General features: G+C 49.5%; 38 protein-coding genes across 38 annotated transcripts in view; 19 read left to right on the top strand and 19 right to left on the bottom strand.

Moving 5' to 3' along the window:
* NEUTE1DRAFT_117596 (uncharacterized protein) overlaps positions 1-613 on the bottom strand; it is a gene marked incomplete at both ends in the record, with an annotated part of 1835 nt that extends 1222 nt beyond the window's left edge. The window contains 2 exons of the mRNA XM_009854352.1: positions 262-299; positions 394-613. Coding sequence (XP_009852654.1) covers positions 262-299; positions 394-457 — 102 coding nt within the window. The remainder of the gene's footprint in view (positions 1-261; positions 300-393) is intronic.
* Positions 614-1226: 613 nt separating this feature from the next.
* NEUTE1DRAFT_130844 (uncharacterized protein) lies at positions 1227-3692 on the bottom strand (the record flags this gene model as incomplete). The annotated part of the gene is made up of 4 exons (XM_009854351.1): positions 1227-2449; positions 2511-3233; positions 3309-3371; positions 3430-3692. 4 exons carry the CDS (start codon positions 3436-3438, stop codon positions 1370-1372), a joined length of 1875 nt encoding a protein of 624 aa, XP_009852653.1.
* An 860-nt stretch (positions 3693-4552) lies between these two features.
* Positions 4553-6568, top strand: NEUTE1DRAFT_123473 (uncharacterized protein; the record flags this gene model as incomplete). Its single annotated transcript, XM_009854350.1, has 4 exons — positions 4553-4890; positions 4968-5142; positions 5225-6057; positions 6118-6568. The coding sequence occupies 4 exons, from the start codon at positions 4633-4635 to the stop codon at positions 6211-6213; spliced, it is 1362 nt and encodes a 453-aa protein (XP_009852652.1).
* A 500-nt stretch (positions 6569-7068) lies between these two features.
* Positions 7069-8649, top strand: NEUTE1DRAFT_95501 (uncharacterized protein; the record flags this gene model as incomplete). The annotated part of the gene is made up of 3 exons (XM_009854349.1): positions 7069-7182; positions 7871-7988; positions 8185-8649. The coding sequence occupies 3 exons, from the start codon at positions 7151-7153 to the stop codon at positions 8269-8271; spliced, it is 237 nt and encodes a 78-aa protein (XP_009852651.1).
* Positions 8650-9252: 603 nt separating this feature from the next.
* Positions 9253-12403, top strand: NEUTE1DRAFT_123472 (uncharacterized protein; the record flags this gene model as incomplete). Its single annotated transcript, XM_009854348.1, has 4 exons — positions 9253-9313; positions 9398-9465; positions 9537-9890; positions 9942-12403. 4 exons carry the CDS (start codon positions 9253-9255, stop codon positions 12141-12143), a joined length of 2685 nt encoding a protein of 894 aa, XP_009852650.1.
* On the bottom strand, positions 12377-14102 carry NEUTE1DRAFT_123470 (uncharacterized protein; the record flags this gene model as incomplete). The annotated part of the gene is made up of 3 exons (XM_009854347.1): positions 12377-13044; positions 13132-13895; positions 13970-14102. 3 exons carry the CDS (start codon positions 14059-14061, stop codon positions 12923-12925), a joined length of 978 nt encoding a protein of 325 aa, XP_009852649.1.
* Positions 14103-16001: 1899 nt separating this feature from the next.
* Positions 16002-18683, top strand: NEUTE1DRAFT_84842 (uncharacterized protein; the record flags this gene model as incomplete). The annotated part of the gene is made up of 1 exon (XM_009854346.1): positions 16002-18683. The coding sequence occupies one exon, from the start codon at positions 16002-16004 to the stop codon at positions 18624-18626; it is 2625 nt and encodes an 874-aa protein (XP_009852648.1).
* A 704-nt stretch (positions 18684-19387) lies between these two features.
* On the top strand, positions 19388-21757 carry NEUTE1DRAFT_66152 (uncharacterized protein; the record flags this gene model as incomplete). Its single annotated transcript, XM_009854345.1, has 1 exon — positions 19388-21757. The coding sequence occupies one exon, from the start codon at positions 19397-19399 to the stop codon at positions 21389-21391; it is 1995 nt and encodes a 664-aa protein (XP_009852647.1).
* A 1329-nt stretch (positions 21758-23086) lies between these two features.
* On the bottom strand, positions 23087-26561 carry NEUTE1DRAFT_147570 (uncharacterized protein; the record flags this gene model as incomplete). Its single annotated transcript, XM_009854344.1, has 1 exon — positions 23087-26561. The coding sequence occupies one exon, from the start codon at positions 26559-26561 to the stop codon at positions 23094-23096; it is 3468 nt and encodes a 1155-aa protein (XP_009852646.1).
* Positions 26562-29046: 2485 nt separating this feature from the next.
* Positions 29047-30931, top strand: NEUTE1DRAFT_111482 (uncharacterized protein; the record flags this gene model as incomplete). The annotated part of the gene is made up of 7 exons (XM_009854343.1): positions 29047-29082; positions 29152-29242; positions 29613-29673; positions 29802-29901; positions 30075-30134; positions 30289-30356; positions 30877-30931. 7 exons carry the CDS (start codon positions 29047-29049, stop codon positions 30929-30931), a joined length of 471 nt encoding a protein of 156 aa, XP_009852645.1.
* A 1438-nt stretch (positions 30932-32369) lies between these two features.
* On the bottom strand, positions 32370-33523 carry NEUTE1DRAFT_45266 (uncharacterized protein; the record flags this gene model as incomplete). The annotated part of the gene is made up of 2 exons (XM_009853333.1): positions 32370-32589; positions 32649-33523. 2 exons carry the CDS (start codon positions 33521-33523, stop codon positions 32370-32372), a joined length of 1095 nt encoding a protein of 364 aa, XP_009851635.1.
* Positions 33524-43687: 10164 nt separating this feature from the next.
* NEUTE1DRAFT_45944 (uncharacterized protein) lies at positions 43688-44223 on the bottom strand (the record flags this gene model as incomplete). The annotated part of the gene is made up of 3 exons (XM_009853363.1): positions 43688-43714; positions 43942-43971; positions 44113-44223. Coding segments are annotated over 3 exons (168 nt in total), but the record flags the coding sequence as incomplete, so codon positions are not given.
* Positions 44224-48570: 4347 nt separating this feature from the next.
* On the bottom strand, positions 48571-49425 carry NEUTE1DRAFT_102355 (uncharacterized protein; the record flags this gene model as incomplete). The annotated part of the gene is made up of 4 exons (XM_009854342.1): positions 48571-48643; positions 48777-48781; positions 48843-48941; positions 49387-49425. 4 exons carry the CDS (start codon positions 49423-49425, stop codon positions 48571-48573), a joined length of 216 nt encoding a protein of 71 aa, XP_009852644.1.
* A 773-nt stretch (positions 49426-50198) lies between these two features.
* On the top strand, positions 50199-50652 carry NEUTE1DRAFT_102354 (uncharacterized protein; the record flags this gene model as incomplete). Its single annotated transcript, XM_009854341.1, has 2 exons — positions 50199-50201; positions 50350-50652. The coding sequence occupies 2 exons, from the start codon at positions 50199-50201 to the stop codon at positions 50650-50652; spliced, it is 306 nt and encodes a 101-aa protein (XP_009852643.1).
* A 3750-nt stretch (positions 50653-54402) lies between these two features.
* On the bottom strand, positions 54403-54966 carry NEUTE1DRAFT_117590 (uncharacterized protein; the record flags this gene model as incomplete). Its single annotated transcript, XM_009854340.1, has 1 exon — positions 54403-54966. A coding segment is annotated over one exon (286 nt), but the record flags the coding sequence as incomplete, so codon positions are not given.
* A 104-nt stretch (positions 54967-55070) lies between these two features.
* NEUTE1DRAFT_84834 (uncharacterized protein) lies at positions 55071-59094 on the bottom strand (the record flags this gene model as incomplete). Its single annotated transcript, XM_009854339.1, has 1 exon — positions 55071-59094. The coding sequence occupies one exon, from the start codon at positions 58987-58989 to the stop codon at positions 55402-55404; it is 3588 nt and encodes a 1195-aa protein (XP_009852641.1).
* Positions 59095-60619: 1525 nt separating this feature from the next.
* NEUTE1DRAFT_66146 (uncharacterized protein) lies at positions 60620-62404 on the bottom strand (the record flags this gene model as incomplete). Its single annotated transcript, XM_009854338.1, has 3 exons — positions 60620-61162; positions 61235-61425; positions 61489-62404. 3 exons carry the CDS (start codon positions 62134-62136, stop codon positions 60736-60738), a joined length of 1266 nt encoding a protein of 421 aa, XP_009852640.1.
* A 30-nt stretch (positions 62405-62434) lies between these two features.
* Positions 62435-62728, bottom strand: NEUTE1DRAFT_117588 (uncharacterized protein; the record flags this gene model as incomplete). Its single annotated transcript, XM_009854337.1, has 1 exon — positions 62435-62728. One exon carries the CDS (start codon positions 62624-62626, stop codon positions 62477-62479), a length of 150 nt encoding a protein of 49 aa, XP_009852639.1.
* Positions 62729-63072: 344 nt separating this feature from the next.
* NEUTE1DRAFT_66143 (uncharacterized protein) lies at positions 63073-65485 on the top strand (the record flags this gene model as incomplete). The annotated part of the gene is made up of 3 exons (XM_009854336.1): positions 63073-63430; positions 63530-64966; positions 65047-65485. The coding sequence occupies 3 exons, from the start codon at positions 63250-63252 to the stop codon at positions 65193-65195; spliced, it is 1767 nt and encodes a 588-aa protein (XP_009852638.1).
* A 1941-nt stretch (positions 65486-67426) lies between these two features.
* On the top strand, positions 67427-67630 carry NEUTE1DRAFT_44351 (uncharacterized protein; the record flags this gene model as incomplete). The annotated part of the gene is made up of 1 exon (XM_009853288.1): positions 67427-67630. A coding segment is annotated over one exon (204 nt), but the record flags the coding sequence as incomplete, so codon positions are not given.
* Positions 67631-68751: 1121 nt separating this feature from the next.
* NEUTE1DRAFT_111475 (uncharacterized protein) lies at positions 68752-74760 on the top strand (the record flags this gene model as incomplete). Its single annotated transcript, XM_009854335.1, has 7 exons — positions 68752-68877; positions 69021-69047; positions 69371-69486; positions 69614-69627; positions 69884-69958; positions 70238-72644; positions 72714-74760. 7 exons carry the CDS (start codon positions 68752-68754, stop codon positions 74758-74760), a joined length of 4812 nt encoding a protein of 1603 aa, XP_009852637.1.
* A 198-nt stretch (positions 74761-74958) lies between these two features.
* NEUTE1DRAFT_95495 (uncharacterized protein) lies at positions 74959-75221 on the bottom strand (the record flags this gene model as incomplete). The annotated part of the gene is made up of 1 exon (XM_009854334.1): positions 74959-75221. A coding segment is annotated over one exon (172 nt), but the record flags the coding sequence as incomplete, so codon positions are not given.
* Positions 75222-77276: 2055 nt separating this feature from the next.
* Positions 77277-84161, bottom strand: NEUTE1DRAFT_130833 (uncharacterized protein; the record flags this gene model as incomplete). The annotated part of the gene is made up of 1 exon (XM_009854333.1): positions 77277-84161. One exon carries the CDS (start codon positions 84159-84161, stop codon positions 77277-77279), a length of 6885 nt encoding a protein of 2294 aa, XP_009852635.1.
* Positions 84162-86410: 2249 nt separating this feature from the next.
* On the top strand, positions 86411-90313 carry NEUTE1DRAFT_43829 (uncharacterized protein; the record flags this gene model as incomplete). The annotated part of the gene is made up of 1 exon (XM_009853256.1): positions 86411-90313. The coding sequence occupies one exon, from the start codon at positions 86411-86413 to the stop codon at positions 90311-90313; it is 3903 nt and encodes a 1300-aa protein (XP_009851558.1).
* Positions 90314-91450: 1137 nt separating this feature from the next.
* Positions 91451-93382, top strand: NEUTE1DRAFT_123461 (uncharacterized protein; the record flags this gene model as incomplete). The annotated part of the gene is made up of 3 exons (XM_009854332.1): positions 91451-92023; positions 92157-92799; positions 92897-93382. 3 exons carry the CDS (start codon positions 91714-91716, stop codon positions 93090-93092), a joined length of 1149 nt encoding a protein of 382 aa, XP_009852634.1.
* A 952-nt stretch (positions 93383-94334) lies between these two features.
* Positions 94335-95365, top strand: NEUTE1DRAFT_84821 (uncharacterized protein; the record flags this gene model as incomplete). The annotated part of the gene is made up of 1 exon (XM_009854331.1): positions 94335-95365. The coding sequence occupies one exon, from the start codon at positions 94335-94337 to the stop codon at positions 95175-95177; it is 843 nt and encodes a 280-aa protein (XP_009852633.1).
* A 948-nt stretch (positions 95366-96313) lies between these two features.
* On the bottom strand, positions 96314-97495 carry NEUTE1DRAFT_102345 (uncharacterized protein; the record flags this gene model as incomplete). The annotated part of the gene is made up of 2 exons (XM_009854330.1): positions 96314-96591; positions 96769-97495. The coding sequence occupies 2 exons, from the start codon at positions 97493-97495 to the stop codon at positions 96314-96316; spliced, it is 1005 nt and encodes a 334-aa protein (XP_009852632.1).
* Positions 97496-97865: 370 nt separating this feature from the next.
* On the bottom strand, positions 97866-101459 carry NEUTE1DRAFT_139156 (uncharacterized protein; the record flags this gene model as incomplete). Its single annotated transcript, XM_009854329.1, has 2 exons — positions 97866-98097; positions 100918-101459. 2 exons carry the CDS (start codon positions 101457-101459, stop codon positions 97866-97868), a joined length of 774 nt encoding a protein of 257 aa, XP_009852631.1.
* A 3768-nt stretch (positions 101460-105227) lies between these two features.
* Positions 105228-105950, top strand: NEUTE1DRAFT_66131 (uncharacterized protein; the record flags this gene model as incomplete). The annotated part of the gene is made up of 1 exon (XM_009854328.1): positions 105228-105950. The coding sequence occupies one exon, from the start codon at positions 105228-105230 to the stop codon at positions 105897-105899; it is 672 nt and encodes a 223-aa protein (XP_009852630.1).
* A 65-nt stretch (positions 105951-106015) lies between these two features.
* Positions 106016-108776, bottom strand: NEUTE1DRAFT_66130 (uncharacterized protein; the record flags this gene model as incomplete). The annotated part of the gene is made up of 2 exons (XM_009854327.1): positions 106016-107414; positions 108303-108776. 2 exons carry the CDS (start codon positions 108601-108603, stop codon positions 106714-106716), a joined length of 1002 nt encoding a protein of 333 aa, XP_009852629.1.
* A 3238-nt stretch (positions 108777-112014) lies between these two features.
* NEUTE1DRAFT_66126 (uncharacterized protein) lies at positions 112015-113995 on the top strand (the record flags this gene model as incomplete). Its single annotated transcript, XM_009854326.1, has 2 exons — positions 112015-113332; positions 113573-113995. 2 exons carry the CDS (start codon positions 112015-112017, stop codon positions 113782-113784), a joined length of 1530 nt encoding a protein of 509 aa, XP_009852628.1.
* Positions 113996-114113: 118 nt separating this feature from the next.
* On the bottom strand, positions 114114-115827 carry NEUTE1DRAFT_123456 (uncharacterized protein; the record flags this gene model as incomplete). Its single annotated transcript, XM_009854325.1, has 2 exons — positions 114114-115652; positions 115756-115827. 2 exons carry the CDS (start codon positions 115825-115827, stop codon positions 114246-114248), a joined length of 1479 nt encoding a protein of 492 aa, XP_009852627.1.
* A 1072-nt stretch (positions 115828-116899) lies between these two features.
* On the top strand, positions 116900-120471 carry NEUTE1DRAFT_123455 (ribonucleotide reductase large subunit; the record flags this gene model as incomplete). Its single annotated transcript, XM_009854324.1, has 4 exons — positions 116900-117162; positions 117230-117387; positions 117464-120005; positions 120067-120471. 4 exons carry the CDS (start codon positions 117144-117146, stop codon positions 120108-120110), a joined length of 2763 nt encoding a protein of 920 aa, XP_009852626.1.
* On the bottom strand, positions 120464-120925 carry NEUTE1DRAFT_139150 (uncharacterized protein; the record flags this gene model as incomplete). The annotated part of the gene is made up of 1 exon (XM_009854323.1): positions 120464-120925. One exon carries the CDS (start codon positions 120923-120925, stop codon positions 120464-120466), a length of 462 nt encoding a protein of 153 aa, XP_009852625.1.
* Positions 120926-121596: 671 nt separating this feature from the next.
* NEUTE1DRAFT_45294 (uncharacterized protein) lies at positions 121597-122853 on the bottom strand (the record flags this gene model as incomplete). Its single annotated transcript, XM_009853335.1, has 1 exon — positions 121597-122853. A coding segment is annotated over one exon (1257 nt), but the record flags the coding sequence as incomplete, so codon positions are not given.
* A 1359-nt stretch (positions 122854-124212) lies between these two features.
* Positions 124213-126443, top strand: NEUTE1DRAFT_123454 (heterokaryon incompatibility protein; the record flags this gene model as incomplete). The annotated part of the gene is made up of 2 exons (XM_009854322.1): positions 124213-124230; positions 124395-126443. 2 exons carry the CDS (start codon positions 124213-124215, stop codon positions 126441-126443), a joined length of 2067 nt encoding a protein of 688 aa, XP_009852624.1.
* A 1876-nt stretch (positions 126444-128319) lies between these two features.
* On the top strand, positions 128320-129201 carry NEUTE1DRAFT_111459 (uncharacterized protein; the record flags this gene model as incomplete). Its single annotated transcript, XM_009854321.1, has 2 exons — positions 128320-128548; positions 128717-129201. 2 exons carry the CDS (start codon positions 128320-128322, stop codon positions 129199-129201), a joined length of 714 nt encoding a protein of 237 aa, XP_009852623.1.
* Positions 129202-136076: 6875 nt separating this feature from the next.
* NEUTE1DRAFT_117584 (uncharacterized protein) overlaps positions 136077-136782 on the top strand; it is a gene marked incomplete at both ends in the record, with an annotated part of 1607 nt that continues 901 nt past the window's right edge. Inside the window, 3 exons of the mRNA XM_009854320.1 lie at positions 136077-136405; positions 136483-136701; positions 136756-136782. The exon at positions 136756-136782 is cut by the window's right edge and continues 384 nt beyond it. Of these exons, the coding sequence (XP_009852622.1) occupies positions 136325-136405; positions 136483-136701; positions 136756-136782 (327 nt within the window). The remainder of the gene's footprint in view (positions 136406-136482; positions 136702-136755) is intronic.

Below are 136782 nucleotides of genomic sequence, written 5' to 3'. Positions count from 1 at the left end.
TTGTCCCTCTCTTTTCTCTCGTTCTTTTCCATTCGACGAGGACAGCTCCAGCCAGCTACCAATCCAGATCACCAATGCGGCAAACCAAAGCTGCTAGACCAGCCATTGGCCTGTTTCGGTAGCGGTAGCATGGCATGGAGCTTCGAGAGCTTCCAGAGCTTCCTTCCCTCTCGTCCGGACTTCTCTGGACAAAAGTGACTTCGAGAGGGACCGGTGACATCGACAGTGAGCAGTGGTATAGTGGTACCCGTGAAAACATACAGGATGGAAGATGGCCAACTCGGCGATACCAGCAGAGCCTACATCACATCCCAAGAAATCAGCAACATGTTTTCCCCAAACAGCGTGACAGAACAGACGTCATCGTCATTTGCAGACAGTAGAAAGACATACCGGATCCCAGCAACCTAGCCAGGTTGGACTCCTTCTCCGAACGACCAGCAGCAACGGGAGACATTTTGTCTTGTTTGTCTGTTTGTTGTGGTTGGGGTGTTCAAAGATTAAAAAAAAGACGGGATATATAACCGCTGTGTGAGGGGTTATAAGGAAATTAAAGCTGCAGCAGTGCGTGTGTGCGGGGAGGGAAACTGGACGGAAATGAATCACAAGCAGACCACAGTCAGAGAGAGAGAGAGAGAGAGAGAGAGAGAGAGAGAGAGAGAGAGGGAAGACGGGACGGGACGGGAACCGGAAGATATGAAAACACACGACACAGTACGGCGAGCAAGGTACCACCTCGGACGAGGAACGGGACGGAGACTGGACTGGACTGGACTGGACTGAGTGGGGGAACGGTTGGAGTCACTCAGGTAGCCCAGGTCCAGTAGGTCACTAGGATGATGCCTTTGGTTGACGGGGTCTCGAGTCGTCGGAACTCAACGACCGAAATTTTTTGAAACTTTTTTTTTTTCTCTCCTCCTCCGCGGCGTCCCCCAAGCGCAGCACCGCAAGCTGCGAAATTCTCGCGCTAACGAGCTCCGACAGCGGGATTTACGAGTGCAACCCTTGCCAAGCCAAGGCACGCTAGTATTGGTTCAGCCAATCCGGGGCTTATCGGACATTAGCGCCAGCCTTATCTGAACCACCTACAGTCCGAAGCTGCTTTGTTACATATGAAGCTTACAGTAGGTACACTACTAAAATATATCCCGACATTTTGAGCATCCGAAATATTGTATTCAAGACAAGATCACGCAGTCATTAGATATAATGCCTAGGGAAGTTGATCCAAAGTCCAGAGTTCAAAAGGGACACCGTGATTGCACATGTCATTCATCGTGTATCCTAGATGACTGAACTCATAATGATGACAATGCTTTTGTCCCTATGCTAAAAACGCTCAAAACATGACATTCTCGTCTTCACACAGTTAAAAGTCCTGTAAAAGAGCCAAGGTATCATCAATCCGCATCATCTCCGCCATCAGCAACCTCTCGTCCTTCAAGAACTTGGCAAACCTCGCGTACGACTCGTCACGCATCATATCCTTCTCTTTGCCCTTGACGTTTGTCCGCTTCGCCAGCGACAGCACGTCCTTGTCCTTTTGCCGCCGCACCTCCAGCACCTGCAGGCAATGCACCATGGTTGCGTAGCATTTGGCAATCAGGCTGCTGTACGCTTGCTCTGTGTCACAGTACCAGAGGAAGATGGACTTCTTGGGGTCGGCCTTGTTGTCGCGCGGCACTTCTTGCGTATGCGCGAACCCGACAAGACGCATTTCCAGCATCTTTTGCTGAAGGTCCACCTTGCGCATCAAGCTGAGAGACTGGAGCGCTTGCTCCCCTAGCTTGCCCTTGGTGCGGAGGATGCGTATCAACCTGAGGCCCTGGCGACCGCTGGTCTGCTCGATGATCGAGTCGAGTTCTGTCGCCCGGAGATTCTCCATTAGAGGCTTGAAGTCCACCGTCCACTCATCCTCTCCACAGTGACGCACAAAGCCCGGGTGGCCCTCGGCCAACAGCAGGAGATGTTGCCGCAGCTGCTCAGGTCGGCTCATCCTAGCGACCGGTGCGTCCCCATTTTCCTTCTTGGTGTCCATCTCTTCGTCGCTGTCGCTGTAATCACCATCCTCTTCGTCATCGTCGCTATCGTCTTGATTCATAAAGGGAATCTTGTCCTTGGGCGCAAAAGGAGTGAGTCTCTCCGCGGCTGATTTCGAAATGGACTTGCTCGGGATCTTGCCAATGCCGAGTGTGAGGTCGATCGAGGTCTTGACCTTATCAAGAATCTCGTTTGTTGTGACCGAGGGCGTCACCTTCTCTTCCGGCGTCAACGTGTCCATGAGCGGGTCTGATCTACAGCGTGAAATGTTTTTGGTTAATTGCTTAAGCAGTTGACCGTAAACGTATCCTGTCGTCTCTCCGAGGGTCTCGTTGACATATTGGACAAGGCGGCGGCTGCGTAGTTCTACTATGCACTTTTCGTAGTTGATGCGGATGACTTGTCGGGGCTGGAGGAAATGGCAAGTTAGCGACACCAATTGGACCCTTGTCCCATGGGAAATAACCTACGTCCAACGCCGGGTCCAAGTCCTCCTCTTCTTCCGGAGCCCCATTCGTCTCGTTGCCAACAGCCAGCTTCCTTCGCTTGCTTGCTCCTCCATTCTGAGCCAGTTTGCGCTTAAGAGTCTTGGACTCCTCGCGCACCTTGCGAAGGCCCTCAGCCACTCTTTGTTCAAACTCAACCTTGGCCTTGGTGCCCTTGATGCCGTTGGGAAAGTACACGTCCATGACCTCTCTGTGGACTTGCTTCTCAATCTCGTGGGCGCTCTGGAAGGTCTTGCTATGAATGACATCGATCAACTCGGCCTCAATGAGTCGGCAAAGCACCGAGTTGAGTTGCGCTTTGCTCTTGATCACGAGTTCGGGTTTCTTGTCGTTCAGCCATGCGTCATCGTTGTTGACCTCGTTGATCTTGGCCTGGTAGGCGGCCACCAAGTCGGAGATTCGGGTCTGTCCAAGGAGCAGGAGATTTTGCATGACGTCGCGGCCGGCGGGGCCGTAGCTGTTGTCCACCATTTCGAGGATCTTGCCGGTGCGCACGAGGTTGTAGGCATATTCGTGATTTACGGAGTATTCGGCCTCGCCCGAATTGGCGTCGACGGAGTAGAAGAGGAGGTTGTGTTGTTGGAGGACGCAAAGACCATTTTTGACTTGGCGGGCGCTGAGTTTGGAGAACTGGCTGATGAGGCGGACCGAGAGCTTTCCTCGTTGGAAAAGAGTCGCATAGACTCTCTATGGAAAGTGTCAGTATCGATGTGCCTAATCGGGATCGGCATTGGCGGTGGTGGTGGTGTTAGTGAAACCTACTGCGGGGAGTTGGCCGTAAAGCTCGTCAACAAGAAGAGTGCAGCACTCTGCCTTTTCTTTGATCTGTGGTAGTCATTGGTCAGAAGAGAACAACGAAGAGGAATGAAGGACGAGTACATACAACCGCCATGGTGGGCTATCAGATGGTGTTTGTTGCCGTTGGTGTCGGTGTTGTAGCAACCTAAAATTTGAAGAAGATGTGGCTCCTAGAGATCCTCTCACTATCTCTAGAGCTTCTGCGGTTACCGATATGATGGCATGGGAGATCTCCAGGGTTTGGTGGGGGAAGAAAAGAAGAAGAGGGTGGAGTAGCGAAATTATATATTAAGTTGACACAGAGAGTCAGTTTTGCATGGTGGGGGACTACCAGGTGCTGTTTCTAGTCTGTGAGAGACTATGCGCAAAGTAAATGCAATGCGCCTGCAACAGTTCGGTGGTGAATGTTCGACAGACCGCGGGGAAATCCGAATGACAAAATGCTCCAAATTATTTTTTTTTTGAGTCGCATGCGCGCGGCGGCGGCAGGGACTCTCCAGGTCCGCGCGTCAATCGCTATGGGCGCGCCAGACCGCGCTAGGTAGCCCCTGGGGTCCCGTCCACCCGTACGTTGTACCTTGTGTGCAGGAGCTAGAGGTACGTACCTCTACCTTTTGTTAATACATAGCCCAACCCACTTTTTCAGAGTTGCCCCGACGGCAATCCCAAGTCAGGTCCCGTTGAGTCGTGCAACGACATGAATAAATCCATCCGCCCGGCATGGAAACTGACTTATATACTTTTGAAGATGAAACAGCCTTGCCGTCTTGTCCTCACCGAACCCGGGTCCGGAAACTTCCATCTGATAAAAGAAGCTTGGAAGGGTCGTCCATCCGGCCTGTGATGGGCTTATATCTACAGGTAGTGTACATCCACATCTTGGCTTCCGTCGTCGTCTTCAGCGGATCGCGGGGCATTTGATTGCTGCTGGTTCGCGCCCAATGATGAGCTGTGTTTCACTGCTGACCACTGAGACCGCTGGGTGATGGCCTGTGCCAGCCCGTCGTGCGGCTCCCGACTCGTGCGTGGCCGGGTGTTCACGCCTTGGGAGCCTCAGCGCTGGGCGGGCCTGGCAGTGTTGTGCAGCTGGATGGTGGTCTGTGCCCGGGCTGGGCAGCTGCCGGTGCACGTGCAGCCCGGCAACTGGGGCGCTGGTGCCAGGGAATTTTCGGAGTCGGAATTGCTACACTAAGTATACTGAGAGACTACGTGAAGCTCAGTCCTCCAAGCAGTGCTCGCTGCGCAATCATCTAGAACCGTCAATTGGACGACATCGACCCCTCCAACCATGATCTCCCGATCGGCTCTCTCGAGGGGAAGCCAGCTGGCCCTTCGCCGCCCGGCCGCTGCGAAGACGGCCCAGCGCGGCTTTGCTGCTGCTGCTTCTCCCGCGGCGTCATACGAACCCACCACCATCGCCGGCGTCAAGGTTGCCTCGCGCGACGACTCCGGCCCGACCACCCGCCTCGCCGTCGTCGCAAAGGCCGGTACCCGTTACGAGCCCCTTCCCGGTCTGACCGTCGGTCTGGAGGAGTTTGCGTTCAAGGCAGGTCCCCGGTCCACCGCATCCGGAGAGAAGACGCCCATGAGCTAATAATTGGCACACCTTGGCGAGGTACACAGAACACCAACAAGAGAACCGCCCTCCGCATCACCCGCGAGTCCGAGCTCCTCGGCGGCCAATTGCAGGCCTACCACACCCGCGAGGCCGTCATCCTCCAGGCCTCCTTCCTCCGCGAGGACCTCCCCTACTTCACCGAGCTCCTTGCCGAGGTCATCTCTGAGACCAAGTACACCAGTGCGTGATAATACCTTCCCTCCCACGAAATCAAAAGATGGCTGTTGTTGACAGTTGTTGTTGTTGCCTTGCCGCCCCATAGCCCACGAGTTCCACGAGCTCGTCGAGAACTGCATCCACGAGAAGCAGGCCAAGCTCGACTCTGCCGCCATCGCCCTCGATGCCGCCCACAACGTCGCCTTCCACAGCGGCCTCGGTTCCCCCCTCTACCCTACCGTCGACACCCCTACCTCGTCCTACCTCAACGAGAATTCGGTCGCCGCCTTCGCCAACCTCGCCTACAACAAGGCCAACATCGCCGTTGTCGCCGATGGTGCCAGCCAGGCCGGTCTCGAGAAGTGGGTTGAGCCCTTCTTCAAGGGTGTTCCCGCCACCAGCTCCGGCAACCTGAACACTGCCGCCTCCAAGTACTTTGGTGGTGAGCAGCGCGTTGCCAAGAACGGCAAGAACGCCATCGTCATTGCCTTCCCCGGTGCTTCCCTTGGCGTCCCCCACCCCGAGACTTCCGTCCTCGTCGGTCTCCTCGGCGGTGTCTCCAACATCAAGTGGTCCCCCGGTTTCAGCCTCCTCGCCAAGGCCACCGCCGCCAACCCCGGCGCCGAGGCCTTTGCTCACAACTACGCCTACTCCGATGCTGGTCTCCTCGCCATCCAGATCTCCGGCAAGGGTGCCGCCGTCGGCAAGGTCGCCGTTGAGGCTGTCAAGGGTCTCAAGGCCATCGCTGCCGGTGGTGTCTCCAAGGAGGACCTCACCAAGGCTATCGCCAAGGCCAAGTTCAACCTCCTCTCCGCCAGCGAGGTTTCCGGCACTGGCCTCGTCCACGCCGGTGCCAACCTTCTTGCCGGTGGCAAGCCCATCCAGGTTGCCGAGACCCTCAAGGCTCTTGAGGGCGTTACCGCTGAGAAGCTCCAGGCTGTATGTGTGAACCTACAAGAAGTTGAAAAGAAAAACGATATGCTAACAAACATTCAACAGGCTGCCAAGAAGCTCCTTGAGGGCAAGGCTTCCGTTTCCGCCGTCGGTGACCTCCACGTCCTTCCCTATGCTGAGGATCTCGGTCTCAAGGTATAGACGTAGACTAGACTTTGGGGGCGCAGAGCGGGTTGTGCAATTCGTAGTTAATTGAAAGAGGAAATACCTAAACGCGAAACGAACCGAACCGATTGAAACTGGAAAGGCGTGGAATCCTTTTTTTGAGAAGACATCAGGGTTGGGAGACAAAAACCAAAACCGTGTACCAACAGCAAAAACCGGCCGGGATGAAGTGTGTTGTAGACCTTTCCGTTGTGAAGCGGGAGATGAAGAACGAACGGCTGGGGACCGACGACTTTTTGTGCATATACAAACCTCTAGACTTTTTATCATTCCTCGCCACTACTTCTCTAGCAGAGCTATAAAACACAAAATGCAGCAGGCATTATTTCTTTTGTTGACATTGGATACCTGTTATCAATGAGAGTGACATGTGAAGCTTAAGGGGTGAGATGAGATATACTAGTGAGTTTTACGGCTAAGATAAGTAGTTTGGAAGAGAAGAGAATGCTTGAGCTCATTTGAAAGTTTACAAATTGCGATATCACGCTCAATGGCAAACATCGACCACACAGGTCCCTTCAAAATAGGTATCAGGGGTTGATGTTTACTTTTGACCTTGTTAGGTAAGCTGCCGAGCTTGCCCTGGCGGCGGCGGGCGCCCGTAGCTCCTGTTTCGTCATGGCATGGAAGGAAGCTTGGGGCGGCGTCTCAGCTGGGGGAGTTGGGGTCACAACTGAAGGGGGAAAAAAAAAGGAGGGGCATCACGTGACACAACACGAAGCTTCGGGCAGCGGAGCTTCTCGGGTTCCCTGGTGGTCGGGCGGGTGGGTGTACCAGGGTGGGGACCAGTTTTGTCGAGTTGAGTGAATCGCGCGCAAGCAAGTACCGCAGCAAGCAGCAGACAGCAACAAGTCTTTCTTCGTTTCACCGTCAAGACAACACCCACCTCCCACCCCACAAATCTTCGCCCAACATGGTGTTCGCTTGGAAGGCCGCTGGCATTACGTGAGTATATTGTCTTTTCTTTTTTATCGGGCTTCGGTTTGGGACGGGGAGAGGCAGGACAAATGGAGCAGCGCGGTGGAAGTGTGGGAGGAAGCAGAGCAGAACTGCGTCGAAAGAGAGAGACGGAGGAGGAGGTGGATGGGATCGACGAGCCTGCCTGCCCACGAACGAGCTCGACAAAAGAGATTACAACGATTACATGCGCCGAAATCTGGGATTGTAATTGCCCCGCGATTGGAAATATGATCGATGGACGACAATCTACGGGCGACCTACGAAACGTGGAATGAAATAGACTGGGAGAGAAAGAGGAGGAGAACCCCCAGGTCATGGACAAAAGTCGGGTTCAGGGAAACATTGAGGGAGATAAAGGAAAGAGAAAATACACGACACACTGGATCGAGAAAAGCGCCGAATGTGGATGACACAGCGAGACGGGCACGAATGCGACAAAAACATTGGAAAGCGAGCATGCGATGCGCAACGGCGACCTCGAAGCAACAAAGCAGGCCAGCATTCACCCAGAGCTACGACAGACAAACACAATACAAGCACCAGATAGCGCACGGAATGGGAAACACACGAGGATCAAGAGCAGTGCAAGAGGAGGGACATAGCAGAGGAGACCGGACGAGAGAAAACAGTACTACAAGACAACGAAGGCTAACACGGTTCATAAAAATCACAGCTACAACCGCTACCTCGCGGTCGCCTCTCGTGCGCTCCGTCGCTCCCTCAAGGAGGATAAGAGAATCATTGCTGAGCGTCGTGGCGAGGCTGCCGAGGTCAAGTTCGCTAAGTGGTCGGTAAGTAATATTCTTTTGTCTCTTGACTTTCGGGGAACATTCAGACAAGAGGAGAAGAAAGAGGAGGGGGAAATGTCACGAGTGAGGAGACATGGAGAAAAAAAAAAATCCATGGAGAAGATGGATGCACACCGGTACTGGACGTAAACAACACGAAACAGACGCTAATCACACCCCCCACTTTCTCAAACTACAGAACGGCAAGCCTGGCGAGACCGTCAACCTCAGCTCCGCCAACGCCGCTGCCGCCGCCGAGAACGCCACCTCCGTTCCCTCTTCTTAAGCGGATCGACACACAAACACAACCAACACGCCGTGACGATGTGCTAGGATGGTGGTGTAGTGGTGGACCGGGAGATGAGAGAAATGGGGTCATATCGCGAATCGCTCCCGCATGGCACTCAAATCCTCACCTCCTGTTGAGTGTCATTAAGCCCGAAGACGTATGAGCTGTATCATCATTCATATTGGGGGAGCGAGGAAGAGAAACTCAATAGACGGTTTATTGGCATTCATGTATGGAGTGACTGTGACTGATGAGAAGTGAATTGGAGTGACATACGAATGAACTTGAAAAAAGTGTTAAAAAGGGTGTGAGGCTCATTGACAGAGGTAACAGGTCTGGAGGTCGTAGATGTTGCACAATGGATTCCTTTCCCTGAAGCACAGCGTCTCATTGCCTCTTTGGGCTGCACTGCATGATATGCAAAATACGGTAGGCTCCTATTCGATAAAAACCAGTCGAGTTGAAAGATTGTGTTCTTGAGAATAGAAAATGTGATCAATAAAGAATTGTTTGTCATTTTGGCAGCCTCATCAACCCATTGGCAAGGTATGTACCCAAAGGGGAGTCGTTAACATTCGGGCTCACGGACGCCACCATTCAGCGAAGAAGTCCAGCCAGGCACAGACTCAGGTTCCTCCCCTAACAGAACCAAACATCACCCGACTTCCTCCACTCACCTAACCACGAAAAAACAAATGTTCATCTCAAGTGCATACTAAGTAATTACAAGACCATGATTCCAGACGACCACCAAGCTGCAGTTCAAAGAGGTTTGTTTTTAGTCATGATTCCCCCAAAAAAATTCATTAATCCAACAACGGCACCACCACTACCACACCACGTTGGGCAACAACCCCGCTATAACATTGTAATGACATCTCACTGACCTCCTTGGTGCCACCACAATCAGAACTGCTCACTCTATCACTCGCAAACAACGACCGCAATTTTTTGTTCGAGGAGCGTCAGGCTCCCAGCATGTCTAATCCGGGGATCATCGCCACCAACATAACCAAAAAGTTTCTCTCTGCGTGTAAAAGTAGGTATCCATCTCTCTCCAGCTCCTGCCTCCACAGACTGAGATCTCATGATGATGCTAACCACTCGCTTCCCACCCACACAGCTTTGGAAACGGGTGAAATCGTGAAAGATGGCTATTTCACTCTGTTCGAGGCCGTCGGGGCTCTCGAGGTATGTGTTATCTTTCTGTATCCCTCACAGCTGCATGCACAGGGCACACACATGACTAACACCATCTCCAGATTGGTGATCCCAAGATGGACAGCGGCTGCTTAGCGCCCGGCGAAACTCTTGAGGAAACCTACGATGTGAATCGACAGCTATCGGCCCCGGAGGTCCTGGGTATCATTGACCAGCTGCTTTGTCTCGAAATGGCATGGCATTTGGGATATCCTCTTGCGCAAACTATCCTCACCAGCGTCTATATCGAAGCTCTGGTGGAACCGGCGCCGGCTACGTTGCAGGAGGCAGACTTTGTGAGGAATCGCAAGACGCCAAGGGATCCTATGACGACTGTTTTGAGGGCGTACTGTTTGGGACTGGTGAGGACTTGTGCGGATGTGTTGGAGACGATCAGGGATGAGCTTTATTACGAGGTGAGTACGGCTGGACGAAATGCTGTGAGTGAGGGCTGACATATATGACAGGAAGAGGATTTTGTCACCAACACCTACCGCCGCAACCTCATGGATCACATTGACCGGTATGAGATCAGGGATGAGATCTTATCAGCCAAACACACGCTCCATGAACTTAGGGCAGAGATCGGGACCGACATCACACAGGCACTTTCATTCCGCCTTGAGCTTAGGTCAGCCTTCCTTCGGGCTCTCGAACTCATAGAGGATCGCGGTAGCCCCGACTCTCTCCAGATACCCTGGTGTCAGATGCACAGCGTATGGGAAGCCATCCTCAAGCTCCCCGGTCTGGCAAAGGAGGTGCCCGAAGCATTCAGCACCAAGCTTCAGCGGAAATTGGCCAGTAGTATGCCTCCTCGGCCGATAGTAACGCTCAGCTTTGACGAAGCAGCGAAGCACTTCAAGAAGCTATGCAGCGACGCCATCGACGCCATCAAGATTCTGGATTATCACGACTCTCAGAGCCTTCTGAACTTCGTCTTCCACTACCAAGCCCAGAAACCTCAACCGCTGGTCTACATCCGCTGTCTTCTCCAAAACCTCCTGTTCAAAGACATGGTCCTCCTCGACCGGCTCAGCATCCGCCAAGTCATGGACGACGACCTCTCCATCGCGGTCATGCCCGCGCACGAGCTCCTGGACCCCAACAACGACCTCGTCGAAGCCCCCCACTCAGCCCGCTTCGCCATCGCCCACCAGATGGAACTCTTCCGCAAGCGCGCCGCCCAAGTCTACATCGACATTTTCCGCGTGCTATGCCAGAACCGGTGTCGCGTTCGCCGCATGCTCTGCCACTTGATTCAGGACTGGGAGCAGGTCCAGCTCGACGCCGAAGACATCGACCAGCTTCTGCAGATCCAAATCGACGAGAAGCCGCTAGCCTACCAGTCGCAGACCACGCTCACCACAGGTTCCGAACCAGGTTACTCCCTGCCTTTATCTTCGTGGGCATACCTCTACAAGCTTCGCTTAATGGAGTGGATAGTCCAGTTGGGCTTCGAGCTTGAGGTCTACGCTCCTGACGAGCTGGCAGGCATGTACTGGTATCTTTCCCACCTGGCCAAAACAAGAGCTCAGCATGTGGAACGCATCCAAGCGTTTACCAACCACCGGTTCAGCGAACTTCGCTCTTCCTCTTCTTCTACCTCTTCTACTTCCCCCTCTCCTTCCTCCTCGTCCAACCCGCCTCCTCCATCTTCCTACACGAAACCTCCCATCCCCGCCACCCCCTGGATCCCCCCAACCCAACCCTACCACCCCCCGCGCGGCTGGCCCGTTTCCATTTCCTCCTCCCTTTCTGACCCATCCTCCACCTCCGGGGCTGGTACTACCGGAACAACAACCTACCACTACTCCACAACCCCCGAAGCAGCCTTCACTCGCTCCCTCACCTATCTTAGATCCACAATCCTCGACGCAGCCATAACCTGGGAATTCGCAGACACCGTCTCGGTAATCTACACCATTCTCTCTCGGCTTTCCCTCGTAACTCCACCGCCCAGACCCTACGGCACAGATGAACAGCGGTACGAAGTGCGCATGAAGCCTTTTAAGGCGGTGAGTTTGCCGGAGGTACCTAGTTACCAGACGTGGAAGGGGCATGCTTTGGGGATTGGGACTGGTGGTGTCAATGCCGGTGGTAAAGCAGGGAAGAGAGAAGGAGAAGAAGGAGAAGGAAAAGAAGGAAAAGAAGGTGGAGAAGAGAGACAAGGAGAAGAAAAGGGAGAAAAAGAAGGAGAAGAAAAAACAAGTCATCTCTTAAAGTTCGCCCAGCAAGCAGTGGGACAAGCAAAGAAGGCCTTTGAGGTTTTGGAAGGCTTAGGAGAACGGGAGGCCTTCGCCGCCGGTGGTGGTGGTGGCGGTTTCTCTTCCTCTATACCTTCCTCTGCACCTCCCACAGCAACATCCGGATCAACAGCGACAGCAGTAGGGGGCGCAGGAAGTGGTAATACCAGGCAAGAAGAACCAGGAAAAGGAGGACACAAGCGATGGATGGAAAACGTAAGTCGGTATCGACGCAGTGTGGAAAAAGCAGAGAGGATCCTGAAAGAAGGAATCAAGAAGGCGGTGGAGATGGATGCAGAGGGAAGGACGACGGAGGAAATCAAGCAGGTGGTGAAGGTCAAGGTACCGAGGAGTGAGGAGGTGTGGGAGCAGGGCGGGCATTGGTGGTGGATTGTGCCTGATGTAGAGGTTGTCGAGTCAACTTGAGGAGTGGGTAGGTGGTGGTGGTGATGGTGGTGGTAACGAAAAGGAGATAGAATGGTTTGGGGTCACGGTGGTATAGGGAAGGTATGAGATAAACGATAGGCAAGGTGTGCATGTGGATGTTACACTAGACGAAGTGTGCGAACTGGATCGATATCAAGATTATTCTTCTTTACCTTACTATCTAACTTTAGAGACTGGTTAAAGCAAAGATGTGTAATCAAAAGGGAAATGGATGGAATACTCAATGCTAAAGTTTACAAGCTAAAGTTCATTCAAAGAAAAGACAATACAACGAAAGTAGTTTACATTCATCCCTCATAATCCAAACTCCCTAGCTAACTTGTTCTCCCGCTTGGACAACATTGCCCGCCTCTCATGCATTGTACAGGGTGTATCAAATCATCGTTCCTCGAGTCCTCATCGCTGACTTTTCCCGCTTTTCCCCGTCTTCTACTTCATCTTCTCCCCATTCATGTCTGGGTATCTGATACCTAGACGTTCTGTTGTTGTTGATCTGTTGTTGCTGTTGTTGTTGTTGTTGCTGCTGTTGTTTTGTTATATGACGATTGTTGCTAAGGTTATCTTGTCGTACCTTACAGCCACTCCTCATCGTCATCGTCATCGTCGTAGTCGTCCAAGACCAGCCGGTCGTTGTGGCCAAAAGTCTTGAGGAACAATTCGACGTCAAACTGATAGAGCAAAAAAGGAAAGCAGATGGCATCCCTCGCCCACTAAGCGTAGTATCTCGCGAGGTTCGGCATGGTGGCCACAACAGCCCTCTAAGCAAGGGCCTTGCGAGTGACGCGGCCCCGTAGCTTGACCGTCTGCTCGTAGAGCACGTCCTTGAAGGCGAAGAGGAAGGCAGCCGTGAGGACGGACTGGGTGACCTTGGGGCCGATGCCTATTACATCATTCACCGTTAGCAAGTTGCTCATCATGTTGGGAAACAAAAAACCAAGACAAAAGGGACACAGAGGTAAAGACATACCCTTGTACAACCCAGCATATCCCTCCTCTCTCACCACGCGATTAATCGCCTCCATCATGCCCTCCCTCTTCTGCGCGCCCGTGCCATCGCTAGCAGGCGCCACATGCATCTGGCTCTTGACCGTAATGTACGGATACGTCACGCTCGTCGCAAACAGCTTGCCCGCCGCACCCAAAAAGAAGGCCAGCGTGGCCGTCATCTTGCGTCGCTTTTCCACCGCGTTCTTCATCTGCTCAAACAGGGTGTACTGCAAAATGGGATTGATCACCAGCACCAGCGCCGGCACCACTCCGGCAAACAACGCTTGGGGCCCTTCGTTCTTCAGTAGCGCAAGTAATGTGCCGATTGTGCTAGGCTTCTTAGCTGGCGGTGCCCCCGGTAAGGCAGCGTTCTTCTCGTCATCATCAGCAGCAGCCGCTTTGCGCGTGGTCATGCGCGTGTTGACCACCCAGATGGGGTTCGTCAAGATGACGGTTGCCGAACCGGCGATGGCGCCGGCGATCATGGATTCCACCGTGGTTAGCTTCTTGGAGGCCCGGCCGGCTTTGACGGCGGCGGCCTCGAAAAAGGCGCGCGTCCATTCGTACCAGTAGTAGTAGACAAAGTTGGTGACGGAGATGCCGAAGAGGGCTGAAGAGAGACCAGAGTAGAGACCCGAGATGCCTTCGCGCGCGACAATCTTTTGGACGGCGGCCAGGAAGGTGGTGTCGGCGGAGCGCTTGGATTCGACTTGGGCGCGGGTGGAGAGGGTGATTAGGGGGTAGCTGTTGGTGGGTGTTTGTGTAAGCGTATGTCTTATAGTAGGGATAGATAGAGACAAAGGGATATGGATGCTCACGTCAAGGCCATGGACAGGATGCCACCACCGGCGCCGGCGAGGGCGTGGGCGACGTTGTCATTTTGGGGGACGACGGGCTTGGACTGCGACATGTTTAATAAACTGGTGATGATGATGATGTTGTTGCTGTTTGTTGTAGTTGTGATGTGTAAGAGAGGCGGCGGGGTTGTCGCGGAAACAAACGGGGAACGGCCAGAGTGTATCAAGTCAAGGCAAGGGGAAGAAAAAAGAGGCTATCGCCGTCTTCGAATTATTTGTATTGTGAAGAGGAGTAGGAAGAACTAGAAAACAACTGAAGCGAAGAGATGATACATCCTAATTAATGGCTACGGTAAATACCTAGTGGTCGGTTCAAGCAACTCTTTCCCTCTTTGAATGGTGGACAAGTCCAAGAGAGCAGCCGAGGTCCGATTGCTGTGTTTGGAGTGGGTGCCACATGCCGTGTGGTGCACTAACAAGCAACCTCAAGTGGAGGTTACAACGGGCCGGGGCATCTAGTCCACTGTAATTGGGGGTTTCTATGGGGTAAAACTAGGTAAAAGTTACAGCGACGTCACAGGGCAATTATTCTCCGCCAAGCACGGAGCACCTCAATCATGTGAAAGCCCTGGGATTCGGTAATTGGATTCCCGTCCCGTTTGTATCCGGGCTGCCTGTATTACTCTAATGGTGCGGGGGAATGCTGTTTCATGTTCTTGAGTGTTTGACTAGGTATCGTATATCCAATATTACGTATCGTGGCTTTTATCCTCTTTCCTCTCTTTGTGGTTTCCATACTGACCGCCTCATATAATTCAGACGACATGTACGAGTTGAAGGATGTGGCCAACGAAATGACGGCAACTTCAACGCCGAGTTGGTATTGGACGATCCATATCAGAGTGGCATGACAGCCGAACCCTTTTTCCAGCATGACCCCTTTTATTTTGATACACTCTGCCTGCCTCCATCACCGTCGGTCATCTCGTATGATGAGTATTGATCCAAAGTCTTTGGGGTAAATACCGAGTCAGCCCTCTGCACGTTTTCCGGGGCCCCGCATCGGCCTGTGTGTAAGTGGGAGAGCGGCGAAGCTGGACTGCGACTGGCGGCACGTCATGTACGCCCCAGAAAGACCGTTGAATATGTCAACGTTATCCAAAGTATACACAGCATTTTTACCGTTAACAAAACATGGCCCTCATGGTCAATGTTGCTGCCAGGGTGGCGGCCTCACAGCTACAGGAATGTGACATGTAACGAATACGTACCGTACAGGTTACAGTCCAAGTAACGCCAAGCTATAAATACCACGGCAAAAAGAAAGTGGCGCTCAGCCATGGCCCAGTCACAGCCTATCAGTGGCTGGAAAGTGGGGAACCACCAACCAATTTTATCCCCTTTCCGTGCAGTTTAACCCCCCTTCTTCACCCCATTGACTTTGACCTCGACGATTGACACTGCCCATTTTGCCCAACCACTCACTATCTATGCCAGTTGCGGTTTTGTCGATTCTACAGAATACCGTACTGCTTGATATCCTCAGACACTCGTACAGCTGGTGATGAAGCATTGGATGAAGGCTCACTGTCTTCAAGCTAACTGCTTCGATTCATTCCAAGTTCCAATTCCCTCGCGGTGGAGCAATCAGCAAAATCCGCTAATTTGCTCTGCGGCTCCTCCCGTCAATTTGTTTTGCCCTTTTTTTCTTCAACTCTTGTTTATAAGCACCGGAGACACTCATTGATATTCATCGGCACAAACAACATACTCATTGTCAGCTCTCTTGATAGGCTTTGAGGCCATACTTCTACGCGGTCCGACGCGTTGTGTGAGACATATCGTATTACCTCAACATTGAAAAAAAGTTCTTCTTATAAGGAACAAGCCGATATGATACACTGGATTCCGCCCGTCACGTAAATACCACTCAATTTCCACCTTTTATCCTGTCTACATACCATATCCTAACTCTTGACTCAGTAAGAAATCATTCAAGAAGCAGCCGCATCCTTACGCTTCCACGCTTCACATCAGTGACAACTGGAACACGATGCAGGAAGGCCAACAGGCCTTGGAAGAAGCAGAGTCAGACCAACCAGAGGATCCTCAGGCCGGTCCTTCATCCGCTTCGCAAATTCAGCCCGGCACCTTGACGGCATCCCCCACCTCCATCGACCCGGCTTCAGACATGGGCCAGGCTGCTAGCACCAGTGCCGAATCTGCTGCCGAGTCTGCCACCGCATCCCCCACCGACAAGACACCCACTCAGTTAACCAGTCAACCAGCGGGTGGTGCCTCAAGTACACCACAATCTGCCGCCATGTCTGCTGCTGCTGCTGCTGCTCCTACTTCTGCTTCGGCTGCTCCCGCTCCCACATCACAAGCGCGCCCTCCTCGACCAAATTACCCACCATATGCCACCCGCCCTCCTCTACCAGACGTGAACATCACGCAAGAGACAATAGAGGATGCCTACGTCGACTTCATCTTCCACTGTAATCCCCATGTACCGCTGGACACCGACACCGTCATGCTCCGGGATACATTTTCGGATCCTCCAAAGAGTGGCGGCAAGTCCTTCAACACCTTTGTCCTCTTTGGTCTGATCAAGCAGCTGGAGAACAAGGAAATCAAAACATGGGCCGAACTGGCTCTGAAGCTGGGGGTTGACCCACCTGACCCTGAAAAGGGTGAAAGTTCGCAGAAAATCCAGCAATATGCTGTCCGCCTAAAGAGATGGATGCACTCGATGCACATCGACGCGTTTTTCGAGTATCTGGTCGGACGAGATCACGACTACTGGGTAGACATCCCACCTTTGGCTATTCCTCTCAGCGAGATCGAAAGAGACGGTGTGCGTGCCGAGGATGACATGGCTCTCAGAGCTTTGTTGCCGCACATCAGGCCACGGCGAGGCAGGAGGAAGCCCGGAGAGGATGATGCCCTGTCCCCTCTGCCCCCAGGTGGAGAACCTTGGTCTGCTCACCCAGCTCAAAGGGGGAGTGTCTTTACTTTTGACAACACCAGGCTCGGTGTACCTGGGCAGGGAGCTCCATGGGGTAACAATGATGGTGGTCAGACTCCAATGACGGCTTATCCCCAGTCTGCCATTACCCCCACGACAAGAACCAACTTTTGGTCTGATGAGCCTAGGTCGGCTATCACCCCCTCAGGCTCCAAGCCCAAGTCTCTAAGTAGGCGCCACGGGGCTAAAGTGGTATCATCAGCATGGAGGACCGGTGGAGCCACAGGTAGAGTACGAGGACGGCCGCCCATCAACCGACAGCTCAACAGTGATGGGCCCTTTTCGGCATTCCCAGCATCGAGCGACTCGCCTCATTACGGAAAGCATACCTTCCCTAATAACCCACCGCCATCACAAACCCCGATCTTGCCGCCGCCTCGACCGAATGCCCCAACAGCTACCCAAACCCCCACCTCCGCAACACCAGCTCAACCATCACCAACGGTCCGAGAAGCCCCCGCTCCAGCAGCCTCCGGCCGCCCAGCAAAGCGCACGCGCCTCTCCCTCCAAGTACCCGAGCGCGTAGGCAACGAAGTCCGCCTCGCCACTCCTCCCCTCCTAGCCCCGGCCCCGCCTACGCTCATGATCAACGGCCAAGCACAACCATCAACAAATAATTCCAGTTCCACGGCCACCCACCCTCAACTCCACCCTCAATATCAAGCCTCATCATCATCATCATCATCATCACAACCCGCCTTACTCCTCCCCTCCGGCCCCTCTTCCTCCACACATCCAAACCCCAATCCCAACCCCAACCCATCTTCCCTCACAAACCACACAGGTCCCCTCGGCCCCTCCCCCTTCACACCCTCCTCCCTCGCCGACCCGTCAGTCGACAAATACAACCTCCTCGACGTCGAATCCATCTTTATGCACCAGATCTTGACAGCCACTTGGCTCGATAGCGCAGGGAATCCGATCCCCGCTTGTTCAGTCGACGAAGCATTTGCGTTCTGTCACACGGTTATTGAGAACTTGCATAGGAACGCAAGCAACAAGCAAGGATTTTTGATCAATCTAGCGGCTCTGGTGGGGGGGCATACCCTGTTGAATCGGGATGGGGGGCCTGCTTCACGGGTAGATGGTGATGCGGGGCACGAAAGCGGGAGAGGGAGGGGGTTGAGGGTTACGAAATTGGGGGAAGGGGCTTTTGATGAGTCTGGGATTGCCTCTGGGGAAGGGACGGGGACGGGTGAAAGTGGAGGGAAGTGGATTAAAGTTTCGGCGGTTTGGGAACTTAGGTTGGGAGGGATCTGTGGGGATTTCTCGATGGAGGAGGTGATTAGAGTTGGGAAATGGGGTGGTGGAAAGAGAAAGAAGAATAAGGCTGATGAGACTTCTTCTTCTGCTGCTGCTGAAGGTGCTGCAGCGGGTGAGGGAGAGAGTGCTGCTGAAGGGTCAAGTGCTGGTGGTGCTGGTGAAAAGAGTGGTAGAGGGGGAAAGAGACAAGGAAAAAAGCTATCCAAGAAGGAAGAAGAAGAACTGGAAAAGAAGAAGAAAGAAGAGGAGCTGAAAAAGGCTGAGGAAGAGAAAGAGATGTGGCAGCAGAGGTTTATGGACATGGTGGCTGCGGTGAAGAGGAGGGATGAGGAGTTGGCCATGTTGAAGGGGACTATGTTGCATGCGCTGAGGGAGAGGGAGGCATAGGAGACCTCTATGAGCCCATCTACTGAGATGCTTCTAACTAATATAAGTTACAAGAAGCATCAACACATACAGTAGTAACCATTGTTGAGTGTATCTTCATCTGAGAGACTCGCCTTGAAGTCAAAAGGGGGGGGGTGCTGTAAAGGGTTAGGGTTGGAGCCGGCCGCACCGCCGCACAGCCGCACAGTGTCCAGACTTGAGACTACTATGGTGAGATGGGTAAGTTTAACCCCCATGTCATGTTGATGAACACACAGTGCTCACGAAGCTTTCTCTGTAGTGGTCCGTGCAAGATACCTGACATGGGGGTTAAACTTTTGCTCCCAACCACAGTAAACGAACGAAGTTGCAGCCACAGCCACAAAACGCCCCCGGCTGCCCCTTATCGCGGGCGGGATGTTCACTAACAATTAGCCCGCTACTGTATCACAAAGTGTCGGATGGAACTAAGTTGACCTCTTCTCCTGAACATCTCCAAGTTGTCAGCCTCTCTCCTCCAACCAACACTCTATCATAGTCCAACAGACAGTCCACGTCGTTGGCTTCCTGCTTTTCAGTTTCTCGAGCCATGAACAATCTCTAATCGAACTGGATCCTTCTTCGACACTCTCGTTTCCCACTCTTCCTTTTCTTAGTAGTGTCCTTTTACCTAATGATTTGATCTGATCTTCCGAGAATCGCGAATCGAGAACCCCAGAATATTGTTTACTTCAACTTGTCGCAAATAACCCCATCGCAACTATCAATCGCGAACTGCACATACGAACACAATGCCTCGACAATACGTCCTCTTTGGACGGCCACTCCCTCGACTAGGGTCACGGCACCTCTCCCTCCTCCTCGTCTCCGTTTCCCTCTTCGCCATCTTCAGCCTTCTCTTCACCCTTCCGAGCGCCATCCCGACCGGTCCCAGCCTACAGATCGCCGACCACAAGCTCTCGATCCCCGACTCCATCAAGAACCCCTGGAACAAGGTCAACCCGTTTAAGCAACCGGCCCACGCGCCCCCACGCCAGAAGAACGACACCTACGGCCAGTCCTCCTGGTACGCCAACTGGAAATGGCTGTCGTACCCCTTCAGCAGCTCCGTCACCCTCGACGAGAGCCGCTCTCTCCTGCCCGAGCTCGCCCAGCGCCCGCCCATTTACGTCTACTATGACAACACCATCGAAAGAGAAAAGGCCACCAAGGAAGTCGAGAGCGACATCCTTCTCTCGTGGCGCCGCGCCTGGTGGGCGCAGGGTTTCAAGCCCATCATTCTCAGCCCTGCCGAGGCTATGAACAACCCCATGTACGAGGAACTGCAGCACCGCAGCGAGGGAATGGACGCCTCTCTCAAGACGGACATGATGCGCTGGTTGGCTTGGGAGAACATGGGCGGCGGCTTGCTGGCGCATTACTTCCTATTCCCCATGGGCGCCTACGACGATCCTCTGTTGGTCTACCTGCGCCGCGGCGAGTTTCCCGGCCTGACCAGATGGAAGGATCTCGGCGATGGTCTCTTCGTCGGCCCCAAGGCGGACGTCGCAAAGGCCATCAAGCTCGCCCTCGCCAGCCCCAACCTCAAGACGGCCAAGAACTTCCTCGAGGCCACCAGTGCTTCCAAGGAAGCCGGCCCCTTCACCATCGACGACACCGAGCCCTCCTCCCTCGCCTTCTACTCCGCCTCCGCCCTCAAGCTCTACCCCAAGGTAGCCGAGACCATCGGCGGCGACCGCGTCGCCGGCCTCAAGTCGCTCAACGAGCTGATCAACGCGCACCTGCACCAGACCTGGCAGAGCCTCTTCTCGGAGGGCATCGCGGTCGTCAAGCCTCTCCCTCAACACACGACGCACATGATTGCGCCCTCGTACTCTGTCGCCTTGCGCCTGGCTTCCTGCCCGGCCAACAATCCGCTGCCGTCCTCGTGCCCGCCTAACCGCCCCAAGTGCGTGCCCTGCTCGACCACCTCGCACCCCATCAAGATCTCCACGCCCGCGCATTACAAGAACAGCTCAGCGCTGTACACGATCGGCACCGTCCCCCACCCATACACCATCCAATCCCTCTCTTCGATGCGCGAGCAAATCACCGTCCCTTGGATCCGTCGTGAATCCGTCCGCGACGCCTGGGTAGGCGACCTCATGACCGATCTCTTCAAAGGCAAGGCCGTCCCCGCCGGCGCTCGCGTCCTGCGCTTCAAAGAGGCTGTAGCAGGCGAATACGGCTCTGCGCGCTCTCTCTGGCTCACTGCCGAGCGCGACGACACTCCCGAGGGTATTCTCGACTGGCACTTTGGTTTCGACCTCCCTGCTCTTCCTGCCTCTTCCCCCAAAGACAAGGCCAAAGAAGAAGGAGAACACAAACATGACGACGCCACCGAGAAGATCGAGAGCGAAATCCATAAACCCAAGGATAATTTCATCTTGCCTCCCCTGCACGACGAAAAAGAGGGCCCGGTCCCTACGGAGCAGGATCTCAAGCTGGAACCGAATCTGCTGTCGATCGCCAAGACGATTGTTTCGTCTGCTGCCTCGGATGATGGCGAAGGAGCAGCCGACAATAAAAACAAGAAGATTCATGTGACCAAGGAAGAAATCAAGATTCGCGAGGCGGTGGAGGCGTGGAACTTGGCGGATTGGGAGGCGTGGAGGTTTGCGAGGGCGTACTTGGCGCGTAAAGAGATGGAGAGGGAGAAGTGGGCGGAGGAAGAGGAGAAGTATGCGGGGGGGATGGGGAGTGAGAGAAAGAGGGGGAAGAGCGGGGGGTGGTTTGATTCTGACTGAAACTGAATGAGGTAATGTGGATGGTTTGAGAAGAGAAGATCATGCATGTAGTGATGAGGGTTATACGATGGTACCTACCTTATGTGGATGTATAGAATTAAGAATCAATAACTGAAGCTTCGGAAGGAAAGGGATGATATCAACATGGTGGTTATGGTATGTGTTATGGAACTTGTAATTGTACATAGTTAATTCATCGTTTTTGAAGTGTGGTTTGTGTTAGGGAGAATGGTGAAGAGAAGAAGAAAGAAAGATAAGAAGGAGATGAAAGAGTACCATCTACCACCTACCGTTTACCATTGACGAATGAACAAGACTTCATTGCTAGCTAGCTACTTGTATACAATTTACCCTTGACACCGTCCGCAATCAAGACCAGCTACCTACCTACCTAGTTGCTTATTCACTACTTCCCTACCTACCTACCTACCTACCTACCTACCTACCTATATCTGCATTGAAGATATTCCGATATCAACACTCCATGCGCTACACTCTAGCTCTGCACTCTATGCTCTGCACTCTAAATCTACACTCTGCGCTGCACTCTATACACTGCACTCTATACACTGCACTCTATACACTGCACTCTATACACTGCACTCTAAATCTACACTCTGCGCTGCACTCTATACACTGTACTCAGCTCTGTACTCGGCTCTACAAGATCTTTTCGAGACATACCATGTCCCGCCAGATATACCAGCCTACCTACCTCTGAGGTATCAACCTGTAACCCTACCTATCAGCCTATATCAACCTGGAAACCTCAGGAAACCTAGAAGCTGGAAACCTAGAAGTGTACCTCTACCTACCTAATGAATTCATTCAACTACCTAAAATGGGTGACGGATCCGTAGAATACCTACCCTAGGTAGATGAATAATAAAGGTAGGGGGGTACTGGAGTCGTGTGAGGTTTGTTAGGTAATCACTGGAGGGATAGAAGAAGCCGTTAAGTGTCCGTGTGTTTGTTGGTTCCGTACATAACCTACCTAACTACTACCTACCTACCTTGGGTAGTCAAGTTTAGGGGTTCGATGATGAACATAGGGGCGGAGGATGGATAGATGGATGGATGGATGGTGATTGGAGTAATTAGACAAGTACAGAGTAAGGCACCTACTATCGACAGTGCATGCATGTATTGGCCAGTTGATGTGGTAACTGAAGTGAATGAAGTGAAGAAGTAGCGGAAGGGTTGGTTCAAATGATGTATCGAGTAAGTCATCCCGAGAGTACCTAAGTAGGGACAGTAGACACTGAACACTGGACACTAGACACGAAAGTCTCTACTAGAGCATCTACCTATCTATCTCTTTGATCACCTTCATCGCTTTAACTAAATTCCATCCATCCCATCCACCTATAGCACAACACCAGGGGTAGACAGGCCTTTGGCCAAGCGACATGGAGCTTAGGTGCCTGTACAACAGGTACCTAGAGAAGTGGTATTGATGGAAACAGATATTGGAAAAACAGACAATCATGCAAATTTAACCATACTTCTAGACTACTACGCTGCTGCTGCTGCTGCTACTAGTTCTAACATTCTAAATACATGTGTACCGTCCATCTATCCTTACTTTATAACCATTCCGCTCTCTCTCTCTCTCTCTCTCTCTCTTACACTCGCTATTTTCTGGTATAGGTATCCATCCAATCGATCTCTAGGCATCTGGACAAATCTAGAGGTCCCTCCCCTAAAAGCCCCCTCCCTCCGGTTCCGGTTGTTTCCTAATAACTTTCAACTCACCCATCCAATGTTTACCTGCCCATTTGCTGTCTTCATCTTGCTCATCACCCTCTTGATAATTTCCACCAGGAGACCTATCATCCGCAGTCACGGCCATGGCCTTTTGTTTTCCCTTCCCCTTGTCCTTGGAACAATGACTCTTACTACTGCCTCCACCACCAGTCAAACGCCTAAACTTCTTGAGCTCCTCAATCACATCCTTCATCTGCCCCAGTTCCTCCTGCGTAGGACGGCGCATGTCTTTTCTCAAGAGATTTCGCTTGCTTGCGCTGTTTTCTCTCTCTGGCTTTGCTGCGTTGCTAGTGTTTGCCTCGCTGTCTTGTCCACCAACACCATCACCACCAGCCATTCTCCCGCCAGAGAAATCCCCAGTGTCCTGACTTTCACCGTGACCGTTCAACCCACCGTACCCATCCCGAGAAACAGAAGACGTAGACGAAGAAACCGGAAAACTCGGAAAGACAACATCCCCGAAAAGACCGGCTTTCCAAGCTGACCAGAATACATAGCATCCTGCTCCTACTCCTTCTCTCGCCGCCGCCGCTGCCCTCGCTCGACTTTCCGCAGCTTGACGCACATCTTGTTCCATCTGCCGCCGTACGATATGATCAGGTCGATATAATCGTTCACGACGCATTTCACCCCCTTCACCCGCTGCCCGCGGAAGAGACTGTGTTGGCACCCCTGCCCTCACCATACTCGGTGTTGCAGCCATGATGGGACCAAAGACTCGTAGTAGCTCATTATCTCGCTCAATATCACCGGGACCACGAGGACCTTCATAAGCATCAAACATGCTGGAGGCATTGAAACTACTGGAAGCATCGAGGCCAGCAGTAGGGGACCCAGCAGGACCAGCATGACCAGCAGCTGAGGGATCCGCCCTATCGCCAGGGTCACGGACGCTGTTCGGATGCAACCACAACACGCGGGAAATGAGGAGATTGTAAGTGCTGATGGAGGCTTGCTTCTCTTGGGGGGAGAGGAAGAAGGGGAAGGAGGTGTAACAGGGGGGAACGGGGGTTAGTAGGTCTGGAGTTTCTGCTGGTGGCGGTAATGGGGTGGATGGGGGAATGGGCCAAGCCGTGTAGGCGGGTGGTTGGGGGAGTAGGGAGTTGGCTCGTCTCTGTATCCTTTCTGATAATGGAGAAAGCGCTTGTGGTTCTCGGGCTTGTTCTTGTGAAAGGTAGGGGGATTGCCATGGATCGTACAGATTCTGAACTGATGGTGATGCCAGCTTAGACGAGGACGCGCCGTCGTTGTTGTTGAGCACCGGTTGGTTGTGACCTTCATGATGATACCCAACGAATACATTGGTCTTCCCAGACGCCGCCTTGGAGATGGATGTCACGTAGATCGGCTGATTCCAATCAAGGTTTTCATGCGCCCGTCGTTCAACTTCCTGTGGCCATTTCTGGTGTCGGGACTGTAGCACCGCTCGGACCCATGGTGTCTCGGTGCCTAGTCGGTCCAATTCTGAGCCGTGTTGCGGTTGTTGCCGCCAGGACCTTGTCGTACCGTTGTTGTTGGCATTGACGTGTCTCACAGCGGACGAAGTTGATGGGCCGCTTGTGCCGTTGCTGTTGCTGCTGCAAGTAAATCCCCCAAATGTGTTGAACTCCTCAGTAGCACCGCTATTGAGCAAAGCTTCAGCATCAAAACCCTCCAATCCAGCAGTTCCCGTATGGTCCTTCCCTTGCTTTTCACGCAGGTCCACATCAAACTCGAGAAAGATCTTGCGCAGTCCGGTAAGCAGTGGGGGTGGATGACGTGATTGGACACGGCGATACTCTGCCCTCAGCTTGGCGATTGTCTGTTCCTGAAACCATGCAGCTTTCAACAATCCCTTGAGTCGCTCAATCAAAGGCCCGGTAGAGTACCGTGGGATGTGCGTCAAGGTCAGGGAACTCAGCCAAGGGTTCATGTCTGGATGAAAGGGGTTGGGAAAGACTAGGTCGGCTCGAGGGAGGAGGAAGGTTTCGGCGAACCATATCTTCTCCAGGGCAGATAGATCATCGAATCCCACCAGTGAGGGTAGATTTGTGACCAAGGAGTGATGGATACGTAATATCTGCAGGTTAGAAAAGACAGGGCGGAACAGATGAGAGAGACCCAAAATTCCGGCTAGAGCCTGGGTCTTGCAGCCAGACACGGATGATGGTACGGCCCTGGAGTCATGGTAGTACTCGTTGAATTGAGACATGTCGGCTTCAGTCATACACAGCATCGAGTCGCACTCAAACCGCTGCAGCTGCTCGAGCCCAAGCTCCATTAATAACTTGAAGCCTTTGGCTGTGATCATAGGATTCTGATTGAGGTAGAGATGAGTGACACCCCAAAGGGGACGTTGACATATTTCGAGACGGCGAATCGACGAGATATCCTTCTCCAAGCAGATGGCTTTGATGACAGCATCAAGCGAGTCATCGAAGGCTCTCTTTCTTACTTTTTCATACTCTGGGATAGTGTCGAACGGGTTTGCCCTGAATACATATTCGGGGCTGTCCTCATGATACCTCCGGGCATGATACAAACGCAAGTCCTCGGTCCAGGGTGTTTCGTGAATGAAGAGACCCATCTTGCTCGAGCATACAGAACCCTCCAGTTCGTGACGATGGCCGCGGCCAGCACATGAGCATGATCCGTCATCCTGACGTCTCCCGAGCCGCCGAGAACCCCAGAAGCCATGCCTGGCGACAGCTTGGAGACAGCGATCGGACAAGCGGTTGTTGGACAGATCAAGACTCCATAACCACTGCCAAAGTTTGTCCAAGATTTGTGTAGCGTGCGAGTCTCCCATATTGTGGCCTGTCGCCCTCAGGATGCGTAAGTTGTGCATACTCTTGAAGATCGGCAGGGCGCGTCCATATTGATCATAAACGCGAGAGTCATCAAGGTAGACGACTTCCCGGAATTGTTCTGGGTCATGCAATTGTACTCGCAGCTTAGAACACCTGGCGGCAGCCACGACATACGGTTGGGTTGGAAACTGGCTAGCCGTGAACTGGATTGTACGTTCGTGATCACTTGGGGGAGGACAGTCAATCAGGGTCATACAGCGCACGTTGGGGAGCCAGGAGGAGAGCACGTAACGGTCGAGCACGGATGGCCAGTCCCTGATGCGTGGAGTGAAGGCGAAAACCAGGGAACGGGTGCTCAAACGGGCATTAGGAACGGTTTGCGTGAACAGCTCGGTTCTCGGGATTCGCCCATCCAGCCTGTCAGTTGGCTCGTCGAGGGCGTAGCACATGGCAAACGGATCGGTCCAGAGCCTGGGGAGGAAATAATCGCAAAAGTGCCTCGACACACGGCAGAGTCGGGCATAGTCCCGAATCGAGATGGAGGGGCCAACCAGCTCCAGCCAGTCCAGCGTCCTGGTAGCCTCCTGGTATGACGGCAGGCTTGTTTCCGGCATATTGACTGCTGTTGATGGATGGGATGTCAATATTAATTCAATGTACTTCCCGGGAGTAGCAAGTCGTAGGATTGATGGATTTCCGGAAAAGGAGATGTTGTGCCATTTCCGGGAGGCGGGAGATACTGGACAGCATGAGTCACGTTATTGGTGGCTACCGGCGATGTTGGTGGTGATGGTGGTGAGGGAAGGGTGAATGAGGCGATTGCAATCCGTGGTCTGGGATGCTGCTGCACTTGGTTCGTGGTGGTGGGCAAAGGTGTTGGTTGGTTGATCAGGCTAACTAACGGTTTACTACCGTGACCCACGGTTAAATACCTCTACTGCACACCAGAATCTATGCGCCCTATTGCACCTTCCACGATGCACAAGATGGCCAAGCAGGAGCAGTTCATCCCATCCATTACACGCGGCGAAAGCTGTTAGAGTTTCACTGAGAGCTGTATACTTGCACTAACAGCCACTACTGTCTACCTGCTGTGCGCCTGCTTGGCTTCCCGTGAGCCGTTGTTAAGCGACACCAAACTTGCATTTACTGTCAGCATCACCACCACTCCTTCCACAGTGGTCAACACAGATAAGCAAACTGAAGCTTCTAGAGGTCCATAGCTGCCCCTGACTTAAAATCTTCACGGAGGAGCTCCTGCCGTCAGATAAATTGTTAGGTAGAGGTAGATGGATGTCGCCGCAGAAATTCAAGCGACAAGCCACGGTCGATGCTCAGCGTTCCTTCCACCCCAACACACCCTAACAATTAACCCCTCCATCTGCCAAGTGGAATGTTTTCAAGCCACCAAGCCCCAAACAACCAATACGGCAACTGCCCCTCCATCACCACTCACTGCAACAACACTGCTCCGGGCCACCTACCCGAACCGACGTGAACCTCAACTAAGCGGAGCGAAAGAGAGAGAAAACACATGACCGTGTGGCTCTGGGAGCACCCGTGTCTGTGTTACCCCTCACTTGACATTCTGTTTTCCATCTTGACAGGCTGTCACCACCATCTTCCGCTACTACAGTAGTACTAAGCCAGCTTCCTCACGCCTCGCACGCCTCGTCACACCCTCCATCTTTGGTTATACTGCGTATGTATGGTAGTGCCGTATCCGGCCTGCTCGTTTTTCTAGCCAACCACGATTCAGAATTCACCTCCAGGGTAAGTCTCCCAAGTGGGAAAATGCCAAGAGAAGATGGTGGGCGATCAAAACCAGGATGGTGATGGATATCTCTACATTACACAGTATGGTAGTGTACACCATGATACGATGCCTCTTTTCTGCGTTATGAGTGGCCAGCCTCACGAGGGTCGGTGTTGGTCCCGTCACACACGCCATCCTTGACGGTTACTCATCCTTGGAGGTCATCATCCGACGGACCCCGTCGTTATGTACTCCATCCGTTGAGTACCTACACACCAAAAACCAAGAACCGGGTCACTGGAACGTACCAAGCGCTGTGCGACCCAGTTCAGTTACGACCTCGAGCGAGGCCTTTCACTAGAGAATCCCAGCCCAGTGACGATCCATACTACTCTAGACCCCGTGAGAGCGGAGCCTTCCGTTCGGTCCAGATTGCTACTCTACCCGAGGCGAAACCTGCCTTGTTGGTTGGTTGGTTGTACCCGTCCATCTGTTTCTTCGTTTTCTCGTTCTTCGTTCCTCAAATGCTACCAACTGCCAACTTGTACTCAGTCATCTACCTAACCGTCGTAGGAGCCGGCCACGCCGCATGTTCGACCGGCCAGCGGCACCGTACAGTGCAGCCCGAAACCCATGTTATACAAGCTCACCGGGGCGTTGTCGTGCAGATGGAGAAATAACACTTCTATCTCGTTTGTCGCCAAGTCGGGTAATAACACTTGCTGCATCTGTTGGTAAAATAGCTTCCTCGTGTTGGTATCAGAGTTATCTAGAGGTAACCTACAGCTAACAGGGCAAGCGCAAAAAGTAACACGTAGAAAATAATTCGGGGTCCTACCATGGATATGATCGGCGATCAACTCTGTGGGAAACTGATGGCATGATGGATGGATGGAAGAAGAAACGACGAGAGTCCGGGGAAAGAGGACCCCTCCTCTCTCAGCTTTGCTCTCGGCTGGCAAGTATCGGAATTTGCATTCCCCTCCTCCTCCTATGGGCTCCTCTCGACTACCAGCCTGCAAATCACTGGCATCCGCACCGGCGACCTGTCAGTTTCCATGTTCCTGATCTTGGATATCACCGAGTCCTCGCCAAGAATGATGATCCTTCTCATGCCATCTATCGCCATCAATGCATAACAACAGAACCCCTTTCGGCGGCTTTTGACTGTTTATCATTTCCCATGCATAAAACTACTGCGTGTGGAAGATCACTGGACCCTGTAACTCAAAGGGCTCTTAGATGAACGATATGTGGACAATCTAAAGGTTTCAGAACTGCATGAACTTACCTCTTCCGCAATTCGCACATGAAGCCGGAATGCGGCATACAGATCGGCAAAGATGGCTTTCCCAAAAGGACGAACAAAGTCAATCGAGGTTTGACTCACTTCCAGTTTGTGGTGCAGTGTAGGTAGCTATACACCATTGCCACTTTCAACTCTCCAGTACCCCTCCTCGGCAAACCCACCAGGCACACAACAGACACAGCTGTTTTCCCTTCATCGAACGAGGGGTTCGTTCTGTCCAGAGTATCAATGTAAGTGATGAACTGGTCGCAATGTAAAAAGGTTGCAACCACTACCCGTACCACCACCATGACGACTGGAATGACCGATTATGCAGGTCCAGGACAAAAAACAGTCGCGGCGCGGGTACCTGCAACATCCATCCGGGTGGCCCTACCTACTGATCCATCTGAGGAGGCGATTCCGTTCCTCTGACAGGTGGCTTATTGTGTACCCACACCCACACAGCAACAGCAGCGGGAATGTCTTTGAACATCGATTAGAAGTATGGGGTAAATGTGGTAGGACAAGATCTCTGCTGTGATCAGACCCAGTTGACAATTGATAGACAGCCTCAAGATGCATCTCAGGAATGGAAAATTAATATCTTTCTGGGTAAAGCTTCAGTTGTTCCATCATTCGCAAGATTGACCAGAAAAGTGTCAAGTTTCGCAGAAAGGCGGTAAGTGATAGAATAGGTACCTCTACTCATTGGACCTATGGCCGGTGATGGAATTGGACCCGTGATTTGCGGGTACGTTAACCTGCCTGTTCGCTGTACTTAGTGAAAAAGCAAAACATCAATCACAGGTTCACGATTGGGCTTGGTGTGGTGAACTGGACCTATCAGATGCGTTGGTCGGTTAGAGGTAGCTTATCACCGAAGTACCTCTATGTGTACCTACCTAAGGTAGGAAGAAAGTGAGAAAGAACAAGCGACTTATGCATGATGACCTACTCTAGTAGCCTTTTACATTTTCAACAAACTCGTCACAGAAAACCATATCCGTACCTCCTTTAAGCAACATGAAGCCATACATACATTTTAGTGACAAGGTTGATGCTATTGCTCTTGTTTACCAGCAAAGTTCGGAATTGGGATTATTCTCTTCTTGCGACGCGCACTACCTCACTACGTACCTGGTAGGTACCTACCTATCTACCTCGAGGGGAAAGAAAAGAAAAGAAAAACATCCCCCATTCACATGTTCATCGCCACCAAACCCCCCAAGTCCCTCATCTCAGCTCGCTATCGGAACCTACCTACACTACACTATAGATCTCTACCTCTCATTAGGTATGGAACCCAAGCCCAGTCAACCTTATAGGGCCGCTTGGCCCCATTTCGTCTTTCTTGGCAGTTTTGTAAGTCTGGAGGTACGCAAACTTCACCTTGACACCCTTTGGTGGTTTAAGTTGAGATCTCACTCCAATCTCTTACCCGCAGTAGGTAGCTTTTGCTCGGCTTCCTAGGTTTAATTGATGTAGGTACTATCGCCGTAAGGAGAGAACCGAGAAGAGAACCGAAAAAAAGAAGCAAAGTAAAAAGCAAAAAACGGCTACCCAAAAAAAAAAGCAAAGTGAGGTATGGAGACGTACCCAAGGATATGGTTGGACCCCTCCTCTATGTTCGCAGTAGTGTACACTAGTTTGCCTCTTATTTTCCTTTTTCTACGTATGGATACTTGCTTCAAAATTACACTACACTATATACCTACTACCTCTACACTACGCATACTAGTAAATGTACCCTCTAGATTACTTAGGTGGGGATGTCCTCTAGTTGAGTCCTCCGGTCACTAGGTAAGGACCCAGAAAGCCGGGGAGCCAGGGAGCCGGGGAGCCGACGAGTAAGAAACTAAGTGTAGACTACTGTACCCTCTAGTGAACTTAAGCCGCTAGAAAATGATGACGACCGATTGGACGAAACCCGCCTCTAAAGTGTACTCTTCCATGTCTTCTTCTTCTTCTCCTGGCGCTATTACTTCTGGGCTGACGACCACCCAACTGGAAACTCCACAAGCTGACAATAAGTTCCACAAGCTTACAAGCTCACAAGGCCTACATAGCACGTAGGTGTGTAGTATACCAAGTACACTAGAGATAGAGACATACTTCAAAGCTTGAGGGGACTACCTTCAGTTACCTACCTATCTGCCTCCCGACTACACTACCATTGACCTAAGCTAGTACCACTAATACTGCCTACTAGAGGTAGGTACAGTGCCGAGCCTGAAGCGGCCCGACGTAACGGGCCAAAATAGGTACCCATTATTGACGGCGAATGGCCACTCATAAGTTACGAACGGCAACACCTATTACCCGGCCGAGACGGTTCGAGTCTCGACATTCTCTCGCTCAGTGACTGCTACATCAACCCATTACCGGTAAGTAACGGGGCAGCACCCCCCCCCTCCCAAAGAATCTTGTCTCGGGCAGATATTGAAAAATTGCGGGGTGCCGTGTGCCTTGCAGTTGCCCAGTCGGTGTTGAGAGACTGAATCTGAGACACAGGGTTTTTACGTGTAGTGTAGTGGTTTTTGATAGCTGGTTGTTTGCCCCCCCCCCGTCGTACGTCGCCTTGATCGTACGACGTTTGGTTGTTTAGCCATTGGTTGTTCCTTCCTTCCCGTTGTTACTTACTTGCAAGGAACTCCCGGGTTTTTGGGAAAGAGTGGAACTACACACAGCAGAGGGACTGCAAAGCAATCTCCGACGTTCATTGAAACAGAAGAAATTCAAGGTGACAAAGTGGCCAATCGGTTTCGACTTTAGTTGGTAACATTATACTCATTTGGAAAATTGCTTTTTCCTTTGTTAGTTTAAGTTTCCCTTTGCTTTTCCTTCCCCTCCTAGCCGAGCCGGCACAAGCGTGCCCCTCCTTCCCATTAGGGCGCCCTTTCCCATCCATACAACTCCCATCTGTGGATCTGTTGCCTCCCGGGTATATGATCGCCCGCGGCTGCACCAGGTGTGTTACAGTACTTGTGATTAATACATGGTCTTCGTTATGGAGACCCAGCTCTGTCTCTCGCTCTCGACTGATCTCACACATTAGATAAGGTATGAAGCCTCCAAACGCCCCAGATGATAGGATGCAGTATTGCAGTGGACAAAAGAGATAAGCAAAAGCCATGCCAGCCAAAAAAAGCCTGTTGGAAGCATAGCACGTTGAGTGCGCCGCCGACGGTCGTGATATAGAAAAGGGGTATGTTGCGATAATGAAACAAATTGCTGCGTGAAAAGTAAAAGCAAAACAGCAGCACCAAAAAGTAATAAAAGAAAAAGAAAAAAAAACAAAGAGAAAAGAAGAAGAGGAATAAGAAATTAATCAGAGATAAAAAGACTCCAAACGCCTGGTAGGTTGATGCAAACAGCCTAGGCGTGATGCTCGGATTTGGGCTTCTTGTTCCGTCGAGGAATGTTCTTCAGCTCCTCTTCCAGAGCAGCCTTGGCCTTGGGAGCATATTTGACGCCCTTCATCTTGGTGGGCCGTGGCTTGGCGTGGAGCCCGAGATGTTGTCTTCTGTTATCCGGTCGGTTGAACTTCTTGTCGCAGAAGCTGCAGGGATACCATACTGGGACTTCCGAGTGAGCACTGTTTAAGCTGTTAGCTTGACCCTGTGTGTTGTACACTTTGGAGGTGGAATGACTTACTTTGTCTTGTGCCTCTTGAGGTGCTCCGACCGCCTGTATGTTTTCCCACAGCCTGGGTAATCGCAGATGTTGGTTCTGGCAGAGACCCTCTGAATGGGGTCAATGAGTATCGACCCGGGCCCATATGGGTTGTGTGATTCGTGCTCTGGCTTGCCTTCTCCGTTCATGTGCATGGAGGGGCGCGGAGCCAAAGGGGCATCGCGTTGGATCATTTGGAGAGCTGTGGTTTTTTGCCGAGCCTCTTCGACATAAAGCTGTCTCTTTTCTGTGGGCGAAGGATACGAGTGTCCACCAGCCGACATGGGAGACATGTCGCCTTCTTGTTTTACTCTTGAGACTGACCGGCAAGAGCTTGACGATGGCGAGAGAAATTTGCTGAAGATGGGGCTTTCCGCTTGTCCCCAGACAGACCACGCATCGTATGTGTTGCCAGGCTGGATTGCCTGTACAGCAGGGCTGGGAGCGAGAGGTGAAGGAGCCAGGCCATTGTGGAACGTATAGTAGTCCATCTGCTGAGGTGATGTAAAATGGGTTGCGACATCATTGTAGTATTGCATTGGGTGAACGTTGTTGTTGACTTGGGTTCGAGAAGGTGTGAGAGGCATTCCGGGTGCGAATAAGTCGGAGCCATCTCCAGCTTTCATGTTGAGTGGAAAGTAGGCAGACACGGAAGAAGGCGGCGGGGTGAAGACATTGTCCACCGGAGGGGCAAAAGACGACGGGCCGAAGTCCATTGAGTTGTGGCGAGCAGGCGTGGACGAGCCGGATGATGGCGTGAACGGGCCGTTGGAGGCAAAGGAGTAGGAAGACCTGATACCGGTGAAAGCAGAAGGCGGGTAGTCGAGAAAGCCAGCGTCGTGGTGGTGGTGGTCCATGTCCAGATGCAAGTCGCACATGGAGAGTGCGTGGGTGACCATGTTGATAATGATGAATATGTATGTAGACTGGTTGGTTGTCCAGAGTATCGTGGTAGCAAAGACGGAATGAAACAAAACAATGAGTGGACGAGGGGTCACAAGGGGAAAGCAATGGAGGTGATTTCCTTTAGTTATACAGCAATCCAGAGGAGGAGATCGTCAAGAAGCGTGTTTGACCCCTTAGACATCTGGGGAGAGGAAGTGTCGGAGGAGGGAATAGTCTTGTCAATATAAAGGGAACTTGAGAGTAGGAACCGCAGGGGTGGGAATGTTTGGCATGGGACTTTTTGGCTGTGGACCTGACTAGACCTAGTAGTGTAGTGGTTGTAGTGTACACTAGAGGTAGAGACCAGCTGCAGGGTAGGGGTGGAAGATCTGACTGGGGACAGCCTGAGAAGGACGGGAGATGTGTGTGCATGTTGCTTGCCTATTTCGGAGAAGCGGCTAACAAGTCACACTAGCTTCACCACTTTGGTTTGGCACGGGAATTTGACGGTGCAGTGGACTACAGTAGAATACTACCTCTACCACGCGGAAAATTGGCCGAGCAGAGAGAGTGTTGGAGGTTTGAATCAAGTCCCACCCATTGTAGGACATGATCAGAGCCAGGGCTTGCTACTGTACACGGCCGGCTGAATTGGGACACTGCAGCCCAGCTCTCTCTGAGGCCCGCCCTCCTGGTCCCTATCTGGCTGCCACTGGCCACTACATCGAGGTAGTATGAGTGATGGATGTAGGTACAACTTTCGGTACCTGCCTGGGAAGAAACACTTGCATACGGCAAAGTAACCATCCTCACCTACCCATCGATCATGCAAATCCGGGGGTTCTTGATGCAGGGGTTGATCTGAAGGAGAGTGTACCTTGCCTACTATCTGGAGCAATCGTCGAGTAGACCAAGACATGCAGCATCTGTAATATTGAGTGTCTGTGGGGAAAGGTGTTGCTTGGAATGGTGCTGGGGTGCTGGAGGAATGAAGAAGCCTTTGCCCCAACCAGTCTTGGATCCGGCTCATGAGGATCGACGCTTGTCGCCAGTTACCTCTGGCGATTTCAGCCGATTGTTGGTTCTCCGAGATAACAGATTACCTACTGTTGGTATCTGTGTTCCTGATGTCGAGTGACTGGAGTGTGTTGGGACTTTCCACATCCGGAAGAAAACGCCCACGACGTCAACACGTACTGCCAGAGGGACATTGGGGTCGAAAGCGTTGGTGGTGGGTGTACACTCCAGTTGTGATTCGACACTCGGCGAACCCGAATCTCACGGTGGTTGCCATCGGCACTGAGTGACATGGAACGAATGACGCTTGACACTAGTCTAGTAGCGTGATGAGGTGTAGGTAGTGTCGAAGGAAGGAAGCTCTGGACAGAAGCGATTATCCAATTGTCAGATAAAAGAGGTGACCAGGGTGGCCAGCCCAGCTACCTTACGTAAGCTGGCCACGCTGGCATTACCTCGATACTAGATTTTCTGTGTGAGGGATTTCCCCAGCACAGAGCTCTACACAATACATAGTCTACACCCTTTACTAAATTAATACCCCTACTCGTACTCGTATTCTATAATTAAGAATCTTATACGTAATAATTACTAGTTAAAGTAATCCGGGCAAATACAGCACAACAATTACCTACTAAAGTAAATAAAATTATATAATATAATACGATAATATTTACTTCTATCGATTTTAAGACCGTTAGCGAAATTATTCTTAATAAATCTGAAGATTAGTATCTCTAGGAGAAAGGATTTAAAAATAAGGCTTTTAATAAGGAGTTTTAGTCTTTTATTAACTTAGATTTCGAAAAGCAAATCCCCTAGTTTACTACTCCTATTAAATTACTAATTACTAATTTTTAAGAATTATTCAAGGATATTTAAATCTAGTAATAAATTTTTAATATTATAGAGGTAAATAATAGTCCTCCGGTAATTAATACCCGGTTATTTCAAACCGCTCGGTCGATTATAGTCCCGGCCCGGACCCTAATATTAATTTAAACTCCCCCTAATCCCCCCGTAAAGGTCTCTTTTACCGCTAAACGTTTAGGCTTTATATTTAAATCCAACTTCTGCGATTATAAAGCGGTTCTAACTAACTACCGCTATAAAAAGAAGGGCTAAAATAAATCTATTACTAATATTAATAATATTAAAAATTAGATAAAGAAATATACTATTAAAAAGCTTTATTTAATTTATTTCCTACAAACCGAAACTATTACCGTCTAATATAATAAACTTTATATATTAATTAATTATAATTTAGTTAGAGTTTAAAATAACGCCCGTACTAAATATTAGGAGAAGGTCCGCCTTACTTATACTCTAAAGAGTTAAATTATTTAATTTAAAGAATAGGAGGGGGTTATAATTATTAATTAATATTATAACGTTAATAAATATATTAACCCCGAGAGTTAGCGTTAAAATTTTCTCTATATAGTAAGTAAATTCCCCGGTTCCTTACTTATTATTTAAATTATAGTATATTATTAAATTAAAAATAATAAACTTTATACTTTATAGATATAGCCCGGGAATTTAGGTAGGCGGTCCTTAAAATGTTTTTATTAAATAAGAATCGCTCCCAAATTTATAAGAGTAGTACGTTCGGGACGGTAAATATATATACCGAATTTAGTAAGAACGCCTTTAATAACCCCCGGAATAATAAAAGTAAAAGGCCGGCTAGTAATTATTAAAATTATTAAAATTATAATAAACGGTTGAAGAGGGTTTGCTCTATTTGTAAATATATAGGTTATAAATTTAAATATTACTAGTATATTAACCCAACGAGCTAATTGGAAGATTTTAGAGAAAATTAGTATATGTATAAGTAAGTTAATAAGAATTGTTAAAGAAATTCTAAGTTTATAAATAAGATTCGAAAGATTTTAAAAAATAATATTATAAAGATGATTAACGAATCTTACTAAAATAATATTAATAACTTTTAACTTAATAGCTGGCGGGTCGGTAATATATACTACGAAGCGAATTTTTTAGTATTAAAACCTTATAGAAATAGACCAAAGTACTTACTAAGGGATTTAGCGATTCTTAATTTAAATATAATAATCTATATTTTTAATAAGGCTAATTAGTTTAAAGGTTTTAAACCCGCAAGAGAGGGAGACTACGTTTAGGCAGGAGATGAGTCTATTATAATCGAGGGATATAGTTCGGTTTACTTAGTATTGAGTAATAACAAAGGATCTCCTATTAGTTTTAAATTTGACGATATTGCATTTATACTTAAAATAGTATATAATTTAATATTTCTAAAAAGGTTATTAGAAAAGGGATTGTATTAGGATTAATTATTTAATTTAGGGTACCTTCGCTTCTACTTAAATAATAACTATCTTTACTATCTCTCTTTAGAATTTAATTAATTTATATTAGAATATATACCCTTTAAAATACGTACTAACTAGTCCTCTTTTCATATATAATCTTACTAATTTACTAATAAGATTATTAAAAAACTTTAAAAGGATAATACTTTACGCTGATACCTTCGCTTTAATTACCCGGGACTAAAAACCTTAGCCTAACTAACGGATAAAAAGTATAAAGTATACTTAAAGGGCCCTAATCTTATTTACTATTATTTTTGTATAATAATTAAAATAAAGTATTAAATATATAGAGAAGTCCTCGATGCGCTAGAAGGTCTTAATTTCCGCTTTATTATTGATTTTTTTAATTATCCCCCAACTAAAATTTCTAGTAGAAGTATAATATCAAATCGAATAATTATTATAAATCGCTAGTTTAGGAAGGTATAATAATAATAATATTTTTGCCCTTTCTATATAACTATAGCGTCTTATTAGTATAGGGTCCTTCTCTAGTTCTCTAGAGGGGAAAACTATATAATATTAAACACTACCGGATAAAAACCTCTAGCTTTATTTCGGTCGTAGTTTACTTATACTATTTCTACTTTGTTTATAACTATAACAATTCTCACCCACCGCTACAACGAACTAATTTCGTTTCTTTCTTTACTATATTATTCTAATATTAGAATAATAAGAATAATAGGACTATAATTAAGGATACTATTTTCCCTCGCCGCCTTTCTATTATAGCCCTTACTACTTCTTCCTCTATTTTCCTTCCGCTTCTCTATCCTATCTTCCTATTTAAATCCCTACTCCTCCGCTTTATCCCTCCTATTTATATTTACTTCCACCCCGTCCCTTTATTTCCTATTCTTTAATTTTACTTCTATTTATAATAATATAGAGGCCTTCTCCTCTATTTATATAATCTTTCCTATAGCGCCCCTTCTTAATTCTTATTTACCTTCCTTCTTCCTTATTATAATATCTTCTAAAATAGTTTCCTTTAGTTATAATTGTCCTAGTCTAATTAATTTTACTTCTAATCCGGAGGTCTCTTCCTCCAAACCGTTTCCGGGTTCTACGTCCTCCCCTAGGTTCGCGGCTCTAATTTACTTAGAACCTATAGTATTCTCCCGCGCACTTTATAGTAATATAAATTTTAAAATCCCTTTGAACTAATATATTTATTTCTCTTATTATTTTTAACCTTATATTAACCCGTCTAGCGCCGTTTGTAAAATCCTCTATTTCTACTATACTTTAAATTTTACTATAATCCCGAATTCTAATTAAAGATCCGATAGCCTCAATGCCTTTCGTAAAATTATTACTAGTAAATTTTATTTTATTTTAGCATCCTATAAGTCCTATTTTCTTTTTTTTTTATTTTCTTTTTCTAATTAACATTCGTTCCTAATTATTAACCCCTAAATTGCGACCTATGATTATACTATTAATAAATATATATTAAACGTTCCTATTAACTTTAATAATATATATAATACTATTTAATTTATAATTATTATTATAATAATAAATAGTCCAGCCAATTTTGATTAGAAGTTAAATATTTTCGCTTATACTACCTAGCGTTTTTCTAAATATATATACATTCGTTTAATATAAAATAACCTCTTATATAATATTATTAATCTTCTTTATACCCTATACTATAATACTATTACCTTTTAGTAAAAAGGATACTATATATTATATATAAAGAATATCTTCTATAGTTATATTCCCCCCGGCTTTAGTATTAATAGTATAATAAATTTAATTTATATTGTTTTTAATTTTAGCGGTAGTATAATTACTCCTATATATATTATATCCGGTCCTAATAGTAGTAGTATAACTATTCCTACTCGTACGGTTTTTAATTTTAATAGTAATAGTACTACCTTTAGTAGCCCTATAACTATCGATATTCCTAGCCGCCCTATTTTAAATAATAATTAGGTTTAATAGTATTATAATATTACTATAAATTAAATTCGTATAATAAAGCTTTTCAAAGAGTTTTTTAAATGTAATTAAGTATTAAATAGATAGTACTCCGGTTTTTACTATAGTTATAGTATAAATAGTATTTATAATTAATATAATTATTTCCTCCCTATTTCTTTATTTTCTTTATCTTAGTACCGTTAATAATCTATTCTCTTTTTAAAAATACTTTGTAATTTCCTTATATTACTTCTCTTCTAATTCGATTAGTAAATAGTATTTTTTTAATTTATTTAATTTTAACGCTTATAATAGAATCCTTTCGGTTTTAATTCTATTATCCAAATAATCCTAGAATTCTTCTTTCGTTAATAATTAATTTTCAATATTCAATTAGAAAAAATCTTCCGTATTAAAGTAATTTAAAATAAAATAGGCGAAGGTTTCCTTTTCTAATCCGTAGGCGTAAATAAGTATTTAAATACTTAATACCTTTTTTCGAAAGAGAAAAGCCCGGAGTCTTATAACTTCTATTTTAGCTTAGATTAGGAAGGAACTCTTTACTTTAGTTAGTAAGTATAATTTATTATTATCTTCTTCTAGCGTTCGATTTTTCTTTCGTTTCTTTTCCTTCTTCGTACCGATTATATATTATTAAATAATTTTACTATTAAATTTAGGGGTAAGGTCGGCGATAGTAAATTTGTACCGTCGATCTAATTTAATTACGACTACTATTAATTAATAATTATAATATAATACCTACTCTCTATTCGTTATATTTTCTAATTATTTTTCTCGGTCAATAGCCGTAGGTTCTAGGATTTATTATCGTAGTAGTAGGGCCCTTAATTCCGGAGGGGGACCGGCTATAATTATTAATAATTTTTCTATTAGTACTTATACTTTAATTTAATTAGTTTTAACTATACTACTCTCTAATTTATTAGTAGGTAACCAATTTCTAATCTATTATACCTAAATATAATTAATTACTTAAATTACTATTCTCCGGACGAACCTTATTTAGTCTATACTAATAAGCTTTTCTTTAAAAGCCTAAATTCTTTTATTAAGGTAGAAGTCGAATAATAAATAAAAGGTTTCTATTTCTAAATTCTGTATTAGTATAGCTTTATATACCCTAATAATAATTTTCAAATATTTAATTTAGTATTTTGCTAACCTAATTACAATCCTTTATAATTTTCTATAGATCTTGGTTAATTAATAAAATATTAAAGTTCTATATATAATAATACTATAAATATATTTAATATATATTTTCTTTACCCGAATAAAGGGATAACTTTTGGTTTGTATTATTAACTTTATAAATATATTTATTTAAATTTTTTTTAATTGTTTCTACGTAAACCTTATAATTGAATTTATAATTTAACTAAACCCGTAAAAATCTTATTAATTCTATTAATTAAAATACCATATTCTTAAATTAAATTTTTTTTATCCTTAGTACCCTTATTTGTATAAAATATATTAATTCTATTTTATTCGCTTCGAACTCTATACCTTTCGCCCCTACCTATTCCGAATATATCTTCTATACTACCTACAAGGTCCGGCAATTTTCTTTAATAGTATAAATTACTATAATAATATTAGTATTATTTATAAAGCTGACTATAATTATATTAGGGATTATTATTAACTTCTAATATAATAGAGTAATAAAGAGAATAAATAAAATAAATAAAAGTAGGGAGCTTTAAAGTATATTTATTATAATAATATAAGGCTAAAATATTTTATTATTAAAGAAGAAAATACTTTTCTTTTCTATAATAAAGTTTATTATTTATTTAATAATCTATATTGGGAATTATATTTCCTATAAAATATATAGAAGTTATTTATAATTAACCCTATTGAATGCGCCTTTCAAATTAAAGAATATAAAGGATATTATGACTCCGAATTTCTATACCGTATAGACTATATTAATAACTACCCGGACTATAAACTCCGTCGAATAATTTACTTAATTACCTATCTAACCCTCCGGTAAGAAATTAAATTCTTTAACTACTTATATAAATTATTTAATCATAAAAGCTTTAAAGATCTTTCTAATATTATTAAATAGTAATATAGGTCTCTATACGCCCGTTAGCTTTTATTAAGCAGCGCTTTTTCTAAATTTTTTAAGGATAATTACTTTTATATTTTTAAATAGTTATAGGAAATACCCAAACCGGAGGCTAGTGGTTATTAAATATATTATTATTTATTAGAATAATAGCCTATACAATTTTAAAAATTTATTTAAATATTAATCGACATCCGGGGCTTTATTAAATACTGTCCGGGAGAGGATGTTTTAAATATCCTTTTCGGTAATTAATTTACTAATAATTATTAAATTAACGCTATTTATTAATTTAATCTAATCTAATAAATACTCTATTAAAATATTTACTTTTAGGAAGAAATAATTAGTAAAGATTTCGGCTTTACTATTATAGTCTTTAATTTCTACTACCCCTTTATTAATTTAATAGGCTAATAATTTGGGCGGATCTATTAAATAATAATTTTAAATTTAAATTTATTTCTCTAAAGGTTAAAATCGATTCGGGTTCTTTAAAATTTTAGCGGTACTTTTATACTATATAGCCTACTATACTTTCGAAATAATTTTCTTCTTTTTTACTATTATTTTAATAAATTCCCTTTAATTTAATAGTATTTAGTATTTAAATTATTTCTAATATTTTTATTGTACTTCCTTTATAACCGTCTTATATTCTAATATTTATTAATTCGCTCTCCTCCTTTAATTTCTCTTCTAATATAAAATAAATTCTTTCGCTATATTAGTAAATTCTCTATTGAATTTACAAAATCCTTATTCGAAATCTTCTATTATATTAATCCTTTCTAGTACCGAAATCCGTTCTTCCGCTGCTTTCTTTACTTTTACTATATTTATAAAATTCTAATTATAGTTTCCTTCCTCTTTTACCCTCCCGTTTTTTCTTTTTACTTAGATTTAAACTTCCTAAAAGTAATAGTTCGAACTGGTTTACTTGTACCGTTATATTCCCTAATATTCGGCTTTAATCTTAAATAATAATTATATATAATTAATTATTCTATTTCTCTCTCTTTGTATTATATTATTAAACTTTATTAATTTATTACGAGTAGTAAATAAATTAAACTTCCAATGTTATACCTATATAAGAAAATATATAGCCCCTAAATTAATCCTATTCTCTAAATTCTAATTAGAATAATAAAGGTTAAAGTCCTTCTTAATAATAATTTAATTTCCTACTAAGGGTCTAACTTCGAGGAATTCGAAGAGTAGGGACCCCTATTAATATTCTAATATTCTTTATATTAGGATAGGGGAATAAATAGAATAAACTGTCGTTAAATTCTTTAAATTTTTAAATATTACTATAATCTAATCCCTTCTAATTTAAAAGATGAAATCCTTTAAATTTTATTTCTTATTTATATATATTATTACTCTTCTTTACTTTATATAATTAACCCTAAAATACCTCCCGCCCCTAGAATAGTAAATATTTTTATTCAAATTTCTACCCGGCTCCTAAATTACTATAATATTATAAATCTCCTCTTATTCGAATAAAAACTTCCTTCTTTAATATAATTTCCCTATATTTTAATAGAATATTTTTAATCAAATTATTAATTATTCTAAAATAGAATTCCTACTAATTCTTTAATAGAGAATAAAAATATTATTTCTCTTAGGAGAATTGTAACTATATAAATACTATTACTATTTTATATTTAATTCCCTACACTTTAGGAGTACGGATAATATATATTTATTAAGCTTTATTAGGCTAAGGGTTTTGGGCGGAATATTAAACTAATAATTTTTTTCGGTTATTCTCTCTTCGTACTTCCTCTAATTTATTTCTCTAAAGTAATAATAATACGGGAATTAAGAGGAGCGTCTAGTAAAATACCCTTGTTTGTAGTCTCTATTACTAACTTTAATACTTTTCCGGCCGGGTTTTTACAAGAGGGGCGAACGCCTACAACCTCTCAACGTACGTAATAGATACCTTTGCAATAGCCTTCCGGAGAAGGGAATATTCCTTATAATTATAAATAAAATATCCCTTCTTCCTATATAATTTATAATATATTAATAATTTATTTTTATTTAATAATTAATTTACTTTATTAAAGTAATCTCTATTATATTTAATTTTACTATAATAAGCGTATATATCTTCTTAGTAATAGAATTTTACTATATATTTAATCCCCTAATATTTAAAGTACTATTAAATATTATTCAAAGTTTAAAACGATTCGTAAAAGTATATATTACCGTCTTAAAAGAAAAAAATTATCTTAAAAGAAGCTCGCTATTTTTAAAAAAATAATTTCTATTAGAAGTAAACTTCTACTCTCTCCGTCCCTTCTTTTTTAAAACCGAATTTTTATAATAATTACCTCTTTATTTTTATCCCTCGCTATATTTATTAATATTCCTACTATAATATAATTATTAATACTATTTTAAAGTACGCCCCGGACTAATATATTCATAATATTTATAATAATAAAAGCTTTTTTACTAAAGACTTTTATAGCTTATACTTAATTTTACTAATACTAATTATATATAGACTTATCGAAAATAATTATATAATTTCCAAATATTAGTATTCTAATAATTATTTTAATTATTAAATTTAATTTCTTTTAGCCTAGGGTCGTTACTATAAACGTTTTTGTATTTTCGTTCAAATAATTTATAAATTTAATAGTAATAATTACTCCCTTAATAGTAAATTACTGTTCGAAATTAAAGGGGATAAACTTTTTAATAATAATAATAAATAATTATTAAAAGGTAATATTAATTTTATTTAAAATAATTTTCGTCTATAATATCAGCCTATTATTTCGGTACCTCTTAAATACCTTTTTTTAATCTCTTTTAAAATATTTTTCTTCAAATTATTAAAATCCTTTTTAGTAATAAATTAGTTAGTTCTAACCTTATTAGCCTCGGGTCGCACCGACCTACTTCTTCTAACGCGAACATATATAAATTCGAAAAATAATTTTCGAACCTAATATTAATCCTTAATTAAAATGATATTATAGTTTACAAACTTATTTGCTCTAATAATAAACTTCTTTAGTATTTTATTATCTTCCTCCATTTTGTCTGAAGTCTTTATAATAAACGTAGCTTCAGGGTCGTTATATACGGAAATTTCTACGAGCGGGTTATAGATACTATTTTCGAACCTACGAGTACCGCTATTTATAATTATCGGTAATAATAATACAATACTATCGCTACGTTTGTTGTAGGATATTATAAGGGATGTAAATAACCTTCTTAAATCGATTGCTATTATTAGTTTTCGTTTTAGAGTACTCCTCAACTAAAAATCGGCGTTTCCGGTTTTGGCGTTATTTCAAATTTATCGATCTCAATAAATTTCTAAAGTTATACGGACAATCGTTCTAATAATTAATAATATACTTAATAACCGCTAGCCTCTGGCTTTTTAGGAAGGTATAGTTATATTATTTACCGGATTAAATAGTAGACTTAATTATTACTATACTAATATTGTTATTTAATAGTTTTTAACTTTATTACTTAATCCGACCAAGGGTAATTAAATATAATAATAAAATAACTATAAATAAACCCTATATTATTACCTTTTTAATAAAGCGAAGTATAGTTCTCGAACTTTCGGCTTTATATACCTAAGTATAGGATAGTAGCGCCGAGCGTTCGGAGGGTATAATTAAGGAAAATTCGGTAATAATAAGAGAATTAATAAATTTACTATAAGAATTCTAAAGAGAAATAATAATAGTAGCAGTATACTTATTAAACTTCACTCTATAATAGGAATTCAATTAGAAATTCCTAGAAGAATATTTTATTATATATATAATTAATTATAACGGCGGTTAGTAAAGACTAATATTACGATTATCCTAATTTAAAATTTAAAATTATAAAGCTTTTACGCTTATAGTCGATATCCTACGCAATTAAAAACGGATCTAGAAGTTCAAATAATATATTTAAATAAAGTATTTAGTTGGCTACTAACCTAATAATATTTATTATATTTAGAACCTATATATAAACTAAGTAATTGCAATAGAAAATATAGTCTTTAACGAAGATAACATCTTTATAAGTAAAATCGAAAAATTCTATAATACTTTTAATATTTCCTTTAAAGAATTAATTATATAATTGAATAATATTTATTAATTAAAATTTAATATATCCGATTCGCTACCTACTAGAAGCGCCGAAGTAGAAGACGAAGAGACCGATGCGGTCGTTAAATCCCTATCCGCCGCTAATAGTACTATAATTTCCGAATTAACTGAATTTATATATATATAAGAAGAGAAATAAAGAGAGGATATTAGAGTTCTAGTACTAGAATTATAGCTATAAAACAATTAATAGAGTATAATAATAAATAAAAAAGGGGAAACGGGTTATCTTACTCTCCTAGAAAATCTAATATCGTTCTTTATTAATAGCTTTAATATATTATACCCTTAATAGAATTAATTAACGTATAATAAATACCACTATTAAGTTAGGTCCTTCTTAATTACTTTAAATAAAATAAAATAAATATTAGGTTATATAATAGACGGCCTATCGATAAGGGAACCTTTAACCGGTTGAAACGTACGGCTATTAGTAAGAAGGAGGAAGGAGAGAAGTTCTCTAACGATTCGAAGTTAATTAGAAATATTATAAATCGTTATAACGATTTTAATACTTTAGCCAATCTCTACTAACGAGAGTTCCCTCCTCCTTTGCGGGTTTATAGAGACTTTAATTATTATTTATTTAGTAATTTCTTTTATAAAATTAAACGAAAGTATATAAAAAATTATAAGGAGAAGAAATTGTAGGCGTAGGTTGATAAAGACGAGTAGTATACTAATACAACTACTGAATTATTCGGTTTAATATAAGTATATATATATAAGTTCAATATGGAAAGGTATTACTTTAAATATAAAATTTGTTTAGTAATTTAAAGAAATTAATAATTATATAATAATATACGAGAAATGTACGCTACTACCCTTACAGTCCGATCTTTTAGGATTATAATAGTAATTGCTACCTACTTTAATTTTAAATTTAAGTAGTACGATATAGTTAATACCTTTATTAATACGGTATTAGACAAGATTATTTATATAAAGCTATTATATATTCTATATAAATTATAATATTCTTTATTATTTTAATAAAAAGAGTTTACTAAGACTCTTATAAAAGTCGGCCTTACTCCTATTTTTATAGAATTATATATACTAATTAAAGAGAGTATAATCGTTTTTTTTTATATTAATAATATTATTCTTATTTATAAATTAGAATATTTATAATTTGTAGAGGGAATAGTTATTACTCTTAAATAATATTATTAATTAATTAGTAGTTAAAATATCTAATATTTTTTAAGTATTAAAATTATTCGAGACTGCCCGCGCTGCTTATTCTAACTATCCTAGTAAGAATATATCCTTAAAATAACCGAAGGAATTAAATAGAAGAAGAAACCCCCTAATATTTCTATAATAGTTAAAGAGCTTACTTCCTAGCTTTAATTCTCTATATAGTACGTAATTAAATTGTATTAATAGGCAATTAGAGTAGTCTTATACTTTACTATTATTATTAAACCCAATATTACTTTTATACTATCCTAGTTAGTTCGCTTTCTAATTAATCCTAGACTAATTTATTATTCGGTAGTCGAGCGAATAAAGATATACCTTCGTAGTACTAATTATTATACCCTCTAATTAAGAGGAAGTAATAAATTTAAAGTCTATACTAATATATTCTTTATCGATAATATTAACGACCGAAGAAACTTATAAGAATTTGTAATATAATTATTTAGTAGTATAATCAATTAGCGTACTAATAAATAAAATATAATTATTATTTTAATAATTGAAGTAGAATTGTTATTCTTTATTTAAGGAGTAAAGGAAGGTATATAGGTTAAGAAACTCTTTAACTCCTTTACCCTTCGATTCGGGATTGAAATTATCCCCTTCGGTTATAATAATAAATAAATAATACACTTTATTACTAAGGAGAATTCTAAAGTCTAAATTAAATTTAAGTATATTAATATTTATAATTATTAGCTTAAAGAAGGCTAATAACGTAGTTTTATTAATGTATATTATATACTTACTAGTAAGATAATTGCCGATGGATTTATTAAAGTGCTTAATGCGTATAAGTATTAAGAGTTTATAAAGTAATTTAATATAATAAATATTAAAGTGAAACGAGGAGGGAGAAGGGAGTTAGTAATAATAAAAGTGAATTATTTAATTATAATTAATGAAGAGGATTGGCTAAAGAGAGTAATTGAGCGATAAAAATCTAAGATAGTATTATTATAGGTATAAATAGCCTTCCTATACTATACGGCTAAAATAACCTCTAAAAATTGAGAGGTACTAATATAGTAATTTAATTATATAAAGAAGAAAAAGGTAAAAAGAGTAGTCCCGGTAGGATTCGAACCTACGACCTTCGGGTATATTATTTAGAAGTAATTTACTAATTATATTTTTAAATATACTTAAGAGATAATAGGCGGATAGTTAAGAATAATACTTTAATACCCTAATTACTAAATTATGGGACTTAGTAGTTTAATTATTGAAAAGGGTATTGTTGACCTTTCCTATTAATAGAAAAGGGAGTAGGTAATACTTTTAAAAGTGACTACTAGAAAAGGAATAGAAAGAGTATAGGATCTATAAATAGTTTTAAAGATAATAGCCTCCCTAAATTCCAATTCAATTGGGGGAGTATATTAAATAAAAGAGGTAACTAAGGTAGCCAGCCCAACTACCTTACGTAAATTGGCCACGCTGGCATTACCTCGATATTAGATTTTCTGTATGAGGAATTTCCCCAGCATAGAGCTCTACACAATACACAGTCTGCACCCTCTACTAAATCAATACCCCTGCTCGTGCCCGTATTCTACACCAATCTAGCAGGGGCAACGGGGTGACATTCTGACCCCACCTTCCCTAACAACCTTATTTTGACGTTGATCGCACTGTCCCATCTATGACTTTTGCACGCGAGGCAAGTGGGACAGCAACCCTCTTCCAACCAATCACGTATCCGGGTGACCTCGAGCCAGGTACAATTTGTGGAGAGGAGCCACTTTGTGCCTCTCGCGACCTCGTCGAACACTTGTCCGTTCGGGCACGAGATTGCCCTGGTCTTTCCGGTCCGTCAGGGTAATCTTGTAGCGGCTTCACTCCTGCAACCAAACCCCCGCCTGGAGCCTCAACGTTTCGGGAGCATCAATCGATCCTCCACTCCACTGCAAATGCATCCATCCCTTTAACGGTGAAAATTCAACATTTTAGCGGCCCCCACAGGGTACCGAGTATACCTGCTACGTGGTGGGCGATTTGGTGATATCAAGGTAGCTGCATGGGCAAAAAAGTATCCTGCAGGCAGTTTAGGAAACCGATTGGCTGCTAATCCCTGCGACGCTAAAATGTTGAATTTTCACCGTTAAAGGGATTTCTTGCTCAGCCCCCGTTCACGATACCCTCAAAGGCTTTTATTAGCAGAGGAGACGGGACACTGGACAAAGAGTCATCACTCAGGCAAACACGGGCGCGACCGCCATCGTCCGCTGTCCATTGTCTACCAGCATCTTTCTTTTCTTTGAACCCCTCGGGGCGGGGGATTTGGAGTCTCAGTGTTCCTTCCTGCATCCCATCCCGTCCCGCTGCTGTCCTGGCCGTCGCCTGGCATCAACACTAGATTCCAAACCAGATCCAGCCGGTGTCCGGACCTTTTTCACACACCACCTGGAACTCCTTCATATCCACCACTGCAGATCTTTTTAGATGCCGCTGCAAGTGCACGGACCTCTTGGTCAATGTCACGGACCACGGGCCAGTGTGTCAAGGGCCGACTGCGGGCTTGCGGCTCGCCGTTTTTCCGTATGCCGGAGTCCAACTCCAATGTCTGTCTTGAATGTCTCAAAGTCATCAAAAACCGTTTCTCCCTGTCCGCCTTTTTATCGGCCCTTAAAACTCATAAATCTCCCCGCGACTGTTCAATGGCCTGCACGACATCGAGATTCAACTTTTCTACTGATTTCCCTTACTTCCAACAGCGATGGATGGATGACTGACTGACTGACTGACCAGACCATGCAAAGTAGGTGGTGGTTTAATTCGGATGCTTCATTCGAGATCCACCATACTGCCTCTGCCCTTCATCTCTCTCAGCCACACCTGGAGCCCAGTGTTTGCTCTCCTTCACAACCACAGTTGGCCAAGCTACCGTTCGGAAGTCACTCAGCCCCTTGTCACCAACACACACTCAACCCGTATTCAAGTGTTTTCTCCTCTCCCATTTCATGACACTACTCACCTCTCACGGTGTCCCCCAGCACACACACACTCACACTCACGCAGGGGCCGAGGTCCCAAAGTGGCCTCCACATGGCAAATGCTGCAACCTTGCTTACGACGGCATGGGAATTACTGCTTGCCTGGGCGATGGTTCGATTCTTGCCATTAGATGGCGGTATGTTTATTGTTTCTCTCTCTCCATTGGACTGCTGCCCTTGCACCCATCTCAACAGCAGGGGGTCTCACTAGAGAAGTCGGAACCCCCTTTCTGTTCCAGGGCAGTCTGTTCCTGCGTCAAGCAAAACCCTGATATATTTGAGCCTGGTTTTGGCTCGGCTTGTTCCGCGACCGTCGAGGTTCATGTCAGTTCTTTGAAGAGTTGGTCGCACATTTTGGAACAGGTGCATCACTTGCCGTCCGTGCAACCTGAATATTGATGTGACAATCTCATCACCATCCAGAACCCGCTAGTGTAGGTTCTCCTCTTCTGGAGTGTGCCGTTTACCCTACCCGTCCGGCCATATGACTGGTTGGCCTTCAGCAAGACAGACTTCACTCCCAGAGACGGAAACGGCGATATACCTGTTCCTGCCTGATGCGAACTGCTGCAATGATCATCCGTTGATAGCCGCCCATGGCAAACATCCGGCGCAAGAACATCTCCTAATCGGTCTTCCTGCACACCATCTGGCTCAACAGGCTGCTTCATAGCGTCGCAGGTTGACATACCTGGTATAACCTGAGCTACATATACGACATACTTGACAAGACACCGAGGTCCGATGTTTGGAGCTTCACCGAGTGGGGCATATCGCTGATTGCTTTGTTCAGATATGGCATCATTGTGCCGACCAGAGGAGTGTCCATGGTCCAGACCTTTCTGGGTTGAATATCAGCGATAGAGCCACCTCGGCGAAAGCCTCCAACAGATTCAAGAAAGTGAGGGTTTACCGAATCGATAGTGTGACGAACCTTTTTTTTTTTTTTTTTTTTTTTTTTTTTACTTTACTGGATAGGTGGATCGGGCTGGACGGCATCATGGTGTCCAAATGACATATAAGCCACTTGCAGACCGCCTCCAGGCTGTCCTTTATGAGGCTCCACAAGCGTGTTACACGGATCTCGTGCCCCTGGTGAGGCAGGATGCAGCTTTGGGAAATGTCAAGTGCGCCACGGGGGTGTTTGGCACGTGTACGCCGCGGTATTCTTGCTCCATTAAGTGGTGTAACATGGTCGAGGCTTTCGGATGCATGCCTGCTTCCGTCACAAAGGTTGCATGGTACTGCATCCGAACGACGTTGAAGAAGTGGGTGCAGTAGTTCCTGCATGGTGCAGAAGACGACGACGACGACGACGACGTACATCTTCCACAGAACCTTGTTCGAAACCCTGGGCCACGTTTTCTTGGACTATTTTGGGGGCCATTGGGTGCAAAACCGTTGGTGTTGGCGTCCCAAGTGAGCAGCGATTATCAGCATGTTTGACGCCTACGAAAATAGCTTTATTAGTAAACCTGCGCTGGACCCCTTGTTGACGGTCGAAGGAGTCCATTACCTCTCGGGGCCCTCGCCGGATCTGGTCCATGATGCGCAAAAGTAGCACATCTGGCCAGGATTCGAAAAAGCGGACATGACGTGCGACAAACTTGAGTCCCTGCTTTTTTGTTCTGCTCCGTCTTCCTCTTTCTCGAACCAACCCAACACACGCGCGTCTAGTCCCCCACAGTCCCCTGCTTGACCAGGTTCGCAGCAAGCAACCCCCCCGCAGCCGCGATGTTTGCTTCCACTCCTACCCCAAGCAAGCGAGCAACAAAACCCCCCTGGTAGTCTATCAGGACCCTGTTGCCACCAGGTTCACATAGGTGTATCTCTCACTTCTCACTTTCCGCTACAACAAAGCAGGTTTAGATGGAAATCGTATTGGGCTCGGGACCGAAATACACGGGAAACCATGTGCCATTATGACGCTCTCCAACATCCATGGTCAAAACGGTAGCAGCAGAACTTCAGTTTCTCGCCAAGACAAACCTCAAGCGAGCTTACGACTTCCTAGGTTGTCTTCTTTTCGCTTACTGATCCTTCCTTTTCTCACTCTGACGCACACTCTGTCCTTTGCCCCCCGAAAAAGACGTTGCTTGTCTTTTAGTCCCGTTGATCTGCTTCCATGCATAGTTCTAATCATGGCGGCGCCCCTTCATCTCTTCCCCGGTAGTCCAATTTTGGTCCCTGCCACTGAGTAATCTCAGTAATCATTGTTTCCATATCATGTCATTCGCACACCTAGTTTTCGTCCCGCTCGAGGTGTGCGCGGCCTTGACGAACGGCTCAAACACGGCTACCCATGTGTGTATGGAGCCACCTTTACCACACCACAGACGGGGAAAGTCTTGAGATTTTCCAGGATATTGCCGCAAAGAGTAGCAAGTCGGTCAAGTAGGGAATGGAGGCAAAGACTATTGGCAAAGCCTTACCTCGTTAACGAGCTGGTGCTGACAAGATGAGGAGCTGATGAACAAGATGATGAACAAAGAGTTAAGGTAGGCTATGTAGCATGTCAGGATGATTGAATGAGGATTCCCCGGCCCGCCCCACGTGCTCACCGGGCAGTCTATGCTGTTTCCGGCTGGATAAGAATATCACATCGATGATAGCGCTACTGACATATCTATCCTGGTAGAGGCATTGGGTATGGTTCGCATTCTCTGTGCGGCATCACCGAACCAATAAATGTCACTTCCAGACTTGAAATACCCACAGTCAGCCCCAAAGTCCAAGGGACGACAGACCGTTTACTACGTTCAAGGCAATGATGGACAGCAGGGGGCCACGATGGATTCTCATCCGCAACCTAGAGGAATCAGAGAGGGGAAGCAGTGAGCGACATGGAGGCTTCAGAAAGTCAGCGAGGGGCAGTAGACTACCTAGTGACGCGTAAAAGTAACTTCTTAGGTAACCTAAGTGTTACGTGTGATCTGAGATATGACATATGACAATTTAAAACCATGGCTGAAAGGGTCTGGAGAAGGACGATAGCCCAAGACAGAAGGAACTAGAGAAAAGAGAGACTAGTCGTAGTAATTGTAGATTGTTTCCCAGAAGAAGAAGATGACAGGGGGGAGGGGAAGAAAAAAAAGACAAGAAATCTTGGCTTGTCTGCATTGACATGGCCATTTCGGTCCCGGCCGTTTGCTCCGGTTCTTCGTCCACAACCACGTGCGTAGGTAGGTAGACTAGGTTCACTAGGCTCACTACGTAGGTTCACTAGGTAGAAGTAGGTAAGGTATGTATGTAGGTAGGTATCAAACAAGCGAACCGAAGCGCCATCGTGTTTCGTTTCATAGTAGCTAATGTACTTGATAAAGCAAGGAAAGCAAAGCACAAGAAAAAAAAAGGTAGGAAATACAGCCTTGCACGCCTCGAAAGAAACCACGTGGGTGAGTGATGAGAATGGTAAGGTAAGGACGTCCGTGGCGCAGGGGAGCGTAGCTTGGCTGCGTGCGGGCTGCAGGCTGCGTGGTGCATAGTGCGTGTCGTGTTATTATTGCGCGGCGAGGACTCGAGTTACCATATCTAGGTAGGTAAGGAGCTTTTTGGATGGCGGAGCTTGTGGTTTGTTTGTTTGTTAGGAGTCGTATATGTCGTGTGCCGTGTGTCGTCGTGCGGTTCTGGTCCCGGTTAGGGGGAGGTGGGTATGTTGGAATGGGAGGGACTTGGAGCTGGACTCGACTCTACTACTCGACACTAATAACTCGACTTGACTTGACTCGATTACCTAGACTTGACTTGACTGCTTGCGTGGACCGACCGCCGGATTCAGTAAGGTGGGTAGGAGTAGGTAGGTGGGTAGCTAGATATCGAGGTGGTTGAGGAAGGGAGAAGAAGAAGAAGAAGAAAAGGAAGAAAAGGGAAGGAAAGGAAGAAGAGGAATCACGCGGCGTGGCGTGGCGTGGCTCAGCTTGAGTAAGGTAAGGCTCATCGGACTGACATGGACATAATAGGCACTAATTCAAAGTGCTGCAACTCTTGAAGGAATATAGCAAATCACCTGTTGGTACGTACGTACGTACGTACTTCAGCTACATACCGGGCACCTTTGACGATCTAAGCTGTAGTATGACAGACAGACAAGACAAGACAGACAGACAAATCCAGTAGAGGAGATGTAGGTAGGTACCTACCTCTACACCATGTCACTTATGTTCACTGAATCTCATCAAGGTATAGGTAGGTATTGGCATCTTCGAATGGAAACATGAGGAAAGTTAATGGTATTATAAAGGGCGGGCGGGAATTAGAATTAGAAGGAACGTAAAACGGGTGGGCTAGGTACTCCGACTGACTGCCCGTCCGACAGAAAAGGAAGGGAAAGGAAAGGAAGGCTTTTTAGTTGCAGGTAGTTGCGCAAGTCGAAAGTCGAAAGTCGAAAGTCGAAAGTCGAAAGTTGAAAGTCGAAAGCCAGAAGTGGGAGGAAGGGTTTTAGCCGTACCTGTTGACCACTTCTTATCTAGAGGTGATCTTCTCGAGTCTGTGTCCTTTCCTTTTTTTTTTTTTTTTTTTTTTTTTTTTTTTTTTTTTTCTTTTGTCTATCGGGGTAGTACAAATATTGGTTCTGCAATAATCAAGATGAGCTGGAGTGACACAAGGGATGTGAAGGAATGCAAAGAGTGAAAGAAGGCAGAAAGTGAGTAGTGATATGGAGGACCGACCGACTAAACTGACTGTCCATATCCACTTTCAGTATTCATTCTTACAAACTACCTACCTACTAAACTACTTTCGTGGTTTTGCTGGTGATGGGGAACAAACCGTATCACCATCTGAAGCTTTAGCTGCCCGTGGAAAGTAAACCAACAAGTGAGTACTCTGATCTTTGATCTTTGTTCATTTCCGTTTTCGATATAGTATGGTATAGTATGTAGCTAAGCATATTAATTGCTTGCTTGCTTCCTTGCTTGCTTACTTGCTACTTCTACCTGCTGGGAAACCTCATACATGAATGAGCAATGAGACATCACATGATAAGAAGCAATGAAGCACTTGATGAAGAACCACAGTCCAGAAACCATGAAGAACCATAACAATCAATGTTGGATATCTCGACTACGTGAAGAAAAAAAAAAAAAGAACCTTTTGTGAAACAGCGCTGCCACTGATGAATAGCCTAGCCTATCCTATCCTTTTCCGCATTTCCTATTGCCTGTTTCCTATTTCCTGTCTCATATCGCCTATTACCGTTTCCTGATGATTCCTCCAAAAGCAACCAACCCTATCCAGTTACTGCCAGAGTTAGGGTATAAAAGGACCTATCTATGCATGGAAGAAGAGGATCTAGAAATGTACACACGCCATCAATCAGTCCAAATGCCTCCAATGTGAAAGGCAGGGTCACGTCTGTCCTTGACTCTTTGAGCGTTCGAATTGGGATTCGGCTTGAGCAGCCTGCTCGTTTTGTTCCTGCTCCTGCTTTTGCTGCCGCTGTAGAGCTCTCTTTTCCCGACAATATTTCTTGATGTACTCTCGACGATGCCTTGCTCGGCTTTGCCGCTCTGATTCGATATGAGGTCCAGGTTGAGTAGCCTGCTCGTCATTCTCCTGCTACAGCAAAGCTTTGCTCGTCCGATACCATTCCGCATGGTACTTACGCTTACGCTCTCTGTTCGTCCAATACCATTCCTTCGCGTACTCACGCTTACGTTTTCTTTTCCTTGCACTGGGTGATTCGGCTTGAGGTTCAGTTTGAGTAGCCTGCTCATCCTGCTGCCCTATCTCCTTGGACTCTCGATCAAGCAGTTCCTGTCTTTCCCTTTGTTCTTCCCTGTGATTCTCTATCTCAACAGGAATCAGGCCATGCTACATCCCCTGTTGTCCCTGTTGATCCTGTTGCTCAGGCATGATCATCCCCTGTTGCACTTCTCCCTGTTGCTGCTGACCTTGTTGCATCTGACCCTGCTCTTGCTGACCCTGTTGCTGCTGACCTTGTTGCTCTTGAGCCTCTTGCTGATCACTTCCATTCTCATGACCATCATCGTCTTCCTCAACATCAACTCCAGGAACGTCAGGAGGAACGTCCTACATCCCCTGCTGATTACCCATCATCCCTTGCTGTTGACCCTGCTGCTGCTGCTGCTGCTGTTGTTGTTGTTGCTGAGCAGCCTGTTGAGCAGCAGCCTGTTGAGCCGCCATCTGCAATTGCATATGTTGTTGCAACTGCTGCATCGTCATGGGATTCATCTGCCCGGCGGCCATCTGCTGGCCCATTTGTTGTGCTGCCATTTGGCCAGCCATACCGTTCATCTGCCCAGCCATACCGTTGCCCATCTGTCCCTGCATCCCTCCCTGGCCCATCTGGCCAGCGTTCATTTGCTGAGCCATCTGCTGCATCTGCTGCTGGCTCAACTGACCGTGTCCACCAGCCTGTCCTGCCATCTGCGCCTGCGCCTGTGCCTGCGCTTGCTGTTGTGTCTTGAGAAAATTCTGTATCACCATGGTCTTTGCATGCTGCCGACACTGGTTCTTGAACGCTTCCAACTCCCCTGGCGGGATATTGGCCGGCTGACCTCCCCACTTCTCGGCAAAATTGGGAAGCTTCTTGGAATACAGCGAGCTCGTCACATTGTTGATCTGCTGGATCACAGCTGGGTTGACGGAGAGGGCAGCCAGTTGCTGCTGGCTTATTGGCGGCATCGCGGGGTTAGGCCGGGGGACACCAACTTGGCCGTGCATGCCGGGTTGGCCGGGAGCGGAAACGCCGGGCTGGCCTTGCTGTGCGGCTTGCTGCTGTTGGAGTTGTTGGGCCATTTGTTGCTGTTGCTGTTGCTGTCGCAAGGCGATCTGTTGTTGCATCAAGGCTACTTGTTGAGGGTTTAGACTGGCCATATTGATCATTCCCGCTTGCCCTGGTTGACCAACCATACCCGCGCGCATCTGCCCTTGCATCTGACCCATGTATTGCTGCTGTTGTTGTTGTTGGTGTTGCATGGTAGCCAGCTGGGCAGAGTACTGCGCAGCAATATCTCGAGTGCCAGGAGCCATCATGTGCGGCTGCTGTTGTTGCTGCTGCTGCTGCTGCTGTTGGCGAGCAGCGAGCATCTGTTGCTGGGCAAACCGTTGTTGTAACTGGGCTTGTGTCATCTGCCCGGCCATCATGGGGTTGCCATGTCCCTGAAGACCAGCAGCAACCATGCGTTGCTGGAGCGCTCGCTGTTGTTGAGCAATGAAGACAGCAGCCTGTTGAGGATTCATGTTTTGTGGTGGAACCGAAATACCGCCCATCTGAGGCATTCCCGTGGGGCCGTTCATCAGCATGGCCTGGCCAACTTGCTGGTTCGCCATCATTCCAGGTGGTGGGCTTGCCTGGGACAGGCGTGGCGTTGGTACGACGGAAGGACGGCTCATGGGCGTTGCGTGAACCATGTTAGGGGTAGCGCTGGGCATCCTAGGCGTTCCAGCTGCGTGGCTCTGTTGACTGCCTCTAGCAGACATACTGGTAGCCATGGGAACGGACATCGGACCGTGGCTTGGAGCCACAGATGGCGGTCGTGCCGGGCTCCCGCCCATGTTGGAATTGGAAGCTTGCATGGCCACGCTGTTGACCATGGGTGACGATGCCATCTGTGGCGTATTTTGCCGGATAATCGGTGATGATACCTGGCCTTGCGATACTTGAGGGAACCTAGCTACACCATTAGGCATGTTGCTACCCAAATTCGGGCTATTTTGCATGGTAGCAGGCATAGTATGTGGTGTCCCCATCGAAGTCGGCTGGACCTGCTGCTGTTGTTGTTGGGCCTGCTGTTGGGCCTGCTGCTGGGCCTGCTGCTGGGCTTGCTGTTGGGCTTGCTGCTGGGCCTGCTGCTGAGCCTGAGCCTGAGCCTGAGCCTGGGCTTGTGCTTGAGCTTGTGCTTGCGCTTGAGCTTGCGCTTGCTGTTGAGCTTGTTGTTGCTGAGCCTGTTGCTGCTGCTGGGCCTGCACCATAGCCATTCTCTTTTGGTTTTGCTCCTTCTTCAAGCGCTCCATTTCCATTTGTTTTTGTTGAGCGATAAGCAAGGCTTGTTGCTGCTGCTGCTGCTGCTGCTGCTGCTGTTGTTGTTGCTGCTGATCCGCCTGCGCTTGGGCCGCCGCCAACTGTTGTTGCTTCGCTGCCTGAGCGGCTGCCAACTGCTGCTGTTGCTGTTCCCGTTGCTTCATGGCTAGGATCCGCCTTTGCTCGGCCTCCTGAAGCTCCTTCTCGGCCTTCTCCTGTTCCACCCGGGCCTTGATCTCTTCGAGAAGCTGGAACTGGTTAAAGCGCGGCTCGAACCCTGAGCCGGTGGCTTGCCCTGTCCCATCTGACCCATGACCAGCTCCTGGGGCACCAGCAGCCCTGTTGGACCTGCGCTCGTCGCACGCAAGCATATACTGCTCCATCTGCCTGGCATTGGCGTCTTCCTCTGCCAGCTCGGCGTCTGTCTTCTTGCGTCGTTTGGGTTCCGGTGGGGCATGCGAATGCGCTGGGTCTGATACTATTTGCTGCTCGAGCTTCAAGATAAGCTGTTCAGCATCTCTTGTCGGTTCCAAGTCGAGAGGTGGTAGGGTGCTTAGCAAGATCTGGGCCTCGGCGGCCACAAGGTTGCTCGGGTCCAGGTCAATCTGGTCCAGCTTTCTTTTCCTACGGGGTGGCCCCATGGGTGTCTGTACTGGCTGGGCAGAGGCGCCGGGAGTTGGCGGAATTGCCATAATCTTGGACATGGGGTTGCTGATGCCCAATGCCAGATCCTTAGCCAGACTTTCTGGCGTGGGGCGTAGCACAACGGTTATGGGTTTGCGGGCCACCTCTTGATTACTTTGGCCGTTGGCCTGGCCATCTTGGGCGGGGATGTTTTCCTTGTCGTTGCCCTTTGCATCTTGCTGCTTGATGAGTCCGTTGGGCTGGGCGCCCTGGTGCTCCTGGAGGGCCTCCTTTGGGTATGGCGCATACGGCGAGGGAGTAACGTAGGAAGACCACCTGTGGATGGAGTGGTCATTTGAAGCCGGAACCGGCTCTGCCGGGCCTTTGGGCGCAGTGGTTGTCCCATAGGTGTAGACCTGGACGATCAAGCAACCGTCGTAAAAGGAAACGTCGGCGGTGTGGAAGTCCAGAAGGAGAGAATGAGGAATAGTGCGAGTCCTTAGGTGGGGGATGAAGGCCGCGCCAAGGGCTGACGTGTAGCTGGTAACGGTTTCTTGCTGATCGAAGCGCCAGTGGTTCGGATGAAGGTGTACGATCAAGGAAGGCGGGTTCCCGGCGTGCTTTTTTAGGAAAGCCCGGTCCGATATCGGGACATTGGGGACAGACGGTGGCTCGAAGAGGGTAGCGGAAGCTGGCGGGCGTTGAGCGCTTCCGGGAACGGGGCCATGGCCAGACGGGGCCCGATTACGGGGACGATTCGGAGGGGGTGGTCGAGCAGGGGAGCCGTTGGCCATGGTGTTTGCGCCAGGGGGATTTGACGGCTGACGGGCGGAAGACGGGGCGCGCTTGGCGGACATTAGAGGGGAGGCCGCGTTGGGCGAGGCTGTGTTGATGCCGTTGGTCTGGATTCCTAGGGGAATAGGACGCTTGACCTTGGTCGCGACTAGCGGCGGCGGCGGTTGGGGTTGCGACATGTTTGGCGACGCGCTGGTGGCAGTAGCGGGGCCCATTGATATCCCGTGTGGTGCGCCAGGGGCGACCTCGTAGGTAGATTAAATGACCGACTCTTATTGTGTCCTCGTATGCGACCGTGTTCACGTTGGAACTGGAACGGGATCGGGATCGGGGCTATGTTGAAGGTTGAGGTGACTAGGTAGGTAAGGGAACGTCAGGCGGAGAGCCGCTCGCTCGGCGATGATCCAACCAACAACGGTTCTCGATGGAGTAAGGACCACAGTCTGGGGTGACTACAGTACGCAGTAGGTATGGAGTCTCTGTCGGACGGGGCGTCAGCAGCCGAGCATGTCGGGGGCTTGTTTGTCAATGAGGACGTCTCCGGCGGAGGGGATGGTAGCGATTAAAAGTTGTTGTTGACATGTGCGGTAGTGACGGATTGACGAACGACGATGATGGTGGATGGATGGGATTGACTGACCGATGGAATTGAAAGAGAGAAGCCCGGACAAGCAAGATCTGATCTGATGATGTCGGAAGGCCTGCCGCTGCTGTTCTTGGCTGGAAAAGTGTTGGTCACTCACAGGGCATGGAATCCAGTGTCGAGGCTTGGCGCTTGCCCCTGTGTGTCAAAGGGCCTTTGAGGTACCTTCCACTTCCATTTGGTGAAGAACACAGTGATAGTAGGAGGTGCTGCTGTAGGGCAGATCTCACTGTAGCAGCACGCTGTAACTAGGTGCTGGTGGGCTGTCTATAACCCACTACCTACCTCTACCTAACCGACTGTAGGGTTTCTACCTAGAGGTACCTGAGGTGTCTGCTTTGTACGACGGGAGCGGGCAACCAGGTCTTAGGTTAGGTTGTCCGGGTCAGCACCTCGAGAATTATCGACGATGGTAATGATGTCTGTCTGTCGCCGGTACCCAGTCTCCACGAGGAGGTCTCAAAGTCTATATATATAAAAGGGGAAAAAAAAGAATGTCCGAAGAGAAACAGTTGAAAATATCAACCTGAACCTGATGATATATTCTTACCGAGAGGAGGATCCATATTGGGTGAGAAGAATGATCTGATCATATGTCAAGTCTCGACCTGGGAGAATTGACAAGGGAAGAAAGGAAGGCAGAAGAACAGAGTATGGATGTCGAGGAACGCTTATAAAGAGTTCAGCTCCATAGGTATTGGACCTCTGGCTGCTCGCCGCGGGCAGCGCATATACGAGCGAGTTTTACCAAGTACTGTACCTACAGGTGCCGAGGGAGACAAACTCGGCTATAACCCTAACCCGCACCCCTGAATCGCCGAGGTCCATGCCAACTCCCGAACTGCGAAGGCGAAAAGCGACGGAGGACCAAGGAAAATTACCTACATCATGAAAGGGGCTATACTAAAAGTGCCTGGGGGCTTCCGGCACACAGACAGCTAGGTAATATATCGATTTGTCTTGACCACCATCCCAAAGGACCTTCCCGTCCGTACCTACCTACTTCCAGCCCTTCCCTCCCAACAGCCGGCTAGCAGCTGCAGAAGCCCTGACCTAAACGCTTCGGGAGCGCTTACTGATCTGTGGAATCCAAACAGTCCTGCTTCTTTCTACACATGCTGCTTGTACATGTTCACTTCACCCACCGAGATCCGTCATCCGTATTATCAAATTCCATAGGTAGGTAGGCATCCAAGCAAAAAAAAAAAAAACACTGGCCCGCTTCTGTCGTATTCCATCGTATCCAAATAGCAGAATGGTATACAACAACAACGAAACATGGATATCATCATCACTCACCCGTCTCAGCAGCCCCAGCTCACTCCTGTCCCTGAACCCTCCTAACCCAATCATCCCCCAACTTGCCCGCCCTCACATCCACCACAATAACTCCCCTCCCTCGCCCCACTCGCTCTTCCTTCTGCCACCACTTGACCTCTTTGTCCTTCTTCTCCTTCTCTCCATTCTTCTCTGTATCATCGTCCTCAGAGTCAGAGTCCGCCAGACCGCCGTCTCCTTGCTCGGCGCCAACCACCAATACAATGTCGTGCCTTAGCCATGTCTGGAGCGAAGTGATGACGCTGCCGTCGGGGCCGGCCAGAGATTCCTGGAGGTAGATGATTTCGGGCTGGATGTGACGCAAAATGTGGGAGTGGCCGGCGGGGGTGGAGAAGGTCAGGATATGCGAAGGCTTGGAAACGAGAGCGGCGGCTTGGTTGTAGAGGGACGTGTAGGCAGAGTCGGCACTAAGGCTCAGAGTTAGTTATGAACAGGATAGAACAAAAGTGGAAATGGAGCAAGAAAAGGATTGGACATACAGAGGGTCCTTGTCCTTGCTCTCGGCAGGTGTCTCGGCGGGGGTCTCGGCCTCGATGTTGGAGAAGGAAGAGCTTAGCGACGCAGGCTTGGAGGAGCCTTCGGACTTGTCCTTGAGTTGAGGGGCGTAGATCAGGATGTAGAGCTTGGTAAGGGAGAGGTCGATGTTACGGGGGATGTGGGAGAGGATGGACTGGAGTGGTACGGGATTATTAGTAACTGGACCATGGTTCTGTTTAGATCGCCGAGGACTTACAGCATGTTCATGATACTCTTCGTCACCGGGTTCCACATGGTTATCGGCCGAGACTATGATGGCAACCTTTTTCCGGCGTTGGTTCTTGTTTGAGGTGGCAGTAGTAGTGGTGGTAGTTGTAGTAGCAGCGGGAGCGGGGACCGGGGCACTACTAGTGGTAGGCTGAACAGCGGGCGTATCATTTCTGGAAGGAGTAGCATTCTCAACCTGTTTTTTGGCATCCGGGTCGGACCACGTCTCGTCGTCAGCAAATTCGCTCCTCAGGCTGTCTTCCTCACGGATGGCGGAAAGGGCGGTACCCACAGCTGCGCCCGCTGCAGTCACGCCGGCGGCAACCTGTCGCTTCGCGCTGTTGAAGAAGTCGGCCGGACTCGGGGTGCGCCGGGGGCCCCATCCTCCTTCGGCCTGTTGTGCTTGGGCTGGTGGCTTCAGACGGCCTTCGCCAGTGGCTCCGTAGGGCGGGTTGTCACCGTAGTCGGCGTTCTCGTAGTCAAGTTCCTGGACGGTCGAGTTGGTGTCGTGTTCGCCGGTCCGGTCCTTGCGCTGGCTCCAGATCCATGCTGCGACACTGACGGTAGCAACGGCAGCCGTCACAACCAGCGGCACCCAGGTACCTAGAGGGCCGTTACGGCGTCTGTTGTCGGACATTATAGCGATCGAAGTGGCGAAGACGACGTTCTTGTTCTATGTATGTCGGGCACGTTCTAGATGGTCGCTTTCATGGCAATGTCGTGTGTGAGCCGTGCTGAGCTATCGAGTACCGAGAACCGTTTCGCTTTCTTCGTCTTTGGTTCACAGCTCGCAGTCGTGCTTCCAGTCGAACAACCAGGAAGAAGATAAAGACGGAGGACGTTTGCGACAACGAACACGAGTGAGGAGAACTTGAAGTGTATGTAGGCGCGCAAAGATGGAAATGTTGTGGCTGGTCGCTAGTTGCCGAATGTAGCGGCCCACTGACAAACCATAGGGCGGAGTCTATCACATCAACCTAACTGGGGAGAGGTAGGGGTCTTTGACTGGGTTTGTTGACTGACTGGGCGAGCTGGGGGTCCTGGGGAAGTGGATGCCTCTTTTCCAGCTGCACATGTCGAGCCAACGAGGGCAAAAAGTTCAGCTGGAAGAGAGAGGAGGTCCTCATGACCTTTGCTGCGTGTTCAACCGAGGCTACCTACCTACCTCTAGGTAGTGGTTGGCCAACAGACGTCTTCTCTTCCACTTCTCTTGTACTGGACAGTTCTAATAGTGGACTTTCAGTGACCGAGTGCAAGGAGAGACTGAGCTTCCAGTGGCATCGCCTACACTTTGTCAGGAAAGTCCAGTTGCAAGCGCCATGTCCGCCAAGCATCCAAAAGCGCACTTGACCACATTCGGACTGGCAGCGAAGATCAGTCAGGGCGTGTCTCTAGCCATGCTCTTGCTCACACTCCCGTCTCTCTGCATTTGTCCGTCTAAACTGTAAGAGCGCACGGGCCACTTCCACATGCCCCTCCATCAGTGAGAGAGAGCTTTCGCTTCCTTCATTGAGACTTTGCGATTGTGAGTCAAGAAATCAACATTTGAACAAGACAAGACATTTCACCACATCTACCAAAAATATCGACATCAAAGAAACAACACCACTTACGCGCTCTTATATCACACGGCGCTGTTGTTTCTCCGGCGATTTAGATACCCGACATCAAAATACCGGTGTCACCTTGTTGTGCAGTGCGCAAAATAATTCGACGTCAACATCCAAGTTCCTCTTAAAACATCTTCAAGATGCCCCACGCAGTAACTATCGCGACTCCGGGCCTCCAGGCCTTGATCCTGTGCGGTCCCGGCAGCTCGTTTCCCACTTTCACTGCCAACCCAGATGAGAACCCCAAGGCTCTCCTACCAATCGCCAACAGGCCCATGGTCTGGTATCCTCTCGACTTTTGCTACCGCGCAGGCATCACAAGTAGGTCATGTCTTTGTCGTCATTTTGGTGGTGTTTGAGTGAGACTTGACATCGGCATGTCTTGGCATATTCTCTCGACATAATACTAATTCTATTCAGACATCACCCTCATCTGCCCCCCTACGGCCCAGCAAGCCATCCAAACCGCCCTCAACACAAACCCCTTCCTCACCAGCCTACCATACCCCAGGCCCGACCTCCTAGCACCCAAGGACCTTGACCAGAACACGGGCACAGCAGAGATTCTACGTCTCCCCGAAGTACAAGAAACAGTAACCTCTGACTTCCTCGTCCTTCCCTGCGACTTGGTATGCGAGCTCGGTGCCGACAAGCTCCTCCAAGCATGGATGGTCAAGTCTGCCAGTCTCACAGACCTCCTTGACGACACGCGGTCCGAGAATGTCCCTCCCAAGCGTAGCGGTGGTCTCGGTGTATGGTATCAGACCAAGACCGCCACCCCCATCAAGGGCGAGGAGACCGATTTCCTGGCCACTGTTCCTCTACCATCCTCTTCCGTCAGCCCTCCCAGAGGCTCGCTGTTCCCCAACATCTCCAAGGTCGTCTACTCAACACCTACCGACTCGTTGAAAGATCTCCTCGAAGAAGAGAAAGGCTTCCCCATACGCCACGCCCTTCTCAAGCAACATCCCCGCGTGCGCATGCTGACCACCCACCGCGACGCTCACATTTACATCTTCCCCCACTGGATCATGGATTTCGTGAGGGAGAACGAACGCTTGGAGACCATTGGCGAGGATGTCCTAGGTTGGTGGGCCAAAGCCGGCTGGCAAAAGGGTCTTTCCAAGAAGCTCGGTCTCGACGCCATTCTCGGTCAGTCCAGCACCGCCGTCTCCAACACCGACGGCAAGACCTCCCCCGTCGGCTCCCACAGCCCCAAGGACTCCACCGTCAAGCACCCAACGGGCTCGCAAATCCACGATGCCATCTCCGCCTCCGGCACCACCAACCTCGAAGGCCCCGTCCGCCCCGTCATCCGCACCGGCGACAAGCCCGGTCACGAGGAGACCGAGTCCGCCAACGAGAAGCAGAACGACAGCACCATCCCGCCCATGCTCGCCTACATCCACCCTTCCTCCTCTACCGATTCTACTTCCACCCCCTTGATCCGCCGCGTCGACACCGCCCAGCTCCTCCTGCAAATCTCTCTGCAACTCGCCAAGCTGCCCTCGATCGAAGAAGTTGGTTCCGCCGAGGCCGCTTCGCCCTTCGCTCACACGCGCAAGGTCGCCTACCCGGAGGGCGTCAAGCCGCGCACGACCATCACCAAGCAGGACTCGCTGGTGGCGGACAATGTCACGGTCCAAGAGAAGACGAGCATCAAGGAGTGCGTGATTGGCGCCAACTGCCAGATTGGCGAGGGCGCCAAGTTGAGCCAGTGTCTGCTGATGGACGGCGTGGTGGTGGGCAAGAATTGTAAGCTGACTAAGTGCATCCTTGGTAAGCGCAGTGAGGTGGGCGAGGGGTGCACGTTGACGGAGTGTGAGGTGCAGGAGAATCTGTTGGTTGAGGCTAAGAGTAGGTTTTTCTTCCGTTCTTTCCCCCCTTTATTGTCCTATCTTGTTATGGAACAGGTACTGACCAAATACGAAAAACAGCGGAAACAAAGAACGAAAAGTTCATGTCCTCTTCCGGTCTCGAAGCTACCGAGGAGGATCTTGCCGAGGATGATGACGATGAGGAGAACGATGGCAACGACAATGACGACGACGAGGATGAGGAGGATGATGAGTCGGCGGAGGAATAGGATATCCTTTCTGCTCCATCGACTCCGCAAACTCACCAGCACGGGCACCAGCACGAGTCGCAGCAGCACGCGCCGCAACAACACCAGCACCATGAGTCGCAGCAGCAGCAGACAAGGTCCAGAAAAGGAAGCTGGCTCAGTCGATTGTCGGGGTCAGGAGGAGGAGGAGATGAGTAGTCTATGTGTCGTCAAGTGGCATGTTTGGGATTGGTTGGTTGGTTGGTTGGTTGAATGCTTGTTTGAGTACACATACACATACCCTTTAGAAACGGTTCTAGGTTATCCAAAAGTTCTTTTTTTTTTCCTCCATCCCAATCCCAGGAAACGTTGCCCGAGTGGGCGCTGAATTGCATTACATTGCTTTCGTTGCTACCATAGCATTCTTCGATCACAAAATGTCAGAACAAGGAAAAGGGATTGCTGTAGATCGATGAATCCAGAATTAAGTAGGGCTATCGACCTAGTTAGGCACTATTCTTCTATCGTTTGCGTGTCTAGTTGGTAGTTAGGTACCTGAGGTATACTTCGCAGAGAAACAATACAGCCGAAGTCTCTTACACAGCACCTATGTCTTTCTTGCGGAGGTACAGAAGTTCGTGGTTGGAATTCCAATACACCAACCAAGTCCTGATGTATTTATTTAGTGCTCTTAGTTTCCCATGTCTATAGCTATCGATGATCAGTTTGCCTCTAGGCTTCCTTACTCGCTAGAGGTAACCTTTGTAAGATTAAATGTACATTTCCAGAGACACCGTACAATATCGTGAATGAGATCTACCTCTAGATATTGCTACCTACCTATGGGGTATCTTCCCTGTTACCTTCTTACTACCGATCCCCCACCGTTGCTAGCACCACATGTTAAAACCCTACTGTTAACCTTTAGGTTTTTTTCCCTTTTTTTTTGGTTTTTCTCTTAACAATACCTACCTCCACGTATATACGTACATACCCAACAACCAGCACACCTCCCCTCCCCTCCCCTCCCTCCTCCTTAGTTAGCTAGCATCTATGTAGCGACCTCACCGCTCAATCTATCATACTTACACCGACACAGTGCCACAAGCGTGCAGTTTCTGTTTTGGGAGAGGTTACATCCATTCAGGCACGAGATATACCTAGTAGGTACTACCGTTACGGTATGTAGAGATAGATACCCGATAAGGCTCGGCTCGAGAAGGGACGGGTAAGAAAAGGGAGGGAGGCCTCCCGGTACATACATGACACCTGCAGCTTCTTCAGTTGTCCTTCAGTATTGGTTATGTTGCTGTGGTGGTAGATTAGGTACCTCTAAGGTGATGCACACGCACGAAAGTTCGTAAATCTTGCTAGGTGGGTAGGTAGGTAGGTAGGTACCGACATGCTGTCTAATTCGCAATTCCCATGCAGTAAATCTAGGTGAATCAAAGTGAATATCTGAAGGTTGGTAGATCGGTTGTCCCGGACAGGTCGGGCTATGCATTGGGTGAGTGGTTAGCCACAATGTGTCTGGAGGTTTTATGATGATAGTACGTGCTCTTGAGTTACGAAGGGAACACACAAGAGTATACCTATCTAGAGGTTTTTGGAGGTTTTTGGAGCTATGTACTTGACACTAGGTACATACGTCCAGTCCACCTCCAGCTCGAACTCAAACCCAGGCAAACTTGAAAAGATGAAAGATGGAAAGGCCAGGACAGGACTTGACACTTGCCTGCCTAAGAGACTGAAAGGCGAGAGAGAGAGAGCGAGAGAGAGAGCAAAGCAAATGGAGCCAGGCTGAAGCCTTCACTTACTACCTATACATGTAATAGTTTCCCGTGGGCAACACAACACAACATAGGATAAATATAAATTAGTGAGCCAGTGCAGGCAAGAATGTGGCTAAATCATGCATGCCGTGCACCACTACCTACCTAGGTAAGTATATACAACGACATATTATACTGACTGGGTACATAGTAAATGGGACAAAGCGGGAGGCCTACACTAGAATAGCAGGGCTGCCTTGTAGCTTCGTTATGGCTTATCGCTTATGGCTTATGGCTGGAAAGTATTTCCGATGATGCGGGTTGTAGGTAGTGTAAGAGATTGTGGGATGTGACGATGTATATCTGGAATTGGCACGCTTCCTTTTCTTTCTTTCTTTTTTTTTTCTTCTCTGAAGACGACAATACCTACCGTAGAAACTCGGGCAATTGGCAAAACCAAAATGCCGCAAAAAGAGGTTTTTGGGGCATAGTACAGCATGATCTGTAGTGCTCGAGTCCGAGCCTGTACTTTGGAACGCAGGCAGGATAGTGTTGGCTAGTTTTGTAGAGCCTTCACTAACTGAGCGGACATATGTACAGGAGTATGCTGCTTCCTGTGCTTACTGTCGGGCGCTCAAAGAGGGATCTGGTTTTGCCAATTGCCCGAGTTTCTACGGTAGGCAGGTAGGCGTGGTACATATGTGAGAGGAGTCTGAGAGGAGGTTGGTTGGTTGGTACAATATACTACCATCTAGTCTATCCTATAGTGCTAGTTGAGGCTCGAAGTGTAGCGTAGGCGAAGTGGATTTCATATAAAGTCCCATGGATGAAAGAACTTAACCCGAGAAAACCATGGGGAATGAATGACGTGCAGTGAGTATCCTCAAGTCTATGGTGTGTTTTTGTCACTGACGCTAGCTGGGTGACTGGTTGACTGGGGTGGCACCACCTACCTGGTCAAAGAAACGGTGATACTGGACCTGTGAGAATTCCCTTGGAGAGCACCACGCCGTCAAGTTGGTGGTTTTGCTTGGGTTAGGCTATCTGGCCCACGAGCCTGTGTTCCTCTGTTGTCCTTGGGCTTGGGCTTGGGCGATCATGATCGACATCAGGGTTTCTTAGCCTAGAGGTAACTATTTCGACTGCGTTTCTGTACGACACTGTGTCCTCCTTGACCACGACGACGACCCATGAACAATCCAGCATCCAGGGGCGGCATGCAGTTCTTGTGTAATGTGTAGTGCAATTTGTGACAAAGGCGTGGTGAAGCCATTGGTAGGTAACAGTTATACCCCCCGAAAACCGGCTTGGCACAATGACGGTATTTGCTAAATATTAGTGTAGACGATTGCCAAAGCCCTGCCCACCCGCCGATCTGGATCTGTAGTGTAGAAATACTGCGGTGCTAAAAAGACCCACGTGTTCGCGAGCGACATTGGATCTGGCGGACCTAGCTGGGGATCTGGACTTTTGCTAGAAACCTCCCAAAGCGATCTAGCCAGCCTTGGGGGAAAGAAGATCTTGGGCAAATCTTGGTGAGATGACGGAAGTCGTTTTCCAAGCTCCGCCAAGGACATAGGAACCTAGTGTAATGTCGGCATAGACGAACCAAATCCCACGGAGAAGCCAACGAGGCGAGGACCGCATGTCGTCTGGGGTGGAGACTGGGAAATGTCCCGTTGGTAAAATGGGAACAAAATGGGGTGGAATCGAGGCTGTTAGTGGACCGGTCAGTTGGTACAAAGTGGCTCCGGGCTGAGCTGGAGTTCCCGTCCAGGGAGCGGTCAGTTTCAAGCACGTTTTGATTTGATTGGTTGGGGGCAACCATGTCTTTTTCGCTGTGGACAGGACGAGAGTTGAAGTCTCGAACAAGCACAATTGTGAGAGTTGTCTGTACCGAGCCGAGTTGGGACCCCAAATGGACGAACCGGAGAGGCCATCGGGACAATGGGGTTCGTCTGCTGTTATTATTTGTTCCTGAATGACGACGGCTATGCCGTGTGGCACGAATGACACAAAATTGAGAAGCAGCAGGCTGAGTGGGAGCCCCGCTTTGACAATCACGACTTGTAGCCGTTGTTGGTTGACCGGTCAGTTCAGTATCGACAACGAAGCGAAAAAGGTGTGTCGCACACCCAGCGTGGTCAAGACGGATGATTTGCGCCGGGGATACATGATTGCCGTCCGCGATAACAGCCTCGAATTTTGGACTAATAGGCGATGTTGGGCTCCTATCAGCCAAAACAGGGATGGAAAACTTGGAAGGGATGATATGCTCCTCGCCGGAGTCCGGAGCATTCTGACAGACATACATACATACGGACGTATGGCGGGCCGTCATTGATATGTACCTACTATCTAGTAGGTAAGACGGAAGACAGAGATAAGGATAATCCTTAGTGTAATCAAGGCACGCCGTGGATCATACATACATACGTGTAATAGGTAAGCGGACACGGCGGGAAATCCTGTCGAAGGAATTCGGAGGATCAGAGAGAAGCAAGCCAATGGGAGAAGTTCCAGGAGCGGGACGAGCCTGTCAACGATCAGAGTCCGGGAACGTGACAGATAACAAATGCTGTTCAGGACCGAAGAAGACCGAGTGACAGATGGAGTCTGGAGAAGATGGAAATCCCATCAAAGCTGAAAGTCACCCATGTTGTACAGCAGCTAGAGTCCCGGGGTTAGGTTGATGGGAAAAGGTACGTACCTGCCTGGGTACCTTTAGGGCCACGAGTCCCCTCTCTTCCTCTGGGATGGAACCGAGAGAGCCCTGGAACACTACCGGTACAGGACTGAGGGAATCTCGAGTTCAGGACAGTAACGGCAGCACTGTACGTAACACGCTGACATCAAATCCCATTCCATGATCAGTGCACGCATCACGTCCCCTGCACCGGCTTGGACTTTTTTTTTGGCCACTACGCGTAACACATGTTGCTCTATTCCTGTTCCTAGTGTTTACTATTTCCTTGCTTGCCCAATTACAAACACCCCTGATCGGGCTGAAAGTGGAAGACAGCTCAAGAGACGGTGCGTGACCATGACCATTTGAACTTTGCAAATTGTTAACGAGGTACGTACATGACTGTTACCGTAGCTAGTGCTACACTGTGCTTGGCGGGCCAAGGGCGCAACTGAACCTCGAGACGAAGAAGAATCGATGGAAAGCGGGGCGCGGCATTGGCATCTCCTCCTAATACGCACTGTCTCCACACACGGCCCTCTTTCAGCGAGATGGCGGGTTCAGTTCCCTACCGCTGCCACTCAAAACCTCCCCCAAAACACTACACTACCAATACTTCCGTCTAGATTCGACACCCACACAAACCAACATCACCACTACCTACCGACGACAGATCGACTGCCCCAACAATCCCGCATCCATTTCCTGTACTTCCATTCCTGTATCTGCGCAGCTGTCAGATGTCCTCCCCATGTCGAACTCGCATTCGACCAACCATGATGCCGCCGCCGCCGCCGCCGCTCCCGCTGCTGCTTCGGTGAGCCCTGCTCGGCTTGCTGCTGCTGCTGGTCAAGATGCTTCAAGCTTCGACATCACTTCTCCATCTGCCGAGTCCTCTCCCTGCCGTCTGGTACCCCCAGTCGACCCCCCAGAACTAGACCAGGAACATGGCATCATCGTCTCGGCGCCGTGCCTGTCCCCGGGTCCTCCACCACCACCAGCAGACGGACACCAGCCAGGACATTGTGGTGCTCCTCCTCCCGCTTCTGCTGCTGCCGTCCCCACTCCCACTACCCCCCTGGTCATCACAGATAATACCACAGATCGTACCGTTGCACATGCCGCTGCTGCTGCTGCTGCTGCAGACCCGATCAAATACCACCGCGGCCCTGCTGCTTATCTCCAGAGACACCCCTCCGGTCCTGGCGCTTCCTTGCTGACCCAGGCTTTTGCTACAGCTCGTGGCACAAATCATAACAATCCCCAACATCAACAACAACAACAACCACCACTAGCTGATAACACCCTTCAACCTCAACCTCAAGTCGTCTCCTCGTCTCATCTTCTGTCCGCCGTTCCGTCTGAAAGTCATACTAGACCACCACCACCACCACCACCACAAGACCACCGTTATAGCCAAGACGAAGAAGAAGACGCCCTGACCCCGAGAGCCGGCTCTCCTCGCAACTCCATCTTTCACAAGACACAACACACCATGGCCTCCATGACTGCTACCGTCACGTCGACCGCCACCATGACGGGCCCTCCATTGGGTAACGCCATCGAGCTCGATTTGCGTCAGGTCAACTCCATGCTCAAGGGACACCGCGAATACCTCACAAAGAATAAGGGCCGGGCAAGGTCTCCAGAACGGCTCGAGTCTACAGATGCTGATATTAGCAGCCATCCCGTCATCTCCACCAAGCTTTCAGAATCCCCTACCGCTCTAAATAACAGCAACAACCATGACGGAGCCGCTGACAACGGTGACAATGCTATTCCCAGACTGCGCAAGGATCAACGAGCACAGACGGTTCCCGAAAAGGCTTGGTCTATCGGCGTGGGAGAGCTGACCGACGACCAGGACGGCCAGGTCGAAAAGTCCATCACCGAGGTCCTGGCCGGCGTCGAGCCCAATGCCCGCAGCCGCAAGGCCAGCCACAGTTTGCGCTTCTTCAAGGAGGGTCTGCCTGATGAAAAGTCCAAGAAGAAGGACGCCAAGCGAGAGAGACTCACTTCCACCGCCGAGGAGGCTGAGGAGACCGAGACAGAGGGTGAAGGAAAGCCACGGGCCCCTACTGCTGTGCCTGCATCTACATCAGAGGACACACAGTTACCCGAAACTGACGAAGCAAGCCAGGCTCGCTCCATTCCCTTGCTGACTCCAGAATCCCCGACCGGCAACAACACCGCTCCAGACTATTTCTTATCCAAGCTGGTTGAAGAGCCGGCCCAGCTAAAGCATCAGCCTCCTGCTACCCCGGGTCGCGAGCACACGAGTGCACTACAAGATACTGCTGCAGCTGTTGGCAAAAGTTCTCCGTCGTTGGATCGCAAGCCAGAGCCTCGGCGCAAGTCGGATGCTAGCATTGAAGGTGGATCGCATACAGAGGAAGGCGAAGAGTCTGGGGAGGAAAAGATTTCGTCGGCCGTGTTCCTACCACATCAGGGCCCCGAGGAGGCCGAGGAGGAGCACTCCGACGTGCCTGGCGCCGCTTCTTCCCGAACTGCGCTTCCCTCCAGAACACACTCACGTGCTGAAGATTTCCATTCGTGGCTTGTGAAAGCGGGTGAGCCTGAGGTCGAATGTCTAGACGAGTGTCCTGACGTTGAAAAGACCCATCGGCTTGCCAAGCCTGCTGCCGACAGCGCTGCTACTGTTCCTTTTGTAGGTTCTCAGATAGACACTGGCAAAGTCAATGAACCTGCCGTTGCGGACGAGATTGAAACTGGTGTCCCTCCACCACAGAAGCCATTCCAGTCCATTGCGCATCATGCTCATCATCATCATCATCATCATCACCACCACCACCGTCATCCCGAAGATGTCGTCCATGACCACCAAGGGGAGACCAAAGAAGAGCAGCCCCTAGATGCAATTGAACTGATCCCTTACAAACACCAAGTCGGAGGGCACACCACTCTCTGGCGCTTTTCTCGGCGGGCCGTCTGTAAACAGTTGAACAACCGAGAAAATGAATTCTATGAAAAAATTGAACGATACCATCGCGACTTGTTGGCTTTTTTGCCAAGGTATGTTGTCGTCCCATGTATATCATGTATAGCCGTATGATCCCATGACTAACCCTGTTGTTGCTGCAGATATATTGGTGTCTTGAACGTTACCTTCCAAAAGAAGCCTCGCCGAAAGTCGGTGCACAAGAAAGACGAGGCAGCTGCTGCGCTGGAAGCCCCTGCAGCGGGCGAAAACGAAGCTACAAGCTCCGGTGCCAAAGGGGATGAAGCAGCACCAACAACAAACGGCGCCCAGCCGGCGCAGCCTGAGCAGCGCATGATTAGCCAGTCGCTGCAGCAACCGCTGGGTCAGATCCCTACCGTCACCTTTGTTGACAACCAACATATTCTCCCCCGGAGCCTGATTCAACCAGCGTTGGCGTCGTCAAGCTCTTTCACTCGCTTACGGAGTGCCTCCTCGGCTTCTCTCCATGGGCGTAGGATCCTCAACGGACAATGTGCTGAGAACCCCAGCCACATGTTGCGACCAAGGCTGGAGGATCGGCATGCTAACAGCTGGGGAGCCACCATGGTGAATAAGCGGCTGCGCAATGAGGTGTTCAACGACGCCTTCCTCAAGCAGCCCGTTGCTGTTCACCGTCATAAGAAGGGTCACCAAAGGCCCTTCTCCCGGCGAAGCCTGCAACCAGTTCTCCGCCACACCGAGTCGGATCCGAACTTGGACGTCGCTCAAGATGCCAAGCCGCGGGCCAGCAGTGCTGGTGAGGAGTCGCGCCTCAAGCCCTGCGACCTGGTACGAAGCGAGGAGAACCTAGCCACCCGACCGCGCAGCTTCAGGGAAGAAGGAGTGGAAGACGACGGCCCTAAGGACGTGACGGGGACTAGTGCTCCTGAGCCAGAGATCCTGAAGGATGCGTCGCCAGCCCAGCCAAAGAAGAAGCGTCGGTACTCGGGGACGGGACTGAGGAGAAAGCCAAAGGATGTCGAGGATTCGCGCGGCGACCTGCAGTACTTTGAGGAGGCTGACTCGGCTCCCTACAAGGCTGATAACGAGGAGCCCGTGTTTGAGTCTGGTGGCGTCCCGGATGTACCAGGAGCGGAGTCCATTGGGCCTTTGGACACTACACACAATGGTACTAATGGTACCAACGGTGTCGACACCGCCACCGCCGATGACCTCGCTCCTTCCAGCCCGCACAACGAGATCACCAAGATCCCCCGCCCCATCAACCCCAAAGAAGCTCAGACGCAAACCGACTCCCGCGTCGAGTACTTCTTGCTGCTTGAAGACCTCACTGCCGGCATGAAGCGTCCCTGCATCATGGACCTCAAGATGGGCACCCGTCAATACGGCGTCGAAGCCTCCCCCAAGAAGCAAAAATCCCAACAAGGCAAATGCGCCAAGACCACCTCTCGCGAGCTCGGCGTGCGCGTCTGCGGTCTCCAAGTCTGGGACGTCGCCACCCAGTCCTACGTCTTCAAAGACAAGTACTACGGCCGCGACCTCAAAGCCGGCCAAGAGTTCCAAGACGCCTTGACCCGATTCCTCTACAACGGCGTCGACCGCGCCTCCATCCTGCGGCACATCCCCACCGTGCTGCACAAGCTATCAGAACTGGAAGTCATCATCAGAAGACTAAAAGGCTACCGCTTCTACGCCGCTTCGCTCCTCATGTTCTACGACGGCGAACCGCTTCCCCCTCCTGCGCCTCCCACGCCCTCCACCACCACGCACTCGGAATACGACACGGCCATGGAAGATTACTACTCGACCGACTTTGCGACGGATAACGACGACGCCGTCTCCATTAAGCATCGCATTGACAGTACTTTGAACGGCGGCAGCGGCGGCGGCGGCGGAGGCAAGAAGAAGAAAGACAAGCACGAAATCGATTTCAAAATGGCGGACTTTGCCAATTGTGTCACGGCCGAGGACTTGGCTGCCAATGGCATCGAAGGCAAGCCGTGTCCGCCTCGGTATCCGCAGGAACCGGATAACGGGTTTTTGAGGGGTCTGAGGAGTTTGCGGAAGTACTTTTTGAGGATCCAGAGGGATGTGAGGAGGGAGTTGGGGTTGGGCACGTGGCGGGCGGTGGATGAGGAGATTGAGAGGGAGATGATGGAGGATGCTGCGTATGGTGCCGAGGAGGATGAGGGGTTTGTGTCGGAGTGAGGCAAGACAGACAGACAGATAAATGTTTGCGATTAAGGTGTGGAGATCATAATGCAGAACGGAAGGAAAGTAATGGGAGGAGACTGGAGGGTGTCGAGTTGAGAAATGTTTGATGTACAGGCTTGGCCGGCTGTTTGTTTGTTTGTTTGTCTTGTTGATTAGTTATTGGAGTATCCGGTTGGTTGGTAGATTGTTTGGTAGGGTGTTTAGGGAGTCTTCAAGTTGGGTGATTGATTGATGGAATTTATGATTGAAAGTGCAATTGCTTGTTATGGCTGTGTTGAAAGAGTTAAGTTTGGTGTTTGTGTCTATCATAACATCCGGTTATTTTATGGATATATGGATAAAGACAGGACAAGAGTGAGCAGCAGTGAGCAGCAGTGAACAGAGCAAACCAGAACAGACCAAAACAGATAAGAACCAAGCAGAACAGAACAGAGAGAAAACCCGAGATTATCATACCATGAATAAACCTCGTCACTTGTATCACTGTACCTAGGTAAATACGTGGTAGGTAACGGATGCAGTATTCACAACTCTATAAGCTCTCATTCCAAAAATTATTCAGTGTACTACCGTATGGTCCTTCCTACAAGTGAGTAGGCATCTTACCCGTTGGCTTGTCAAAGAAAAAACTCTTGGTCTGTTTAGGTAGCCTGTATAACAAATAACCTGTCTAACCCAACGAAGTCTGAGGAAGTGATTGCAAGATAGATAGTTAGTTCCTTTCTTTCTCTTTTTTCCCTCTCTCTCTCCCCCCACCCCACCCTTTATATATAGATGTATATATAGATGTATATATATATATACTTTTGTTTTCTTTTCTTCCCTTTATCTTCAGTGATAAGTAAGGTACCTAGGTAGTGACAAATTTCCTTCTAAACCCTCCAAGTTGTTGCTGAACTGGGAGTTAGTACTACTACTACTACTACTACTACTACTACTACTACTACTACTACTACTACTACTACTACTACTACTACTACTACTACTACTACTACTACTACTACTACTACTACTACTACTACTACTACTACTACTACGTTATTATCCAAGTCACTCAGTTGTCCAGGCTAGTCCATCAGACCAGACCAGACCAGACCAGACCAGACCAGACCAGACCAGACCAGGCTAGTCCCGCCATGACGGGATTCCTATTTGATAGTTGATAAGTAGTTGACTGTAGATAGATGATAGCTCTCGGATCAGCCAACCAGCCAGCCGGTTAGCTAGCTACCTAGCTTACTACCTCTACCTAGTTTCAGCTTGCTTGCTTGTCCGTGAATCTCGGAGACCTCACAAACTCACTCACTCACCTGATAAATGTGTGAGAGTGAAGAAGCTGATTGATTGTTTCGTGCGTTGGACTTTGGGTAAGTAAGTTGGGCGTTGGTAAGTTGGTAAGTTGGTACCTACTTTGGTACTTTGGTAGGTACCTTGAATGTACTTTGGACTAGATGGCAAAAAACTACCTATTCAAGAAATTGAAATTGATGGTGAGGATGAACAGTCATTTATATAGACGAGATTCGTCTGAAGCTGAAGAGAGAAGCTGAGAAGCTGAGAAGCTGGGCTAAGTAGTCATTAGCGTGTCTGTGGTTGTACCGTCCGTTCTTTTCGAATGAGAATGGTCAAGGGACTTTGTTCATTAGTTAAAGTAGGGTGTTGTTACTCGATGGCGACGACTGAACTGTGACAGCAAGTGTACCTGGAAGTGTACCTGAGAGTGTTAAGTACCTACGAGTATAGTAGGATAGGGAGAGGTACTGCTACTGTTATTATTACTGTCATTATTACTGTTTCATAGCCAGGTCATAACTAAGGGAACAACGGTCTCACATCAAATATGCACGGAAAACAAACCTCGTTATCCAAGGAGACAAAGAGAAGAATCCTTCCATTCCATTTCTCAATTCGTTTCATTTCACCATGCTCTCCTTCTCTCCCTAAACACCCCCCACCCCTTATTTTTCGTTCCCTGGACTACGTAGTGTAGTACCATACCCTAGAACCATATCATATCATAACCATGCTATGCCATGCCCATGCTCGTTTTAGAGTGAGTGAGAAGCGCCCTAACCAGCTATCGATGTATATAGATAGCCTAATGTTAATCCCAAACCAAGAAAAATGAAAAAAAAAAAAGGACAAGAAGAAACACAAACAAGAAACCATACACCGTAAACCATACCAGGAAAGAAAACAAACCGTTGCTATGCACACGCCATCATAACTCCTTGCTTGTTGCGAGAAAACCATGATAGAAAGAGAACAGAGCCGGCCAACCCAGCTAACCCAGCAAAAAAAGAGAAGAAGAAAAAAAAGAAAAACTTTTCGTAATCATGACAGTTCATGACAAACATTTCATCCATCCATCCATCCATTTATCCATCCAGTCATCCATCCAGTCATCACTCGACCTTCGACAAAAGAAACCAGCGATAGCAGCTAGCAGACAGAAACCAAAGGAACCGAGCTTCACCAATCCACCCAGCAGCAAACTCTCCACTTACTCCTCAACCAGCCAACCACCTCTCCTCCCTCTCTCTCTGCATCTGTCTGAGCCTCTCTTCCATTTCCCTTTCACTTCTCTGGCTCTGGCCCTGTGTCTCTCTCTGTCCCATTTGTCCCATGAGATTTTGATTCGGAGGACACCCATTCATTCCATAACCACCACCACCACCACTCACACCACCCATCCCGCCATTAGCGTTCATGTCCACCTCTCTTAACACCCCGCCATTCCGCCGTCCATTAACTCCATTAACTCCACGACCTCTTACATTCGACGGACTTCCATTTTGCGTCATCTGCTGCTGCTGTTGGTACTGCTGTTGGTACGGAGACTGAGACTGAGACTGACCCTGCCCGTTGACTGGGACGCGTCCAGCCACAGGACTCATGTTCATGTTCATGCTCATACTCATGCTCTGCCTCCTCCCACCAACACCGTGACTTTGAAGGTGTCCCGGCCCTTCAGCATCACTACCCACCACTGTTGTAGGACTACCGAATCCAAAACCTACAGCTGACCCAAAGCTGGAAGCACCTGTAGGGAGGCCAGGTACGCCTGGAACATTCGGGACTCCACCGCCTCCCACCAAGTTATTCCCAGGAGCAAGGGCAAAGGCAGGGGCAGCAGCACTACCTGGAACAGGAGCCGCAATCGCATTCGCGCCCGCTGGAGTCTGCTGACCGTGACTCTGACCGTGACTCTGGCCCGGAACTGTAAACACCCCGCGAGCAACCAACGCTTTCCAGACTTCGTCCCTGAGAGAAAGGACATGATCGCGATCAAACGGGAGACCATCCACTTTCTTCAGCCTTGTACACTTCTCAGCCAGTAAATGATCATAGACCCTACGCCGCATCTTGGTCTGCAGATCAAGTCTCGACGCGTACGCTTTATCGGAAGCGAGCGTTTGCGAGGGGAGAGTCCACTGGTCTTTATTCTCGTGGTTTTCTTCCTGCTCCTGGCCACCACCATCTGCTTCTTCCTGTCCCTTCCGTGCATCCTCGTCTGCGTTGGTGGTGGGTTTGTCCTGCTTGCCGCCGAGGCTAGTGTTGCTTTTGCAGAGTTCCTGAACAGGCGAGTAAAACCCCATTACTAGTCCGTTCCCTCGCAAATCAACAGCTGTGAGGCAGGAAAAGTTGGCAAGGACGTCAACTAGCGAACTTAAATCCCTAATTCGGTTCCCGGAGATGAATAGCCGCTTTAACCGCGGTACATGTCTCAATGGCGACAGATCCTCAAGCGCATTCATGTTGAGGTTGAGAACTCTCAGGTTGGGCATCATCTGTCCGACGTCCACGGGTAATTTGGTCAGGCCGCAGTTGGCTAGTTCGAGGAGTTGCAGGTTGAGCAGATCGATGGGAGGGTTGAAACCACTCTCTTCGACGCCCTTGGGGTTGGTGGTGCTGCCTAGGTAGTTGCCAGACAAAAATAGTTTGCGGACTTCGTAGGCCCGAGAGAGGAGGTGATCGAGGTCGAGAGGTTCGGGACCTTGCTGCTCGCGGAGGGAGAGCGAGTCGAGGTGGCGAGCACGGGAGAAGCCGTGGATGCGGACGAGGCGGTTACGGTCGGCATGGAGGAGCCGTAGATGGGGGAGGTGGTGGATGGACAGATGGCTCAGACAGTTATCGTTGAGATGAAGGTACCTCAACGGACTAACGGCCTGACCGTGATCAGAAACGGGAGAGGAACCAGAGGTAAGTGCGGCCGGCGAGCCAACCTCAAACACCTCAATCTGGTTCCCTTCGAGGTTAAGCGAGCTCAAAACCGGGAGCTGGTCTAGGTTCACCACCCTCTTAATCTTGTTACCCCTCAAGTCCAACTCGGTAAGATGCACCAGCCTCGCCCCATCAAAGTCCACCTCCTCAATGCAATTCCCTCGCGCCCTCAACACCTGCAACCCATCATGAAACTTGATCCCCTCCAAGCTCTCCAAACGGTTATTGTCCACCCTCAACTCCCTCAGATGCACCAACTGCTTGAACGGATTCAGGCTCGTCAATCGGTTGTTGGAGATATCCACATACTGCAGGTTGGTCAAGTGTCCCCACGCCGTCAGGCTTGACAGCTGATTGTTGGTCATCTTGAGGAAGCGAGTAGTGGACGGAGCGCCGGTGAGGTTCCTAATCTCGTTGTGGCTGGCGTCTAGGGATTCGAGACGGCCACAGAACTCATCGAGAGCATGCAGGGATTCCAAACGCTTGTGCGCAAGGCAGAGGTTGCGCATATCTTCCCAGTAGGGCTCAAAGGGCTCGACTTCGGTGAGCTTGGCGACGAGGTCACGGGTAGACATGGACATAGAGCGGCCACGGGAGTGGTGGTCGCCGGTGACGAGGTGGTGGTTGCCAATAACGTAACTTGCTTCAAGAGCCAATGACGACTCGTCGGGAGGGTGGATGGTGAAGTCCGATAGGGGGCTGAGAGAGAAGGTGCCGACATACTGGCCGATGATGTGAGCCGGGTCAGCGCCGGACATGGAGCATGGTCGTAGATGGTGAGCGGGTGTTGCCACCAGGAAGGAAATGCTGTTGTGTTGTTGGGCTTCGTGGTCGTCTTGGTTGACCATTGATGTATCAGCAGCAACGATGCTGAGTTCCATACCCTGAGGTTGTGGCGATAATAACGGCGGCTGACCATGACCATGAAATGGGAAGCTGTTCTTATTAGCATTACTGGATTCTTCATCATGCTCGTCAATCCGTGAAACAGGTCTTGCCATGTACGTCTGGCCTTTGACGGACAAGTGACGCGGCGGACCTCGTGAACGGCTGCGTGACCTAGACGCTGAACCAGACACAACGTCGTTCCTGAGCTTGGAGACGGCTCCGCGGCCTCGGGGTTGCGGGTGCTGCTGTTGTTGCTGTTTGGTGTAACCTCTGGGCGGCAGAGGTGGCAGGCTACGCTTGCGCTGCTGCTGCTTGTTGTTGCCCTCCCCACCTGTTGTTAGTCCTAGCGTGCTCGGGGCGTCGGCATCGGAGTCAACGTCGTCTGCTACTTCCTGGATGTCCTGGATAATAGACGCAATAGGTGATGAGAAACTGATCGTGAGACGTCTGGGCCGGGCTGCTTGTGGGATGTTGCTTACTCGGTCCTCGTATATCCCAATTTCATGTTCGACATCGACTCCTGTGCTGCTTGTACCTGTGCCCGCCGCCGTGGTTGGTGACTGCAACGAGGGCTTTGCGTCGCGCTGTTCGTCAGTTCTGGTTGGCTTGTTTTTCTTGCCAGGGTTCGACGTGTCAGAGTCTTTGCGACTCCCGGTTGGCTGCCACTGCGGTTCCGAGTTAAGGAAATCGTCATCGCCAAAAGGTGCCGCGACATCCGATGCTTGGTCCAGGTCGACATCATCCTGCTCGTGCTCGTGCTCCTGCCCCCGCTGGTTGGTCGTGAGCCGCAACTTTTCCAATTCCTCCGTGATGTCCACGGTGAGATCGGGAATGTCAGCGAACGGGTCATCTTCGCTCACCTCCGAGGCAATGAAACTATTTTGTCTGCTGCCCATGAACCCGTTAGATGGACGCTTCCTGACCCACACATTTCTTTCCCTGTCCAGCACCATGTTGCCGACTCGGTCTGGAATAAGATGCAGTACACTTTCCGGCGCAATCGTCTTTCTACTATCGGAGCCCTTGGACGAGGTGGTGTGAGATGACCGTCCCGTGTAGTTATCAGACTCGGACTGGGTATGCCTTCCATCCTCAACGTTTTCATGCGACAGCTTGGTCTTGAGCGCTGGGTTCCAGGAGATGCGAATGTTTGGCGGGTCGCTGATGACACCGTCTTCCCTAAAGTTGGGCAACACAGGTCCACCCTTCTTGCCTGCATGATGCTTTTCATCCTGCCGTACAGTACCAAAGCCTTGCCGGTGCAGGGCAGCCGAACGCAGAGACGAGCCCATGATGTCGCCCATATCGCTTGCTTCCTCATACTGTTTGAGACGCTCTGCAAGGACGGGATCTTCCTGCTTGGTTGATCTGCGCGTCAAAGGCGGGCGTCCCTCGCGGCTGGGCGGACGCAGGAACGATTCCTGAGTGGACTCCTCATAGGAGCTTTCCCCATCTGCATCATGGCGAGAATCATACTCATCCGACTCCTCAACACTAGTTAGACCGCTGGCGGCATTCTTGCGAATCATGGCCATGATCTTGTTGGCTTCGATGAGGAAATCCTCGGTTTTGATGGAAGGTTTGCGGTCGGTGTTCATTGCCGACCCTGGTCCGCCATGTTTCTTGGGCGTGCGGCCCTTAGAAGACGCCTTGGATGACGGCCTAGTAGGACGACTGGATGGCTTTGTGATGAGCTCCGTTAAAGGCGGCCTTCCCTTCTTTCCGTCCTTCTGAAGAGACGATCTCTGGAGAGGTGTCGGCGTGCGTGGTCTTGGCACATCTTTGCCCGAGGGCGTACCAGGCTCAACCTGTTCGCGATGTTTTTCAGCGTGTACTTCTTTGCGCCGCTTCTCGATAGCAGCCTGTATCTGTTGGTACGACAGCTTCATGGACTGCGTTTCCGGAGAGGGAGAGATATCTTGCAGTCCAAATTCGATGTCCGACTCATGCAGAGTCCTACGTCGTTTAGGGGTCGGATCCTTTGACGGAGAAGTGCGCGGCCGCTTGAACTCGGGGGCTGGATCTGATCGTCGCTTGCTTGGCGTCGCAAACGTAGCGGGGATATGGGTGAAAGCATGACGTTTCTTATGCGCCATGCTTGACCCCATCCTAGAATGTCGCTTCGATGAACCCGAGTCAGCGGGCTTTTGGCGCTTCCTACGCACCGAAGAGTTGCTTGCATCAGCGTCGTCGCCGGCGTCGGCTTCAGAGCGCGAAGAAGGACGGCTGAAGTCGAAGACAGGGATCCGGGGTTCTGGCTGAGAATCGTCATTTGGACCCTGGTTTTCCTTGTCACCCTCAATGCCGGATGCGCCAACCGACTGGTATGAGAAATCGTCCTGAAACTCGTATCCATCCAAGACCCCAGCTCCAAATTGGTTGACTGCAACCGAGGCCTTGCGTTGACCCGTCTCCTGTCCTCGACGCGTGTGGGTCTTGGGTGGTGATAAATAGCCTCCAGAGTCCATGTAGGAAACGTGTACTGGAGACTCATCTCCAGTTTGCTGTCCAGAAGAAGCCTGTTCACCCGGGGTGTCGTCGTGATATTGACTGAGTCGTCTTTGCAGAATCTCGCTGGTAAAGGTATCGTAGGGCTGGAAGAGCTTCAAAGGGCTGCCGGCCCCTTGCTGTGAAGATGCTACGCGCTTCGTGGATACGCTGAGATTAGGGATTCGGGGAACTGCAGGTCTGGTGCGGGGAGAAATTTCGTCGGAGATGTGGCCAGAGACCTGTGCAGGAACGTGCTCGTAGTCATCCCAGTTCTCGATCTTGACCGAGGGAAAGCGCTTGGGGGTGCTAGCTTGAAGAGACTCCTCTGGATTGAGATCCGAGATATCGTTCAATGCTGAGCTCAACATGTGGTTCTGGAATGATCCGTCGGCAGATCGGCCACCTCTTCTGACGTTGATGTAGCTTCCCAGCTTTTCGTAGTCCTTGGAGGTGTTGCTAGTGTCGCCTGCCTTGTTGTCGCTTCTTGACGAACCACCCGTCTCGGCAGCCTCAGCCTCGCTCTTTCCAGACTCGCTCTTCCCAGAGACACTACCACCGGAATCGCTCTTGCCAGAACGGGCCATGCGCAACTGATTCTTTCTAAGAGTTTCAAGGCGGTATCGGAGCTCGTCTGGGGAAATATCTGGCACAAAACTTGAGTTGCCCTCGCCCTCGTCGTGCATAGTGAGTAGGATCGGGCTGAAATCCTCATGGCGCAAGACACTCTGGCCGCTTGCCTGACGCGATCCAGCGCTGAGGTTTCCAAGATGGGACGAGGCGGAGGTGGATGGTGTGCCTGACCGGACCTTGGGGTAGGTCTGTTGCTGGCTAGTAGAGGCGCGGAAACTGGACTCGGATCCTTGACTGGGGTCAGTGGAATCGGTAGCCCGTCGGTACCGTATTTCTGGTATTGTGCGCCGTTGTTGCTCTTGTTGTTCCTCTTCGACTTCCTCCTCTTGCTCCTTAGGTATTGGGGGAAGCGATTGGAAAGACTCATCCACATGTATCTCGACGGTTGAAGGGTCCCGTTCTCTGCCCAGAAAGGGCGGGCTCGAAGGCAACGTAATTTCGACATGGGATTCGGCTTGCGACTCGTACTGGGATTCGAAACCTCGGCCGTTTCGCGTATCCGCATTCGTATGGGTGTCCGCCGCATTCATGTTCGACGCAGCTAGAGGTGGTGGTGGTGGTGGCTTGAAGATGGATTCGAGGATTGCACCAGCCGAAGTAAACAAGTCGGGTGCTTCGCCATAATCAAGCTCTCGGTATACCAAACGTCTCTTCCACTCTGGAGTATCCTGTTTCCTCCCTGGCGAGCCATTCACTTCCTTGCGATTAACAGTGTTGTGGATGACGGAGCCGGCAGACTGGACGGATTCGGCTACGGAGGCGGTGCGACTTCGGGCGTCAATGGCTCGTTGGCGGTCGCGAACTCTATCGCCGAGGGACTTGGTCGAGCCACGGCGCGATGCAGGGTTGGAAGCGGTGTTGCTGTTGCGGCGATCATCGGGTAGGATGCTGTTGTTGGCACTCGTTCGACTCGAATTCGATCTAGGGATTCGGCTCGGAGGGGTCTTTGGAGGTTTTTTCCTGCTTTGGGAAGTTGAGGAGTCGGCTTGGGATAAATTGCGACTGTGAGCGGTGGCGGGTCGAGATTGGGATTGCGACTGCGACTGCGACTGTGACCGCTGATGGCTGTCCAGCTTCTTTGCAAACTGGGACGCGTCCGAGGCTAGAGAGCCAGGCTGGGAGGGCCAGTCCTCCGAGAGGGAGTCGAGCCAAGCATGCCCCATCCTGGGCGGTTTGTCGGATGGTCGGATGCCAGTTTGGGAAGCAAATCCTGGAAATGGAAACGGGGGAAAACGAAACGGGTTGTCGGAACACGAGACGAGTTGGGAAGTTGGTGGGTGGGTGCGCAACGCAATCGGCGGAGAGTAGTTAGGTGGTGTGTGTGTGTGTGTGTCTGCTGGGCGTAGTGGTAAAATGTGGATGGACTGTGACAACGGCTATGACGGCCGGGGACCTAGTAGCCTGTGACGAAGCTCTGGGATCGGTGACTGGATGGAATAATCGCAGTGGGCGGAAGGGTGGATTCTTCTTCCCGAGAGAGCAGAAATGGATGGTGGATGCCGTGGTCGGGAAGAGAGAAGCCGGGATGATGCCTTGACCCAGAGAAAGTCAAGAATCTGTTTTTTTTTTCTTGTTTGCTTCTCTCTCTCCAACAAAATCGCGGGGTACGTATCGATCTCTTTCCGTCAAGTTGTCGTCGGTTTGTTCGTTGAAGATGCTCTTTTGCTGAGTGCTGTTTGGTTGAGCTTGTTTGTTAGGTTTTTTTTTGTTACCTAACGCGGTACCCGTATGGACAGCAGCCGTGGTGCTCCGTTTGCAGAAAAAAGGTTCCCGTCATGTGTTTGGCGTGGAGAGTGGACGACGAGAGGAGCGGGGCGCGGCCAATGGTTATGTTCAGTTACTTACCTATCTATGTATGTTATGGACCTGTACCATACGCCTGTTGTCCACGGCAGTCAGGTGTTTAAACACAAAACTAAGTTGATGAATGTTGGGTTTGAAACAGCGTAAAGATATGCAAGGGTAAGACACGATCGGTGGAAAAGGCCCGGTTTGTAAGGCTGGCCGTCGATGGTTGATATGCTGATGTTTGGCTATGAAAGTGTTCAGTTCTTGTTGTTGAAAGTCAAAAAGGTACTTTAATCCGGTAATGTGTAACAGGAAGTCTTGAGACAAAGCAACTTGAACTGAGAGTGAAAGAGCTGAGGCGTCTTCCATTGGGCGGCCCATTAACGCGACCTCCCTCTCTACCACTCACGACCCAAGAACACGGCACGACACGGCTATAAGGAAGGAACATAATCCAGGTGGCTGAACCCATTTGCTTGGATCATGACTTGGGTTGCAAGGGAAGGCTGATTGTTGTTGTTGTGTTTCTTGTGCCTGGATGGAAGCTTGGATCAGACCTTTCCTTATCTCAGATCAGGGCATTACCAGTCTTTTACAACATGCGATGAACTACCTCTACACTTGCCGTGTGCTGTGCTCTGCATATTTTGCTGTTTCTTACCATCCATACATTACAAAACGCTCCAATCATAACAGTACCTCTAACTCTTCCCGCTTTTGTGTCTCTGCCTTGTACTTTCTCCAATTCTACATGGCAGAGACTACCGGTAGTGTAGTGCTTGTCCCCGGCCACCCGACTCCCTTGTGTTTCTTCCGTGAGACGTTCAGATTGACAACGCCATAGCGCTCGTGTCTTCCTAGCAAGGGAAACAGACAGCGGCATAAGCCGTGATTGGCCCACCGTCGTTTACTGTCCGTCTTGAATTTGCTGTCTCACCTTCAAGTTGATCATGGGAGCACGAGCCATCCCGCCTTGACAGCAGGGGCAGTTGTTGATCTTCAAAGTGGAAACTGCAGGGTAGATCCGCAAATGCCCCGCTCTCCAATCTCCACTTGTATTCTAGTGTGCAGTTAAAGAGCTTGCAGTTACACAGTAGAAGTCTTCAGCCAAGCATGTCACCTGACTTGGCGAACCCTCTTTAATTGGTTTTGCGCGAACACCACACGAAGCTCACAAAGAAAGGAAATGCGACGCGCTTCACTAACATAACCCTGACGCTGCTTGCTATGTACGTACATAGTAAAGTAGCGATTGCGAGTCGCCAAGCTAAATCCGAATCTGATGTGTGCTTGAGACGACAGAAAAAGCAACGAATGCCGACGAATGACAGCAAAACTGCTTCAATCACGACTTTTCCCTTTTTGTAACCCAATCAATCTGTTTGTCCCAAGTTGCTATCCACACCCTCGATTAGCCAGACTGCCACTCAACACGACATCTCGACCGGCGATGCGCTCACTCTGTGCTCAGGACGACGACCCGGAATGACCTGAATGCCACTATCGTCCTTGTTAGCGACGGACTGTTAGACCACGACTGCCATACCTCGATCCATGTAACAGTCACAACCGAACCTGTTTCGGCTAATAGTAGCCAACGAGCCCGTCTAAACGACCTGACAAAATGAAGCGCCGTTCGCACCTTGTCCACGGCTGGCTTACCGAAGCCTTTCCCGATGAACCTGTCTACGCCGAAGCCATCCACACGTCCCAAGACATCTTGTACTCCGGTTCCGAAGATGAAGCCTACAACTCCCCGGCCGAGCGACGAGAGCGATACGAGGACAAGGGCCAGCGCTTTCTCCAGGGCAAGCCCATGCTGCTGCTGTCTGCGTCGCTGAGAGGTCCCTTTACCAAAGAGAGCGGCTGGACGAATCCATGGCGGTCCAAGAGCGGTAGACAGAGGAGGATTCAATCACAGGCGGCCCATTCCACTCCAGGCCCTGCCGAAGAAGAATCAATAGTCATAGCAGCTACACCAACGATTTTCGAGAGTGAAGTGCGTGGCCAACAAGAGCAGCCGCACCTCCATGACGAAGCCAGCTCGAGGCCCAACACTCCCATTATACCCCACCGCTATCTAGACGACGAAATCCTACACGAGATCAAAGCATGGCAAGACACGGTCGCAAATCAATCAGGACTGGAGGACCCGTTTGATGAGAACACCTACGAGCCGAGTTCACCCGACACATTGCAGAGCCTCCAAGTTGAAATTACACCAAGGACGCATGGTTCCCGGTCGTTCATTGTGTCATCATCGGCTGTCGCAGAGGGAGCTGGCAGGGAGGGTTCAGTGGAGTATAACAACGAAAACATCGCCGAGCAAAATGAAGAGGTCAACCTTGGATACAGTGACGAGGAGGAAGCAGGGCTTATCAACGTTGACGAAGACGACGGTTCATCGCTGACGGATTTGGATGAAGAGCAAATTGAAGAGCTGATTGGCGACCAAGATGAGGAGCAGGAGACGGACGAGGACGAGAAGGACAATATTCAAAATCAAGGCACTGAGGAGAACCAACCAATATCACAAAGCCTGCCTGTTGAGTCTCTATCTGACTACGACAGTCCTACGAAACACCCTATAACATCGATACATCTCCCCCAGCCAAATGGCAAACTAGACCTTCGACCTAGGGAAGAATTGGAATGTCTGCCTGTCGATGCCATCGACTTATCACCCGCTGCCGTCAAGATATATGAAGAATCGCTCCGAGGAAGTACCTGCTACAGTCCCTCTTGGCCGGCGCAAGAGAGGAGGAAACAGGGCAATCTTCTACCAGGACTTCAACTTGCTGGTGCGACTCTTTCCGCTGGCAATGTCCCCCAGAGCCCCTCAAATCGGTCCGGCCGCAGCTTGCATGCGCCAGCTTCTACTTCCATCTCGCATGATGAAAAAAGGTCAAACAAGGCTGGATCGATCACCCTCGAGCATCAAACAATCGAACCAGAGCGCATCTTGGTGGACAATCCGTCGTCCGAGCCTGACGAGACAAGGGATTCGCCCAACGATCCGTCTGATACGCCTGCTCATCACCAACAGATCATCGTGACACAGCCAGAATCCCCCCTACGCGTCATTTCTGCGACTGATCGACCTCAACCAAATGCTGCTGTCACCCACACTGTTCCTGAGATAACAGAAGGAGAACAAAAGAGTCTCACTACCGACCCAACATCGCCCTCATCATCCGAGTTATCGAGTCCTGCTACGTCTTTCGAGGAAGAAGAGGAGGAGTCCATCGAAGAGCCTGTCCAAAACGTGAGAAAACTTCTCTGGGCCAAAACCCAACGACAACCAAGTACCCAAGACTCTACGCCCGATATGGCTCTTGGAGTGTTGCCAGCAACAGCGAGCTTTGCCCAAGCAGGGCCAAGGCCTTTGCAAACCGTATCTGTCTCCGAATCAGTGGAAAGCCATGGAGAACAAGGAAGTCTAGAATACTTCACAATCAATCAGCACCCTGCGAATGACAGAGAGCCAACGAATGCCGGGCAGAATGCTCTTAACTCGCAATCATCTAGTCGCTTATTACAATCCCAACCACAATCGGCACCGGAGGCTACAGTATCCGAAGAGAGCATCTACGATGATACGATCAATCAAGTGCGACTCGAATGGCCAACTGGGGCTAGCAGCCTCCCTCACCAATCTCAAGTCCAGACCCAGAACTCAGCACCCGTGGCGAGCATAGAAGAACCATTGATAACGGGACATGACACATCAGTGCAACGCATTACACCCGATCAACCAAAGAGAAGTGTCAACGTCATGGATCTTCGACATATAACAAATCCAACTTCCCGCAACGCAACGCCCCTTCGACCATCTCCGGGTTTGCAGAACCCCTTTACGACAGCCCTAGAGATACCAGTCCTCGTACAGCCTCGCTCCTCCGTGACTCCTGAATCGCCAGTAAACCCGGAACCAAGCCGGTCGCAACTCTCAATCATCGCCAGCCAAGCCCTCGCTCAAGCTGTCCAGCCCGTGATTCAGCAGAGCCCTTGGGTAAAGGGCGACTCGCAAATAGCTTTCCTCGCTGTTCCGGCCCCAGAACCACGATGTGTCAACCCCGCCTCGTCACCTCTATCCTCTCCCGCCTCCAGCTCTTGCTTTGTGGACATGGAGGATCCCGTCCTTCCAGTATTATCCTATCCTCCTGTTCCTGGTAACGACTCCCATACTGAAGAAGAGACAGCGGTGCCGCCAGCCCAAGCCGAAACACCCCAACTCCAGGTTCCTCATCCGCCCTCAACGCCGGAGACCAAGAGATCGAGTCTCCCAACGCCAGAGTTTACAATGTCCATCAAGTCCTTCAAGCACTTTATGACGCCGTCGCCGAAGAGACCGGCAAAGCGTCCGCGGTTGTCACTAGGAGACGGTCGCTTGCCAGATACGCAAGCTTTGGAGGAAGCGGTGGTTACGAACCCGTGGGATTCGAGTCGCGTTGAGCTGGCTGCCCCTAGCAGAAGGACCAAGCGTGTCTCCTGGGCTCCTTTACCCGGTGAAGTGGACTACATGGACCCTGACATGTCAGCGGACATGGATGTGGATATGGAAGATCCTGACCAGCCCTCATCGCTCAACAGGATGAAGATTCACGGACCCCGGAGATCTATCCTTTCTGTTTCAGCGCCCATAGCAAACTATAGGGGCATCCCCAGACGAGCAGCCTCTCCACCACCAAACATCTCGATGCCAAGTGTGGATTCACTGCCAAAGGAAAGCCAAAGGTTCGGGAAGCACTTTGCCGCTGTGTCTGGTCGGAGACGGCTTGCTCCTAAGCCTCCTACTACTACACCTACTGCTGCTTGGTATAGAGGTGATGATGAGAGGGAGTCTCCAATGCTTCGAGATGTTAGTGGCAATGCTCGAAGCACGGGGACCTCCCGACCAGCCAAACGTCTCCTTCCAAGCGAATCGCAACAAACATGCGGCAGTCCGGCTGTGGACGGGATGGCCAATGCGTTTGTGCAAGCTGATCGGCAGACTGAGAACCTCAACTTGAACAGACGGAAGGCAGCGCAGGATGGCATCCCGACAGTCTCTTCTTCAAGTAGTAGCAGGGGAATCTGGCAAGACCCGATAGACGCAGTATCCGAACCACAACAGAAAGATGACAACGACGATGACGACAGATTCCGTCTTCCCACCCTCCCTGGCTTGGACTCCCAGCCTCAAGTCGAAGAAATGGACGAAGTCACGGAAGTCATGGATAACTTGGACGATTTCATTGATAGTTGGGATATCGATGAGGAGCTGGCCGAAGCGAGGGGTGAGAAGACCAAGAAGAAAAAGACGGCACAACCGTCGAAACTTGGTCAGGGGCTGAGCTCGGGGTTGGGCGATGGGCGCAATCTTTGGGATTCACCGAGTTCAAGGCCACAGAGTACGTTGAAGAGGAAACGGGCTGGTGATGATGAGCAAGCAAAGCATGGGATGGTAGAGAGCCAGGAGAGCACGAGTGGTGGTGATAGAGGTGGTGGGATATATGATCCAGGTGTTTGGGACCGGATTGTTTAATCAGCAGCAGCCGGTTAGGAACAACATATAAGAATCATGGGTGGTGTTTCAAGGGACAGCATTCTCATAACGATGGTTATCATTCATTCAAGCGTTTGGCTTTCCACTTTGCATGGGATAGGGCACGGTACGGTGCGGAACATAGGGCATGCATGGGGGCATTTTTGGGTTAGGCTGGATAGAGCATGGAAAGGAAATACCGTAGGGGGTAGTATATATGCTAATGGAATACTTGGGACCATAACGCCCCATATTCATCTCCGTCAAAGCCGTACAGTCCGCACGCATTGTTGATGTTGCTTGTCGTTTCCCTTGATCTCAGGGGTTGGGGGAAAGGTCGGCTGCTTACGTAACCGGGCAACTCGGTACCTAGACCTAGAAGGTACCCGACCTACGCCGCAGTGAGGTGTACCCCGTCCTTTTGACCCGCTGTTAGTGCACTGATCCGTTCGGGTGGCCCGGGTGCTGTGCCTTTGCACTTGACCCTATCAGCCAGCCTAATTGAACCGCCCAAAGAGAACTGAACCTAAGGAAACCCGGTTCATATGACGGAATCTGACATTCCTTCCATTCCAGCGAAGAACGACTGAAGACGACCAAGAGGATCGAGATAGTGACTGTTTGAGACTGACCTGTTGTCGATCTACCATAGGTAGTCTCTTTTCGATTCTAGAGCTGTACGTGGATGGTTTCCTCTACCTAACTTACCTAAGAGCTTCTTCCTCTTCCATTTCCTGAAACCAGGGCACCGCTTGTACCTGGTCGCGTGAGACATCATCATCGATCGGACCCTTTTTGCTTTCCTTCAATTCATTCCACTTGCGGCCTTCAATTTCCTTTAGAAGGTTAGTTGGGCAGAAATTTGCATCTTTCACTATCATCTATCCCACGTCCAAGACAGGGGTCGCTCTTCCTGTCTCGATAATTCCGTTCCATTCTCGACGTAACAGAAACAGACGCGAGATACTTACATACACCCTGACGGCCGCCGCCGTTGGAACCCTGACCCGCTAACCCGCGTCGTTAGGTTTGGACCTTGCCAACTGTCTAGCTTTGCTTTGAAGCTTCTCTAGCTTCTCTAGCTTTCTTTAACACCCGCCGAGCCGCGCCGATCGATTGAACGAACCAACCTACCCTACCTATTCTAACCGACCCCGGGCCGGGACCCCTCTACTGCTCTACAAACAAACAGCTCTTCTACGTACATACAACCTCGAGGGACTTTGGGCAAATAGACACGATCGCGAAGCGGATCATATAGCCCGCCCGCCCGCTGTTCGCCGCATCGTCAGGGCATCGATCTCATCGAGGCCTACACCGCCGACACCTCCACCACCACCTCCACCACCAAGCAGCACACATCTCGTCATCTAGACAAAACAGACCAAACAGCCACCAAGATGCGCCCCCCAACAACCCCCCTAGCCGGCGCCGCAGCAGCCACCGTCCTCCTTCTGGCCGGTGGCCTCCCCGCGACAATCACCACTGCCGCTGCCGCCGCCCAACCGGCCGAAATAATGCGCTGCAAGGAAATCGTCGTGGACGGACACAAGTACGACTTTGGCGAGCTCGGCGGGCCGCACACGGTGGTGACGAACGAGTACGATCCGCCGGCATACTACAATTATACGTACACGCTGGACATCTGTGCGCCGCTGAAGAGGAAGGGGGACCTAAAGAAGGAGGAGCAATGTGGGGGGGATGCTCGAGGTTCGTTCGTTATTATTTCCCTCTCTCTCTTTCTCTCTCTCTCTCTCACCTGATCGCGACGGAAACGAACCAAGTGGGAGGGAAAATAAAACAGAATGAAAGAAAAATACTAACAGACGGCAAAACAAAACAGTCTGCAGACTCAAACACCACTACTCCCCCTCGGACAAGAAATCCACTTTCGAAACAGCCACCACCCTCGCCGGCGGCTCCTCCTTCCACTACGAAGCCACCAAGCTCGATTCCTCGTCCGACCACAAAGACGGCGGCGTCAAGTTGACGTTTTCTGGGTACAAACACCAAGGGCGACAGCAAAAGGTGGTCATCAATTTAGTCTGCAACAAGACTCTAACTGGCACGGAAGGCGAAGTAGAAAGCAGCGAGGACATTCAATACGAGAAGCCCAAGCTTCTTCTTGCGACAAGAGATGACGATAAAAAGAAAGAGGAAGAAGGCGACGATGGATACCCCGAGACGCAAATACTCAAGAACGGGACGGCGACGGCGCTGGTGTGGAATGGATATAAGCGGGTTGGTGACGATGTGGATCAGCTTGAGTTGACGTGGAATACCAAGTTTGCTTGTTTGGATGCTTCTGGTGGCGGCGGTGGCGGCGACAAGGATAAGCCTAAAGATGGTGATGACAAGGATAAGCCGAAGGACGGGGACAAGGACAAACCCAAGGATGGCGACAAGGACGGCGGCGGCAACAAGGGAGGGAATGGCGAGGAGGATATCAACAAGTCTTGGGGGTTCTTTACTTGGCTTGTGGTTCTGTAAGTCATGCCCCTACCCCCATGTTGCTTTTCTTCCCATTATTTTCCCCCTTATCCTATCCTGCAGCGCAAGACTAACAAACGCAAACACAAAAAGCCTCTTCCTAGGCATTGCCGCCTACCTCATCTTTGGCTCCTGGCTCAACTACAACCGATACGGCGCGCGTGGTTGGGATCTCCTGCCGCATGGGGACACGATCCGCGACATTCCTTACCTGCTCAAGGACTGGACGAGACGGGTGTTGAACACCGTGCAAAGCAGTGGGAGTCGGGGAGGGTACTCGGCTGTCTAGGAGGTGCCAGCAGTCGAGGGTGGATGTGATTTGGAGGTGGAGGGGGCATTGTGGTGCTACTGAAGAGGAGGAGGCGGAAGAGGATGAGCCGGGGGTATATGTACGAGATGTCTTAGCAGTGGGTCGATGATAGGAGGATGGGTTGACGAATGGTGAAAGGAGGGAAAGACGCAAAGGATCGGATACGATGCAAACAGAACCGCTGCTACTGCTTGCTTGCTGTAAGCTGTCAGGACGCGCACGATGCAGAACCTCCGAAAGGATTGTTTCCAGTTAGAAGACTTTTTTTTTTCGTACAAGTACTTACGCTAGGGATACATTTTTCAGGATTGGCGTTTTGGGAATGATGGATATCCAAATCTCTCCTGTATCGGCTTGTGTTAAGCAGTGATTGTTGATTGTGATGCCAAGCTGGCTATTAGGTGATACAGTTGGAGAAGACGGCACACTCTTGAATATCTCTGTATGATCGATAATCACGGGCATTTTCATGAAGCCCCTATATTCTCCAGATGTATTCAAAGCATGTGTGTCATTTACTTTTGATGACTACAGCCAAGGACGATACCCCCGGAAAGTGGAGGGCTAGTTTCGGAACTGTCCCCGTGGGGTTCGTCGTGGCGTCGCCACCACCGGATGAAGTACCCTCTTCCGCCGTGCCGAAAGTCAGCCGAACCGCACACGTATATCACATGTCAGACTTGGCTCGTCTCAGGTACACTACAGTCTGAACCTTAAGACCCTTCTTCCAAATTTTTTGTTTTGACAAGCCTTGAACGCTCAAGAGGATATTCAGACAAGGTTGCATTGAATCGCCAACAAGTCGGGACCATCTGCCTGCCGGTGAGTTGAATAATTCGTGCCAATCACGCGTTCCTACCTCCAACAAGAAGCCGAGGTAAACGGCTGTGTACACCCACTTATAATAACTGATACGACGACCGGCCTGATTGATGCGTGCTAAGTAGTGTACACAAAGACACTTTTCTCTCAAAACATCAACAAATTACACGGACTTCACCTCGCGAATTCCATGTTCATTCATTTCGAGTAACTCGCCTCACAAAACAAACCATCATCTTGATCAATTCCATCTCATCTCACAACGGTCAACCAAGCCAACCAACCAACCAGCCGTCGCCAAGACACCTCTTACCAACCTTAAACCAACTTCACCTCTTTCTCCCACAAACAACCACAACAACCACCACCACAACAACAACCACCACCACCACCACCAAAATGGCCACCGACCAAAAACCAAACATGAAAACCCTCTTCACCTTCCCCATCGCCCCCTCCGGCTCCCAACCAGGCGGCACCCTAACCTGCACCACCCCCCTCTCCCCTCCCGACTCCCGTATCTACATCCTCACCCTCTCCTCCCCCCCCGACAACCGCCTCACCTCCCCCCTCTGCACCGCCCTCCTCTCCGCACTCGACACCCTCGAATTCTCCCATCCCCCAGGAGTAGTGATAACCACCTCCTCCCTCCCCAAATTCTTTTCCAACGGTCTCGACCTCACCCACGCCCTCTCCGACCCTTCCTTCCTCCCTTTTTCGCTTTACCCCCTCTTCCGCCGGCTTCTAACCTACCCAATGCCCACCATCGCCCTTCTCAACGGACACGCCTTCGCCGGCGGCTTGATGCTCGCCATGCACATGGATTACCGCATCATGAACCCCTCTCGAGGATTCGCGTGCATTAACGAGCTGGATTTCGGAGTGCCGCTTAAGCCTGCTATGAGTGCGATTTTTAGGGTGAAGTGCACGCCGGGGATTTATCGACAGCTGGTGTTGGAGGCGCATCGGTTCGGTGGGACGGAGGCAAAGGAGGTGGGGTTGGTGGATTTGACGGGGGGGTTAAAGGAGACGATGGAGTTTGTGGAGGAGAGGAAATTAACGGAGAAGGGTAAGACGGGGATTTATGGGTTGATGAAGATGGAGATGTATAGGCAGACGGTGGAGGGGTATTTGACGGCTGAGGGACACGAGAGGGAGGAGGAGAGGGTGAGGAGGATTGTGGAAGGGGAGAAGGAGAGGAAGGAGAAGGGGAGGAGGGAGGTGAAGGGGAGTAAGCTTTAGGGACATGGGTATATGGAGATTTGATGCGGCGGGAAGGAGGGTGGGAAGGGTGGGAAGAAGGGGGAAGAAGGGTTGAGAGGAGGTTGGAATTGGATGTGGGAATCACGGAACCATGTCGGGCACTGGACAGATCTGCGTTGGGAATTGGGATAGTAGGTAGACCGTTTAAACTGGTCAAGTACTTTGGGATTCGAAATTCTTGCAACGACTCGGTGATTGTGATGATTAACTTGCTTAACGTTGGCAGTTATCTCATACTGGTCACCTACGCGCGAATCACTGCTTCAGACAAATCTCCAACAATTTCGAATACAACTATCACCAACGACGGGAAAAGGGGCGGTTGATGAACGACATGGCTTTGAGACATCGTGAGTGCCGGATCTAACATGTGATAACGCTCTGGTGACGAGCAGACCGGTGGCAGACCTCGCTCCCCCCGGGCGATCACGGCAAATGTGCCGCGTCAGGGTCAACCACTCCCAGAGGTGTACTTGGCTGTAAACATATCACACCCGACGATCAGTATCATCGCTTCTATCTAACATCTCTGCCCTTTTACTAACTCGCTCTCGTCGTCTGTTTCCACTTCTACCGGTTCTCTTTCTCAGTGTGGGTTTTGTTCTTTGCTTTCCCTCTTGCTTATCTATTGTGTTTTTCTCTCCTTCCTTGTCCTGATTTACCTTGTATCCATGCTCCTGAATCGCTTTGGACATGTGACCGTTCTTCTGTGGAAGCAAGCTTGTAAACCTTAGGCCTACAAATTCACCACCGACTACCTCTAATCAACCAGACGAGTGTGGGTTCGCAAAGAATACAGATCTATTCGGCTACAGTACTATCTCGCTGTGTGGACATACTTTGTAATGTAGTACACTTACTGACAATTCCACCCCATCAGCCAGACTGCCGCCCTGTGCCAAACGACCATAGAACTAGCATTTCACCACCACGACCAACAATCCGGACGATTGCTCACCTTCCAAAATCTTGACCCTCCCGCTACCGTAGCGAGTACGAGCCACCTTTGTCCACGTCCATAATGCCACCCTTTATTCTTCACAAGTCCGCAATCCCAGTCTTTCACCACCACAATCAACATCAGACCTTGAATCATGAATATAAAAGGGAGACAACTAAATGCGTGGCAAGTGCTTGTTGAGAAATGCCTTCCTTGCCTGAGCTTGAACATGTGCATCGAGGGCACGCATTTCCTCTTCAAATGGATTTTGCGCTAGAATAGGGTTCTGAATATTGTCGACTGGTCCTTGGGCTTCGATTTGGGCTTGAAGCATGTGGACGTGACAACACCTCCGGAGCGACGCCAGCCGTTCCCTCTCTTTGCTCCATCGCTTCGGGGTATAAGGGACTGCAGTACTGAAAAGCCCTTTAAAGTATTCGTAATGGATCGGGACTGTTTTACACATTCCAATATCAGCCCCAAAAAGGTTCAACCAAACCAACAGTTCGACGAAACAACACAGATAAGAACTAGACGTTGCTTCAAAGGTAAATAGTCGCCCAAGTCAAGTCCTGTCCTCGACCCAAATCCAAAATAGCAAGAAAAGGCAGGCAGGAGGTAAGTACTTACGCCAGTAACTAGCAGTAAGCCACCTTGTCCATTGCTGAAAACATATCACTTCCACGTTGTACACAACCTCCAACGCGCCCGCTTTATAGCCCTGATACGACCTCGCTATCTTCTCACCTGGGTACTCTCCTTGCGGCCACAGATGCACGGGCGGGAACCTGTTATCTTGGTCATCCCGGTATTCGTTCACTATCACGTGGAATACAACTCGGTATTTTCCCTGTTTGCACGGGAACCTCACGTGGTGAAAGACGAAATACAAATCATTCTCGTTTATGGAAAGAAGGCCGTATTTGGAGGAACTGAGCGTTTGTATCCTGGGCGGGCCGCGAGAGGCGCGCTTGCCAAAAGGGGTGCGGTGCGTCGAGGTGTCGGTGATAATGTCTGCATCAACAATGGTGCCCTGATCGGCAACAATATCTTCCTCAATAACTGGGGCCTCGTGTTTGTGGTTAACATTGTCTCCGTCTTCGTGGTTCATGGTACCTTTGTCCGCATCTTGATCTACTGAGTTCCTCTCAGACGGGGGCGCAGGCCTCGCGGAGTTGTTTCTTTCCACGGTTGTGTCCGCTTTGATGGTTGTAACGGCTTTGCTTTTGGCGTTGTAATGATGGATGCATTGTTTCTGCTGAACAGGTTTCGACTGGACAGTAACTGGGTGCCTAGTGATTGGATGGAACAGGGGGAGAATTTTCCCTAAGAGAAGGTCAGTCAGGCCCCAAAACATCTTGCATGAGAATTTGTGTCTCGTTTATGTTTGATTGAGTGTGGTCTGTGTCCGCAGAAGGCACTGGGGGACAGGGAGAAAGAAGTAGTATGAGGCAGTATCCAAGTAGGCCTTGGTTCTTTTCGGTCTCTCCACTGGCAAGGGTAGAGAAACAGGACAGGGACAGAGGCAGCCGGATCGGAATCGGATATGGTGCCATTTCCAGGGGCACATTACCTTCTTTATCTAGGTAGTTGCCTCTGTCATCCATGTGGTGTATCACATGCCCGTCTTTATCCACCTGCTCTACCGACTTCATCACCACCTCCTTCGGTTGCTGTTCTTCCTCGTCTTCGACGAGCATTACCTTCATGTGCACTACGGTGTTCCCCTAGAGCGCCGGGTTTGGTCGTGGGTTGACGGCAATAACAGCAGCATACTCGATCAGCCCACCGGAGACGGCTTTAGGCTGGGGTGAGACGATGAGTCTAGCAGCGACGGGGCGGCCATCTAGGCTTCGTATCATGGGTTGAGGGAAGCGTTTCCGGAGTTCGTGATTTATGTGGTCACTGTGGGGGTGGTGCCATCGAGATGTGGTGATGTCGCTCATCTTGAGGGTACTTCTGTAGTGATGAAGGCACTGCTGGGTCGGTGATGAAATTTAGGGGAATGGATGAAGTAGTGGATACTGTGATGATAATAGCTGGTTTGATCAATGATAGTGACCATGTAGAGCCGAGGGAATTATCGATGATGCCGTCAAGCAATTATGCAGTGAAGAGAGGGCGCTCTGATTGTTCAAAGACTTTTCGTGGAACAAGCGATTTAACAAAGAGAACAAAAATATCTGATTTCTGATTCCAAAAGCACCTTCCGAGGGTAGCTGTCTATCTGTCATGCCTTCCAGAGTTAAGACGACAATGACTCATGCTGATGTCAATTCCTGGAACATTACTATGCAACAAGCAGTTCCTTCCCAAATTAGTTTACCTTTTTTCCGTAACAAGTGAAAAATATGGAAGTAGTCACCTAGCCAGTCCATCTGGCCCAGCCTTGTTCCTCCCTATTGCTCCCTATCTCCCGAGTAACATCCATTTTCTGCTCATTCTGCCTCTTCGTCCATCCCGTCCTGTCCGTCCTGCTTCGTCTTCCTCACCCTGTATTTCTCTCCTGGATTCAACGACGCACTCCTATCGGAATGATCAACACCGCTTTCACGTCGAATGGGCAGATTCAATGCAGGCGATGCGGGTTTCTGACGAGAGACTGAGTTACGGCGCGTAAGACGGTTGGTTGGATGCTACATGCAACATCCCCCTTCCTTATTGTAGACTGGGCATTGTGCTACAGGCCGTAGCGCCTGTTCATCACCAACAAAAGTGGGTAGTTCTTGGCTGAGAAAAGTATACACGCTGTATTCAGCATCACGCACCAGATGGCAAAGGTAAGATGGTGTGCACCGAACATTGAGCGCTCTGAAGTAATAGAAGACGATGCGTGCGATAACGTCCGGATTTCCTGCTCAAGATCAAGGGCTATATTGTGATTGTACCTTCTCCGCCGTGCCAGCCGCAATTTTCGAGCCTCATGTCCCCTCCCTCCTCAAATCATTTCTTGCAATTATCTGCTTGAATAATTGCACGAAATTCAGCAGCTTCCTAAACACGCAACCCATCGCAGCAGTAAGATCGCTCTTGTAAACTTGGACAGCCAAAGCATTACCTTAGCCTTCTTGGTAGATCCAGTGGGCGCCACACCCGGTCGAAACCATGTGGTTCCAAAACTCTCTTGGAGAAGCATCCGTATGGCACGTTTGTCAGGATTGAGCGGAGCAATGAGTACAGGATTTACCTACTATTGCATGACCTTCACGTAGCACCTACCAAAACCTTCAAAATGCTGCTTTAGCCGCCCTGGCGTTTTACCCTTTGGAAGGTGCAATGGTGTCTTAGGTATTGGCGGGGTATTTAGTTGTCTTTCTGGGCTTTTGGTCTTAGTCTTCCTCTTTCTTCTAATCAACCACCCTCCAACTCTTCCATCGGATCCACCTTGAGCACCACGAGTGGCTGCACCTTCTTGGAAGAAGCAGCGGATTTCTGGATGGGATCCTCTATGTCCTCTTCTTTCAGGCAGATCCTATCACCGCGTTGTTCGATATGTTCCAAGATTGGATCGTCTTGAGCTCTCAGTCCTGGTCATCCACAATGCCAAAGCCACGAGTTGGGATTACCAAGTTCTGTCACCTGTGGACTACCATCTTAGTGTTGTAAATAGTCAAAGCGTATACTAGGTATCGAGGCTCAAAGCCATTGCAATCCGTCTTGAATGCCTTGGAGGGTAGTACTTAGCTCTTATCAGCCTTTCAAAAGAGAACCTGTCCTTCGTTTAAAGCATTGTAGGACAATAGCAAGGGGTTCGTGACGCCACGGGAGCCACTGATAGGATCTTCTAATACCTCTCTTTGTCTGAGCAAGGCCTTCAAGGTTGGAAAATAGGCCTTTGAGGCTACAGATGTCAGTCTCACAGCGTTACTCGATAGTAAGTCAAATCAGTTGTTCTCGTGTTTCCGTGCCATTCTCTTGGAACGTGAACGATGGTATTCGTTGGAAACTTGGACATGCACAATGTACATGCACCTCCAGTTTTTGCTGCATCAGACATCATGATGCAGTCCAAAGAGAATGACATGTGCTACAAATGAAGATGAGTACTTTCTTTACCTATAAATCTTCTTCGACATCTCGAATAGTATGGCAAACAGAACACTCACTCGAGGCATGTCAAGTCTGTGATCGAACGAGTGTGTTTTTATCAAAGCCAAAAATGCAGTAACAATAACTATCCCAGTCCGAGAGAAACTTCTGAGGGTAGATGTTTGCCTGTCATGTCTTTCATGGTAAGATGGGCAATGGCTCCTGCATGTGTTGTTTCCTGGGAAACATCACAGCACATAACGAAGCGATCCCGTCTCAAGCTATTGTCCCTTCCTCCCGACAAAAAACCATGAGAGTAATCACCCAGTCAGTCCAGCCGACCCAGCCCTGTCCTTCATTGAGTGTGTTGACCCTTCACCTGGTCTGTTCCGACCTGTGTCCTACTTTCTTCCTTCCTTCAGCTTCTTAACCGAGCTCATACAGAGCTTCTTTCCCACGAAGCTCTTGCCCCTGGATGGGGACTTCAAGCTCGCTGATCGCCATTGCGATTAGTTAGCCTCGGGGAGAAACGGCGGAACCTGAATAGCCGCAAGCCTGGCTATGATGGCCTCTTGTTCTGGAGCTGCATCATTTTGGGAAAAAACCAACTGGTTAGTGGACAGTATTCGCCATCAGAAGAAGGCAGTACGGAACGCCGAGGCAAACTTACACAAAGGATTCTGTCTTTTCACTCCAGCTTCCTCCTTCACTTCCAACCATTGGTGGAGTTCGAAAATACCCGCGACGTACGTGTGCCTCTGCGGACCGTCCGGCTTTCCGCCGTCCCACAGCTCATCGGGCAGTATGACTGGGTCCTGCTCAATTTCATTCGTGTGGGGATTATGTGACAGGATATACTGAGGGCGCACCACCACCCTGAACATCAAGTTGAACTTGTGGGCGGCGGCGGCGGGGAACTGGATGTCGTCGACAAGGAAATACATGTTTTTTGGGTCGTCAGGGAGGAAACGGACGCGAAATCTCCTTTCGCTGGGTTGCTGATGGCTCGTTACGAGATCCCAATTGCTCTTTTCCTCTGGATGGTCAATGGTAAGGAAGACAAAGCTTTCGTCGGCTCGCCAGTGTTCAGGGTCGGGTTTCGAGACCTTGAACACGGTTATGCATGGGATGGTCTCGCCTTTGGAAATTTGATCTGGGGAGGGAACAAGCAGCTCAGCATCGACTTGACGATTTTTGTCGAATTCCGAGAAAACGCGTGGGTCCTTGAAGTTGCCTTCTCCCGAACCGCCAGGCGTGAAAAGCCCCGGTCCCTGAAGTCCGTTGTTAGCCATGATGGTAGAGTTACGATTGTGTGAATGTTTGTGACTCGTGAGTGGAATGGTTGCGGTAATGTTGTTGGGAACAATAGATATCTAGTTCTGCGTTACCCCACCCGATTTATACCCAAATCCCATAGTGAAGCGTCACTCACATCGGCCACGCAATTTCTTACACTCCAAGCCAACAGCTTCACGTTGGATGTTGCAAAATGAACATACTTTTGTTGCTCCGGCGCTACTTGGGCACCGGAAACATCCCGATGAGATCTAGGCATCTCTCTCGTAGGTGTGTACACGCCAGCGCGATACCAAATGGAAAAAGTTGGTCGTTGTTCGAAGCGTGTTGTTGGACCTCGTATGCTTTGTGCCGTACCAACGATTGACTTGAGCCCCATGATGACCCCATATCCCCCCTTGATCGAATTCACATGCCATCTTTCTGTTTCCTCTGAATTCATTGAGGATCCAATCAATGATGGCCCCTTTCAGACGGGTTGTTGGTTTCGAGCCCCTGAGCCGTACCGTGCGAACACTTGGGACTTTGGCAGCATGTCGAGGCATTGCTTCGTGCCACAGACCACAGTGTTTGTTTGTTTACTTCGACCCAACATTAAATGTTCACAAAGGTGCCGGCTCGTACTGTTTTGTACGCATGGACGTTGGAAAACCAGTTTACAGTCAGCATCCAGCTCGAAAATGAGGTGGTAATCACGTATTGTGACTTGTCATCGGGATCAGGGGAAAGAATGCTCGACGTTGAATAGAAACATGGAGAAAGCACTGACAAATCTATATCTACTAGTAAGGACTGACTTCCTTTCAAGCACTTGACCGAGCTGGCTTTACATGCCCGCACAATTACTTGTATGTCAAAGGGGGAAAAATCCCAGGCTGCAAACTAGACTGTCATCCAGACTAGCGCTTGAGACACGGCGTTGTGAGATCTTCAAAGCAAGTAGGTCCTAGTACTTGGCATCTGCTTTCCTGGAGCAGTGCGAAGGCTCAAGATTGAGAACTTGGGGAGTAGCAGGGCTCCTTAGAGAACGAAAGACTGGAAGAAATCAGCAGAGAGAGAAAAACTTGACGAGAAGGAGATGAGTGAACGTTCAATGGCCTCAACTGGCAGCCATGCGGTTCAGTTTGCAATGGCTGGACGAATTTGATCAATAAATCGCCCTTCCAAAAGCGCTGTGAGCGAGTCACAAGCACACTGATGCCAAACAAAAGGGACACTTGATGTCTGGAGGTAAAGGGCACAGAGCATGAGGTCCCCTTTGGAACATGGGGGTCTTCTTCGGCCTGATGAGGCTCTTCAGAAGGGAGAGTAGTTGTGTGGGAACGATGCCGGGGATGGTGGCGCGCGAGATGTGGCGTTTATATGGTGTAGCAGGGTTTTGTGCTGGTGAACAAGACTGAGGCGTGGTTGGTACGGCAAGTTCTCTGCCCGTCCAGTGGTGTTCATGCCAGCAGCGGCGCTGTGATGGAAGTGGACTGGTGCGTCGAAAGCCTTGAGGACAGCGTCAGCACGAGCTGTCGATACGAGAACAGGTCCGATTTACCGGAATATGGGCGTTCTCGGCCCGCCGGAAAGTATCTCAAGGCTCACCAGACAAAGATTGGATCAGGGGATGTCCAAATAAGTGGAGGTGGGAAGCAAATGAGACGCGGTTGGAGTCCCGGGCAGACTTGTACGTACGGTAAGCTCTCACGCAGTCTTCAAAGGTGCGGAATTACGTGAAGAACCAGTACTCACCTACCCCCGTGCTCAAGGGCACTCCAAGACCCTAGCCCATGTCCAGTTGAAGTTTCCATCTGTCATGTTCAGCTCATGTGCGTCGCGAGCTCGCGGGGTGGTCGCCTTCGGGCGGCAACAGCGAGTGTCATCCCCTGGCCGGTCTTGCCTGGCTTGCCTGTCTTGCCCGTCTGGTCTGCCCTCCCTGTCGCGAACAAGTCCGTCGCAGCTACCTTCTCCTCGAGGATACACAGACGAGGGATACCCCCACCCGGTGGCCAATTTGCTGCCATACCTGCCCTCATATAGGTCGCCAGGCGGGCAATTTTGTTGCATATCGGCATGCAGAAGAGTTTTCGTCTGTCCTAACAGCAACACAATAAGCGGATAGCAACGGGACAAGACCTCACGGCCAGAGAATCATCTCACCACGGCAAATTCTCATTACATCGCAAGGTCTCCGAGCCACCTCAACAGCGAGCTATTGATTCTCACTGTGCGAGCCTCGTACGAGGAACCATCCCCCAATTCTCCGCGCGATGATCGACCTCTCCGTTCCCAATGAAGCTTATTTTCCGAGGACGCGAAGGAATAAAAAGCCCACACGGAATCCTTCCTTCCAGAAGCCGGGACCCCAGCGACGGAAGGCAGGCAGGTGCAAAGGAAAATTTCCGTCGTTAGCACCAACCAAGGTGTTGCCCGTCCAGGTACGGATGCAAGTGCGGAGAACAAAGAGGCAAGCGCGAGCGGGAAGGCTCATCACGCAAGAGGACCCCCGACTGATGTGCTCAGTCTGAACGCCAATCGTCCGCCCGAACGAGCAAGCCATGGTCTACTTATCCGCGGCAGCTTGCAAGCGCCAACCACCTCAATGACAGCTCGGTGCTACCTGTTTGTCCGCGCTGCCAGAGCTAGTGAGTGAAGCTGGACCCGAAGTTGATGATTGAGTACCCGAATCGATAGTATCGGAGGGAAGATGTCATTGGCGATGGCTGGAGACAGCAACTACTGGTCATGGCGATGCAATTATCAATCGATGCGAAGGTTTTGAACAGCCACTTTTCACTGCAGTTATTTGCGATGCATTGCACGTCCAAATGCCATCGCATTGCTTCAGTGTCGATGCGATGCATTGTTGACATTCCACGCTCTCGAGATCCCCGTCTTGTCAGGGGCAGATGGAGTCGCCTGACGCACGGACCACATGTGGTCATTTCAGTCCAGCACCAAAGGCCGTTCAGCGGGCGCTCCAAAAAAATTCCACTGGTGAGGTTTCTAGACGCTTCCAGCTTTTTGTGACGGCAGTAGAAGAAGAAACCCCAACGACAACGTTGACGAGGTATAATTGGAACTATTCGTGAGCTGTTTGACCATCTCACTGTAGACCTAAATCACAAGAGAAATCAATCCTGAAATCCGGTCGTATCTCATTTCATCATTTCTTCCTTGAAGCTTGCGACGGACGAAGCCCAGACCCATCAAAACGCCGAAGCCATACCCAAAACAAAGTCTGACAACACATCACGACGGGTTTATTTTTTTTCTGTTGCGCACATCCTTGTCCAAGATCCATATCCGCGTCCGTCGCATCTCACAATTCAACCGCGGCTTGCTCTTGACCAGATCCATTCATCCACATCTACCCCAAAGACAAGCCTAGTCGACGCTTGCAACAGCTGCTAGTCAAACAGAACAGCCGGACAGCCAGTCCGGACGAATCACCGTTTGGTACACTAAACCGCAACCGAGCATCACCACCATCTCGCTCACCACGTCTGCCTACGAACCGACTATTGAATCTCAAAGCAACGTTGAGTAAAAAGCAGAGACGATCGAGACCCCCACGCTTCTTGAGCTTGAGCTTGAGGTACCGGTACCTTCCAGTTTTGGTTTACCTAGAGGTACCTAAACACAAGCACTCAACCCTCGGCTTCGGTGGAGGAGTTTTACCACTACCACCAAACAGACCAAACCCAGCTGGTCTCACCAACCACTCTTTCCATAGAGAGTGGCCGTCAATCCATCACGAGAAACATAACCGTGCTGTGATGTATAGCCTCCTCAGGCCAGCAGCAGCAGCGCGCAGATTTTCAACGCGATCCCTCCCCTCCCAGATCAGCACTTCCATCAGCAGCACCCAGAGAGTACCAGTGCCATCAGTACCTATTACCCAGACTCTCAGCTCAAGGCTCTTTCATACTTCCAGAGCGCAAAAAAAGATGGATACCACTTCTACTTCCTCAAAAGCGGACCCCGCAACGGGCTGCTCATCAAGCACGTCACCCGTCCCCGGCATCACCTCATCCACCACCAACCCTACGGCCTCCGTCGCTGATGACACTACCACCACTTCCACCCCCCACCGACCAACCCAATTCGGTCCAGAAGAAGTGAACGACGACCCCCTCGCCGACCCCCTCTCTGTAGAGCACCAAAAGCTCGAAAACAACAATAACCCCCTCCCTTTACCTTCTCCAGAGACCGCCACCCCCGTTTCCCCAGATCAACAACCAAAGGTAGTCACGGTCAACGGACAAGCTGTTGCCTTGGATAATCTGGGCCCAATGGTGGTGCACAAAGATGGAACGATTTCGCGCATTGCGAATTGGCCCGAGATGACGGAGATTGAAAGGGAGAATACCCTGAGGATTTTGGGCAAGAGGAATCAGTTGCGGTTGACAAATTTGCGGGAGGGGAGGGTGAATGGGGAGGGGATGTAATTGTGTATGAATTTGTGTAAAAGGGTTTAGGGAAGAGAAACAGATGGGATGAAAACAATGGGTTAGGGGAGTTAAACCCCGGTTTCAAGACTTCAAGACCGACTGTTTATGTTTCTTGTACTATACTTTGCATTTCTCTCGTATATTCATGTGTAAATGTAAACGTTCCTTACTCCCGTCCAGATTCCCAATTTCAAACATGGTATCACGCATTTCAAAAGCTAAAGCCAAACAAACGAAATTTCTTCCACATCACACACCCATTGTATTCTTCTTCTTTCCATGACTCGTTTCATCAAAATCTTCTTTTGAGATCTTCATGTTTGAGGGGGAGTCCTGTAACCGCCAATGTCGGAGTCCTGTAACCGCCATGAATATAGTTATACCGGAGTCCTGTAGCCACCATTGTGATATCTCAATCATTCATGTCGTACCATCCATCCGTCCGTCCGCTCGTCCGTCGATCCGTCCACCCATTTGCACCTATGCAGGCACACGCACGCAATACACCCGACCAACCAAAGTCAGATGCAGCTCAAGACGGGATTACCGCTAAGCAGAATGCTGATGAGAGTGAACGTGATAAGAAGGAAAGGAAGAAGCAAGCAAAACTACTGCCGCCAACTCTCTTCCACCACGAACGACCACAAGACCAAAAAAAAATGAAAGCCAAAACCAAAAAGTAAAGCAAAAGCAACGCGAAAACGCCTCAGACAGTATGATGATGTATATCCACTGTTATCCCAAAAAGCCTCTGACCACAAACCCCCTTTTCCTCCACAAGTAAATGGTCATCGTCACCGAAAGCTCGACCTTAGTCCTTCCTCCTCTTCTTGTTGTTCGAGTCGACGGATTCATCGGAACTGGGTGAAGAGGTGGAGACGCAGATGGAGCTCTCTTCCCTGGCGCGTTCAGCATCAGCCTTGTCAGCCGCAGCCTCAGCCTTGTCAGCCGCGGCCGCAGCAGCATCCTTGGAAACCTTGGCAGCGTGGGCTGAGAACTCGCGGAGAAGCTTGAGAATGTCCTCCTTGCTGCCGTGCTTCTCAGTGACGAGGCCCTTGAGCCACTTGTTCTCCGTCTCGAGAGCCTGGATGCGTCCCTCAAGCTGGGTGACCTTTTCGCTCATCTCCTTGGCCGACTTTTCGAGCGCCTGCTCGCGCTGCTTCTTCTTGATGCGGAATCGGGCGCTAGCTGCGGTGTTGCGCTTTCGCTTGTCTTCCTCGGCGGCAAGGCGAGAGGCCTCCTCGAAGCTCATGACGCGAGCGCTAGGAGTGGGGGGAACGGACATGGCATCGCTGGCCTTGCGCTTGTTACCGCCTAGCTGGGGAGGGTTGGCAAGGACATAGCCGGGCTGGTGGGGGTGCTGAACGTGATGAGACGCATGGTGCTGCGAAACCGGAGGGTAGGCGGCTTGCGGGTTGGGCTGAATGGGCTGGAGCTGGCCTAGAGTGTCTGGGTAGGCCGGGATGGTGGGCGAGGTGTAGGTGGTGCTAAAGTCGCCAAAGTTGAAGTCGGCTGAAGACATTGTGCCATGGTCAGCGGAGCCGCTCCATACAGAGAGCTTGTTTTGCACCACAGGATGACACAATCTGATATACAAGACAGGGAAATGAAGAGAAGAAAAGCCAGAAAGATCCCGAATGACAATATCCGAATGCCGTCGACATGGAAACGGAAGGCACAGACTGGGGGGAGACTGCGTAGTAACCAAGACGGGTAAGGTGGTTGGCATCGGCCATTGTTGATCACCCCTCGTCGATGGTGCAATCCCCCCAAAGTCACGAGAAATGACACCATTCTCGGGGAGCGTTGTCATTTGTCAGCCCCAAATTCGGCACTCCCATCACCGCATACAACCAGAACCATCATTGCCAGGTACCTCGGCCTCTGTTTCTCCAAACACGCTTCCAATCAAGAAACAGTCCGAGCCATGTGGGCATGGACGGAAAAGAGTGGGGGTGACGAACACGCTGCCGGATTCCCGATAAGGAGAAGGGTGCTCTTTGGCGAATGCAGCTGACTGCAGCTAATCGAAGTCGCGATGGATGGCCCTGATGGTGTTCATCTGCCTCCTTCCCGACCCAGGACGTCCGGGGCCGTCCGGGTACCACCACCGCCGTCACATCACTTTCTTTTTTGCCTTCTCTTCACAGGACACTTGCCCCTTGTGTGCAGCATCCCGACATGCATCCTCGCCGGTACCTCCCACCACAAGGTGTAGGGGTCTTTCAAAGGTGGGAAACGAGCAAGGTGAGACAAACATGACAGCCGAGGAAACACAAAGATATCCAAGACACGACCGGGCCACAAGGGAACAAAAACAGACAGACAGACATAAGAAGTTGACAAAGTCGCAAAAAAAAAAAAAAAAAAAAAAAAAAAAAAAAAAAAAAAAACACTAACCTGCAGGAGCAGCAAATTCCAAGCCCTGGTCGAGGCCCGACAGGAAATCGGTCATGAAGGCATCGGTCGGCACATCGGGCGATGTCGCCGCAGTCTCGACGGGAGTAGGAGCGACAACAGCATCGGGCTTGACAGGCGGCGCCTGGTAGTCGGTGTTCTGGCCCGTCTCGTAGTCAAAGAAGTTGGTGTTGGTAAATAGCGCGAGCTCCTCGTCGTTGGGAGCCACATACTCCTCGACCTGCGGCTCCTGCACATTCAGGTTGCGCAGGTAGTTGGTGAAGTTGATACGACTGCCGGCCATTTTGACGATGGTTTGTGTGGTGTTGTCGGTCGAGTGGTATTCTTCAGAGCGCCTTTGATAACCAAGTTCTTCCTTCTCTTTCTAGAGTGTAGACGGTGTGAACGTCACAACGCTGGCGCGCCTTGCCAGGCGAGTGCTGGAGTAGTGTCGGGGATATGCAGTCGATTGACTTCCTTGGTTGTTCTGGTGTGTAGTCGAGAAAGAAGGGTAGATTTGGGGAGGAGAGAATGGCGCCGGGATGGTAAATGTTTAACTGTGTTGGACGGGATGGAAACTAAGCGTGCGAAGAGACCAACGCAGGGGCAGCGACGGGGGGGCCGGGAGCGCTGGAGCTGATGACTGGAGGAGCACCACGGGGGCGGGGCACTGGAGCCTCTCAAACTGGAGCCTCTCGAGGACCGGACAACTGGAGTCGAATTTATCGAATGGGGTCCGGTCCCAGTCGGAGATATTGAGACTGGAGCCTTGGACGAAGCCCTGAACCGCGACTCCTGGTCGAGACAAGTGGGTTTATTCTTGAACGGGGTCGAATGATTCGGCAGTATGCTCGGAGACCGTTGTTTCCAGCGAGTCAGCGGCGTGATACTATTGATGTGTATTTGGCCGGTAGGGTTTATCGTCAGATGTAAGTTCCAAGGTTGGTCAGGGTTGGAACTGGAGGGGGCCGTCGTCGGCGGAGGGAAATTTGCAAGGTATGGTCAACGACGGCGACGGGCACGGAGGTGGAGGGAGGAAAGAGTTTTGATTGCAACAAAACACACAAATGCCGCCCGAAACAGACGTTTTCTAAGAAAGCAAAAATGATTTGCGATGGTGTTGACTGTGGTGTTCTCAGTCAGGGTCCGAGTGTCTGTGTGAAGAAAGTGTGTGTGCGTGTCGTTGAAGACGGAACCGGGAATGGAACTTGAAAGTGGAAAAGTCGAGAAAGCGAGGAGCGGCCATCGGCCATGATGACTGGTTGGACTCTCTGGTGGGATGGGGCTGGCGGGGTCCTTTCACTGTGCGATTAGTCAGAAGCCATCCCATCCCACGCTCTTTGCGCTCACCACCTCATGCACTGCCCTAGAGGTACCCCTGCACTCCCATCGATCCTGCTAACCCAACATGGGCCGACCTACTGTAGTAGGGTTCAGGTGTGGGCGGTAAACGGCGCAAAATTGCCCCCCCAACGTGGAAGTAAAACCACCACCACCACACAATTCTCACCACTCTCACTCTCATCCATATCACCGAATGAATGAGCACGGCAGTGTCCTCCGGCCTCCCACGCTGTCCGCAACCCTCTCGCTCACGGTACCGAATACTACCAAGAACAAAGACACCAATCACGGCAGAGGACGCCATGGCTGGCGGGGTTTTCATTTTGATCACATAGTCGGGTTTACCGCAGTAGGAACTGAATAATCAACGTTGATAGTTAGGCTGCGCCCTTGGTGTCAGTTTCAAAGGGTCTGACATTCCACTTCACTCTCTTCCTATTCAAACCCATTTTGCGTCGGGCAGTCGTTGGTTTCAGCAACGGTGTACTACTCGAGGGTCATCAAGGTCTCGGTGCTTCCACTTTCAGTTGCGCCGCACGACCGAATGAGATGTTAACTCCGAGGCAACAAAGAAATGTTGACCTCTTCTTTCACCAACTTCGACGCCAGTAGTGTAGTGCCTATCATTCGGTAGTTATAACCTTGCCGGGCCATCGTTTCGGTCGTGTTCTTCTACATATGTATTTCCTTCGTGTCCAACCCCTCGTCTCACTGCATCACTTTGGTTAGTAATCGTCTACATAGTAGTGTAAACCCCTTGACCGCACAAGCGTCTTCCTTTCGGATCCAAAACAGATCAAAATCCGAGCTCAGGTCCCGCCCCGCTAGGAGGGGTTTCTTCTCCTCAAGGCTTCCCCATTCTATGTACACTACATACTCTTCTGATGCTCCATTGTGCCCCTAGCACACCGTGACAGGCCCTGAAGAAGAAAAGAGGCCGTTCCCACGAACAATGACACCCCAGATCTGCACGACGATGCATTGGGACGAATTGGCGAGTGAGAGCCTCCGATTTCCCACGGGTCTTCTGAAGGGCGGACCATTCACATGTCAGGCCTGTATTAATAATCCAATAAGGGACGTCGTGAACCCTGACGACGCTGCACAGAGCTAACTCACAAAAGCACAAAAGGATCCCTTGATGGTTCGATTGAATTCAATGCCAACATGCACAGCCGGTAAGCGGTATCAGTAATCGCAGTAAGACTGCCTTGACCGCTGTAACATCAAAAGGGTCCGATTTATCAGCAACGAAAACAGACAATCCTATCGTCCCTCCTCTTCCACTGTAGTGTAGTGTATGAGATCACAAACTCGCTGTCGTTGACGTCGGTGACCGGCATCCGGCTTAAACAGTGAAAATCACAGTCCGCGATCGGCGGCATTCTATAGGTCAGACCTCTTTTGCTTGACCAGACTTGGCACTGCGCCCGAGATAAACTTTGGATCAGAGACTTCCAATCGATCGACGATGGCTGTGGAGTTGCCGTTATTCCAGCTCCTGTTTCAGGGTTTTGCGAGGAACAGGCACAAGCGGGCATCACCGGCGCTGGAAGCTCCATCGAGCCGGAGGAGGAGGAGGACAAAGGAACAACAAAGCTGAGGCTTCATGCCGATTCCAATCCTATTCCGGCGTCTTGACGAAGCGAACGGTTGGCCGAGCGTGGAGAGCAATTCATGAGTAAATGTTAGATAACCGGCCATTGAGGCCAAAAGGTGAGATGATCGTGAAGAGTCAATGATATTCCCACGACGGCATGTACCGTGTATTCTTGGCTGGCCCTGGCTGGTGGTGGTCGAGACGCGCGGCGGAGTGTCAACCCTAGCAAGGAACTACCAGGCATTTTTTTGCCAGTTGCCAACATCTGTAATCGAAGGGGGACGATGAAGGCGAGAATTGGAGATGGGATGAGAACGGCGATGAAAGCGGACTCGGCGGGTCTCCGGCGGGATGCCCGGGCAGTATGTGGTGGGAGTCCCCACTAGCCGGGGGTACGTACCTGGATCTCGGACGTTGAGCGCACGAGCCAGCCGATGCTGCGGCTTTGTTGACCGGCGTCGATCCGGAGACGCTTGTTCACGGCACATGTGGGCCAACACGGTCACATCGAGTCGCTCGGTTGTTGACTTCCACGCGGTCTCGACAAACCACCATCCCGACCTCGACAACCCGTCCCGGTCGGCTAAGCCCGGTCCACAAATCCATCAGGGCCCGCGAACTGCCAAGCCACGGACCGCGACCATTCAATCTAAGCGACTGAGGCCATCCAAACCCAAGCACGCGACATCCACACAAGCTACTCAGTAAACAACAACGCAACGAGGAGGGAGGAGGGGGCCACCAATCCATGAACCCCAACCCAATCGCAAAATGGCACCCATTTCCATCCCCACCACCGCGCGACTGCCCTCCTCCTTACGCGTCGACCCCTCCAACCCAGCCGTCTTCAAGATCCTCAATCGGCTGTCGCGCGCTTCACTCCTCACCCTCGCACTCGACTGGCTCGACGAGCGCAACCTCGCCCTAGCGGCTCCCTACCTCCGCCAACCCTCCTCCTCCGAATACGATGACGACGATAACGATGACGAAGACGAATATGCCGACGACTTCCACCCGCCCGCGCGCTCGCTCGAAGCGTTGCAGGAGCTTTACACAAGTTTACAATCGCGCAAGGGATCCAAGAGGGAGGTGATTGACAGGATTATTGAGGGGGACTGGCGCCATGGCCTGACGCTGTATCAGCTTGCTATGGCAGATATTCAGTACCTTTATGATCACCCGACGTCGCAGAAGTGGGCGGCATATCGGATCATGCCCTTGAAACCATTATCCACGAACGAAGAAGAGGAGGACCAACAGCCGGAAGTCGACAAAGAATCGCTCGTTATCCCGCGGTTTCACCCTTCTACGTTTCTCAAGAACCTCCAAGCGCAGGTACCGCCGGACGTCAAGGCGCATTACAACTTTGACCGCCACCGGACTTTACCTCTGTCGATCCTGCGTATTTTCATCCTCGACTCCCCTTACAACACCAGCCTCGGTCTCCAGTCCGGCTCTTCCAAAACCGGCCGCAAAGCAGCAACAACCACCTTTGACACCTCCCGCACCGTCTACATCGCCTTTCCCGACGCCTCTCCCTACATCTACATCTCCAAACCTCAACTCCTCTCCGGCTTCGCCCCTGCCGCCGGCCCTTCCTCGGCAGCCACGAAGACCACAGGGATCAACACCACAGCCGGCGAAGCCAAATCCCTCCAGCACTTACTGCTGGTCGGCATCCCCGCCGCTTTATCCCGTCCCCGCCAGCGCTTTTGCTTGAAGCCAACCAGCTTAGCGACGCGCAACCTGAATGAACTCTTGGACCGCCGCGGCGGCGCAAATACCAGGCAAGGAGCAGCGGGTGGGGGGTGGAGTATCTACGCTGATGAGATGCGCGACAAGGGAAAGGGGAAAAGAGGCAACAGGGAGACGCCGCTTGATACGGTGCTGCCTTCGCCTCCGCTTTCTGAAGAGGAGGAGGGGGGGGGTGACAAGGAGGAACATAACGGAGCTGCTGGGAGAAAGAAGAAGAGGTTGGAGCCGCCGTTGTTGTTGCCTGGCGCAAGAAGGGAAGAGAGGGAGAAGAAAAGGAGAAAACTGGTGGCTAAAGCGAGGTTCGCCGAGACTGCACGGGTGGGAGACGGGAAAGGTGTGGAGAGGGTGGATATTATTCTCGAAGACGAGTTTCCTTCTTCTTCTTCCACCCATTCTTCTTCCTCTACTTCCTCTTCTTCGTCTTCGTCTTCGTCACGAGATAGAGATAGAGACAGAGACAGAGAAAAAGAAAGAGGAAGAGAAAAAGAACGAGACAGAGAACGAGAAAAAGAAAGAGACAAAGATACCTCCGGTGATAGGAGGTCTGGGTCCAGTAGCTCCAATGGCACAGCAGCAGAAGCGGCAGGGAAAGAAAGAGAAGAATGGCGACCAAACGTCAAACTAACCTTCCACGGCTCGCACGTCTTTGCCGGCATCAGACAACTAGTTGAGGCGGGGATTGTCGATGGAGAGAGAATGCCGGGGTGGTTGACTGGGGAAGAGGGTGTTACTGTTGGAAAGGTTAGGGAGGGGAGGATTAGGGGGAATAAAGGAAGTGGTCTTTGATTTCCATCCCTTGGGAGGGTGCAGTGGTTTGAAAGATGGAAATAACACAGAGGCTGAGGGAGGTAAAGTTGGGCAAGGCAAGGCAAGATCGAACAGGGTTAGGGTTATGAAAAGGGGGTTTGTGTTTGTGTTACACTACATGGATGTGTCCGGGTACAGTAGCAGTAGCAGTAGCAGTGGCGTTTGGCGTTGGGAATAGCATCCCGTCCTTCATTACAGAACTGAACTAGCATCCGCAAAGTGGGAAGCAGCGTCTATGGTATTGTACGGTTTATTTATCAACGATGGACATGGTCACCTGCCATTTCAGATCAGGATGGGTTTCTCGTCGAAACATGACCTTCTTTTCGGGCATTCATCAGATTTATATACCTAACTGAAAAACAACGCCCCAACTCCTTTACCTTCTCTTCTACCTTCTCCTCACCCTCTTCTTGTCGTCTCCATCATCTCACCTCACCTCACTCCTCCACCCCAAACACCTTGACAGTATTCTTCCAAGCAGCCTCACACACCTCCTCCACTGAGACGCCCTTGATATCCGCTACAATAATCGCAATCCGTTCAATCGTGCACGGCTCATTGCGACCCTTGACCATAGCTCCCTCCTCCCATTTCTCCTTCTTGACGACTTTGAACCGCTCAGGCACTTCAGATTCCTTCTTTGCGTTCTTGTTCTTCTTTGGCTGTGGAGGCGTTTGAGGTTGCTTCTTGCGCCGTTCGCGTTTTTGACCCGGTTGTTGTTGGCCACTGGGGTTGGGTGTGGAGGTCCCGCTAACGTCCGGGGTACCGTCCCCGGCTTCCACTTCGGTTGGGAGTTCCGTTCCATTACCGTTTATAGAAACGTCTGCGAGGGCCTTTGCTGCTTCCTCTTCTTCTTCCACCTTCTTTTTCCTCGCCTCTTCGTCCGCCTTGGCCTTAGCTTCCGCTTCAGCCTTCTCCTTAGCCTCCCTCTCCCTCGCATAATACTTCACCAAGTACTTCCACCCCTCATGTCCGCCCCGTACCTCACACCAAGGCCCATCCGTCTCCAACATGATTCTGTCCAGCCTAATCTGCTTGACAACCGCACAGTTTTCTTCCGTCTTGAAACTACACCCGTTCACACCGATGAATAGTCCCAAATCCATCAGCTCTTGCATCTCTTCTAGCGTGCCGGTGAAGGAATGCACCACCCCGCCCTTTTCTAGTCGCTCGAGGTTCGGACCAAAAGCTTCCTTAAGACAATCGACAAAGTCCCGGTGGGCGGCGCGCGAGTGTAGGAATAAAGGGAGCTGCGGGGTGAGGGAGGCGGCAAGGCTGAGTTGGGCCCGGAAGGAATGTAATTGGATGGTGCGCGAGCAGTAGTGCAGACGGTCGTAGTCGAGGCCGAATTCGCCAAAGGCAATGAGTCCCCCCTTTGGAGACCGGTTGGAATCGATGAGGTTGGAGAGGGAGGCGATGAGTTGTGGGGTGCGGACGTGGTCGATTAGAGAAGGGTCTTCGGGTTGTGGGGCGTCAGGGTCGGGGTCGGCGCAGATGGGGATCGGGGTGGAGGCCGAGTCGGCTGCTGTTTCTGGAGCGGCGGCAGTAGCAGCAGCAGGAGATGTTTCGGACTCGGAGCCGGATTCGTCATGGTGCATGTGGTGCGAGGTGGAAAAGATGGAGGAGGAACAGGGGTGGATGCCGGCTGTTGTGTAGACGTGATGAGGGAACTCTTGGGCGATTTTGAGGGCGTCGCGAGAGGACTTGAAGCTGGAGCCGGTGACGATGAGCTTGGTGCAGCCTACGTCGATGGCGCGTTGGACGACGCCGGCGAGGTCATCGGGGTGGCGCGGCTTGCCGTGGTAGTGGCCGCGGAAGATGGGGTCGGCGAGGTTGATTCCGATCTTTTGTGTCACATGTCAGTTAGTGGGTGTTTTGATGGACATGTATTTCTTCTGGTGTTGATGGTCACCAAAGCAAACATTATTTGGTGATCGAGTGACTTACATCGATATATCTGGGCTTATAAGTTGTAGTCTCAGACGGGCCATTGCTCGCCAGGGTAGAGTTAGACGCCATGGCTGTCAATGGTGCTATGATATTGCAGTTACGGCTGCTCAAGATTTGTGGTCTTGTGAGGATGTGCAGACTTGGTCGTGAGACACTCAATCTCATCAACAAAGCGGTATGGTCAAACCCTCAATCTCTTGTCTTCCCTTGCACCTTTAAACACTCAGATTAAAACTTGAAACCCTAAAAACGCACGTTTCCCTTCTTCCTAAGTCATCGGACGAGATGAACAGGGCAGTGTGATGTCGTCTCTCACTCAGTAAGAGTTGGCTGTCGGATGGAGAGAGGTCAAGCTTGAACATTGGATTGGGACCTGACAGGGGCCATGCTTGGCTTGCTGCAGCTCATCCGCTCAGTCGCTGCAGGGCGCGCACCCATGATTACTTAAGCACCGTGTTTTTGGGCGGGTTTGAAGGTGCCGATGGCTGGAGTTACGGATCCGCGCGGGTCTGGGATTTTGCTAGTGTCAGACTGTCAGGCAGCAGGGCGCGATGTAAACAAATGGCTGATACGGCTCTGTGAATATCTGTCAATTTTGTCCCAAATTGAAAAGGCAAAAGTAAAAGAGTAATGTTCACGGCAATTCACAATTCCGCATTGCTTACGATGATGTAATTTACAGACGCGTCGTTCTGGACGTGTAAAGTGGTGCTACCTCTAGCGCTGTTAAAAGGTGGGGTGGCAGCTGCAGTGTTTTGTTTAACATCGGGCCAGGGGGAGGGGGGACGAGCCCCAGGAGACTTTTGGTGGGGCCTCCCCTCCAGCCCCAGGCTACAACGCGCTCCAAAAGAACAAAAACTGTAGCAGCCCGCAGTGAGACGCGTCCAGATGCTCCCAGTACTCCAAAATGCACACATACTGCACTGCGGTGGGTGAGACGCGCTTTTGACGGCCGGCCCATAGAGGTCCCGCATTGGCACTGGCAGTTTCCAGTCCAAGACGAGCGCTAGAAAAGAGTGGGCGCGCCAATCTCGAAAAACCATCCTTCTCGCTGCCTTCTCCTTCGATCTCTTCCCTCCCTTCCACTTCTCTCCCGTCTCTTCCGTGACTGTGACTACTTCAAGTTACTGTCCTTCCCTCTCCTCCTCCTCCATCCCATACCCAATTCCCCCAAGACAACTTCGAGATTGCTTGGGTCTATCTTGGTGTTAGTCGTCTTCCTGCTCGTGCCATTTGTCAGCGTAGTCGAATCCTGTCAACGGCCCAGCAGCAGCACCACTTCTAGTTCAAGTGTTCTTCTGTTTTGTCTTCTCCATCTTGGTTGTCAATAACTGTACTTGTTCTTGTTCCCTCTTCTTCACGTTCACCCCCACACATCAGACATTATGTATGTCAAGAAGCGCGGTATGTTCACGACTCTCCCTTCCTAGCAATACCATCATCACGCCCAATGCTGACTCCCTCTTCATAGATGGCCGCCAGGAGCGCGTCCAGTTCGACAAGATCACAGCTCGTGTCTCGAGGCTCTGTTATGGCCTCGACATGAACCATGTTGATCCTGTAGCCATTACACAAAAGGTCATCTCTGGCGTCTACGGTGGCGTTACCACAGCACAACTAGACGATCTGGTAAGCACCTCCTCTCCATTCCTTCTCCTCCTTGTACCGATTATAAATCATGAGCTAACACATAATCTTTCCCTAGGCTGCCGAGACTGCCGCCTACATGACCGTCACCCACCCCGACTATGCCATCCTCGCCGCCCGTATCGCCGTGTCCAACCTCCACAAGCAGACTAAGAAGCAATGGTCATTCGTCATCAGCGAGCTTTACAACTATGTCAACCCCAGGACCGGCAAACATTCCCCCATGATCGCCAAGGACGTATACGAGTGTGTCATGCGCCATAAGGACGAGTTCGATTCTGCCATTGTCTACGACCGTGACTTCAACTACCAATACTTCGGCTTCAAGACACTCGAACGATCATACCTATTGAAGCTCGATGGCCAGATTGCCGAGCGTCCCCAGCACATGATCATGCGTGTTGCTGTCGGTATCTGGGGAGACGACGTTGAGCGGGTCATTGAGACATACAACCTCATGTCCCTCAAGACTTTCACCCACGCTTCTCCCACTCTCTTCAACGCCGGCACTCCCCAGCCCCAGCTCTCTTCGTGCTTCCTGGTCGACATGAAGGAAGACAGCATCGAGGGCATCTACGATACCCTCAAGACCTGCGCCATGATCTCTAAGATGGCTGGCGGTATCGGTCTCAACATCCACCGTATTCGTGCCACTGGCTCCTACATTGCTGGTACCAACGGCACATCCAACGGTATTGTTCCCATGCTCCGTGTCTTCAACAACACCGCCCGCTACGTTGACCAGGGTGGCAACAAGCGTCCTGGTGCTTTCGCCATCTACCTTGAGCCTTGGCACGCCGATGTCTTTGAGTTCCTTGACCTTCGCAAGAACCACGGTAAGGAAGAAGTGCGCGCTCGCGATCTCTTCCTTGCCCTCTGGATCCCCGATCTTTTCATGAAGCGTGTCGAGCAGAACGGCCAGTGGACTCTCATGTGCCCCCACGAGTGCCCCGGCCTTGCCGACGTTTACGGTGACGAGTTCGAGGCTCTGTACGAAAAGTACGAAAAGGAAGGCAAGGGTCGCAAGACCGTCAAGGCCCAGAAGCTCTGGTATGCCATCCTCGAGGCCCAGACCGAGACGGGCAACCCCTTCATGCTCTACAAGGATGCCTGCAACCGCAAGAGCAACCAGAAGAACTTGGGTACCATCCGCAGCTCCAACCTGTGCACTGAGATTATTGAGTACTCTGCCCCGGATGAGGTTGCCGTTTGCAACCTTGCCTCTCTCGCCCTTTCCGCCTTTATCGACTACGAGAATGCCTCTTACGACTTCAAGAAGCTGCACGAGGTCACTCAAGTCGTCGTCCGCAACCTCAACAAGATCATTGACATCAACCACTACCCCGTTAAGGAGGCCCACAACAGCAACATGCGTCACCGTCCCATTGGTGTCGGTGTTCAGGGCCTTGCTGATGCTTTCTTGGCTCTCCGCATGCCCTTCGATTCTGACGCGGCTAGCAAGCTCAACATCCAGATTTTCGAGACCATCTACCACGCCGCTCTTACTGCCTCTTGCCAGCTCGCCAAGGAGCAGGGTCCGTACGCCACCTACGAGGGCTCGCCCGTCTCCCAGGGAATCCTCCAATATGACATGTGGAACGTCACTCCCACCAACCTCTGGGATTGGACTGCTCTCAAGGCGGACATCAAGAAGTACGGTGTCCGCAACAGTCTGCTGCTTGCTCCTATGCCCACTGCTTCCACTTCTCAGATTCTTGGCAACAACGAGTGCTTCGAGCCTTATACCTCCAACATCTACCAACGACGTGTGCTCGCCGGCGAGTTCCAGGTCGTCAACCCCTGGCTTCTCAGGGATCTTGTGGAGATGGGCCTGTGGTCTGATGCCATGAAGAACCGCATCATTGCTGAGGGCGGTTCTATCCAGAACATCCAGAGCATTCCCAATGACATCAAGGCCCTCTACAAGACTGTTTGGGAAATCTCCCAGCGTACCATTGTCAAGATGGCTGCCGACCGTGGTGCCTTCATTGATCAGTCCCAGTCCCTCAACATTCACATGCGCGAGCCCACCATGGGTAAGATTACCAGCATGCATTTCGCCGGCTGGAAGATGGGTCTCAAGACCGGCATGTACTACCTCCGTACGCAGGCTGCTGCTCAGCCCATCCAGTTCACTGTAGACCAGGAGGCTCTCAGGGCCACGGATGACCGAGTGGCCCCAGCCCACTCGGGTCTTAAGAAGCGCTCCCCTCCCGCTGGCACTTATACGTCTATCGTGTTGAGGGAGAACACTTCGGGTCCCCGCCCGTACGCCCAGACTGATGTTAGTGGCACCAGCACACCCATCGGCACCAGGGATGTTCCCACACCCGCCAGCACACCTCCTCCCACTGAAGTTCCTGAAACTCTTGTGCAGAGTGACAACAGGCCTCGTCCACTTGTCTCGCCCGCCAAGAGTGCCGGTTTCAAGGCCGATTTGCCCGAGCCTGAGAGCCCCAAGGCTCTGGCTACTGACCCAATTGTCAAGACCGAGGCCATTAGCTCCCGGGAGCTGGAGATGAAGGAGGGCCAGAGTGAGGACAAGGACGAGGAGAGCCAGGAGAGAGAGGTGGATATCTACTCTGAAGCAAAGCTTGCTTGTAAGTGATGACAACATCCTTGTGAGACCTCGAGACACACGCTAACCACATTAAACAACAGGCTCTATCGAAAACCCTGAGTCCTGCATCATGTGCAGCGGTTAAACCCGTAGCCTCGCCCTTCCGGGGTGGTGTATGAAGCTTATGGTAAAAAAGTGTGCAGTGTTATGACGTTTTACGGTGTGGTTTGTTCAAGATTAATGATGGGTTTTGTCTTCAGTCAGCAGCATGGATAGGGCATCTTGTTTTTATTGGACTTTGGGTTGGTTCCGATGTTGGGATATATCAATTGGGTGTTTTCATTTTGTTCCATAAACAGATAACAATACCCACAAGCGCGCTTTCTCAACTCTGTTAGATACAGATAACAAAACGGGGGAAAAGAAAGGAAATAGAGAAACGACTAGTTGCTATGTTACGAAAGAGATATGTATATATTCTGGATCAGGGAAGACAGTTCAGTTTTGAGCAACAGTCTCCATCAGTATCTTCTTGATACTCCTCGTCCGAGCCATCAGCACACAGGAAACAGCCTTGCCACATAGACGAAAGGAGTAGTGTGGGAAGTCCAACTCAGAGCCATACTCTTTGTACGCATTAGGCTTTGGACAATAGCAATCCATATCCAGAAACGCCTTGACTGTCATGTCCAACCCCCGCATATCCATTGTGATTGGCGAGCAATCATCGAAATCGAGCAACCACAACGCAGTTGCGCGCTTGGTGAAAGCAAACGACAGATTAACGGCAATCGTTTTGATGTTGAGTCCCCAAGATTCGGTGGTGCTAGGCGTGCCGTACCAAAAGCACTCGGGTACTTGGGCTTGGTGTTCGTGGTAGGGTAAGGATGTGAAGCTGCCGCCGTGAACTTTGGAGTGGATCACATAGTTGTTCCAGAGCTTCGAGGCATCGTCCGTCATGGGGAGCTTGTGTAGGCAACCTTAATTCCAGGGTGGAAGGTGAGGTCTGCTGCAGTGTTGCGTGGTCAGGGATATTCCTACAGAGTTTTTCATTGACAAATCGATTTTGACATTACCGGGAGCGCAGCGTACCTTTGGTGTTAGGTTTCCTATGGGATCATCGAACATGGAGGGAGAGTAAGTAAAGATGTAGCTCTGTTAAACTCATGATGTCAATTGGAGATGGAGGAATGTCCGTCGATTTATGTATACGTGAGACTGTTGCTGTTCGTAGGGTCTCCACAGGTGATGATTCGTGGGTGAAATGGTTTGTTGGAAGAACGAAGAGTACTTGGGACGTTGGAAATGAAAGAAATGTTGCCTTGGTTTGCTTTAAATGTCTTGATTGGCAGGTTGCCGAACTCAAGATCATGAATGAGGCAAGAGTGATGGACTGTGCCAAACCCGTCTAGAGGTAGTAGTTGGTAAGGTTGCCCAAGACCTGGTTCCCTACCTTCCCGCGACCAAAGGGGCAGTCACATGAGCAAAGGTATGAGGAAAGCACGAGGGAAAAGGCGAGGTGAGAAGAACACCGTGACTGTTAAGTAGGTAATTACTTGGATAAGTCCGTCGCATTCTGACTTGAATTGTAACAAAAGCCCACACAATCAATCACTGCCCATACGATGCCCCTAATTCATCTCCCCCTCGTCCTTCAAGTAAACCAACTTCCCGTTCTTCCACCTCGTCTTCAAAATCATGCCCATCACCTTTCCCGGCAACTCCCGTGCCACGCTTTCCTTCCCTTTTCCCTCCAAAATCTGCCGACTCGTCTCCAGGTACCGCCCCTTGAACTCCTCCCAAAGCTGGCTGTCTGCGGGCTGATACTCTGAGCCCGCACCATGGTTGCCGTTTTCGTTGCCGTTGCTTTGGGGAAGAGGAGGTCTATGATACCACGGATCATTTCCCCAAAAACTTGCTGCAGCGGCTTCCAGAAATGCAACTTCGGTTGCCACTTTACCACCGTCATCCATTACCTCTGGCATTGTCATCTTCTTGCAGCAGTCAAAGTCTAGCAGCCACATTGCGTGAGTGCCGAATAGTCCTCCTGAGCTGAATGCTTTGGAGCCGATGCTGGGCGCCGACAACGACGCAGAAGAGGACCGTGGCCGAGCAAGAACAAACTCCACGTCTCGCGCGTCGACCTCCGCCTCCCAATGAAGAAACGCAAGCGTGTCAGCCATGGCCATGGCGTATTGTTCCTTTGGAAGCCCGAGTTCTTCGATCTGATCGAGGTGGAGTGGAAAGTTGCGGAAGCTGACGGCTGATATCATCCGAGGTCTGTTTCTTGGTAGGCGGCGTCGTCCAAGGAAAGGGCGGACCAAACAGTTTTGTTCCGTCCTCGCGAGATCGAGAAGGTCGGCAGCGAGTTTCTCGCTTCTGGTTTCACATCCACCGTGGCCGCCATGAAATCTTTGGACGAGGAGCTGACGGACGTATTGCTGCATCTGCGGGATTCTTTCATTCCTGATGGCCTTGCATGGTTGGAAGTCTTTGGGGAGACGGGGCAGAAGAAAAGCCCATTCCGGGGAAGTCGAGGCGATGAAGTCGATGGCGGTGGGGATGTCGACTCGATAGCCTGTGATCAGGTTGCTGTCTGACTTTGATGTCATGGTTGCTGCTGCCAAACGGGCGAGGATGTGTTTGTGGATATCGTGTTCCTTGGTGATTGAACGGCCGGTGTTACAATCCTCGCGTTTGATGACAGACTTGTTATCCTCGTCATTGTCGTCGACGTCAGAGAGGCGTTCGGCCCAGACGGAGCCACAATTGCCACGGCCGATTTCAACGAGATCTCCTTGCTTGTTCATGGTGTATGCTAGAGTCGTTGTAGGATGTGTTATGTTATTGTAAACAATATGTTTTAGTTGCGAAGAAGTTAGAGTCGGAGATCAGAATGCAAGGAAGAGAGACCTGTTTTTTTTATGGCAGAGCCAGCCAGATGTCCTTCGGTGATACCGGACATCCGTAGGTTTTCGCAGGAATTAAATGCATATGCACTGCTCGTATGCAGAACACCGACCCTTTCCTTCCATTCGTTATTCCTCCGTGTCATTCTCCGAATCCCGCTCAATATGTCCTCCTCAAATGTCGTAGACAATCACCAAAACACCATTTAAAATACAGGGTTGGTGGCATCCAACAACCCCGAACATGCTCATCTGGCTGACCTGTAATGTTTTTTTTTCCTTCTCCTTTTTTTTTTCTCCCTCAACAATCACCCTGATACCAAGATAACAAAGTTCGTCCAAGTCGCTACTTGCTGTGAAAAACAGCTTGTTGCAATTTTCACATCCTATCACCTTCACTTCTAATACATCACCATGCAATCTACCTACGTTTGGAGCGCTTGCCTGACGACTTATCTAAGTAGGTAGAATGTACCCCATATTATTGCACTTTCTGTCAGCATTTTATGCAAAAGGTCCAGCCGGGTCCTCAGCACTTCGATAGCCTCATCTCTTACACCCCAGGACACTCGCCTGGTATTGATGTTATGGATCGGTAGTAGGAAACGAAATTTTGCCCTGTGCAACTTGGAATGGTTTATCGCGGTCCGGAAGCTCTTTCCTTGTATTCAATGTACTTTGGTGGGTGGTAGGTATATTTGCGCCTCCCTTTTGTGAGGGGCAAAATGCGTGTCCCGAACTCCTCCGGCTGGTCTTACCTATCTGTACCTCTAGGTTCTTGCCATTCTTTGTAATTGACAGCTCGGGCCTCGGGGAACCAGGAAGAGCAGGAGTGGATGGCAGAAACAACTCGAGAAGGTGCATTGTGCCAATTGATTTGGGGTTGACGACCGGGCCGATCTCTTCCAGCTTCGGGTTTTTTTTCCTCCTTTTCTTCCTCTCTCAATCTCAACAGAACACCCACCATTCAGTGTTTGGTAATGAAGCAATTTGGGCCACCATCCAGGAGGCTTTTCCTCTATCATTCTTTTCTTATTTTCCATGTCTTTCTTCTCCCCTCCTTCGACCCCATTTTCATCCTCTCTCCTTCAGTCTTTTTTCTGCCTTGCCATTTTCCTCATTTCCTTCTTACTGCTCAGTTCCCCTACATAGTTCTGCATGGCCTCGGTCCTCTCCCATGGCGAAAACCACAACATTCGATTATTTCACGACCGCCGCAACATGTTGGAGGTATTCTCGGCTCCGGGCCCTGCTTGCCTAGCCAATCACACGCCACGTTACCTCGTCATGTAGAATGGTAACCTCGCCATGTAACCTCAACGTGTGACCCTAGCGTCGATGGCCTCTTGGGTTCAGGTCAGGCAGCCATATGAATGGATTTTCAGCCTCTATGTAAACTTGCAACACCATCGCGTCTGCAGCAGTCGTCTTTCCAGAACTGTTAACATTGATCCCACTTGCATATTTCTTAATCTCGAGCGCCGTCCGATCTCTTCGTCTTCATGGCTTGTTCCCCGCAGACGGACGCAACGTTGACCGACAGCCTGTTCAGTTATGACTCGGTTCGTCTGTTTGATCCGTCAACCGAAATCCGTCTGCTCGACCTCCATCCCGGGTCTACTTATACGGACGACCTATCCGGCTACATCTACACTGTGCCTATCTCCCAAGCTCCCAGCTATATCGCGCTTTCATACGTTTGGGGGGACAGCACCAGGACGCATGAGATTTCAGTGGTCAATGAAGTCAACGATGGCAGAGGAGCTTTTGTAACTCTTCGTCTGACAACATCCCTGGATACTTGCCTCCGCCATTTTCGAACACTCCAGCGCCAGTGGCAGATTGAGCCCCTGCCCCTATGGATTGACCAGCTATGTATCAACCAAGAAGACGACAAGGAAAAGTCCTTTCAGGTTCTGCTCATGAAAGATATCTACTCGTCTGCACATCAAGTCATCGTTTGGCTAGGCCCTGCTGCTGACGGCTCCGACAAAGTAATGGATGCCTTTGCAGACATTGGTCAAGAACTTCTCGATAAGATCGGCGACCATATCTCAGAAGGACAGTGGCTTTCCGTCGATCGCCTCATCGAGAAGAAGATCGAACAACCTGGTGTCGTTGCTTTCTTGAAGAAAGCATACAAGGTTGTCTATGTATTGAAGAGGGATGACTATTTTGCGCGCTGGCAGAAAAGACCATGGTTCACGCGAGTGTGGACTATACAGGAGTTCTGTCTCTGTTCGGATACGATTTTTGCTTGTGGCTACAAGGTCGTCCCTGAGAAATTGGTTTCCGCAGTCGCCGATCTCGTGAACTGCATTGTGATGGACAGATGCTTGCGTGAACGTCTAGAGACACCTGACACACCTACTTATTGCATTCTCGCCTCATGTTTCCTTAAATTGCACTTGCTCTTCCAACGTCGGGTGCACTGCCAGTACCCGAATGCAAAAGAAACGCTGGAACACCTCCTTGTAGAACTCTTTGCTGGATCTACAAGGTTTTACGCTACAAATCAGCGCGACAAAGTGTACGGAATTCTTGGCTTAGCGGGGGACGCGGATGAGCTTGGGATTCGGCCGGATTATTCTCCGTCAACAACCAATGCGCAAGTGTGGACACAAACCGCAAGAGCGATAATCGAAAAGAAATGGAAAACACAACGGGTCAGAGGTTTATACATCCTTCGTTATGGGAGTCTGGGACAACGAAGGTCTACCCAACCGGGGGAAGGAATGAGCAGCACCAAGAACGAGAGGGAAGTACCGTCATGGGTGCCTGAGTGGGACAAGGAGATGAATAAGACGTATGTAGGAACCACGTCATTCTCAGCCTGTGGGAAGTTCAGAACAGCGGGTTTGGTACCTACTTCATCCCCTACGATTCTAGGCGTCCATGGCTTTTGCGTGGATACTATCGTGGACCTAGGAGAGCTGGCACCGGCTGACCATGTGGGTTATCGTGACGGTCCTAAGAAAATCGTTGAATTTTTCGACTCTGTCAAAAGGTTGTTGAGGATGTCTAAGCAGAACAAATGGGCCAAAAACATTTATGCAAGTACTACTCACCATGATGCTGCCTTATGGCGAGTGCCTATTGGGGATCAGTATGTCGCGTACGGGGTTGGCCAACAACATACGAAAAGGACAGACTCGAAAGTGGAATCAGTATACCGGAAATTCATGGCATACTACGAGGACTATGCCAGCCGGGAAGGTGATTGGAATGACTATGTTACAGCCCACAAAGCGGGAGATAAGCAGGTCAACTTGGCGGCGGACATGCACATGGATGAGCTTCTGGCGGAGGGATATTATATAGCCTTGCTGTACATGCAGGGCAAACGCCCGTACCTCACACAGAATGGATATCTAGGCATGGGTCCGGGGCACTCAAAGCCCGGCGACAAAGTGGTTGTATTCCACGGCGACACGATTCCGTACGTGGTACGACCGGTGCCGGAAAAGGGGGACAAGAAGTACCTTTTGATGGGGGAAGCATACTGCGATGGGATTATGGATGGGGAACTCGCTGATACGGCGGAGAGGGAGGATTTCTTTCTTGTCTGATCTGGTGTTCCTCTTTCCTTTTTGTTTCTTCTTTTTTGGTTTCTTGTGCAATCAGCGTCATGGCGGGCGTGTTGTTGACTTTTTGGATATCGGCGGACTGTAGGGGAAGTTGCATGTTCGGGGCCCACTCGCTCTTTTCTTCCACCAAACCGCTGCAAAACCCATCTTGGACACTCGATCATGATTTCTTCACAACAAATAAGTGTGAAATAAAAGTACATTAATTTCGGACTTCCTTGCTTGTCATCTATGAACAGATATGTAGCTTATGCATTTTGTCTTCTAGAAGAGACTGAGTTCCGGGGCAATACCGAGCTCCAAACTCGTGTCTCCAATGTCCACTTGCACTTGTTGTATATGCACGTTCTGAGTTTGGCTACGACTCATGAACTTGTTCCATTGCAACCAACAGGTTGGACACGCAGTTGACTCTTACCAACTTAGTCATACCGTATTACTCAACGAGATCCAAGGAAAGTGCCTCCCACAACAGGAAGGAGGTCTTTGCAACGAGACCGTCGTGTCGCTTCTGCGCTAACATCCCCTCCATGGAAAGAAGTCGCGTTGGTAATGACTTTCTCCAGTATTTAGGTCTTCCTGTCCTTGAGGCTGGAAAATTTCCTCTCTTTTTTCTTGATCACTTATTTCATCGCCCTTTTCTTCCCCACGCCATGCACCGCTTGACGCATGGAACCTCGCTTTGCATGCGTCAATAGCAAATCTGCGCGATGGTGTCTGCCAAAAAAAAAAGGGAAAAAAAAGAAAAGACGCATACAGCTCCAACCAGCGCCACTCCGAGTTGGACAGCTTTGAGACGCCAGGGAGAGTCGAGGAGGCAGCGTACCTACTCTAAGCTTGGAAGGCCGATGTCAGTCATCATCTCATCCACCCCTAATGGCAATCAAGCTTCGTTCATCGCAGCCGTTTAATGGGTCAAGAGAACTTTGACTGACATGTGAATTGGAGACAGGGCTTCGTACTTTCCACGGCCTGCTTGGCTTGACTACATTTCCGACCCCAACTATAATGGCTCTCGGGAAAATGGGGGTGGCCCCGAGAAGGGCTCAGAAGCACCTCGCTACTTTCCAATGCAAAGTATGTCCAAAGCACTTTACCAGGGCATGCAACCTGCGCTCATCGGCACGGCTCATCAAGTTCTGGTCCAGCCCGGCACTCCAGTGCATTGATAACATGCATGTTAGGCCCGGCAGTTGGGAATTGTGACCCCCTCGACTTCAAATTGGCCCATGTCCGGCATCTCATACCTTAATCTGCGGATCTCGGCCATTCAAACCCAAAGACTGTTGGAAAAAGCTGCATATATGCCGGTGTTGCATATATACCAATGTGCAGAGCCTCACGGACGTCCAAGTCCTGTGGAAATTCCATTGCCGTGGCCGCCGTTTATATGTATGTTCATGCGTAGAGGTACATACCTCTAAGCCCCATTTCGTCCTCCAGAACCTTTGCCATTCTTCGGTCTTTTGATGGCTTACCACTCACTGCCTCTTGATCTCGGACTAAAAAAAGAAGAGGAGTAAAAATTCCCGCTTCGCAGCTATGCAATGTACCTACCAAAGTGATTGCGCACAAAAAAACATCATGTTTCCTGGATTTCGTATGCATCGAAGGCGATGAAGGAGTACTGGAACGGCCTCTTCCAGCTCTATAAAGCTACCTATCTTCTCCTTTCCGTTTTACCTTTCTTCTCCATCTTCGTACTATCATCATCTCCATCAGTTCTCTTCTCACTTAACTCTCAAGGACGCTATTGGCGGTTCGTTCACCATAACGTTTCCTCGACCCTTCAACTTCAACGGAGAAGCCAGATCTTATTCCCTTTCTACCATCTGTCCACCGGGACCAAGCAAACAAGATGGACGGCGAGAAAAGACCCATTGTTCCCGACCACCACGAAAGTGATCAGCATGACCGCCCGTCCAAGCGCCAAAAGACCGAGGTGACGGAGTCATCAGAAGCCGGGGTGGGAGGTGAAGAGCAGGAGAATCGGGAGGAACAAGACGACAAGGAAGAAAATGAGAGGGAGAATGAGGAGATTACCTCTAGTGATGATGGCGAGAGCGAAACCGACGACGACGACGATAGTTTGCCCTCGCTGGACCTCTGGGAATGGCCTCCTCCCCCGCTCCCCGAAATTCAGGAACAGGACCAAGCCCATAATGAGCCCGGGCAGCAACTCAACCAGCAGCAACAGGAGCAGCAGGAACAATAGCAACAGGAGCAGCAGCAACAGGAGCAGCAGCAGGTCATAGCTGCACAACAAGAACCACAGCAGCAACCGCACCCCGAGCCAGTCACCCCTACGGTTGTGGTGCCTCATCAACATCATGAGACACAGATCGTGGCTGGCCTCCCCACGCCAGTCCTTGTACCCCAAGGGGGGCATCCGCACGAGGCGCAAATTGTCATGGGTTTGGCCACGCCAGCACCAGAGGCCGAGATGCACTTACTAATTGTCCCAGACGATGGGTTTGCTCTGCCTCCACCAGTCCTTGCTGTTATGCCCGAGCCAGTCGCTCCTGCAGTGGTGGTGCCTCATCAACAACATGAGACACAGATCGTGGCTGGCCTCCCTACACCAGTCCTTGTGCCCCAGCACCCTCACGAGGCGCAAATCGTCATGGGTTTGGCCACGCCAGCACCAGAGGGCGAGCTCCAGCTGGGTTTGAACTTACCAGCTGCTGTTCCAGACGATGGGTTTGCTCTGCCTCCGCCAGTCATTGCTGTTATGGGGTAGTTGTACCTGGAGACATCGAACGTTCACCGGCATGGTCGGAATGGGCAGATCTTGGGTGAGGTGGTTTCCTCCGTGTTATATCTCTAGGAGCAGGCAAGGCAGTCGGAGCCGTTTTGGAGGATCAGTAGCAGGGACGGATATCCTCGTTTTTTCGTTTGAAGTTGATGGGAGTGAGATGGGATTGGGATTAGTTTGGGGGGCAGTTCTGGTTATGATCGCTGGATATCTTGTTGGTTTTTGTCTTCTCTTTTCTTTAACCCTATAAACTTCCTACCTCTAGGTACCTAATCTTTCATCAATTCTTGACTACACCACGACAATGTTATCGTCCACAAAATCGTACCCTAAAGCCGATTGCGTATACCTTTTATACAGAAATACTTTTTCCTACCTAACCATAGCTGTCTTCTACAAGTAGCTCGCAAAGACTCAATTTGAGGGTCTCTACAGAACTCCACATTTTCCCTTTTACCAGTACCCTATTCTCGTCCTTCCCTATAACTCAGAGATCCCCAACCGTCACTCATCCCTCAACTTCTTTTTCAACCTCTCGTCTCATACGTAGCCTACAGTCTCATGCCCTAGCAGAGGTAGAGGTAGCCGTTCCTTCGGGTGGTCCTGGCTGTGTTATGGGGAGTACCTAGCCTGACTGGCTGACTGGCTGGCGGTGTCTCTTTGGTTGCGTTGGCTTCGTTGCGACTAAGTTTCGGACAGAGGTACGCTTGAACGATCCCGACGGCCCAAGCACAAGTAGGAGTATTAGCAGTAGCCGATGTCCACATGAAAGGCCAAATAAGGACAAAGAAAAAAGAGGCGAGGTCAAGCCAAGGACAGTCTGGTGCTCGAGTACATTTCGTCCGAGATATAATAAATAAGACCAACCAACAGGTTAGAGGTAGGTAAACCAGTCCACTACCGCTCGTTAAGATTAATTTTTTTCGGGGGGGTTTTCTTTTTTTTAAAAAAAAAGAAAAAACCGTTGTAAGACTGTAATAGGGATTACAACACATAGATTCGAAAAGACATCGACTACATATAGCGTCCTATTTGGAAATTTTTATTCAGCAAATGCCTACAAGAACTCAACACCAGAGGTGTTACAAAGGCGCTTGGATGCGTAGAGGTAGTAGGAGTATACCTAGGCAAGGTAAGGTACAATGTCAAAGGTCTCGGCTACTTTGTTCAGGACGAGTATACCTAGGTAGTTCTTCGTCGTCTGGCAGAAGAAGCATTCGGGGAGGTTTGTGAGTTTTTTGATCAGATGGTTCCAGATCTACTCAGCTCAGCTTGGTAGCTAGGTACCATAGGAGGGACAGCACGCTTCTGGTTCAAAGGTTCCCCACGGCAGTTATACGAACTACATAGTAGGTAGTGGGAGGTCCAGTCCTGACCGTAAACAGTCACTTCGGCGTAGTATGAGAAATAAGAACTTTTTGAAGAACTCCCCCAACTGCCTCGGGGCCGGCCGTCAACGTACGACTACTTTGCGCACGGGTTGGTTTAGTTTGGTTTGGAAACACCAGTGACAACATGAAAGGAACATGGAAGGATCGTGCCGAAACGTCCACCAAAGTGGAAGTCAGAAGAATCGTTGCTGACATGAACATACGTCCTGAGTGCTATGCCTCGGAGTGATTGATGGCTGCTTTGCCCAGAGCGGCGGCGGCGGCGGCCACGAAGACTTCAGACTATTGAAAGAGAGGCCAGGCTGGAATTGTTGGTAGGGTTGGTTTGTCGCTTTCTTACCTATCCTTCTCATTCATTCCCTCTTCAGCTGCCCCTATGATGATTGAGGGAAGATTCGCCTACCTAACTTACACTTACACTTGCACTTGGGTTCATGACCCCCTTTTCCCACCCGAAAGAAAACACATATGACCATACAGACTATAAAACACAAGGATTTCGTCGGCTTATAAATCGCCCATAGGTGAGGAAAGCCAGTGATGTCCAGACGAGAGTCTACTAGTAGAGTCGTTGACGATCGACGAATCCCTCGTGTCGTTTGTATGCATGTTCTTTTTGTCCTTTAACCATTTTTCATGATTTCACTTTGTTGATTTACGGGGATCTATTTTCCGAATATTATCATGTTCCATAAAATTTGGACTGTCATTCATTTTAGGTGGTAGGGGACTTTTTGTTGATGTTGATTGGACTGGGAACGGAGTAAAGGGATCGGGACAGTCGGGCCAGCGTGATCGGCGATCGGTCAGAACTGGTGGAGTCGTGAAGAGTAGGTAATTTTGGTTGATGTGGCGATGGTGGCGGTGACGGTGTGGTGACGGTGTGGTGACGATGTTTAGGTGAATGTTTGATGAGGTTTTGTCTGGAGGTTTGGTACGTGATATTTGACGATTGACGATGAGGGTTGTTGTGTTTGGTAAATTGGTACCCTAGTTTCGACGATTGTGGTGGTTGTGGTGAGGGCTTCCTTCCCTTTTCTTGGCTTTTCCCCCCCAATTTTTGTGTTTCATCAGTAATTTTGTTTCCACCGCGTTTCAACACCAATGACCTTCAAGACGATCTGGTGATCTGATCATGGCATCTTTGATACGAGAAGAGTTGTTAGACGTCTTTCCAAGGAAGGTATTTTGTCTTCTCGTTGACATCTGAGAATCTCCGATGTCGCCTTTTCCGGCTGTGCGGATGGACCCACCGTTCGTCTCAACGTCACCCGAACTTTCGGCGTAAACCTTTTCATTCAAATTCCACACCTTGGAAAACATCACCGACGACGTGAATAGGACACGTTCACGGAATGTTGACGTCTGATTGACATTGATCATGTTACTGACGATCCGACTTCACGCACACACCGCAATCATGTACCTTTTCAGCTCGATGTCGAGTTTCTGCGGCATTTGAAAGGCGGTAAAGCCTTTGCATAATGTATCTACGTAGCAGCATCCGCAAAAAATATGCAAACCACTGCACGAAGCATGCATACCTAGGTACACATGCTTGGACCATTTGTATGTAACGTGCGGCTGCACGAGTAAACGTGGACTCGCTGGAACCCTGAAGAGCTCGTTAGGTTTTGATTCAAACAGCGAAGCCCTGGGGCATGATTTGCGGAGTTTCAGGAACTTGAAGGAACAGACAAAAAAAAAACAAGTCGTCCAATAGGCATAAAAGTGAATATTAAATGGACATAAGATGCTTGGCAAAAGGCAACGTGAAGTTTGCAGATTGAGGTGAAAGAAGAGGGGATTTGCCATGTAAAGCTGGACAGTGCAATCCAGGCCCTACACAACCAAATCCCGTACACCCCACTGCAGGACGCACAGGCTCACACAGAGGAGGGACGGAGTAACCCGTTACCCGTCGCTGTGTGCCATTTTGAAAGCGTTTGCACAGCAAATGAGGTTATGAGTATGACATGTGGTCGCACAGCTGGGGGTTTGTTCGTAGGAGATGACGGAGATGGGAAATGAGAATGGTGGTACACAGGGGCAGAAGGGCGGGGATGCTTGTGTTACTGGTGATGAGGATGACTGAATGAATGACTGGATCTTGGGGTTATAATTTCTTGAAATGAGGTTCGATACTGCAATTGTTGACTGTAGTGTAGGTGGTGTACATAGAGATCCCGTTCAGGACGGTATGTGCAGTCAGTAGTGAGGTGCGGTTATTGAGGTTGGTAGTGTTTGTGGCTTATCCAGGTGGTTGGGCGGTTTTATTTCCTATCTTCTTTTCTTTTTTTTGCTTCGCTCTCATCAGGGACTATTTGCTGCAATGGAGTACGGACTATTCTGTCAATGATAGTTTATGAGAATGAAACTAGCGCCATCGTGAGTATTCGAGCCAGAGACACTTCATTTTGACAAAGTCCCCGTTCTAGTGTAGTTGCTCAGAATTGGACCAGTATTGTGGTCGACGTGGTGGTGCTGCTGCTGCACAGAGGGTAATAGTGGTCAAGCGTGTCTCACCGAATATTCGGCATTCAAGAAGAGCTTCCCTTTTCCCCTTCGATGCTTTTCGTGCGCATTGTGTCTTGCACGTTGAGCTTCTAGTGGTGCTGAGACCTCTGTGACCTCGGTCTCTTCGTTGTTTGTGTAGAAAAGACTAGACTCTGGGCAGAAAATGCCAAGCGGGACGAGTGACCATGTTCAGCGGGGCTGCCTCTCTGGGCTTCAGGTTGTTAGCACGCTGCGGGAAAGGGCTCCACACTTAAGACCTGTCAAATCATCGATTGAATCAATGCTTTTCAAGGCGGAGCATCCTCCCCAGGATCCCAGCCTTCTGTCTTGTCGCTACACTACACTAGTAAAAGTCTCTGATTTCGGACATTGGCGAGTGCTGATCCTGATTAGGGTCGATCGCGATCGAGGCCATCATCATCTCCTCATGTTTTTTGCTAGCGAAAAAGTTCGGAATGGCAGCCGATGGTGACAGGACTCGCGAGAGCGAGGAAATCAAAAAGACGAGAAAGGGAAGTAGAGCAAAAGAGATTTGATTGTGAGTGGTGCTCATGACATCAGTCCACTCTCCAATTCCTTGGTGCTCTCCACTCGATGATGCACCGCTAGCACAGACCAGGCAATGGTCGAATGCACCGCCAAATCGGCGTGGATCGAGCTTAAACCCAACCCAAGGAAGGGAAGTGAGTGCTGATGGGATGGGCGCCGCCGCAGGTACCAGGGCACCCACCTCATCCTCCCCTCGTCTGATATTTTCAACAAACTAGAGGTACTTGCACGTGAGTGTAAGGAACAACCTCTGCTCCTTTGAGACAGCCTCGAAACCATCGCAAAGGAACAACCTAACCAGCCCTCCGGGACTTTTGGCTCGTGGTCAAGTGGGGGGGAGAATGGAGACCGGGACGGGCTGGAATGGGAATTCGCACAAAACCCACTGTACGTATCCAGCGATCCACTCTGCCCGCACGCCAAGCGACCGACGACAAGCGACGATGAGCATCCAGCTGCTCCAGGGTTCAAGACCATGGTTTGAGATAAATTTCGACAAATTGGCCAATCAGATGCTGCCATATTCCTGCCCAGCATGTGGCTAGTGTACACTAGAGACCGGGGACTCTCCACAGAGAAACATCATCGATGCAAACCTTATTGACAAACACCGCACTTTCCCCGACTGGAACCCCCAAGAAGCAATTCCCAGCTTTCAAGCGATCATCATCATTCAAGAAAAAAAATGAAAAAAATCTTCAACCACGTCGTCGGGACCTGGGCTGCCGAATGAATGACTTGATAGACTACAATGTACACTATGTACACTACATTGGCTTACGCAAGGACCGTACGATCGGGCAGCGGCCTTTGGCAATCTGGGCTTGGCCGCCAGGAAACCCAGCCTCTTCCGTCACAGGCGTCACAGAATCACAGGACCCTCTTCTCTACTTGCTTCCACGCTTCCATCCAGCAGCCAGTGAGAAGGGCCACAGCAGTCTGGTGGCAGGTTTAATGTCCAGAATTTCACCAACCCGCTGCGTACCACGGCAAATGGCCGGTTTTTGAAACACGGGAACGACCTTGCTCTGCTCGGGTTCTCGGAACAGCTTGCTGCTCATCTCCCCATCTCCCAATTGCCTGCCAAGAGATGGTTGATTGATGAGTGGTCAACCGCGAAGACGTGTGCCATGACATGACATCCCAACATACCCAGCTTTTTACGACTCTGCAACGTCAACATCAAAGTCCAGGAACAGCAACCAAGATGCTGATGACATCCCTTTTTGGATCCCCAGGCACAACAACACTTTACCGCTTCAGCCATAACCCAGAAAACAAAAAAAAAAAGAGTTCACACCGCGTATGGTGACAGGGAGAGGCCTACAAGCTGTGTACCTGCCAGTTAGTCAAGCTACAGTTGCAGTGCATAATGTGGCTTGCTTTTTCTTTTTTTCTTTTTCACCCTTTCAGTTCCTTGCAACATGGAATAGCTCGCCCTGGCCTTGGCAGCCTGCCCTGGGACGACCTGACCCTGACCTGGTGCCCTGCAAGCAACGTCACTCAGTCACCTTATCACCGGCCATGCCATTTGTTAACTGTACCAGAACCACTGCTAGTGGTTGCCACGGAGATGCACACCGAATCTAGTGTATGTATTGCGGTTGCGAACCAAAGAAAGGTCTTACCTCCCTGTCAGGTACCGACCGGGCAGGGACCAGTACTTCCTCCCAAGCTTCGTGGCTCTGAAAGGTCATCAGCGGCATGGCCCACCCATTGAACTTACACTACTTCCTACCTACCTACCCACCACACCATATTACATACGTAGTGTACATGGCTCGTTCTTGATGGTGTTGAAGGCCAAGAGGTGATAGCTGGTACCTACTGCGTAGCTGGTCGGTGAGTTCGGATGCGGCAGCTGTCAATGATGCTATCGGGCATCATTTCTGCCCTTCTTTTCCGTACTGGGCGATGAAATTGATCTGAGCAGCGAAAATCGAAAGGGTCCCAACAAAGAAGGATCTGACCTGTGGAGAGCGCTGTTCATGGTCTACACTAACCCCCAGTCCTATGGGATGTACAGACCAAGTGGAAACAAACCTGGGTGCCCGGCTGCCCGGTGGACGACCGACGTCGTAGCACCCTGGTCGCATCTGGACAAGTTCTCTGATGGAGAGACATCACCAAGATCAGACTCCACTTTTTGTTTGGTGGGACAGCCGAGAACAAGCAACAAGGAACCTGGTCGACCTGGATGCCCGTGGAGTTGGAGTCCGACATGGGGCTCCAGACGAAAAAACACGCCCGGTTTGTTGTTTCCTTCCTGTTGTGGCTGGCCCGTTCCGTCAGTCGTCACTGCCCTGCCTGTCTGTCTGTGTAAGTGAAATTGATATAAACAGGAAGGCACGAGGTGCTACACCCAGTCGAGTCCTTTCCATCTTCCATCTCATCCAGCCTTGGCAATTCCCGCGTTTGTCTCACTTCGAAGGACTCAGACAACATTTAATTTGCACCACCCGACCGCCCTCTGCCCTCAAATCAGCTCGCCTTCACTTGCTCCCACCAAACAAAACCTACTTGGACCGCGACTTCTTGTCTCTTCCTCCTTCCGCACTCACCTTCAGCAATAATCCATCTCGGACCTAGTCGCCGCCGCCGCCTACAACCACACACTCAACCACCACACCAACATCTTTACATCCATCAAAATGAAGACCTCTGCTATCCTCGCTCTCACCGGCGCTCTTGCCGTCAGCGCCCAGTTCCCCGACAACTTCCCCAGCTGCGGTGTAAGTAGAGCCTCATGATGAACACTGGAGATGCCATGGGTCAAGAAAAACCATGTACTGACACCCCCACCCTTTAGACCCTCTGCGGCAACAACATGCTTGACAAGGCTGGCTCCGAGTTCCCTTGCGCCCGTGATGATGCTTCTTGCTTGTGCCAGCACGTCGACTTCGGCTACGGTGTTCGCGACTGCTCCATCGCTGTCTGCTCTGAGAACGACGCCGACACCACCATCAACTGGGCCAAGAAGTGGTGCGCCGATGCCGGAGTCGACCTCAACCTTTTCCCCGCCGCTGCTGTAAGTTTACGCATTTCATGGCTGAGACGCAGGCCATCACTAACAACCACATAGGGTCCTGGCGCTGGTGGCTCCATCCCC

Source organism: Neurospora tetrasperma (assembly GCF_000213175.1).
Source record: "Neurospora tetrasperma FGSC 2508 unplaced genomic scaffold NEUTE1scaffold_4, whole genome shotgun sequence".
NCBI classification, from domain to species: Eukaryota; Fungi; Ascomycota; class Sordariomycetes; order Sordariales; family Sordariaceae; genus Neurospora; species Neurospora tetrasperma.
This window is presented reverse-complemented; position numbering and strand designations above follow the sequence as displayed.